Consider the following 115593-nt stretch of genomic DNA (forward strand, 5'->3'; position numbering starts at 1 on the left):
CGCTCTGTTGCCCAGGCTCTGGGCTCACTGCAGCTTCCATCTCCTGGGTTCAAGAGATTCTCCCGCCTCAGCCTCCTGAGTAGCTGGGATTACACGCACCTGCCATCACGCCCAGCTAATTTTTGTATTTTTGTAGAGACGGAGTTTCGCCATGTCGGCCAGGCTGGTCTTGAACTCCTGACCTCAGGTGATCCACCTGCCTAGGCCTCCCAAAGTGCTGGGATTACAGACGTGAGCCACTGCGCCTGGCCAATACCTGATTCTTTCTACATTTGCCCTCTCTTCCTCCCTCTAACCACCATTTTGTTCCTATTTGTACTGGGCCCTGTTGGCTGCCTTGTAAACACTCTTTCCTTTTTCCCTCCTGGCCAACAGGACTCTGATTTGATAGAAGTGTCCACTGATCCAGAGAGGTCATCTTACCCCATATCAATTAGATACCCAATGTAATCATGGAAAATACCATTTCTCTCACTTGTGTAGTTCGGGCTGGGCTTGTGAGTCACTTGTGGTCTAAGGAAAAGTGTACTGGGGACTCCTGGGGAAAGCTTCTTCTCTTTTAGAAGATACAGAAGTTTTCTTTGTTCCGCTAGACAGTTATGTCTGGTTGTGCCTGGCACTACAGGCACCATGAAGGGACCCAGCCTTGGGATGGGCAGAGACACAGAAGGAATCCAGGCCCTGATGATGTGGTGCAGCAGTGCTGTGTTCCCCATTTTCCACGCTTTCACTTGAGAACTCCCAGCTCAGTGAGATAAAAATGTGCTTATCATAGAAGCCACCTTGAGTCGGGGTTTTCTGTGACTTTCAGCTGAAGGCCTCCTCATTTACGGGCAGCCTCAGGGCTTTCCTCTCCCTGTTTTTCTGCTTGACCCTCTCCCCCTGGCTGGCTCCACCTCATTCTTCAGGACCAACTCAGAGGTCACTCCTGTCACCTCCCTGTTGGATGTGCTCCCGCCAGTCACTCCATCTCGTTCTGTTCTGTTCCCCGCAGAGTCCTTGGGACTCATTAAACTCGTCTGGTTTAGGGACAGCACTTGATTCCTCCACACTAGAACATAGGCCCCAAGACAGCAGGGACATGCCTGTCTTATTCACTCCAGGACTCCAGGACTTAGCTCAGTGCCTGCCATGTAGTAGACACTCAATAAATCATCTCTGAGTGATCAAGAAATGGAGACCTGGCATTGTAAACCCAAGCATTTTACATCTTGCTAGATGCCACCTTTCAGAACTCTTTGCCTCCCTGTTTTAGGATTCAGGCTCCTTGTTTCCCTAGCTAGGCCCTGCTCCTTAGCTCACAGATGCCATTTCCCTCTAAGCATCAGCATTCTCTCTTTGCAGGTGAACTCTTAAAAAAGAGACAATCCTCCTGCCTCAGCCTCATGAGTAGCTGGGACTACAGGCACATACCACCAAGCCAGGGTGACTTTTAATTGTTTTTGTACAGAGCAGGTCTCCTTATTTTGCCCAGGCTGATCTCAAACTCCTGGGCACAAGTGATCCTCCCACCTCTGTCTCCCAAAGTGGGAGCTGCCTGCCCTGCACTCCATTGCTCAGCTCAGGGTTGAATTGATGGCTGTGTTCTCCAGGCCAAAATCCTGGGCACAGAATTGCGATGGCCTTAGCATCCCTCTGCTCCACCTTCTTGCTTTCTCTGCCAGTAGCCCCCACCTAATCTGCTGCAGGATTGGGGGTGGGGGAGAGTAGTTATGATGGTGATGGCACTATGGATGCCAAGAATTCCTCAGAAATTAGAAATTTAGGCTCAGACAGGGAAAGTGATCTGGTCACAGGCAGTAGTTGGAAGACATGGGAAGAGAACCCAACTTTCCTCTCTCTCCCGGTTCCAGGATCTTTCCAGTAACCTGTTACTTCTTTTTAGATAGAGACACAGTAAACTGAAAGTTGTCATTACTTCCAAGGTGACCTAGAGCATCTCCCTATGTTGCCCAGGCTCATCTCGAACTCCTGGGCTCAGTCCATCCTCCAGCCTCTACTTCCCAAAGTGTTGGGATTACAGGCATGAGCCACCACATCCAGCCCATGTGACTTCTTCCATCCCTTCATGTGAGTCACACCTGTCGGCTGTTTCAATTCTGTGAGCCTCAATTTACCAATCTGCAGATTGAGGCACTCAGCCATTTTCCTCAGAGGGGGTGTGTGTGTATGCGTGTGTGTGTTTCTTGGAAGATCATGCAAGGGCTGATATAAAGGCCATAAAAACACTAAAGCAGCCTTTCCTCTAAGTCCAGGTTCAAGGGCCCATCTAAGTCCAGCATTTTAAAATTTGACCCCTTACAAAAACACAGCTTCATCCTTAACAAGATGCTTAGCCTGAGCATCTATCGTCTGCTGGCTTCCTCCTCCAGCCCATCTATCCCCATCCCCTGGACATCTGGTGCCTGTGGCTGATCCATTAGCTGCCTTGTCTGCCCCCGGAGCAGAGCAATCCAGGCCGCCATGAAATATTTAAGCAGCCCTGACAGCAGATAACTTACTCTGACTAGATTCTGCTTTGGCTGTGGGTTGGGTTACAGATGAGAAGGCTGACCAGTTAAGGCAGAGAAGTTAAAGGCCTGGTGCAGGGCTGCCCTTATAATGGGGAATGGACACTGGAAAATACATTGCAGCTAAGGATGACACTTTTTTTTTTTTTTTTTTTTTTTTGAGACAGAGTCTTGCTCTGTCACCAGGCTGGAGGGCAATGGCACGATCTCGGTTCACTGCAACTTCTGCCTCCCTGGTTCAAGCAATTCTCCTGCCTCAGCCTCCTGAGTAGCTGGGACTACAGGTGTTCACCACCATGCCCAGCTAATTTTTTTATTTTTAGTAGAGATAGGGTTTCACCATGTTGGCCAGGACTAAGGATGCCACTTTTTAAACAAATGCAAACTTCGCAAGCTCAGACTTGCTACAGGATTATAAATAAGTAGCCAAGACCTGAGAATTCATTTCCGACAGTAGAGAATTTTGGCCTTTAGAGGCAACAAGACCTGAGTTCAAGTCAGCCTGGCTGCTTTCTAGCTGTAGTCCTCTTGTGAGTAACTAAATTGTGCTGAGACTCAGTTTCTTTATCTGTAAGTTGAGGAAAACCAGCCCTTCTCCTCCAGATTGCCATGAGACTTAAATGCAATAAGGTGTTTGGAGGTAGCCGACAGGTGTTTACTTTATGTGAGTTCCCTCCTTCCGCTTAATCAGGAGTTTCTTATCTGGGTCAGCCTTAGGAATGAGAGATAACTAGGTGTCATCTGGATGGATATAGGATGACAGTTTAAGGGTCACTGCACTGGAACCAAATTCACTTCATCTGGGCTGTTAGAACACATTCCAGACTCCTAGAATTTCTTTATCACTGACTTCATTCCAAAAAAGGATCTGAGGCTATAGAGTGCACGTATATATATTACTGTTAATAAAATAGGAGTAGGAATAATAGCAGCTAATGTTTATAGGGCTTGCTGTACAGCAGGTACTGTGTTAAGTGCCCTACCTCACATTATTTTTTCTTAAATACAGCACCCTGACAAGCAGGCAGAAGCATATCTGCTAAGCATTGATGGCCCTTTCTGGCTCTAATGCCAGAGCAACCCTGACTTCTAGGTCATGGTTGTAAAATAAATTGTTGCAATGGGATCCAAAAAAGGGGGAAGTTTATACTAGAGAGCTTTACAGTCACAATAACAAAAATAATTTTTCCTGTAGGAGTCCCAACAGTAAAGGTATTTTTATAGCTGGGAGTTCATAACCATAAAACCTAAAGTCACCAGCTCCTACAGAGTAGGATCACGTGGTACCTTCCTTATCACTACCAGCTCTGACATTGGTGCAAAGCATCTTACGCATTTTCTAATCCTTTTTATCATCTTTTCCAGCCAATGTTATGATAAAGTCTTGCAAACAAAGCAAATGTTGCCACTGCAAAGCCATTTGACCTATTGTCCTTGCGGCTCTCTCAGCAGGGGGACACTGTAAGGCCAATTGTATACCATAAATAATCCATCAGGTTATCCAGTTGGCATAATGGGCACTCCCACTGCAGGAGAAAAGCTTGTGGTTGAGTGTCCAAGGTCTCTCTGAGCTCCTTGGCAGCCCCTTCCCAAAGGGAAATACAGTGAAATTTAGAGGGAGCCCTCCTTCCCCGAAAGGAGGAAGCAAACACTCTGGGTGCTGTTGCTTTGGCTTGGTTCCTTTGGAGTGAGGTGCTGTCTAACCAGGCTCTTGGCTGGATGTTTGCTTTTCAGCCTCTTTGGCTGTGACTTCTGTAGGGTGAATATAGGATCTGTCTGCCCCACTCAGTGCAAGAAGCTGGTGGGATTTGGCAGACCCCCAAATGTGCCAGATTCCATCTACATGCATGGATTCCACACTCTTCACCTCATGGAATCTTGACAGCTCTTCTGCGAGGGAGGCAGTATGATCCTCATTTGACAGATGAGGAATAAAGGAGGCTCAGAGAGATAAGTTTAGCTGCCCAAGCTCACACAGCAGGGAAATGGCAGAGTCTGACTAGACCCAAGATCTCCTGACTCCAGCTGCAAGCTTCAGAGAGTTACGATGATGACATGCTTCATTGCACACAGGGAACCGGTAACAGAGCTGGGGAACCAAGCCCAGCACCCACCCCACTCCACCACACAACCTCACCACTTGCATTTGCCCAGTGACTAAATATTTGCTGCCCACCTGCCAGACACCAGGGGCTATTGGATGTCCTGAGGATGTAGCTATGAGCAAGTCAGGCAAGATCTGTGTGTCCCCAAGGGGCTCACCTTCTAGTGCGAGAGACAGACGATAAATAAGAAAGCTGGTAGGTTGACAAGGTTATTGTTGTTGGGATTATCTCATGGTGGAAATATTCAACGGCTGGGGCAGGGGAAAAGGGTGGGGTATGTGGTCACTGCTTTAGACAGGAGGATCAGGAAAAGCTTCTACGAGGAGGTGACATTATCTGAGAACTGCAAGATGTGTAGGAGCCAGTCATGGCAGGGAGAACAAGAAGGGCAAGGGCCCAGAGGTGAGATGTAGCTCACCCGGGACAGGGAATAACACAGGGCAATATGGCCAGAAGGTCACAAATGAAGACCAGAAGGGCTCAGGATGAAGCTGGACAGAGGTTGGCAACAGATCTTGAGGATCACATAAAGGGGTTGAATATATTTTCCTAAGGGCAACACAGAGGCATTGAAGGGTTGAGGCATGGAGGTGACATGACCGGATTTGCATTTTAGAAAGATTATTCTCTCTCTGTGTGTGTGTGTGTGTGTGTGTGTGTGTGTGTGTGTGTGTGTGTGTGTTTTAGAAAGAGGGGAGTGGGGAAGGGTTGCAGGATGGGGACCTGGGAAGCCAGTGGGGTGCTGTAGAAGCCCAGACACAGCTGAATGAGGGCAGTGGCAATGAGAAACGAAGAATGGGGCAAATTTGGGACACGTTTAAAAGCGAAATAATGCAGAGTTGTCGACAGCTTAAAAGTGAGCAGCGAGGGAGGGGAGGTGTTCAGAATGACTTCCAGGCTCCTGGCTTGAGCAAAGTGGGTGAAGAATAAGGCTAGTCTAAGGACTGTTGGAGCAGGACAGTGCAGGAGGGCCTGGGTGAAGATTAAGAACGCTGCCCCAGGCTTGAGTCTTGAGTCCCGCCCTCCAACAGAAGCCCTGCCACCAGCAACAAGATCCCTTCCCCCACAGAGCAGGCAGGACCAGCACCAAGATAACAATCCCCTCTGCCTAGAGCCTTCCGGGAACACAAGCCAGCTAGCCAGGCCCTCCTGCAGCCAGGGCACTGCATGCTCTAGATTGGGTTCCTGGAAAAACTGTTCAATTATTGATAAGGAACTCTCCTGACATCATTGAAAGACAACAACCCTCTCTCCTCGCTGCCCTGCAGATCTGGGTTCCCCGGCTTGGCAGCTGGAATATGATGGGGGCAGGGGCCAATGCAACCCTTGAAACGCAGCCACAAGAAAGCACTCAGCATACAAAAATAATAACAATGCTGTAATAACTTACATTTTCTGAACACTTGCTATGTGCCAGGCAGGGTTCCAAGAAAGCTTGGAACCCTGGAACCTTGGAACTCTTCTTAAGAACTCTAAGATGAAGGTCCTATAATTATTCCCACATTACAGTTGGAAAAACTGAGGCAAAGGGAGGTTAGGTAAATTGCCTCCTTAGGTCACCCAGCTTGGAAATGGTGAAGCAGTCTGGCTCCAGAGTCTGTGGTGTCCCTCACTTCTCTGGAACTGCTTCCAGGTGATAACCCAGGTAGGGAGGGGAAGCCAGTAGCAGAGAGGCCTATTTTACCTTTCTGCATTTGAAATAAATAAGTTAGATATTAGAATGATGTGGGCAACATTGAACTAAGCCCCTATTCAGCGCAAATATTCTTTACTAACCCTCTATGCAGTGAGAAATCTGCTCATACCATTTTACAGATGAGAAAACTAAGGTTAAGAGAGATGAGAGGTTTCACCAAAGACTGGGCAGCTTGGAAATAATTAACCTGAAATTTGAACCTTGGTCATTTAACACCAAGGACAGTGAGTTCTCTGACTTCACTGCACATATAGGTATATGCATATACCGTGTATATAAATTATGCACATTCCCTGAAAATGATATTGATGTTTCCACAGAGAGCACACATGCTACACGGTCCAACCTCATGTTGTGATGACCATCTGAGTATTTCCATCCTCACAGAAAGCCCAGTGAAAGATCCGCTCTGCAGCTAACACTCCAGCTGCTGCCACCTTGCTTGTTTTCTGATCTCGGGTAGGTGCTCTTCTTTTTGTGACCTTAGAAGAGAGGAAGTTACACCCTAAACCCATTTCTCTAATCCTCCACCAATTTACTGCTTTGAAATATTCAATTACTTCCTTTTATTTTCTTGTCTTTGAAATTTGTTCAATAGTTTGCCTGCTTCTCTTTCTTGCTGCCTTCCTTTTTCAGTCAATCAACTTTTGCTGAGCACCTACTTAGCAGTACGATGTTGCAGGAAGACCATCACAGCAGAGCAAAATAGGCCTGTGATCAGATACCAGCTCTGGGGCCTTAGGCAGGTTCTTTCACTCCTCCCAGCCTCAGCATCCTTATCTGTAAAATGGGCAAATCCTACAATCTACTCCTCATGGGTTGCACAAATAGAAAACATAGCCACAGTTGTGCAAGTATCTGACTTGGATCTTGGCGCATAATTGGTTCTCAGTAAATGTTTGATGAATGTTGAGACTTCAGGTGGGAAGGAAGAGGAGAAGAGTCAGACACAGGCCCTGCCCTTGAATAGGTTCCTGCCTACAAAGGGAGATAGGCAGAAATAAGTGAGGCAGCCTGTGATAAGGCCATAAAAAGGGGCAGATAAAGAGCCCTGAGGACTAACAGGAAGGAGAAATGCTTGTCATGAAAGTACCTTAGGTTCTACAGAACAGCCTAGAAACACATTCCTGTGTCTCTCCCTCTCTCTGAGGGGTCAGGAGGATGTTTTTCTAGGCCAGATCTGAATCTGCCCTGAATCCTCAGCAAAATAGGGCAGAAGGTGATGAGAAAGAATGGAGATGACACTATCTGTGATTGAGGCCAATGGCTTAGAAGCAGTAGAAAGCACCTCTTGGCTAGTCCCATCTGTGGGCAAGAGCCAGACATTCGGGTCTGCCCTGCATCCTGGCTTTGCCACCTCCAAGCTATGTGACTTTTGGAAAAATGTCCCCCAGTGTCCTGAAGCCTCAGGCCCATCACCTATAAAATACAACTAAGGCCGGGTGCAGTGGCTCACGCCTGTAATCCCAGCCCTTTGCGGGGCCGAAGCGGGTGGATCACCAGAGGTCGGAGTTCGAGACCAGCGTGGCCAACATGGTGAAACCCCGTCTCTACTAAAATATAAAACTCAGCTGGGTGTGGTGGTAGGTGCCTGTAATCCCAGCTACTCAGGAGGCTGAGGCACAAGAATTGCTTGAACCCAGGAAGCAGAGGTTGCAGTGAGCTGAGATTGCACCACTGTACTCCAGCCTGGGTGACAGAGTGAGACTGTCTCAAAAAAAAGAAAGAAAAAATACAACTAACAATAGCTTTTATCTTCAGAGCTATTATGAGGATTGATAGCACTGTATGCAAGCTCAGCGCATATGGAATCTATATAATAAGGACCAACTTTTCCTTCTTGTTCTCTTTTTGCTATGTGGGGTATGTTTGGGGCTCTTCTATGGCAGATGCATTTTATGGGCCAATCAGAATTTTGGCAGCTCCATTTTAGAACAATGAAAGGGTAGGCCCTTGACAATTTTATGTTTTTACTGTTCAACAGAGGAAACTGTATGAAATATGTGTGTTGAATTAATAGGAACAAGCAGGATCCAGACCCCTGCATCCAATTTAGACGTGAGTTCAGCACAGCATCCATCTGACCCCATCTCATATTGAACAACGGGTTTAACGTAGACTTGAAGGAGAGAATATCCATGAGTACTTGGCAGCAACCATCAAAGTGGGACGAGCCCTGTGAGCAGGTCAGCACCATCAATTGATAGGTTCAGAGATTCACAAAGCATACACACACATGCAGAGGCTGTGCTGGGCTCATTCATGCAGCCAGTTCATGCATATGGATAAAGTAACTGCTCAGTGGCCAATCAAGGGACAGCTCCTGAGCAGGAAAGGAAAGAGCATTATACCAGGGAAGCAGAACTCTATTTCAAATTCACATCTGCCTCTTTCATCTCTCTGAACCTCAGTTTCCTCATTTGTAAAAATGAGTAAAATATAACCAGGGTTGTCAGGAATACTAAATGAGCAAGTTGATATGAAAATGGCATGATACAGTGCTTGGAATGTAATGGGGGCTTAATAAATGCTGGCTAAATTGGGATGTGCTAAGGACTACAGAGACATAAAGATTTAACAAATATTTATTGGTATTCTACAATATGTCAGCCTTGTGTCAGGTTCTGGGCACGTGGAGAAGGGTAAAACATACCGTTGTGGGGAGTCTACATTTTAGATCTGTGTTTTCATTTTATTTGTGTATGTGGAACAGGCATACACAAACATCAGGGAAGACACCACAGAAGAAATGAAGCAGGGTTTGAAGGACATGAAGGAATTTGCAATCAGAGTCACTCCTGATCTTGGAAAGTTCCCTTTGGCTATCTGTTACATTTAAAAGTATAGCCATAGAGAAAACCTAGGTTGAATACTAAATTCAGTTTGAATAGGTAAGGGGCCCACATCCCTAGTATAGAGGGTTAGAGGTCATGTCAGTACTAAATTCAGTTTGAATAGGTAAAGGGCCCACATCCCTAGTATAGAGGGTTAGAGGTCATGTCAGCCTTCCAGCTCAGCCAGCCCAAACCTAGTCTTAGCCCTGCCACTCCTCTCCACAATCCCAGAAACAGGCCACTATCACTGGGATCCCAAACTTGACTTTTCCTTTAAATCTTGAGTCCTGGGGGACAACAGCCTCTCTAGGGTTCCAGTTGAGAACCGGGGTTTCAGAAATCTTCCCTTTGCCTCTCTAGACCCACAGTCTACCCGCTTGCACCCTGCTCTGTGATTCTGGAAGCTGATTTCAGTGACCAGAATCAACGATGCCCGTTTGCTCTCTGGTTCCTGGTTGGGCTCTAACAACAGCGGGTGAGGCAGGAGACAGAAAGTGAGGTTGGAGTATTTATTCCCCTGCCTCCACTTGCTGGGCCACTATGGGTTGGCTGAGTCCCTCCACCAAAGGTCACAGATCCTGCACACCGGGCTGTCTGTCTCAGGGTCCAGGTCAGCACTCTGTCTCCTGTCTCCTCAGGCCTAGGAGAGATGACAGCACTCAGCTTTTACCAGCCCCAGGAAACTGCACCGTATCTTGTGGGTTCCCCACACCTTTGTAAATAGCTCCTTTATTAAACATTCCTCAAATTGCCTAATTTGAGCATGCCATCTGTTTCCTCCCAGCCCCTGACTGACACCTCCAGGTTCTCAGCCTGGAGACTGCTTTGCACTGTGCATATATTTTTCTGGACCAGTGGAAAATAAGGCTGGAAATTTGGCCTTGACAAAGTTGTCCTTCCAAATCTTTGCACATCCTGTTTGCTGTTCAATTTGGGCCTGCTATAAGAGTCACTTTTCCTCCCAGTCCTTAGGAAAAGTGATTTTTTCTGGAATAATCTTAAATCAGGAAGCTCAGAGATATGTGTGGACAGAATTCACATTAACTAAAGGGACCCATTCATCTACCACACACCATGATCTCAGGATTAATTTGAATTACACAATGCTAATCTTCCAGGAGAACGTCTGGCACAGAGTAGGTGCTCTTAACTTCATTAGATCATATCATTGGCTTGACTTTGCTCCCTAATGATTCCCATGGATATTGTCCCAAACATCCACTCTGCTCTGTAGCCTTGTCATTTATACACCTGCAATGTATAGAAATGTAATTCACATTTTTGGAACTCCTACTAGGTGCCAGGCACTTCAGGCAGTAACGTAGAGGGTGGCAATTGGTACAGGGAATAGGCATGCTTACCCTACCCACTTCTTCCTTTATTCACTTACTAGCTTGTAGCCTGAACCAGTTACTTAGCACCCTCGTTAATGTCTTAGTTTCCTTATGGGTAAAATACACATAATACTATTACCTACATCTTAGAGCTGCTGGGAGGATTAAGTGAATGATGTGTAAAGTGCTTATATACATGTATTAGGATTATACCCATTATTTCATTTAATTCTCATAACCCTAGAGGTATGTGTGATTGTCACAAATTTGCAGGTCTGTCTTCCTACAAAGCCTGGTTTCAGCATGCTCCCATTATGGCCAGAAGCAGCTGCCATTACCAAAGCCCATCACAGTGCCCATGAAACAGGAAGCAGGCGAGGACCCTGTCTATCCAGGCCCTCCACAATCCCAGCTAGTGGGAGATTATATTGGGGGACAGAATTCAAGGAGGGCTGTAACAAATATATTAACAATGGCTGCTGTGTGTTGGGTGGGTACTCTGTGCCAGGAACCATGATAAGCACTTTATGTATAGTATCCCGATTTCAACTCACAATGATGCATAGAGGAAACCATTATTAACTTCATTTTACGTGAGAAACTGGGGCACCTAGGTTTAAGTAACATGCCTAGGGTCATATATATAGAAAACGGCCCTGGCAGGATTGAATCTTGGTCTCTCCACTCAGAATTTCATGCTCTTAACCACCAAGAAAAGACAGAGTAGCATGCTGCTCAACTGACAAAACAGGAATCTCACAGAAACCTGTCTAGGGATTCTGCACCGTGAACCCCATCCTAACATAAACCAGGTTTGCATCCAGGTTTGCAGTGAGGAGTGTAGCTCAGTGCTGAGGCTGGCAAATGCAGCATCTGATGCAATCTATTGCATTACTGAATGTGCAGTAGCTCATGTTTTAAAAAAAGAAGAAAAAAGGAACCAAAAAAAAAAAAAAAACCGCTGTAGAAATGGTTGGAAGGCGGGGAGGCCCAGAACCCGGCCAATTGAAAAGCAGCAGCTGGCTTTACCAACGTCGATCGCAGTGCCCATCAAACAGGAAGCAGGCGAGGACCCTGGTCCAGGTCCTCGCCAATCCCAGCCAGCCGCACAAGGAAGGCTGAGGGCACTCTGACAAGGCCCTTTCAGCCAGCTCCCGCAACCAGGCCCAGCTGTACAAAGCAGTGTCACTGCCTCAGAGGAGACCATCTGGGGGACAACAGTTCCGGGATAGTCTGTCCTCTCTCTGTGTGCTCTGTCACCCCCAGGCTCCGCCTCAGCTGCTGCCCGCACCAGGCCAGGGGGAGACTTCCCCGTTTCCTCCTTTAAAAGGCTCATCAGGAAGGAAAGACGAGCAAAAAGCAACGGGTAAAATAAGGTTTAGAGCTTCATCCAACACAAAAGGGGGTGAGATAAAGGACAATTGTGTGTCAAACCCAGTATGAAAGATACTGGGGCAAGGCTAATGAGTGGGGGCCCACCCGAGAGAGAACGTCAATAGGATCTAACAGCTGGTCGCCACCACTGTTCAGGGGCTGAAGGCTTGCTAGGACCAATTGGACTGTGCGTGAAGTCTTCTGGCTCGGACCGACAGTTTCAGGGACAAACGGCCCAGGACTCCGATCCCAGCTCAGCCGCAGGTACCGGCATACAGCCACCTCCGCGGTACCCTGTGGCCCCGCCCCTGGGCACGGATGATTGAGCCAGGGCAAGAGGTCAGCTGACCAAGAAAGACCAATCAGAACCCCACTCTTCCAGCGGGAACACCCGCCTCTCAACACCTCGAGGGCAGGATTTTTCGTTTTGGTGTTTGTTCCTCCCCGCCCTTTTTATCTATTTAGTGCACTGCTATATCTTAAATGCCTAAAATAAAACCCATAACCTAGCAGTTGCTCAGTATGTATTTAACTGAATCATGGTCTACACTTCAAGTCAGGATTCAGCCAACTGGTCTCTCTCAAACTGGAACTGAAGTTCCCTTAACTGGGAAACTGGGGCAGTCCTGCTCTGCAAAATGGACTTCAGGGTGTGCAATGGGAAAAGAAGGAGGAGAATGCGCAAGAAGAATGGAGGCAGCGAGAGTGGTGACAGGCTTCCTGAATACATCCCAGTATCCTTATGATAATGTTCTTCTTTTTCCTTAAGCTAGCTGGAGTGGGTCTTCATATTTAAAACCAAGTCATTCTAGCCCAAACAGCATGTCTCCCTGAAATCCTTTCCCAAAAGGATTGGTGAAAAGTCCCATGAACTCCTGAAATATTTTTAGCTTAGTGCACTTGGAGGCATGAGGCACAACTTTAGTCCTTCCCCAAATACCTTGTCTGATCTGCCAACTGAGACACCGCAGAGGGAAAGTGATAGGGTGGCCAGTTCTGGGGCCTCACTGCCTGACCCCAATCCTGCCTCCTGCCCACCCTCCCTGAAACCCAACTCAGGTTATCTAACCCTTCTGAATTTCTTCCTTTGCAAAATGAAATTATAATAGCATCCATCTCCATGGCTTATTTTGAAAACATAAAGTGCTTTGTACAGTGTTAACACATGGTTAGTGCTAGATAAATAATAATGTATCCAATACACTGAATAAGCAGGACTCATTAAAGCAACTTTATTTTTGTCTCCCATTTCTCTTTAGAAGTCTTCATTGTGTTCAGTCCATTCTTTGCCCCAGAATGAGAATATGGACAGATCCTTGAGTTTTCTAATCATTGTTAAGTAATAAAACATCCTGTGGTTGCTTTAAATCAGAGATGTTGCTTCAATTCATTATTTACATTTTCTTCCCTCTTTCCCCTAAGGCCTGCTGCCAACAGAAACCTGTGGGTCTGGCTTTTCTGCTCCTCCACTAGCTTGCTAACCTATTTTCTGGTGCTTCCAAGAATCACGTGGGGATAGAGAAGGGAGGTAAAGGGGATGAGGAAGTTCTGAATTGGATGATACTGTCAAAGACTGGCTTTGTCGTTAGTCTGATAGATGTTTTAAGTTGACAGTTTCCCTCCTGAATGCTCTATAGGTTATTGGGGACAGCCCTGCTGCCCCACCAATGATTATAACTCCCTCGATGCAGGTGAGCTTTTTGTTTGCCCAGTAACTCGCCATTCCCCTTCTTGGCCTCTCCAGGTACTTTCTTCTGGACAGAATCCCTTTCACAATGACCCCAGGCTGACATTCCTACTAGGAATGTAATACCCCCTTCCCCTGCCCTCTGCCTCATCTATTGTTGCCCAACCATTGTAGGCCATGTCCCTGCTTCCTTTCCTCTGCTACCACCTACTACAGCTTACTTAAGCATGAGTCAGACCCCAGCCCACCACAATACCCCAGTTGCAAGGCACACAAAACAAGCTCTCTGGGAGTCACTAGGAACTAGGGCTAAGGGTGAAGGCACAAACTCCTTTTCCAAAGAAGTCTTCACAAAATCTTTCCTAAATTTCCACAACCCAACCCTTTTCTGTCTTTCAAAGGGGTGGCAAGCTTTGATAAATGTGCAACTGGTTTTTGCATTTTACTTTTGTAAATCCTGCACTCTTGGGCTGGCCTCAGCCCACCTGTGGCTTGCAGCAGCTGTCATACCTTAGTTCCTCAGCTAAAACTTCAATTTTAACCTCTCGTTACATTAATAATAAATCAACATGTGCACTTAACCTTTCAGGGCCCAAAATGTGATCATATGCATTATCTTACCTATTCTGCACTGCAGCTCTATTGAGGTGGCAATTCTGTTTTCTCCATTTTTCAGATGAGGAAACTGAGGCATAGAGAGGTCAAGGAGCTTGTACAAGATCACACATCTGGGAAATGAGAGTCAGATTTGCACCCATGTCTACCTGACTCCTTTTCACTGCCAGAGATATCCTCCCAAGGGGAAAGACATATAAGGGCCCTGTGCCCTTGATCTGTGAGGCCTGGCACTTGAGACTTCCACGGCCTCCAGGCATTCCTGATTCAGGGGATGTCCCAGAAGCCACCCTGGAAAGGCAGTGGCCTCCTCAATACAGAGCTAAAATACAAACGTGAGACTTCCTTGAAGCGGATCGAGGCAGCCAGCCCTGTGATTGGCAGCTGAGTTCAGAGAACCAGCCAAAGCAAAGCCGTGTTTCCTTTGCACATAAAGCATCCATTCTCAGCCATGCACACTGGCACAGACACTCACAGACCAGAGCCTCAAAGGGCCGGACAAAGAAACAGACACAGGCAAGAGCAAAAGATTTTTTTTTTTTCTTTTCTAAATGCAAAGCCCAGATAATACTCAACACGTATATACAATTTTCATATGAGCTGAATTTTTTATAGAAAAGGCAGAGACTTCTTGTGCCAAAGTTTTGGGGACAGATGGCTGGGGGGGTGTTTATAAAGACAAATTTATAGCCTGTGGCCCCTTCTTCACGGGCTGAAAATACCCCGGCTCTGTTTCCCCCATGTTTCTCATTTTCCACCCATCTTCTCCTTTTCCCCTTTTCGTTTTTGATACCTTTCAGTGGCCAGCCCTGGCCAGCTACCCTTCAGTAGCTACAGAGATGAGCTATTCAAACCTGCCTCCAGAGCCCTACAGTCAGGTAGGGGAGACAGACAAGAAAATCCAGTAATGAAAATACAGAATGGGGCCGGGCGTGGTGGCTCATGCCTGTAATCCCAGCACTTTAGGAGGCCAAGGCGAGTGGATCACCTGAGTTATCAGGAGTTCGAGACCAGCCTGACCAACATGGTGAAATTCTGTCTCTACTAAAAATATAAAAATTAGCCAGGCGTGGTGGCGGACACCTGTAATCCCAGCTACTTGGGAGGCTGAGGTGGGAGAATCACTTGAACCCGGGAGGCAGAGGTTGCAGTCAGTGGAGATCACATTATTGCACTCCAGCCTGGGTGACAGAGCAAGACTCTGTCTCAAAGGAAAAAAAAAAAAAAAAAGGCAAGACAAGACACTAATAGAGCAAAGGAAATATACATAGAGTGGGGAGGGGGCAGGTGGGATCACAGGGGATTTTCACGATATGTTACCACTGGTACTGACTGACCAGATAGAATGATTGCCTGACCCATTGGAACGGACTCCAGCCTTTACATGGGATTTGGTGACTATCAGCTCATGGTAGAATAAGAGAAAGCTTCATGGAGGAGGTGAAGACTGAGCTGAGTTGCAAAGGGCATGTTTGTGAGGCAGGCATATTTGAGATGTGGCAGTTTTGGGCCAAGCAAACAGTAAAGGCAGAGAGGCAGGAGAGACAGCCCATTAGGGGAACTATCACGACCTCTCCATCTCTGATCCCTCGGAGGCCCAGAGTGGTCAGTAGGTATCTGTTGAATTAATAAAAGAATAATGAGCGAATGAATGAAGTGGAGAAAGTGTGGTAGGGAGGCATGGAGGGTGAGGCTGAAGAGCAGCAGGGAGGCAATAAGATAGCTACCATTTATTGCAGTCTGAGATGTGCCAGAACTTTACACAGATTATATTATTCCATCCTTCCCATCAGGGCTAGCTAAATTGTCTATATTGTATGAGTGAAGAACCTACAGCAGTCCCAGGCACAGAGAGCGTGTTAGACAGGTATTACTATTACCCCAGAGTTACAGATATGCATGTTGAAACTCAGAGAAATAAGGTAACAGTTTGTACAGCCAGGTCTTTCTGACCCCAAATCTCATTCTCTTATCCCAAATCCTAGAGGAGAGTAGGGCCATTTAACTTATGTGAATTTCACTATACACATTTGCAGGGGTGCTGGGAAAGGAAATTTTAAGAACATGGGCCATTCTTCTCATCATGATTTATGCCATGGAGTAAACGTGGGGCAGAGCCTGAATCTAAAAAGGTTGCCTTCACTCCTCTCTGTTCCTTTGGGCCTCTCGTGGCCAATGTGTCTAGGTGTCCACATGACTTCCATACAACAAGGTTCCTAAATGCAAGCTCACTACTTTACTTGGGCTCAATCAAAGAAACAGTGATGTATCTGGTCCAACCACAGACATTAAACAATCACTCTTCCTGTATCATGCACACCGATAGACAAGTTAGGAAATTTTTGAAGGTGATTTTTACAATATCAATGCAGTCCATGTTGTCTTTGGAATGTACTGGCCCCAGTAAGGTGCAATTATGCCCAGGGCAGCCTCCAGGTTAGGAATGGCCAGCTAGTCTGTGCGTTAAAGACCCTTGCCTTGGCAGCCATCTTTGTGCCCTTTTGTGCTTGGAGTGCCAAGTGTCTTCAGCGGCCAAAGCAACCAGATATTATCTGAAACCCAGTAGTGGTTTTCTCAGCTATGGGAACATGATGAAGACCAAATAGACCACACTCTGGTGTTGTGGATGCCATCCCTTGGCTTTCTACCACTCTGGTCTTTCTGTAATTAATTTTTGGCTCCCAGAAATGAAGGCTCCATAACAGAGCTGGAAAACTCTCTCCAGGGCACGAAGGAGCTGCCAAGCCGAGACCTCTCTCTTGACATCTGAACATCAGAATCTAATCAAGGATGAGGACCATTACTTGGACCCGTTTTTCTAAGGTGACTCAGCCTGACAAGGCGCTAAATAACATCCAAATATTATCCCACACAGGGAGGAAGAAAGAAAAATAAAATCAGGCTACTTCATCATTTGTCTCTCATGAATGCATCTTATGAATATTTTCCTTTAAAAGACTAATCTGCTGAGGACTTGGAAGAACGTATTTGTGTGCATTCATTAAGTCTCCAACTTAGAGGCACATTCTGGGACTAATTATTTTTTAACTAACTAATCAGCATGTTTCATTCATAAATTGGGATTTATCAGTATAGCACATGAAAGGAGAGAACATATTATTATTTTAATTTGGTTAATATGCAAAAACGTGCTGTGTTTGTAATGACCTGCTTTCACTGAATAGACACAGCCTGGAAAGAGCAGCAGCTTCCTCTAATGAGGGTTCTGGCTCCTGGCCCCAGCTGCTTGGCACTAGAAACTCAGTTTGCTCCCTGACCCATCAGCGTTTGTGCTTCTCCGGTGAGGAGGCAGGAGTGATTTCCTCACAAGGAGAAAAACCAAGGGCCTTGTGTTTGTTCTGCTGATAGAACCAGCTACACCTGCTTTGTTAGTGGGAAGAAAAAGCATGGGGGTAGGGGCGGAGAGTGGTGGTTGGAAGGGGTTATCTCACACACACAGACACACACACACACACACACACTCACACTCGCTCCCAGAGGCCCAACTCCATTAATAAGAGATTCCACCATAATCTAGTGATTCTTGTATCTTACTCTATTGCGCCCATCATCCATGTGCAGCTTGTCTACCATGCAAATAAGTCCTCTGTTCTGAAGTCCCTTGATAAAGGGATTTATTTACCAGCCTAAACTGGTTATCCCATTTGCCCCTGCAAATGTGTGGTTCCTCCTTGCCTCTGAGCTGTCACACACGCTGGTTTAGAGCCACTGAGCCAGGGCCTCAGGTTCACCCAGCCTGTCAGGAGCCTGGGTTATCTCCCAGACCCCTGCAAACATTCGGCCCAGCTTTGAACCTGAATCATCTTGCCCCTCTGGCCGACAGCACTGCTCTGGCCTCACCTAGAAGGGCAATGTGGGGCAGGAGTCGCCACTGGCCTTTCTGTGACACACTGGAGCAGGGTCCAGCTGTATTTTTTCTGTCCAGCCCTGGTGCCAGCCTGCTGAGGTCTCCACCCAGACACATCCTGATGTGGCACATTCTAGAGCCAGGCGCTGCTTTTGTGTTTTAAAGGAGGACATTTCCTCTTCTGGTTTTTTTTTTTTCAACTGTAGGAGCTCTTTTTACATTCTGAAAGAAATACACGTGATACATGTGCTCATTGTAGAAGATTTAGAAAAAGCAGAAAACTATCCATTAAAATTAAATCTATAATCCCACTAGCAAGAGACTCCCCACATGCACACTGATATTTGGGGTGTTTGCTTCTGGCCCCTTGTGCCTGCGGCAGAACAGGTCTTCTCCAAGAGGGAGAGTGACCTGGGCTTCCTCTATTTGTGAAGCTCTGAGTGTGAAGCAATACTAAAACAGAATGAAAACCATTGTGCTGTATTTTAAATGTGTATACTCTTGATATATTGTGCACAGATATACTCTTGCCATTTAGCATGTGACTCTTACAACAGTATATCTGTGACTGTGTGTAACAGTGTTTAGAGTATTCCTGTGATTATTGTATAACTGCATTTACAGGTCACATCCAAAGTCTCAATTAGTGAACATAAGACCTGGTCAAATGGCTCTTCTGGATCCCTTCCCATAACCCCATGGGCATTTGTACTTACATCATATTGGAGATCATACTGCATTCATATTTTTATATTTTGACTTAATACTATTTTGTTAACCTTTTTACAAGTTAATAAAAATTCTTCCACAGCAAGCTTTTAGTGGGTAACCAGCATTCTACTATGTAAACTTACTACCTAAGCTTTCACCCATTACTGAACATTTCAAATGGCTCAATTTTTTCACGATTATAAATAATACTGCATTGAACATCTTTCTGTGAAAATCTTTGCAACTATCTGGTGTTATTTCCTTTGGATGGAGTCCTAAAAGGAAAACTAATGGGCCACAGGGTAGGAACATCTGAGAGTATCTTGTTTCATGTTGCTCGATTTATTTCCAAATAGGTGGTACTGATTTATCCTGAAAGTTAGAATATTTTCACTATCTTACTTAGTCTTTAACTGCACAAGTAATTCACAGGAATACACTCTCCTTGTACAAAATTTAAGAAAGTAAGGCCTAAGTCTCTTTTAACCACCCCCTCCAATCCCTGAGGTAGCCACAGTTTTTAGCTTAACAAAAGTCCTCTAACAAGGCATTTATTTAGTTATCTGTGTTCTTACATAAAATTGCATTATCTATAAAGTATTAAAAACCTGCATACTTCTATAACCGTAGAAAACGTAGTATTTTTGTGCGTGAATTTTTTACATAAATGGAGTCATAATGTATAGGTATTATGTGACTTGTTTATTGCCTTCAGCTGTCTGTCTTGGAGCTCTTCCTTTGTGCATATAAATCTACCTCATGCTGTCTAATTTTCCATATGTTTCCATGGGCTACATATAGCCTACATATTTGGATCCTCCCAATTTTTTCATGTTTACAAATAGTGATGCAATATATACACTTTTACACAAGCGATTTGAACAAGATTTTTCTCTACTTGAAACCAAATGGTATAATTACTGGGTCATGGGATATGCACACTTTTAATTTTAATAGATGCCAAATTAGGCTGGGCATGGTGGCTCACACTTGTAATCCCAGCACTTTGGGAGGCCGAGGCGGGCAGATCACTTCAGGTCAGGAGTTCGAGACCAGCCTGGCCAACATGGTAAAACCCCGTCTCTACTAAAAATACAAAAATTAGCCGGGCATGGTGGTGCGTGCCTGTAATCCCAGCTGCTCAGGAGGCTGAGGCAGGAGGATCACTTGAACCCAGGAGGAGGAGATTGCAGTGAGCCGAGATCACGCCACTGCACTCCAGCCTGGGCAACAGAGCGAAATTCCATCTCAAAAAAAAAAAAAAAAAAGAGTCCAAATTATAGAGGACATTTTAAATTACTTTTATTAGGAATATTCTAGAATGCTGTGGATTTGGGCTTAATTATCAAGGATGTAATTCTAAAGTGTTCTATTATGTAGGATGTCACCCAAAGGTCTTTTCATGTCTTCATTCATTCCCTCCATCTCCATCTGCTCCGGGCCCAGGGTGGCCACTTACCTGCAGTACACAGTCAATGAATGTGGGTTAGGCACTTTCCCCTTCACCGAGCCCCACCCTTTCAGAGCCCCAACCTGACACCTGGTTCCCTTCAGCACCTGCCAAGACCCTGCTCATCTTTCCAGATAGAGCTCACATGTCCCCTCTTCTTGGAAGCCCTCCCTAGAGTGCAGGCTATGTAAAGCAACCTCTCTTCAGTGTCCCCATGGCACCCTTATTTATTGGCTTGTCATGCTTATTGCAATTTGGAATTTAGTCATCTCTGCCCTGTTAAAATGGACAGTCTTGGGCTTTCAATGGTGCAGCATTTGGGTGTCAACTGATAAATATGGACCACTGACTGAATGACAAATGTGCTCGAATGGCAGTCTGTTGGTTTCCAAAGAGAAGGGACCAAGCACATGCAACTTTTTTCATAGAGAGCTTCACAGAAAAAAGACTGCAAAAACATTAGATGGCTAATAATTGACCCTTCATGGTGACCATGATCTTAATAAAAATGATAAAGAGTTGGTGAGTAAATTAAATCACGAACTCTCACACGTACAAAAATTGAGAACCACATTCTCCTCTCTGGAAAGTGTTTATACCACTTCTTGCTTCAATATTTCTTCATGAAATCTAGAAGCTTTTTATGCAATTTATTTTTTAAAATGCATCCCAGGGAATGATAAACAGCAGCAAGAAAGCCACTCAAATACTTGGAATATGGTGATTGTATTGTCATAAATCTCTGGGTAGAATCTCAACTATGAAAAGAAATGTATGAAAAAAAGACTGGAAATAAATATATCAAAATGTTAATAATGGTTGCTCCAATGGGGTTGGGATGCTGTGCAAATTTCTTTTCTTCATCTTCTTTTTTAAAAACTTTTCTGATTATTTTACCATGAACATAAATTCATTTTTTATTAATTTTCTATTTTTTTGGAGACAGAGTCTCACTGTGTCACTCAGGCTGGAGAGCAGGGGTACGATCACGGCTCACTGCAGCCTCGACCTCCAGGGTGCAAATGATCCTCCCACTTCAGCCACCTGAGTAGCTGGAACTACAGGCACACCACCATGCCCAGCTAATTTTTGTATTTTTTGTAGAGACTGGGTTTTGCTGTGTTGCCCAAGCTGGTCTTGAACTCCTGGGCTCAAGCAATTCACCTGCCTTGGCCTCCCAAAGTGCTAGGAGTTATAGGCTCGAACCACCGTGCCCAGCCATAAATAGAAATAACCAAAAATTTTTTCAGCAATTAATCAAGCTTCTAAGGAGAAAATTTTAAATACTCTGTGATTTGCATACATATATGACAGGATAAAATAATTGCAAGAGAACTAGTCAAAAATATCAACTCTCAGATTAGATAGTCACTCATTCAGGACTGTATTGGGGGAAGGGGATATAGTGCTAAACAAGTCAAGTGCTCTTCTCACCCTCAGGAAGCTCATAATTTAGTAAAGGCCACAAACTCAAATATCAACAGGGGCCAGGCAGCAAGGGGAAAGCAGTGAAATCCACCAACAGGCCCATTCCCAATATTTCCTAATATTTGCAGGTCCAGATAAAGAATATAAATGGAAGCCCACTCAACATAATCTAGATACTCACAAGCTCTAAATCAAGTTATCAAATTTAATTTAATTTTTTTTTTTAATATAGAGTTTTGCTCTTTTTGCCCAGGCTGGAGTGCAATGGTGTGATCTCGGCTCACTGCAATCTCTGTCTCCTGGGTTCAAGCAATTCTCCTGCCTCAGCCTACCAAGTAGCTGGGATTACAGGCATGCACCACCATGCCCGGCTAATTTTGTATTTTTAGTAGAGACAGGGTTCTCTATGTTGGTCAGGCTGGTCTCGAACTCCCGACCTCAGGTGATCTGCCCACCTTGGCCTCTCAAAGTACTGGGATTCCAGGTGTGAACCACTGTGCCCAGCCAAATTTAAGTAACTTCTAATCTCTTATCTTGACAAATATACCTTTATAACCACCTGAAAGGCCAGATTCAAATTTAGAATTCTCCCTTGCCTGAAGATGATGACTTAGGAAAAACTGGTCCCCAGTCCAGAGTCCTCCCTCTTCAACATCTGCTCTTCTTCTCTTCTCATATCTGACTCCATTTCATACAGCAGGGGGCTTTGCGCAGGTGGGTGGATACTCTGGCCTGCACATACAAGCATCATCCTCTTCCTCACCAAATAATAATAATAATAATAAAAAAACAGCTTTTCATTGCCACCCCTTGGGTCCCAGGGTGTGCACCCTGGCAGTGCTGGGTGAATTCACTAAGAAAAGAGGTCTCTGCTGGCTCCAGAAGCAGGCTCGGGTAATTTGGGCTGGGCATTCAGGGTCTCTTGGTACCTGCAGTATGGTCTAGAAGAAGCAATGCAGGCATCTATTGGCTCCTCAGACTACTTGCAGCATGGAGAAGGGCCAGGGTGGACCCTCTAAAGCAGGCCAAGGGCAGGGGACCCACTCCTCTGGGCCTTTGGTCAACACCAAAGACTGGTTAGAGACCATGGCGAATTGGAGAGCAAACGCCCCATCTTACAACGGCAGCAGCTGCTCAACTCCAGCCCCAAATTATCATACGTAGGAACATGCATCCAGATGGCCACATCTTATACTTTTTGAAGAAAAGACACAAATCTGGATTTTCTTATGAAATTTCATAATTTTTACATATTAGCAGGTAATAAGAATAAAAACATAAATTACTCTGCTGGCCAAACTAAAAATATCTGTGAACCACCTGCCTGTGACTTCTATGGAAGGAAAGCAAACCAAACTTCTGTTTACATGTTGCTTGACCACCGTTTAGTTTTGAAAATGATATTCTCCAACTCATTAATGTCACTTGAGCCCATAAGTAAATGATGTTGTCTCCATGGCTGTATATATATTTGAATTTCATGCATATCTTGTTCCCCAGCAGAAATCCAATTTACCTGGCACCTTCCAGTACTGATGTATGTCCCCATAAGCCATCAGAAAAGACCTGACGTATGGATCTACACATTTTTCTTCCCTGACGCTGACTTTGATCATGCTCTGCTCTCTGACCTTCCATCTTAACCTGGGCACAAAGCTCTCACTGCACTGCTCGTATCTCTTTACATGGCTGCTTAAATGCCATTATCTCCTTACATGGCTGTTACTTTGAAAATTATCTCCGTGTCCCCAGGGCCTACCACAGAGCCTGTCATGTGGTAGACATCTAGTACATTTTGTTTGTTCTGGAACTGAATTCATTGGTGTTTTGTTCTCCACGATGACCCACATCTCCCCAGTCCCAAATGAATAATAATTATAGCTAATAGTTCTTGGACATTTGCTATAGGCTAGGTGCTATGCTAAGAGCTTTATATGTATTACCTCGTATAATCCTTTCAACTAACTGCTCAAAAAATTTTATCCTCATTTTCCAGATGCTGAATCTGAGGTTCAGAAAGACAAAAAGACCTGCTCACAAGTCTCTCAGCTGGCAAATGGGAGAGGTGGGACTTGAGCCAATCCTGCCTGCTCTGAAAGGTCTGTGTTCTTAACCAGGAAGTCGGTGCTTCCCTAAATGTCCTTGAGCTCTTTTGGATAGTACACAGAGGAACTGTCTCTTATTTTGATTTCTAGACATTTGTTCCACTCAATATGCATTTATTTCAGTGTATATTAGGAAAAATAAATAACAGTAGCTTCTTATGGGATATCATATTGATTTTTCATTTACATTAGTAATACAGAATTTTCCTTTTAACTTATTTACTTAAGTTCTAAAATATTGAGTCCATTTACAAACAATGTTGAATGAATAATAAATATGATCTGTAGTACAATAATACAATACAAATTATGTATCAAGTATATACCAAGAACTAGGATTTGAAAAATACTGCCTCAGAAACCACCATATATGGGTTTAAAAGAAACACACACACAATGAAACTAATGATTAAACTCTCACCACTCTCACTTGGAACTTGCATTTCCAAGTTTGTAGAATGTTGCTTAAAAAAAAATATTCCAGACCCTGCCTAATGAAGACTCCAAGCAGTCTCTAAATTTCTAACTTTGAAGCGTGTTTATTTCTTTTTCCTTTTTCTATTTTTGGAACTTAAATGGCTGAATGGATTTTTAAAAATTGCCTCTAAATAAAAAATGAGCCAGGGGCCTGGAGCTCTCTTCTGTCTCATTTGAACTCTGAGCAAATGGTGAATTACAACACCCCTGGACGTAGTGGTTTCTAACTACCAAGCTGCCGGGCTTTTAAATAACAGCAGCACAGAATTGTGGCCATAATGCTACCTATTTCCCTTGATAAATTATTTATGCATTTGTTATATTTTACATGGGCTGCTGAGCCTGAAGGTACTTCTTTGGGGGCCAGGTCATTTCAAGAAGCCCATTACTGAGAATCAACTCAACAACATTAGAAACTAGCACATCCAATTGTATGTGATATTACTCATTAATATTACATCATTACTGCCTCAGCAGTTGTTTAGGGTGGTGATAACTTTATGTGTGTGTGTGTGTGCATGCACTATCCAAAGGCTTCAAGGCAATCCACTTCATTAAGAAGCTGTTTAACATTGAGGGTACATCAATAAAAACTAGCTTAATGCAATCGTGGAACTGTACCTAAGATGACTCGGCCAAATGAAGCTATTACCCGTATAATGTGTTTTACACAAGATGGAAATAGTTTACTAAGTTTATAAAATCACTCTCCAGGATTTACAGTGACTGATTTGCTGTAAGATCAGCAGTGTGGTAGAAGTTTTATGCTAACAGTAACTTCACATATGCTCTTAGGAAATTGCTATATTTTCCTCCAAAACAACACAAAACAGCAATGAAATAGCACTGTTTGTAAAATATTCCAAAGCATGCTTGTAATTCAACCTAACATTTAGTATTTGGACTTTGTTTGTGACTTGCATAGAAGAAACAAATTAATTAATTCAGCCTTAATTCAACAAACACTCATTAAAGGCCTACTATGTGCTGGACACAATGCTGGGCCCAGGGAACACCAAAGAGAAAAGAAGAGTCCCTGACCTGGAGGAGCAACTCCAGTAGGTAGGATCTAAATGGTCAATTCCATAATTGTCAATTATGCCGCTAAGTGTCCATGCCAACTAGGAGAAGACACTCACTTCTGTTCCAAGGGCAGAGAAGGCCGTGCATGCTTAAGTAGGAGCTCCCTGGGCAAACAAGGCAGGCGAGACCTACGGTAATTTTATGGTGGGCATGTGAGACACTTGTTGATTCCTTCAGAGCCCTTCCCTCCTCCTTTGCTAGCTGAGTCCTGATTTTGTTTATGTTTCAGGTTGAGCTCCTTTGGTCTCAGGGAAGGTGGGTCCATGTCTGATCTGGATCAAGGAATGTGACCCAGCTCTGACCAAAAAGATGTAATAGGGAGTGAGCAAGTGGAAAAGGCCTTTCCTATCTGATCAGAGGAATGTTCGTGATGAGAAACTCTAGGCTCTTTGCAGCCCTTTCCCTCTAGCTTCTGAATACCTGTGTGATGACAGGGACTGTGGCAGATTTCTTAAGACCTTGGAGGGAAGACCAAAAACGTCTAGAGATTCCAACCCAGATCCCTGACATCACTAGCCTTCCAGCACCAGCAACCACCCACCTCCAGCCTTCTTGATGTGTGAGAGAAGTAACCTCCAATTGTTTAAGGCACTGTGTTACTTGCGGCAAATAGCATTCATGACTTATTGCAAGTTTGTGGAAACAGAAGTTTTTCAGGGTGCTTGAAGCAATGCTCTTAAAGGGTTGCAAGGGATGATGCTGAGATGTCAAGCAGGTGCCAGGCTGTTGAGGAGGGCCCTGATGCCACATTAAAGGAGTTTAGCAGTGCTTTCCAGGCAATGGGTTCTTTCCCAATGGGATACATCAGATGACTGGAGGCAGCACACATATAAGGCAATGCATAATCTTGAATCACACAACCAGACATTTAGCTCTGTTCCCATCCTCTTTCAGTCCTTCTAATTTCGTAAAGAAGATCTTTCAAAATTGGCCTAGGCGGCTCACGTCTGTAATCTCAACACTTTGGGAGGCCAAGGTGGAAGGATCACTTGAGCCCAGGAGTTCGAGAACAGCCTGGGCAATATGGTGAGACTCTGCCTCTACAAAAAATTAAAAAAATTATTAGCCGGGCATGGTGATGCACACCTGTGGTCCCAGCTACTCGGGAGGTTGAGGTGAGAGGATGGCTTGAGCCCAGGAAGGGGAGGCTGCAGTGAGACAAGGTGAGAGAGCCATTGTACTCTCTCTAGGTGACAGAGACCCTGTCTGTTAAAAAAAGGAAAAAAAATTGGCTTAGGAAATCTTTACTCTCTCTAACCTTATTAATCTTCCTTTTCAACAAAGATAAAGAATTTTGATAATTACCTTTTGGTTATAGCAAGTGGTACTTGTTTTTCATTTTGGTTGGTGAATCAAGTTTCCTTGAATGTATACTTATTTAAATTTTTTTTAAAGTAAGTCAACTTACTGAAAAATATTAAATATGTGATAGTGCAGGAGCTACACCTACATGGCAAAAACTGCAACGCTGTAACGAAAAACACCGAAGTTTGAAAAATACAGTTGAGTACATCAGGGAGCCACTCAAAGTGTTTAAGCAATGGAGTAATGTGATTAGACTCCCCATTTACAAAGATTTAGTGGACAAGGCCAGGCATTAAGCCTGAAAATGACTTTTGAAAAAAAAAAAACAAACAAATTTCAGATGAGAAATGATCAGACTTGAACCAAAGCAGGAGATAGGGAGAAAAGGAGATGCTAAAGAGAGAAAAGGAGGAAAACTTAGGGACCGAGAATAAAAGGATGGAGAGGGAGAGGGAGGAGTTTGGGATGATTCCAAAGTTTGGCTTAGGTAACCGAAAGAATGAAACATGGCACCATTAAATGAGCTAGAGAAAATGGGAGGAGGACTAGGGCTAGAGGGAGGGTGATGGGTGCAGTTGGCCACATTGAATTGACAACCTCTCATTAAACCCAGATGGTGCTGTAGACCACCGGTTCTCAAAGTGTGTTCACCAAACCATCAGCATAGCCTGGCAAATTGCTAGAAATGCAAATTCTTGGCGCCACCCCTACTTATTGAATGAGAAATTCTAGTCTGGTTTAACTAGTTCTCTAGGTGATTCTGATGCATGATAAAATTCAAGGACCACTGGGCAGGAGACAGCATTCTGAGTCAAGATACCTGGACAAAAAAATTTGGATTATTTTAGACAAGGCCTTTCCTTGGGCCTCAGTTTCCTCAGTCGCAAAATGAAGGATTGACTGGGCTGTAAGATCTCCAGTAAGTCACCAAACCTCACTCGGTCTCAGTACTTCACCCCTAAATTACCATCTCCCCCTTCTTCTTTAGTAATAGAACCCCAATTTCTAACTAAGTACTTGGGAGTCCAGAATAAAGACCACACTTCACAATCTCTTTGGCTACCAAGTATGTGACTAAGTTATGACCAATGTGCAGAGAATGGAAGTAATGTGTGTGTCGTCTGAAAAGTTTCCTCAAAGAGAAGAGTTCTGTCCTTTTCATCTTTTCCTCTGTCCTTTGGTCTGGAATGCAGACATGATGGCTGGAGCTTGATCAGCCATCTTGTATCATGAGGGAGAAATCACACTTGGAGGAGAGTCAGAAGGAAGCTGGGTTTCTGATGACTCATTGAAACCACCCACTAGCTCTATGTTAACTCTTCTAAACTTCTTTTATGTGAGAAAGGAACTATTTTATTCTAGCCATTTTTTTTTTTTTACTTTCTCTGCTCCTACATTATTACTAGAAAATCCCTTGTACCTTATACTTTTATTAAAAAATTCTATGAGAAAGCCGAATCAGAATATTTGGGGGCAGGGCCTAGGAATCTGCATTTGATGACCTCCCTTGGGAACTGATGAACTCTGAAGTTTGGGGTTGGGTGCCTAGGAATTAACGCATATTATTGTTTTATAGTAATATATATATACTCCAAGAACAAGGGAGTAAGAAATTTGGGTATTAAAAAGATTATTTTGTTTTTTGTTTTTACACATATTGATGACTTTCTTTGCACTTTTTTTGCTTAAGGGTTTGGAATTGAAACTCTTTGTAGTTCAAATTCTGCCCATAAGGAAATCATCAGACAAACTGAACCAGTGCCTGTGAGCTTATGGCTATGTTGGGGCTAGAATTTTGATCCCTGACTCCCGGCTCTCCGACCTCTGGACCCTGCAGCTTCCCTGCAACCTCTGAAAAGTTACTTTTTTCCCAGCGTTGCAGGTGAAAATCCTCCAGCCTAGCCACAAAGTGTTACAGGGCAGCTGTTCAGCCGCATGGCCAGTTTTGATAGATGAAGTGAAGTGTGTCCAATCAAAACAGCAAAAGGTAATCTAGGTCAGCAGCCTGGCCACATAGGTGACTGGAGCCACAAAAGAATTCAACTCATCCCAAAGTGATGCATGTCACAATTTGGAAGGTCAATTCCCTGTTCTAGCTCACCTAAATCTTTGCCAGGATACGACAATTTCAAGTGAAGCATATCTGTGTCCTGGACCTTTCCAGGATAAAGAATAAACCATTTATTCAATAACAATGCACTGGAGGGATTGGCTTCACCACTCACTATCAAAATGGCTTGTTAACTATCCACTCTATGTTAATGATAATACCTCAAATGGGAAGGCAGGAAGAAAATCATGTTTAAAATGCAGAGGGCTTGAACAGGTTGCAAAACAACCAATAAAAGAAGAAAACATGACCCAGCATTAGTTAAAAAAAAAAAAAAATTGATTTTTTCTGAGTAAATATGCATTCTTTCCAACACTGAAAGAGAGTGAAGATCAGAAGTGGGGTTTAATGAAACCTGCTTTCATGACTTGGTTTTGTTTCTATCAAGCTTGCCTTATGGTAGTGAGCTTCCAGGTACTCTTGGAGAAGAGGATATTCCAAAAGTAATTTCACCTTTCTTTCTCCCCTACCTTCACAGGCCCTGCCTTTGAATATTATTATTTTTTTTTTAGTTTCATTAAAACATATATTCCACCACTACATTAGAATGCTTATTAACGTTGCCAGGCAAAGTAACTGCTAGGTATTAATCTCTTGGAGGCCTGGACCATATACTTGTCCAGACTTGTCTTCTCACTACAGCTCACTAACCAAAACCAATACAAAGGACACAGTGTCCTTCAATTCAATTACAGAAAGTTCCTGGGCAGCTAACTCTAAAAGGATCAAGTGCTTTAAATATTTCTGCAGGCAATAAGCATGGCTCATGTAATGAGCTTTTTTTGTATGTGTGTCGTATTTGTATAATGTGCCCCTGTGTCTTAGAAAAAAGAACTGAAACAGGGCCGCTTCCTGGTACAACTCCATTGGATGCATTCACATACTAGTCTGTGGTGCCTTATGAAGTTGCACAGTGCACAACCAGGGAAGCCTTGGGTAGTGGTCCTGATTGTTGGTCATTAGACAGGCCTCTGGGGAGCTGGGGTGTGGGCTATTGGGAGAAGGCTGACAATGTATGCTTCAGGGAAAGTGGTGGGAGGCATTAGAGCTGGATTGGGGCAGAGTTCACCTTGTGTGATTATGGGGTGAGATTTCTACTGCTTGCCGAGCTTTAAAAGAGGCTGGTGACGGAGATATTAATGCCCTGCTTCCTGGAAGTCTCTAGGTTCTGGGTGTGGTTGACCTCAAACCCCAGAGGGGGCTGGGCAGTAGCTAGCAGGTTACAGGCATTCCCCAGCTTACAACTTCTCTGAAGGTGTGTTAGCCCTCATTGTACTAGACAGGGATGGAGCTTTTTAATTTTTTTTTTTTTTTTTTTTTTTAACTAGTAGCACCTTAATGTTTGGGCAGAACTTGCTTTCCCTGCAACCCAAAAACTTTCTGGTGAGCACACTTCATGAAAAAGGCTCTCTTCTGCCAGCAGAGTGCTCAAGCCAGCACTCACCTACATCTGTAGATCCTTTTGGAGATCCTAAATGGAGCTGCTGAATTGTTGTCATGGTTACCATGGGACGTTTCTGAGGCCAGAATGTTTTCAAGGAGCGCAGCCCTGGGCTCTGGGTATCCTGGGTTCCTGAGTCGGCAACTGATGCAAAAAAAAAAAAAAAAAAAGAAAATAATAGATTTCCCCCTTCCTTATTCCATACTTCCAGTCCCTAAGCAAGAGTCTGATGTCTTAGTGATCATCCTAGCCCCAAACCATCCCAATCTACTGCCCACACCTGACTTAGCCTTAAAAGATTAGCCTGACTTGGCAGCACCTGGCTGTGGCCCTGGGCGTCTCCACCTTTTATCAACCAAAACAAGTTTCTGGATTCCCTTGTGCACGCAGCTGCTTCTAGGCAAAAGACACTTCTGATGGAATTCCCTGCATTTAATGTGTTACAAAGGAAGTGACATTTTTGATCACCTCTGATATGGTTTGGCTCTGTGTCCCCACCCAAATCTTATCTCAAATTGTAATCCCTATGTGTAGACAGAGGGAGGTGATTGGATCAAGGGGGCAGTTTCCCCATGCTGTTCTCCTGATAGTGAGTTCTCATGAGATCTGATGGTTTTATAAGTGTTTGACAGTTCTTTCACTCTGGTCTCTCCTGCCGCCTTGTGAAGAAAGTGCTTGCTTCCCCTTCGCCTTCCGGCATGATTCTAAGTTTCCTGAGGCTTCCCCAGTCACGTGGAACTGTGAGTCAATTAAACCTCTTTCCTTCATAAATTACCCAGTCTTGGGCATTTCTTTATAGCAGTGTGAAAATGGACTAATAAAACTTTTTAGGAGTCCAGCACTTCACATGTATCCCATGTAATTTACAAACTTAGCAAGAGAGGAAATATTCACATTTTATCTAGGAGGAACCAAGGGCTTATAGAGGTGATGCCCAGTTCTGCACAGCTAGGAAGCAGCAGAGCTGGGATTCAAATTCAGGGCTGTTTGGTTCCAAAGGTGCTCTTTTTTCCAAGTCATGGCTGCCATTTTAGCCACTGATAATTAGTAGCTCTGAGGGACCCTAAACCATCTTCTGGGCATGGAACATTCATTTGTTCATTCAATAAATGCGTTTTGAGTCTGCTCTGTGCCAGACCCTCTTCTGGCCACTGGGGACATAAATCAGACACAACCTCTGCCCTTCAGAAACTAACCCACTGACAACCAGCAGTAATTAAAAGAGAGGAATCTACAAGACATTAGAGAGAGGGCCAGTCAAGGAAACCATTCTGGCCGAAAAGACACCCGACGGAACCAGCTAAGTTTCCAGGCATGGCCAGTTGCAGGGAATAAACAGCAGGTAAGACCCAATCTCTATGCTCAAAGAATCCATAGTAGAGTTACAGAGACAAGACTCATGCTCATGGCACAATGAAAGAGAATAAAATCACCGATTGAAGGCCCTCAGGTGTTCTACACGGAAGTGATGGAGGACTGACAGAGGCAGAAGTTGAGACCATTAGAGGAAGGCTATGGAAATGAAATGGAAGCCACCTTTGTTCACACTATTCTTCATTAATCTTGGTATCTTTTTTCCCTCTAGTTTTGCCACTTACTTCTGGCTCTACCTTGATTTCTTTGTTCATTTTTTTCCTGCTAAAGGAAAATACTCACTTATTTAACATCTTTAAAGCTGTGCTGAGAGCAAAGCATTATCCTCAGCCCTGAGGGTGGTCATAGCATTGGGAATGTACAAAGATAAACAAGACATTAAAGCCCTTGAGTTGCAAACAAATAATGAAAAGTCTGATACGTGAGCTCCAAACCAAATGGCAAAAGGAAGGAAATAATTCATTCAGACTTGGAAACAGGAGAGAGGGGTGGGGGGTGGGTGATGGGTGGAAGGGGTGGCCGTGGGTTGGGGGGCTGTCACTCAGGGAAGACTTCATTGTTGCTGGTTTGTTCATTCACGTTTTCAGGATTCATCCACTGATGTCTCCTATCTACAATGTCTGCTCCTGAAAGAGCCCCACTGTCCAGCACAGGTCTGGAAGACATAAACCATCACAATATAGCGTGAGAAACAAGCACGAGATGTACACAGGGCCATGGACCCTTATAAGAGAGAATTCAGAAGATACTGTTGGTGGCTTTTGAACTGATTCCTAAAAATAAATAGGAATTTACCAAAGGAGAAGAGTGGAAAGGACATGTAAGTGGAAAAGACATTGAGAGTGTGTTTGGAGGGGGATGAGGCACTAAGATATACCACCCATTAGGTAGAAAGGCTTGAATACCAGACTAACAAGTTTGGCCTTTATCTTCGAAATAATGGGCAACCATAGAAGAAATCGGAGCATGTGAGGGTCAAGATAAAATTTTAGTTTTGGAATTTTCCCTCTGGTATTGCGTGCAAGTTGTACTAGATCGGGATGATACGGGGGCTTAGCCACAGACGCCTCAGCTGCATCTCTGTGCCTGGGAGACTGCACCAGATGCGAGCCTAGCAGAATGGGAGAGTGGGAGGTGCCGGTGAGTTAACGGAAGGTTAAGGGAGAGTCCCTCGTGAGGTCTACATTCTGGGCCAGGGCAAACGCACTTCTATGCACCGCACAGCTGCTGGGAAGACCCGCCTCCCCTTCCAGATCCCTCTGGGGCGGAGCTCGGGCCAGAGCACGTGATGCTTGGAGCACCATCTTTACTGTGGGCACTCTTCTCATTCATCCGCGGTTTCACGGGCCGCCACTTCGATCTCCAGCACCTTGACCGTATGCCTTCGTGAGCGAGGAATCCGTTCTCCTTGACACGTCCCTATTGCTCCTCCTGCAAAGCCCGGTTAGGGAAGAGAAATATCAAAGGAGTCCCTTGCCCACACAAAAGATGGCGACCTGCTGCGCTCACTCTGGGTGGGGGAAGCGGGTTCCAGGCGCCCGGCCTCACTAGGCGAGGCGCAGACGGAAGAGGCGTCTCTGGAGGTAACTTTTCGACCTTCCTGGGAGTAGCTCTGAAGCGAGGGGGCGTGGTTTCGTCTGAGTTCTAACAGATGATTGGTCTTCCGGCAGGTAGGTGGGGCATGAGTGCTACCCCCACCCCTCCCTCTTCGAACCGGAAGTGTCTCTGGGTCTTTCCAGCTGGTTGTCATTTCACTCGGCTCGGTCCTGAGGAGAAGGACTCAGCCGCGGCTGCGGGACCCGGGCACCGGGAGGCGGTGGCGGCGGCGGCGGCGGCAGCAGCGGCGACAGCAGAGGAGGAAGAGGAGGAAGAAGGAAAGAAAAAGAAGAATCAGGAGGAGTCCTCAACAACGACAGCGGGGACTGCGGGACCAGGGTAAAGCGGCCACGGCGGCGACGGCCCAGCAACCGTGAGGAGAAACAAAAGCCTTCTAAATTATAGTTTAAAAAAAAATTCTGGGGGAAAAGAGAGAGAAAGCCGAGGGGGGAGGCCCTTCTCCTTTAAAATAACTACGGTAGTGGGTTTTTCCTTTTTTTCCTCTTTTTTCCCTCTCTGCGGAGAATCGAACTGAGAGAACTGAACAAACCGCCCCTGGGTCCCATGAGGGAAAAAACCCCGGAGCCGCAGAGAGGGGAAGAGGCAGAAACCGCAGGACCTTCCAGGTCGCCCCCTCGGTCCCCGCACCCCCGGGCCGCCCGCTCACCCTCGTCGAGTCTCGCTAATCCCTCCTGATCGCGACCCCTCCAAGAGGGAGAAACGGGTGTTTCCAACCCCTTTCATGGGGGAGAGGAAGCCGCGGGGAGCCCAGGAACAGCGACCGCAGCAAGATCTGCACCCGGAGCCTCAGGAACAGCCCCAGAGGCCAAAACTGCACCCTGCGAAAGAGCAGAAAACAGGACCAGGAACAGCAGAAACCTCCCTGCAATCATCTTTCCATTAGTCAATGCTGATTTCCTCTCCCGAAACCAGGAATTCACTTCCCACCCCAGATAACCTAATATAATCTATATATATAAATATATAATATATAATGTTCTTAAATTATTCCTGATTTTTTTTAACCAAGCTGCCAAGAAAAGAACGTATTCCCCTCTTAGCCCTATTCTAATTTTTATGTGAGTGAATCTAAACTGCTGAGGAAAACCATATGTGATTGTTAAATTATATATATCTATATTTTTACTCCGCGCAAGGCTTATTCTTCTACATCCATAGATGCTTGAGAAGCTCTGTTTTTGTCATTCATGTACATTTTCCTTTGGAAAAAGAAAGCGCCTATTTTACTAACCAAAGACTTGATTTTTACCCTCTTCATTTTTATTCCCTCCTAAAAATAAGCCCAATTGGATCCATGTCAATGTTTTAAGAGATTTTTTTAAGAGTTGTTTTTTTCTTTCAGAGACCAGAATTCCAAATCAGAACAATTTAAGGTGATAAGCTGCGATCTTTGAGCTAGCTAAAAATAAGACATTTCAAGCAAGCAAGCAAACAACTTAAATTTGGGGTAGAGGAAAAAAAGGCGTGAGACAGCAGGTTGTCATTTTTTATTGTGAGATTCTGCTCCTAAAAATAATAAATGGGGGATTACGGGTTTGGAGTGCTAGTGCAAAGCAATACTGGGAATAAATCTGCTTTTCCAGTCAGATTCCATCCCCATCTGCAGCCTCCACACCATCACCAAAATGCCACCCCCAGCCCTGCTGCTTTTATAAATAATAACACAGCTGCCAATGGCAGCAGTGCTGGGTCAGCTTGGCTTTTTCCTGCTCCAGCTACCCATAACATTCAGGATGAGATCTTGGGGTCAGAAAAAGCAAAAAGTCAGCAACAGGAACAGCAAGACCCCTTAGAAAAGCAGCAGCTTTCCCCAAGTCCAGGTCAGGAAGCAGGAATACTGCCTGAAACAGAGAAGGCAAAATCAGAAGAAAATCAAGGGGACAATTCTTCGGAAAATGGCAATGGGAAGGAGAAAATAAGAATCGAATCTCCAGTATTGACAGGGTTTGATTATCAAGAAGCCACTGGGCTAGGTACTTCAACCCAACCCTTGACATCTAGTGCATCGTCTCTTACTGGTTTCAGTAACTGGTCAGCAGCGATAGCGCCTTCCTCCTCTACAATAATCAATGAAGATGCAAGTTTCTTTCACCAGGGAGGGGTCCCTGCTGCTTCGGCTAATAACGGTGCTCTGTTGTTTCAAAATTTTCCCCATCATGTCAGCCCTGGCTTTGGAGGCAGCTTCTCTCCTCAGATCGGGCCTCTCTCACAGCACCACCCACATCACCCTCATTTCCAGCATCATCACAGCCAGCATCAGCAGCAAAGGAGGTCTCCTGCCAGTCCCCATCCCCCACCCTTCACACATAGAAATGCTGCTTTTAACCAGCTGCCTCATTTGGCGAATAATCTTAACAAACCCCCCTCTCCGTGGAGCAGCTACCAGAGTCCGTCACCAACACCCTCCTCTTCCTGGAGCCCGGGCGGTGGTGGATATGGTGGCTGGGGAGGTTCCCAAGGCCGAGATCACCGCAGAGGGCTGAATGGTGGAATAACGCCCCTGAACTCCATCTCACCTTTGAAGAAAAATTTCGCAAGCAATCATATTCAGCTCCAGAAGTATGCCCGCCCCAGCTCTGCCTTTGCACCTAAATCCTGGATGGAAGATAGCTTGAACAGGGCTGACAACATTTTTCCTTTTCCGGTAAGATTATGTTCCATTAATAGATTAGGATGAATAAGGAAATAGCATGGTGTAATATCTATGTAACTAGAGTTTGAAGTGCCTGTATTCACATCAGAGCTTTTCTTAGATAGAAAATGAATCAATAACCAGACTTTATTTTAGCAGGAGTGTAATTGGAACAAAATATTTAGCTGTTTCTTTGGCAGTTTTCTAAATTGTAGCCTTAATCTTGTCATAGATAATTATGAATACCTGGTAGCTGGTGATGTAGTAATTATTAACTATAATACCTTTCTTGCCTGACATGAGAATCAGGGTCAGTTTTTTCCCTACTTATTTAGATGAGAATAAATAATATATAGATATAAATATATTTCATTGCAGAAACTAATGAGTGTTTTCTGAAGTAACTATATAACTAAACAAATTTCTTTTGACACTATAAGGTAGTGATTCACTGAAAACCAGCTATTGAATTACAGTTTTCTCACTGGTTGGTTGCATTTTAAACCTGGAAACTCTGAACCTTGTAGGTCTGAACAGCCTGAATTGATGGACTTGGCAATTCCTCTTAAACCTCTGCAAATTTTGGCCTACCTTTCATCAGTAACGACTATCTAGTGAGAGAAATGATCTAAATGTTTTCTTCATCCCCCTTTATTTTTGAACACTATGAAACTGTTCATCTCAGAGTGACTCTTTATGCCTTTCACCTATTTGTTTATTTTCCAATGTTAACATTGGAGGTGTAGATAATTAAACCATTCCTAAAAATAGATCCAGGCAAAGATCATTTGTCTTTCTTGCTACCAGAATATCTTTATTCTGGCAAGAGTCATTGATGTTTTTGAATTAATGAGCAGCAAGTTAGGTTGATATGAACTAGATAAACGGAATTTCATAGGTGGTTGAATGTCAGATGCTCCACTAAATGTGTATACTTTGAGGGTATGATTATATGTGTTTAGGAAATTTATAAGGGGTAAGAATCTAGCATTGAATCTAGTTTTCCCAACAACCTCACAAGGTGAGTTCTGTTATTATCCCCATTTTACACATGCAGAAATTGAATATGAGAAATATATAATAAATTAGCCAAGGGTACACAGCTGGTCAGAGTACAAATTCTAAGTTAAAAAAAAAAACCCAAGGATTGAAAATATGTATACATACATGTGTGCACATACACATGTGCTACAGCTAGAGGGTTACTTTAGAAATATTTCTGCAAAGGCTAAAACAGATTATAGAATCATTACACTGTTCCCAAATACGATGTTAGCCCTAGCAGAATTCTGTTTTAATTAGTAATTGACTGAGAGGGAGGGGAAGTTTGCTAAGAGAACCCTATGTCATTACTTCCGTAAGGATTCAGGTGCAGTGCATCTTAAAATTTGTGGGTATATTTAGTTTTCGACTTCTAAAGATGATTTTTTTTTTCTTTTTTTTTTGCCTATCAAAAAGCTGTTGGCATTTGCTTTAAAGGGTTTCGGTTGTTAAAACCAAAGATCAATTACTGTGCTTTAGTGGTCAAGTAAAAAGGCTGTTTAAGACATTGACAATCCCATGAAGTCTATTTTTAAAAAGTTGCCTTTGATATTCCTTTGAACATAAATTTAAAGAAAATTTAATGCAAAGATAAGTTTTATGAATTATTCTTATATTGCTAATTTAAAAAAATGTAAGTTAACATTCAGTACATTTTAACTGGATTAAGATTTGGCTCAGAACTAAATACACTTTTTTTCTTATTTTGCTGCTATATGCTGACACAATGAATTTATGTGGCCTCACGGTTTGGTTCCCATTCTCAGCTTACTGACTTTTGTTAAGATTGCTTTAGGAAAAATGAAAAGTTCAGACAATGAATAAAATATACATATATGCACATCGATATTTTTTCCTGTTGGGCTAATAGAGTGTGTGTTATGTGTGAAATCTTTTTGAACAGTTTCTTTGGAGATTAAGTTGATTTATGAAATAATAGTTAGACTAAGATTGATACTAAAATATATTGTTAGAAACTAACTCTTCCCTTAGAACTGCTGTCTTTTATATTGATTATGGGAAAAAGATGGGTCAGTGTACCTGACTTTCAAATATGGTAAGATTCAAAAGTAAATTGTTAATTCTGCTCCCCATCCCCACCATTTGTAGCTCTGTGTGTGTATGTGTGTGTGTGTGTGTGTGTGAGAGAGAGAGAGCGCACGCACACATGTATGAGGAGAGAGAGCTAGCAGTGGGGTGATTTGAAAGTCACAAGAGAAATAAATGATTTGAAAAAAATCTCTGTGACTAGAAGTTCCTAATTGGGTTTTGAAAAAGTCTAAAGAAGTAAGTAAACTGACCACTGTGATTCTTACTTAAATGGATACAGTTCTTTTTGCTTTTTAAAAACCAATAATTCTTGTGAATTAGTTATTTTTGAGAAAAAATATCATTTTAAGTTGGTATAAGTAACTTGGTTAAATTTGTCTTATTTAAATTTGTAACTTGCAGGCACGTGCCTGTAATCCCAGCTACTTGGGAGGCTGAGGCAGAAGGATTGCATGAGCCCAGGAGTTTGGGACCAACCTGGGCAACATAGTGAGACCCCCATCTCAAAAAAATAAATAATTTATAACGTAAACACTATTAATTTTAGGAAAGAAATTTTATAGATATTAGCACTTCAATTTAATTACTATTAAAAAGAATTCCTTTCTTCTGCAATATTTCTCATAGGGGAAAAGAAAGAATAAAAAGAATTCCCTAGGTGTGATAGAGAGATCTTGAAACTTACCGCAGACATTAAGGATAGTGCTTACATGAGTACCTTATAATAATGGTATTCAATCAAAGGCCAGCACGTTATTGTTATATTGAAAGGAAATAATTTACCTGAAGTGTAACTGATACTAGGCAATGTTTATTTTAATTTGAAATGAACCAGAATGATTTTTACATTTGTTTACTGCAGGTTTGGGTACATATAATGAATTAAAATTGATAACCTTTTAAATTCATAATCCTCCCCCCCCAATAACTGATAGGGGAAGACATTTTATTTGGAGGATTTTTGTATATTAAAAGGTGTTTCTAAGTTATTTTTGCTTAGCTTAAAGCTTCATTACATGAATTCAGAGGGCATCACTCAAATCCTGATTTTGTTTGTTTGTTTGTTTGTTTTGAGACAGGGTCTCCCTTTGTCACTCAGGCTGGAGTGCAGTGGCATAATCACAGCTCACTGCAGCCTTGACCTCCCTGGGCTCGAGAGATCCTCCCGCCTCAGCTTCCCCAGTAGCTGGGACTACAGGCACACACTACTATGCCCGGCTAATTTTTGTATTTTTTTTGTAGAGACAGGGTTTCACCATGTTGTCCAGGCTGGTTTCAAACTCCTGGGCTCAAGCAATCCACTCGCAGTGCTGAGATTGCAGGTGTGAGCCACCGTGCCTGACTGAAATCCTGTTTTTAGATACAGCTAAAGTAATATGCATATAATAATAGCTAACATGCGGCCGAGTGCGGTAGCTCACGCCTGTAATCCCAGCACTTTGGGAGGCTGAGGTAGGCGGATCACTTGAGGTCAAGAGTTCGAGACCAGCTTGGCCAACACGGTGAAACCCTGTCTCTACTAAAAATACAAAAATTAGCTGGGTGTGGTGGTGGGTGCCTGTAATCCCAGCTACTCCGGAGGCTGAGGCAGGAGAATCACTTGATCCCAGGAGGCAGAGGTTGCAGTGAGCTGAGATCATGCCACTGCACCCTAGCCTGGGGGACAGAGTGAGACTCGGACTCAAAAAAAAAAAAAAAAAAAAAATCTAACATGCCTCCTGTGTTCTAAATGTTTTATGTGTATTGATCCATTTAATTCACTCGACAATCCTATGAAGCAGAAATTATTATTATTTTTATTCACAGACAAGATTTGGCTCTTAATCATTATGCTACAGTGCCTCTTCACATAATGATAATATGCCAGGGGGATAGTGGGTGCAGGTGGGGCCGGAAGGGAGAGTGCCTCCCAGACGCATGTAAGATAAGAGGAAAAATTTTACAGTGATACATGATGATCAAAGGCTGATTGTAGATGGAGTATTGAAAGGGGAAAATAATTGAGTATACTTGTTTATCAACTTTAAATGTTAAACTTAGATAATATTTTGGTCAATGCTTTTGTTTTAAATTTTGAGCACATATTATATACCAGGCACTGGGCTAGGTGCTTTCAAATATATTATTTCACTTCCTATGTAGGATTTCTCAGCCCTGTGACATTTGGTTTTATTGTCCCAGTTTCAAAATGAAGGTCCATATTCATGTGACTACAGGCATGATTTGACCCTTACAGTAAGGAAAAAAAAAAAAAATCCTGTCTTACCAAACATATCTTAGAATTCTGACATCCAAAGCAGATAATATATTGGGGCACCTGCCAATAATTATATTTGAGTATAGCATTTCTTTGGAGGGGTGCCTGGATCTTCTGTCCTTACAGGAAAGTAAAGGAGAATTACTTAGTATATGTGCTGACACCCTCTTAACTACAGCTCAATTATGTTGCCGCTTTCATTAGCTAAGAGTCAGGTAGGAAGGAAAAAGACAAAATCTGTGTGTCACAAAGACTATCCTAAAACTTGTTTGATAGGGAAACAAGTGTCTAGATCCTCAAAATTATATACTGCATCTTATATTTGCAAACAGAACACTGCTGCGGTGCTTCAGTTCTGAAAGTCATGGTGGATTATTAAAATTGTCTAATAGGCAACCTCATTACATTTTCTTGTTTCTTAATACAGTATCGTTCCAAGAGGGATCTTTGCATAGGAAACATTTTCTTTGACTTAGAAGGGGAGAAACCAGTTTTTTAACTGTAAATTATGGGTGGGATGGTTCTAGATCTAGCAGAACTGACATATTGGAAAAATCTTCCTCTTTGTAGAAGGCTTTTTAACTAGGTTAGATAGCTTTTCTGATGAAATTAAAACTAATTCCAGGGTAGAGTTTTTTTCTTTTTCTTTTTCTATCTTCAGAGAAGTCATGGAATATGATCAGCACATTGTTCCAACACCTTTCAGGAAAAACCTGTTTATTGCAAGCCTAATAAATGTGGTTGTTGCTGGTTGCAACTAGAAAGATGCTACTTAGCTCATGAGTTTAAGTTTTTGAAAGTCATCCTTGTTGCTGTTCATAAGAAAGAAATGGGGAACCTAGTTTTTAAATTAACATATGCCTAGGTTTGAATTTGACAGTCTCAGTTTATTTTCCTTATGACTTTTTCTCTATTTTGCTAGGAGGAAAATAAGCTTAATAATTCACTGTCATATTTTTTCAGTGCTGTATTGTACCTCAGTTTTTGGTCTCATCTCACATAAGATAATGTGAATAATGTGTTTCTCTTTAAGGCAGAGAGCCTATAATGTGAGCATTTTAACTTTGTGTGACAAAATTCATTTTATTTTATGTTTAATTGTTCAAAGTTGCCTTGCAGAAATTAAAAGTATGTTTTACCATGATGAATTTAGAGCAATATATTTTTTAAAATTCAAATTTATTAGAGATTCCCATCCATTTTTTTCTCATTGCATTTTATCTTATTGAAACAGAATGAGTTCCACCTTTAAGTTTTCAAAAAATACTTAGTAGATAGAAAGATAAAGGTGTTGATACTACTTTCAATCAATTTCTGAAGGTGAAAAGTGAATAATTATTGAGAAAGGCTATTTTGTGAGCCCGAAAATGTAGAGTGAAGCATAGGCTGTGGACTCAGACTTAAGTTTGACTCTGAATTTGAATGTAATTATTTACTATATGAAGCTGTTGTAAAAATAAATAAAATACATATATAAAGCTTTAAAAATTTTGTCTCTAAACTCTAATGAGCAGTGTGACCTTGAGTAAATCTTTTAAATTCCAGAAGAAAATACTTTATCAAGAAAATAATACCTGGCCGGGCATGGTGGCTCACGCCTGTGATCCTAGCACTTTGGGAGGCTGAGGTGGGCGGATCACTTGAGCCCAGGAATTTGAGACCAGGCCTGGGCAACATGGTCAGACCCTGTCTCTAGAAAAAATACAAAACACTTTTTCTAAAATATAATAACACCTAACAGTGAAGGGTAATGTGAGGCACCTTATGTATGTGGCCATATTAGGTTGATTAACTTTTTAAATTTAAAATATGGCTTTCTAATATTGAATAAAGTTATGAAATTAGTTACAAATATAGCTTGTGTTACTGTGAAATATTTTAGTCATGCTTATCTTGCTGTATATGCTTTATTGAATAAGCTATAGATGCAACCCCAGACAGATAAAATATTTAGCAGAATTATCAATTTTCTTGAAGAGAAGTTTTCTAATTAAATATAAGCTTAAACTTTCATTAGCATTGACAGCCTGTTTCTTTCAGTATTTTGAAAGATTTTGGCCACAGTTGTTTTATTAAGAACTTTAGAACATGTGATTGCTTTTGCATACATTAAAGGAGACTACATTTTAATGGAGAATTTATGATTTTTCAGTAAGAGATATGAAAGGGTGCCATAGATTTGAATTGAGAATAGTTTGGCTTTTATCCTGGAATCAAGAGTTTTTAAAAAATATTTTAATGTATTTAGCACACATTTATTGTAGCACCTACTATGTTATGGACTAAGCACAGGACTGTCATAAAAAATGAGTCAATAACATGGTTTGTAATGTATTTTTGACCTGTGCTAATCTTTGAGTAAGACTGAACATGCATTTTTTTCTCTTAAATATTATAAACAAATTATCAACTAGCCCAATAGTTTCATTTCATTTTAATCTATAAGTTTAATCATTAAGGCAAACAGATTCAGTTTTAGCTATAACAAAAAATTGTATAAATGGCATATCCAAACATTTTTATTAACGTAGTCGTTAATGTGTTTATAAATATGTGCTTATATTTGGAAATTTTAAATTTTTAGAAAATTATTTATGATTTTTTTGGAAAATGTAATTATCAATTATAAATACACACTCGTATAAGTTACCTGTATGTTTATATATAACATGTGCTTATTTACATTCTATGACAAAATGGTACCACAAAAGGCAAACTTTAACTTGGATAGCAGAATTCTGGTCCCGTTACATACCAAAGAAAAACTCCATCAGCTACCTATAGGTGCTCATTCATGTTTACAAATGGAATTATTCAAGTTCAAAGCTTTAAGCTGTACAAGCGCATTTTATATTGTAGGGTATTTTGGTTGGGCAATTTCTATTTGCTGAAGATTTATCAGATATATTCTAATCATTTTTTAGTAGACCAAAACTAAGTTATAATTAGTTCCTCAGTATTATATATTTTAAATCTATATTTATTTAAAAATACCATGTAACAATTTAAATAATAGTTCTTCCAGGTATTCTTGAGGAATGCATCTAGTCAATAGGATCATGGTACTAGTCAGTAAAATAGTTGCTGCCATTTTATTGTCTATGAGACCTTAAAAAGATAAAACCCAATATAAGAACGTGACTCAAGAGTGTCCACATACTCTGAAAAAATGTCATTAGAAAACTATCTTAGTTAATGGAAGTCAGATCTGGGTTCCAGATATGGCTCGGCCATTCATTAGCTATGTGACCTAGGCAAACTACAGCACCTTCTGTGTCCTTTATTTTCTCATTTCTTTTGTCTGGTATTTTTGAGGATAAAATGAGATATGTCTAATATTTGACTTCTAGAAGATTCTATTGTTTTAAGAAAACAAGTCATCAAACAGAAATATTAAGTCAAAGTTTTATTCAAAGTATAGCACAATTTCTTTAAATCTGAAAACCCATGTATAACTGGTGTGTGATAATTTGAACTTAATTTTATTTTTTGAGACAAGGTCTCATTCTGTCGCCCAGACTAGAATGCAGTAGCGCGATATTGGTTCACAGCAACCACCACCTCCCGGGTTTAAGCAATTCTCGTTCCTCAGCCTCTCCAGTAGCTGGGACTATAGGCATGTGTCACCAGGCTCATCTAATTTTTGTACTTTTTAGTTCACCATGATGGCCAAGCTGGTCTCGAACTCTTGACCTCAGGTGATCCGCTCGCTTTGGCCTCTGGAAGTGCTGGGATTATAGGCGTGAGCCACTGCACCTGGCCTGAACTTAATTTTAAATAAATAAAATACAATTCCTAAAGTCACTATACTTCACTAATGGTGGGACCGAGGCTAGATGACATACTGATTTTCTTGAACACTGCTGAAAGTGACCAACTGGTGATTTTTTTTTCTCTCTTGGTAAAGCACCCCCTGACCCATGTCTTCTTAAATTTTTATTATGGAAAAATTTAAATATATTCCATGGTAGACAGAATAGTCTAGTGAACTCCTATGTACGTGTCACCTGGCTTCAACAATTATCAGCTCCTAGACAATCCTGTTTCATCTGTACCCTTAACCCTCTCTCTCCCCATTTGTATTATTTTGAAGCAATTGCTTCATATCATATTATTTCATCTGTAAATGGTTCAGTATGTGTCTCTAGAAGGAGTCTTTAAGAGAAAACATTAAAATTTTTTTCAAGTTGTTTGTTTAAAGAAGGGTAGTGAGAAACTGAAGCAAGACCCACATTTCTGTTGTACCTGCTCAGCCTGTTTCACTGCTCAACCTGCTGCCAATAGTGGTGGACCACTATTGGCTTCATCTTCTCTTTCTGTAACATAGAAAAATAAGAGATCCAGTTAAAGCACCCAAATACCAGCTAGTGATTCGAAATTTGGGAGGAGAGTATACCGTTTTCCTCCCTTCATCTTTTCCTTTCTCTAGGTTCACACTTCTGTGGACTTGTGGGCAAGACCTCTGAAAGGAAAGATGAGCGAGAGAACAGGACAGGACTGAGCTTTTATGGTTGCTGTCTTTTTTGTTTTTCTGTTTTTTAAGAGGAATGTAGAGGTTTGGGGTCCCTTGCAGACTTTTAGACTGCATCAACTTTTTAAATTTCTTGCTTGCTTTCAGTGAACAAATGTTTGATGCTTTTGAAGGGCCATGGGCTGAGGATGCTTAACTATGGCAAATGTGATCCTTCTGCTCCTGAAGTGCACTGGCCAGTGACCTCCTCTTTGTGCTTGAGTGTTGAGGAGTGCCTTCTGCCCAGGAGATTCTGGAGAACTGTGGATGGGGGTCGGGGGGGTGTTGTGAGAGTCTAGAAATGTGGAGGCTGGGCACAGGCTGCTTTTTGAGATCACTGTCAAGGCTCACAAAAGAGAAGAGATACTGAGGGTTACAAGACATAAGCTTCCATTTAGGAATAAAGGTTGTGCATTGGCTGGGCGTGGTGGCTCACGCCTGTAATCCCAGCACTTTGAGAGGCCGAGGTGGGTGGATCACCTGAGGTCGGGAGTTTGAGACCAGCCTGACCAACATGGAGAAACCCCATCTCTACTAAAAATACAAAATTAGCCTGATGTGGTGGCGGGCGCCTGTAGTCCCAGCTACTTGGGAGGCTGAGGCAGAAGAATCACTTGAACCCAGGAGGCAGAGGTTGCAGTGAGCCGAGATCGCGCCATTGCACTCCAGCTGGACAACAACAGTGGAACTCTGTCTCAAAAAAAAAAAAAAGTTGTGCATTAGGGTGGACCCCTCTCCCTGCTGACTCTGGACCCTGCTCAGACCTAGCAGACATGGAGAACAGGAACTCTAACAGCCAGTTGAGGTCTAAATGACTTCATTCCTCAAGGCTGAGTGTTAGTATTGTTTACCTGCTTTCCTTGAACTAATGACTTCTTGCCCTGAATAGCTTATTAGGGAGAATTATAAGCTATTATTATTATGATAGTTTTGGGGTCATAGGTTTGAACGTATTTTGATTATCTCTATGAAAACAGGTTATAGAAAACAGCACAGAATCACTGACTTATTCAGATACAACCGATATCTAATTTAAAATGTGAGTTTCATGCTTTTTTTCGTTGCACCATAGAAGGGGCAGAGAAATGTTTATTGAATGAGTTCACTAACCGCCATGCTTTGTGCTCCTGCTGCCCATATACCTTATCTCATTGGCTTTTCACCACAGATTTATAAGGGAGGTGCTATTATCCTCGTTTTGCTGATGAAATTAAGGTTCAATGATATTGCAGCATCAAGATCACTTGCTTAGTGTGTTTGATACTTAGTATCACAAGTATCAAAGCTTGTGATAGATTTTAGTTATTTCTCTCTGCTAGGCAAGATTAGTATGAACAAATTGTCAAGAAGAAGAAAAGGTCTATTGATTCAGGACCTGACTGACTAATCAAGCCTAGAATGGTCATTTGGTTTTTTAATACAAATAAGTGATGACAATAAATGTTTATCATTTTAAGGATTTATAATGCTCAAAATGAATGTGATTTATTTAGTAAAGGTGCAATAAAAAATGTTCTCAGAGGCTTCCTGGAGAGATCTTATTTGTCAATTAACATGGCAACCAAATGGAGCTGTTGATCCAAGGTAATACACTGAAGACATTCATTCATTTAGTTGTAGATCATAATTCTATTAGGGAACATGTGGTAACCTAAGATCTGTTAGACTCTACCTTCATTACAGGAGCTATAATGAAAAAGTACTGATTGAAGAGGGAACTTGCTAAGAAATATGAGATGCTGTTAAATGTGGTCCCTCCTGCTTCAGATAATTACTGCTTTAACTTTAATCTCTGATGCTTGTTGTCTTCATTCAGGCCATGTATATATACTGAAGGATTTCATACCTTGCAGGTAACAATAGAGCAAAAATTCTAGGCCCAAACAAAACTTCACTTAAACCACTTTTCCTGAGCATCTGCTCTGAAGTCAGACTCGACCACTTACTGTGTGACTTTGTAGGGCAATTAGTTAACTTCTCCTAGCTTCATTTGCCTACGATGGGGAAAATAAATGACAGTACTGACTTCATATGATGGTTGTGAGGAACTAATATATGTAAATGTTATGTAATTCATGTAAGATGCACAACACAGAGCCAGGAGGAACATGTTAGCCACTTTCTATATCGGTGGCGATGGCTTTACGGCATGCTACAAGCTGTGGATATGAAAATGAGTGAAGCTCATGGCGCATGGTGATAGTGATAAGCTCTGTCATACAGAGCTTATCACTATCTTGTGGGATGTCAGAGTGCTAGGGAGACATAAGGGAAAAGGGATTTGCTGCCTGTGTAGGGATATGAGGGTCATTTGGAAGTGGAATCTTGAAAGTTGACTGGATAGTCCACTCTTGATGATATGTGAATTTACATATTATTTAATTCAAGAGGAATATTTACATTTTGGCAAATCTTGAATGAAAACTCCCATAGTTACCTTTGATTAATTATGGGCTCTACTGGCATCTCAAAATTTCTATTTATTTTGGCAGCTGACACACTGGCGTACACTTTCCTTTCAAACCAAAATATTTTCCCTTCCCTTCTTTACCAGGGAAAGTTTAAGCCAGAAAGAGAAACTTCTGTAGCCTGGTACAGATATGTAGCAGTCTGAGAAGTGATGATCACAGTAATGTATGTTTTTATAGAAATAGAATGAGTCAAGGGATAGCTGAATTTTGGCTTTGGTTCTTAATAATGTGGTTACATTCAATTAATTACATTTTGTGTTTTAAACTCAGTCTAGTAATGCCAAAACATACTAGCTCAAGTATAAAAAGAAGCAATAATAGAGTAGTGGTGGTGGTGGTGGGTAGCATGGGTTATATTTAGATGAGAACATTTAAGCTCAGTACAGTTATTGCCTGTGAGCACATAACCTAACTGTGAACATCCCAGCATCCAAGACAAAAATGTAACATGATGGGTGATGTAGATCTCATTCTCTAGTGAAAATAAGCATACTTTTAAACAAGAGTGAAATATTTTTTAGAGAAATTTGCCTTGCAGGTTTCTAATCATGGGGCATTGACAGACAATGAATTTTTCCATTGCTGACAAATTTTACAAGAAAATTCATAGATGTTTAACAAACAGCAGTTACTAATATTTTCTGCTTATTAAAATCTGAGATCATGCCGTTAAGCCATAATTCTATAAGAGCAAGTCCAAAGGGACCAGTATATACTATGTATTTTCTGATGATGTGACTTGATAAATAGATTGAATCTGAAGGAATGAGTAATTAGCATATCCTTTGTTTAGACTGTTTATCTTGGCTTATAGGGCATTTGACCAGTTGTGAGAGAGAGAAGACATGTCAGTAGTAAATACCTGAAGGGCAGATATTCCATGTCGCTGAATGAAAAAAAAAAAAAAAAAAGCTATATGCTTAAGATATGGGGTATATGGATACCAGAGATAATATTTTATTGTGAAAATTCAAGCACCAAATTTGTATTTTGTTTGTTCTTAATGGTGAGCCACTCACCTCTTGATGCTTTTTCTCAAGGAATTTTGTTTTGGTGAAACTGAACTTTATTTTAATCTTTCCAAAAGTATGGACCTTAGAACTTGAAAGACAGCTGTTTCAGGTTTTGAGAGCAAAGCCCTTCTCTTCATAAGGAAATCTTACAGTAGTTCCTGTAGAATATTTAAGCTGGACTGCATCATAGCTGGCCAACTAGGATAAAAGCTATAAAGCACACCCCTAAGGATCTAATGAAGTTAACCTGTTGAATGGATTTGCTTAACTCAGTGGTGCTCAAAGAGTAATCCCTGGTGTCATTTGGAAACTTGTCAGAGATGGGAATTCTTGGACCCGACCCATGCTGAATGAGACTGTGGGGATGGACCCAGTAATCTGTACTTTAACAAGAACTGCAGGTGATTCTGACGTACTCTCAAGTATGAGAAATGCTGGCTTAGATCAACCATCTGGATGTTAAAAAAAAAAATGGCCACAAATGATTATTTTGGTCTGTGGCATAATTACAATTTAGTTGTTTTTCCTGATAGGAACAGACCAGCAGGTTCACGTGCTGCTTGTGGCAGCTTCTGGAATGTTATGAAAAGCCTTGTCATTAGCTATATACTGATGTAGGTCTTCCCATTTTGCCCTGGCAGGCAGTATTATTTAGGTGTATACTAAAAACAAGGGTCCTCTCCGAAACATTCATTTTGTTTTGTCAGAAGCTTATTTTTATCAACTTTGATTTTCATAGTGGTATCATAAGGTCTTTCTTTTAGAAATTGTCCTGTGAAGTAGAGATGACAGAAACTGAAACTAACCAGTTACTGACATGCAACTCAGTATATTAAATATAATAATTAAGATTACAAAATATGATGAGGCTTAAGCATTGTGATAAAGTTTGCTTTGCTTAGCCTTGAAAATCATTGATGATCTTTTATTTTCCTTCATGATTACTAAGCTCACATGTTCTAGAGTCAGAAGGTCTGGGTTCACATTCTGCCTCCACTTACCTAACATTGATGGGATTATTTAAATACTCGAAGCTTCAGTTTCTTCGTCTGTGAAGTGGGATAATAATTGAACATATCTAATTGTATCAGGGTTTTGTGAAGAATAAATGAGCTTATGAATGTAACCCATAATGTTAGCTGCTGGTAGTAATCCTATTAGTACTGTTGCTACCACCAGTACTCCTGTGGTTAGTAGATAACCCAGAGATGCATTTATGATGGGTCTCTAATTTGTGTGCCATTCTGTCATCTCAGTGGGGAGAAGGAAGATAAGATTTCTCTTTCTCTTCTTATGGTTTTAGTACCTCTGATATATATCATTTGTATAGGTAAAATATAAAAGGTAATATTTGTATAAGTAGAATATAAGTAATATTTGAGTGCCTACTGTTTGCCAGGCACTAGCCAGCATATTCATACCCTCAGAACCCTTAGAGTGCCTCCTTTATTCAAATGTATGTCTTAATTAGTATGGTTCTTTGCCATGATCATTACCCTACCCAAGGAAGGATCACTTGGTTTATAGTAAGACTTGGGTTTGAATCCCGACTATGCCACTAAACTATGCAGTAACCAATCTGTGTAGTAAATTGTGTAAGTTTTCTTTAGTCTCAGTTTTTATTATTAAAATAGGAATAATAGGCTGGGTGCAGTAGCTCATGCCTATAGTCCCAGCTACTTGGGAGGCTGAGGCCAGAGGATCACTGGAGCCCAGGAGTTTGATGCTGTGGTGAGCTGTGATTGTGCCACCGCGCTCCAACTTGGGCAACAGAGTGAGACCCTGTCTCAAAAAAAAAAAAAAAAAGGAATAATAAAATGTAACTTAGAAGATTTGAGGATTAATTAAGACAGTGTTAATCAAGTACCTAGAATAATATCAGGTGCTTAGTAGATGCTCAATAAAGGGTGGGTCTGCTTTTCTAATTTCTCCCTTTAGGGTGCCAAGAGAAACTGGCAGTGGGGTTGAAAGCAAATTGAGTTGTCAGTATCTTTTGTTTTATAAGAGATTCTTTAATCGTCTATCTGAAACCAGCACACTTCACTCTTCTTTCCCCCAGCAAATTTTTTAAGTATTTTTTTTGAAAGAAGCTTATTTTATGTTTCGTGTAGCATAATTAAAATACCATGATTGTCTTTTACTCTTTTGAGACGGAGTCTCGCTCTGTCGCCAGGCTGGAGTATAATGGTGCGATCTCAGCTCACTGCAACCTCCGCCTCCCAGGTTCAAACGATTCTCCTGCCTCAGCCTCCCAGGTAGCTGGGGTTACAGGCGCCTGCCACCATGCCCAGCTAATTTTTGTATTTTTTCACCATGTTGTGGGCAGGCTGGTCTCAAACTCCTGACCTCGTGATCTGCCCGCCTCGGCCTCCCAAATTGCTGGGATTACAGGTGTGAGCCACCGCGCCCAGCTGTGATTGTCCTTTTAAGACTCTAAGTGGTCATTTTCTTACTAATTGATCACTGACCCTTGCCTTTTTGTGGGCAAAAGTGATGGACTTTGATTAATAAATTCTCATCCTTATTTTTGATTCCTGCCATAATTGTCATAATTTAAACTGTAAATCTTGAAAGAGCAAGATATGTTAGGATATCAAAAAGCTAGAATACAAATGTATTTTGGAGTTAGGACAGGGACATCAGAGATCCAATCAAACCACTCCTTTTATGGACCAGGAAAGAGGTATAAAGGATGAAAGTGCCCAAGCTCATATAATATGACAGGCAGAGTTGAAGCTTCCTAGTGTCTAATGCCCATTCCACTCATTTATGCTAATGTTCATTAGCTCAAGTTCAATCAAGAAGAGCATCACCTAACAAGGTTTCTATTTTACAGTTAGTTTAATCTTTGGGAAATGGATCCTAGAAAATAGGTCGGTGGTTATATTTGATCCAATTAACAATTGAAAAAGGCAAAATTGAAGAATGAAATATGGAAATCAAAGCACTTTTATTCTTTTGATTTGACTCTTTCGTTGTTGCATAGGAAAACCAGCATTGTTTGTACTCTTCTTATACTTTGGGTTTGTTTGTTTATCTGTGTCCCCTTTATCTGTTTCCTAATGGTACAGACACATTTTAGGATTTTTTAAAATTAGATGTTAAAAATGGACAGAAAAGATCAGTGAGGGAGTAAATCAAGAATGGCAATCTTAAAACCTGCTCTGAGAACAGAATGTTTACTTGACAAAATATGTGGCTTTTGAACTCTTTGAATTACCAGAGCATCATAAACAAAATGTTTGTAGTAAAGTATACTTGCTAATAAGTTTGGGTTGTGGGGAAGAATACATATTAGACTAGGTTTGGCAAGAATGAAGTACTTGTGCCATTGGACCTTACACCTTGCAGCAGTCTGTGGAGGCAGTTTCCTTCTGAGTCCCTGTAGAGCCTGAGAATCCTTCTCAAAACACCTTGCATCTAATAGTACCAATTGAACAAACTTTGTGTATTTGTATTTACTTGTCATCCCTGTATTAAATTGTAACAAATTATAGGAAAAAATTAGTATCATTACTAAAAATTAGTGTAAAAAGGGTGGAGAATTTCTTTTCATTTCATAAAACATTACTGAAAATTTAAAATTTAATTTAGGATTTTAGTTTTAATGTACTTTACCAGTTAGAAGTCAGCAAAAATCTTTATGTTTCCCACAATATGCTTGGGGTGCCCATGGCGCAGGGTAGTGGGAGGAAGGTGTGGAATAGTTTACTAAATTCCATTCATAATACCACATTTAAAAACCTATAGGTTGCCAGGTGCGGTGGCTTACACCTGTAATCCCAGCACTTTGGGAGGCCAAGGCGGGCGGATCACAAGGTCAACAGATCGAGGCCATCCTGGCCAACATAGTGAAACCCCGTCTATACTAAAAATACAAAAATTAGTGGGGTCTGGTGGCACGCACCTTTAGTCCCAGCTACTCAGGAGGCTGAGGCAGGAGAATCTCTTAAACCCGGGAGGCGGAGGTTGCAGTGAGCCTAGATCATGCCACTGCACTCCAGCCTGGCAACAGAGCGAGACTCCGTCTCAAAACAACAACAACAACAGCAACAACAACAAAACCTATAGGTAGAAAAACAAAAACAAAAACTTATAGGTAAAAAGGAGGCTTCTTTACTTACTGGAAATAGTTCTTATAAAACAAACCAAACAAAAACAGTCTATGTTATATTTTTTATCAATTGCTTCTTTTCAGTGCTCTTGTAGTTCAGTGATTGCAAAATGCATGTTACAGAAATTCATAAGGTTGCTTACTCTGTTAGTTGCGTCAAAAACAACACTAAACTTAATTCCTCCCCTCCCCCAAAAGAAAACATACAGCTCTTTAGAGGGAAAGGGGGAAATATAAAGACGAATCTTAAGGAAGTAGCAGAGAATAAATATTTTAAATGTTTAAAAATTACATGAAGGAATACATCCATACATTGATTTAGCAAACATTTGCATGCTTTCTACCTGCCAAGACCTATGTGAGGCAGAGTAATACAGAAATATAGGACAGTGCTTCTTAACCTGTTTTACATCATGACACACATAGAAAATGATAATTTTTAAACAGAGATCATCTGCCAGGAAGCTCCTGCCACCTCAGGCTCTTCTGGACAGTCTTGTGGGCTTAGGACATGACTGACTTGGTGCACCATCACCCTGTTGTGATAGGCATACTGGAAACACTTCATGTGAGACATAGTTCCTGCTCTTGGGAAGCTCACAGTCAGAGGACACAGCCAAGTGAACAGACACCAGGAATTATTGCCTCCAAGACTGGTTTGTATTAGAGATGGAAATGGATGGCCCTTTTAAAGGTGTGGTTCATTGCTGAAATAGAACATATCCAGCAACTATAGAATGAGATAGTGTAATTTTATATTAACTTCTAAACCTCAAATTATGCCTCAAGTCTACTTAGCTTCTGAAAGAATATGCAGGTTTTGACTTAATTTAGTGCTTGAGATGAGGAAGTGTAAACACAGAACAGCTTCTCTCTTTTGGGAATACTAACCCTTAGTCTGATCCTGATCATGTGTACTCCTGCCTCTCTATAGATAGATCTTGTTCAGGAGATGAGGATAATGAGGAAAGAATCTGGTGGAAGAGGTGGGGCAAAGATGTTCTGGAGGGAATAATACCAGTTTAGAGCAGGATAGAATGGTAAGGCACGTGTTCACTCTTCCCCATCCTCATCCTCACCCTAACCTTCCTGCCCCTGGGGGAAAACTTGAAATACTGTCTCTTACCTGTAATATTGGATTCTACCTAAATATACTGTCTCTGGACTCCTCAAGTTGCAGTGGTATTATAAAACCACTCAGTGCACATTACTGAACATCTGCATGATGAGATAGGGTCAGGAGGAGTGGTCCCTATTTCAGGGAAGCAGAATAATCGTGTGGGGTAAGATGTGTTATAAAAGCACAGAAGAGAAATGTTAGGTCCATCCAAAAAAAAAAAAAAAAAAGTGTTCTCAAGTGGAGGACATCCTCTGTCAGCTTAGAGGTTCTAGAAGTTAGCTAAGAAAGTAGAAAAATGAAGGGGATACAATAAGGAGGTAATTTAAAAAAAAATAAAGTCAAAGCTTTGAATTTAAATAGTAATGTAAAAGAAAATATAATTGAATAGAAGTTTTAGAATTCTGCTTGCAGATTTCTTTGGGATCCCCTTTTTCTTTAATAGTCTTGCAGTGGCCTTTGTGTGTTTATGTATAGTATCCTTAAGGTGGGTCAGAGCATGTATTATTGCTTCGTCTCAGTTTAATTTTAAAATGTTTTCATCTCCTACTTTTTTTTTTTTTTTTTTTTTTTTTTGAGACGGAGTCTCGCTCTGTTGCCCAGGCTGGAGTGCAGTGGCGCGATCTCGGCTCACTGCAAGCTCCGCCTCCCGGATTCACGCCATTCTCCTGCCTCAGCCTCCCGAGTAGCTGGGACTACAGGCGCCCGCCACGACGCCCGGCTAATTTTTTGTATTTTTAGTAGAGACGGGGTTTCACCGTGTTAGCCAGGATGGTCTCGATCTCCTGACCTCGTGATCCACCAGCCTCGGCCTCCCAAAGTGCTGGGATTACAGGCGTGAGCCACCGCACCCGGCCCATCTCCTACTTTTAATGCATCAAGCTAAACCTTAATTTTAGTTGTCTCTAGTACTCTTCATCCTGAGGAATGTCAGAGCACTTGGGATGTTGTATATTTTAGGATTCCATACCCACTCTTGAAATGCACTTGGTTAAGCCAGGGGTTTAGGTCAGCAGTGTACCCCACACTCTTCCTTCCCTTTAATTTTAATGGCAACAAAATCAAGCCTAATTTTGCAAGTTGAGAGTAAATAGGAATTGAGATTTTGTTTTGTTTTGTTTTGCTTTCTCATCTAGATTCTAACTCTTATTTTAACTCTGATCCTTTTATTCTTTATTTACCAGAAGTAATGACTGGGTTGTTTGGGGACCTAATAACATGTTGCATTGGGGGCAGGGAGGGACAGAACATGCTTCAGCAGTTCTCTATTGCTATTCTCATCCTTCTCCTTAGAGAAAGCCTCGTGACAGTAATGAGAGCAGCTTCTGTGCTTCATTATTCCAGATTTATTTTTATGTTGGGGGAAGGGAGAGTCTACCAAATTTTTTTTTACATGCTTTTTGGAAGGAAGGAGATTTTTTTTCAACTTTCTATATAGATTATTAGTTTTAAAAACAAATCTTTAGAGAAGGCAAATCATTAACAGTCAAGAACAACTTTGATAATATATAGAGATGAATACATCAATATTTTTATTTTCTTAAAATAAGTATATAATTTATCTTGGCTGTATCTGGTGGCTCATGCCTGTAATCCCAGCACTTTGGGAGGCTAGGCAGGTGGATCCTTTGAGGTCAGGAGTTCAAGACCAGCCTGGCCAACATGGTGAAACCCCATCTCTACTAAAAATACAAAAAATTAGCCGGGCGTGGTGGCAGGTGCCTGTAATCCTAGCTGCTCTGGAGGCTGAGGCACAAGAATCACTTGAGCCTGGGAGGCAGAGGTTGTAGTGAGCTGAGATCGCACCACTGTACTCCAGCCTGGAACAGTGTGAGACTCTGTCTCAAAAAAAAAAAAAAAGATTTCTCTTTTTTTTTGTATACTTTACCATTTAATAGTCTTACAATCATTCGATGACTATTTTTAAACTTTGCCTTATAAGAAAATATAGCTATTTTGAACAGCACCTACAGGTACCAGTCTAGCAGATAACTAATGGGACAAGTTTGGAAACCTTTGCCACGTTTTTGAAGTCTTAAGTGATGGGAAAGAATATTTTTTTTTAACACTTATGTAATGTTCTTAACTAATACAGAAATCAGTTTTAATGGTTTTGGCTTTCTGAATAAATGTGATGCTTTTGTTGAAATTATTGTTAGAAATCAAATCACTCTTTGCTGAGCCCTGTGTACTTACTTTTGTGGTTTTTGATGTTTGGTATTAACAATAACATTTAGTAATAATGTGCCTTATATAGAGAGTAAAATTGCTACTTTGTGATCTGTGTCCCATCTAATGAAACTTACTGTCCTCTTTTATATTTAAATACTATTTTAAAAAGTGGTTTGTGGCTGTTTGTGTCTACAGGATCGCCCCAGGACATTCGACATGCACTCACTGGAGAGTTCACTCATTGACATAATGAGAGCTGAAAATGATACCATTAAAGGTAAGTTTAGAAATATACCCAATTGATTTCAGAGAATACTTTTAAATGTGTATTAACTATTTAATCTGATACACAGTATGGCAAATATTATGGAGTGACTTTGTATGCAGTAAGTTCTATCAATTTTACACATATACCTCTTTTTGTTAAAAAATCCAACATATTTGATGAACCTCTACAGTGGAGCCATCGTGATACCAGTTAAGAGTACTACCTGAGTACTAATTGCCAAGAATGGGCAATTAGCTCAAAGACAGCAACCATACCTTATTATTATTTTTTTTATATATCAGGCAATAACTTCTCAGTGCCTCAATTGTTTATGTCTCTACCTACTTATGACAGTGATTACGTCCCAGGAAGAGTTCACATGTTGGTAGAATTTTTGCCTAGTTTCATGTTTTAAAAAATAACCAATAGTTTCAAAGTTAAAATGAAGTTCCATAGTTCTCAGAATTTTTTTCTATGTATCATGTTAAAAAAAAGTACTGTTTCTACATGGATTCTGGTCTCATGTTACTGACAAGTTGTGTTATCTTGAATAAGACATTCTGTTTGACTAGGCCTCAATTTCTTCACCTTTATAAAGACGTTGAATTACCTGGGTGCTTTAAAAATAAAATGTAGATGTCTGGACCCCATTCTATACATGGGGTGCGGGATTGCATGTTTTTTTTTTTTTTTTTTTGAGACGGAGTCTCACTCTGTCGCCAGGCTGGAGTGCAGTGACGTAATCTCGGCTCACTGCAAGCTCCGCCTCCCAGGCTCACGCCATTCTCCTGCCTCAGCCTCCCGAGTAGCTGGGACTACAGGCGGCCACCACCACGCCTGGCTCATTTTTTGTATTTTTAGTAGAGACGGGGTTTCACTGTGTTAGCCAGGATGGTCTCGATCTCCTGACCTCATGATCTGCCCACCTTGGCCTCCCAGAGTTATTTTTTAATATCTCAGGTGATGCTAACATGTAGCCAAGAATGAAAATTGCAAGACTAGATATTTCCTAAGGGCCTTTCCTCTGATTTTGGGAAGAGTATCTCACAAAATAAAACATTTTGCTGGATAAAAATATCAGTTTATTAGAAAGCAGTTTTTTTTTTTTTTTTTTAAGAAACTTAGAGTGTTTAGTATATTTGGTCATCCCACTTAAGTTGTTGGCTCCTTCATTCATTCATTCATTCAGTGATTCAATGTTTATGACACTGCTTTGTGCCAGACATAGAGCTTTGCACTGAGGTCAAAGGTGACAAGGCAGCCTGTCGTTTCAACTGGTGACCTGCTTAGCCTAGTTTCCCTTTGAGTTTGGCTTATCATGTTACTGATGCAGAAAAACATTTTATGTATTTTTCAGTAGACCAATAGTGATAATATTTTTTTAATGAGGAAAGCTTTTAGGTTTCTGGAGAGAGGGGAAAAAAAATAATGTGTAAAAAATAGGCATCCATCTGATGTGATACCTTTGAAATAAGAATATTTGGAAGGTCTTTACTGAATTTCTCATGGAATTCTGGTGGATGACTCTAGTGTAGATGCATGCTATATAGCCGTGGAAAGATGATCTCCCACTCAGAATTGACTTTATTTTTGCTACTTTTTAGCACTCTGACTTTGGGTAGTCTTCAGCCTCTTGGACCCTTTGTTTGCTCTTCAGAAAAATGAAGAGTCTGAGGTGCTATTTCTAGCACCAGAAAAATTGTACACTCTTAAAAAATAGCTAAAGGAAAAATATGAATAAGGTTTGTGGGTTGTACCAATGTCAATTTCCTGGTTTTGTATTATAGTTATGTAAAATGTTGCCATTTGAGAACACTGGATAAAGGGTACGTGAGGCTTTCTCTGTACTACTTTTGCAACTTGCTGTCAATCTATAATTAGCAGTTTGGGAGGTAAAGGAGGGAGAATCACTTGAGCCCAGGAGTTCGAGACTAGCCTGGGCAACATGGCAAGACCTTGTCTCTATATAATAAAGTAATTTGAAAAAGGAAAAAGCACAGTGAGACCCTGTCTTTATATAATAAAATAATTTTTTTTTTTTTTTTAAAGTTAAGGTCTGGTGCGGTGGCTCAGGCTTATAATCCCAGCACTTTGGGAGGCCAAGGTAGAGGATGGCTGGAGCCCAGGAGTTCAAGACCAGTCTGGGCAACATGGTGAGACCTGGTCTCTATAAATATTGGAAAAAAAAAAAAAAATAGCCAGGCATGGCAACCCACACCTGTGTTCCCAGTTACATGGGACGCTGAGGCAGGAGGATCACTTTGGGCCCAGAAGGTTGAGGCTGCAGTGAGCTGTGTTCCTGCTCTTTAAGACCTTGTCTCAAAAAAAAAAAAAAAAAAAAAAAGTATGGAAAAAGTAGTTAAAGAACATTTGTATATTCTTAATGTGTTTCATTCTTTCAGCACATTTTAAAAGAGCTTCCCATACACTAGGTACTACAGATAGTAAGTAATTAGAAATCATTTTCTAAGTGCCTATGGTTTTTATCACAGAAAACATAGGTTACAAACAGCAGTGGATAGAAACAACTTGTTATGTGACATTTTAAGAAGCAAGCCTCTAACTAATACTTAGGTTAGATAAAAGAGTTGGCACACATTATTCTTTTTTTTTTGAGACAGAGTCTTGCTCTGTTGCGCAGGCTGGAGTGCAGTGGCGCGATCTCAGCTCAGTGCAACCTTTGCCTCCTGGGTTCAAGCAATTCTCCTGTCTCGGCCTCCCAAGTAGCTGGGGCTACAGGCGCCTGCCACCATGCCTGGCTAATTTTTGTATTTTTAGTAAAGATGGGGTTTCACCTTGTTGGTTGGGCTGGTCTTGAACTCCTGACTTCAGGTGATCCACCCACCTTGGCCTCCCAAAGTGCTGGGATTACAGGCGTGAGCCACTGCACCCGGCCAGCACACAGTATTCTGATACGATTATCAGTTTTGGCCAGGACATCTCTATCAGATTTTTTTCTTCTAGTTTGCTCAACGGGTAATTGTTTAAAGTTCTGCCTTTATTCTATATTCTCTTTTTAAGTTCTCCTTACCAATTTTTACTAAATTAAGTTTCTTTAAGCTGATATTATAGGGATAATCAAAAGTTAGGTCTGATGACAGAATAAATTAAGTCTGATTGATCTAATCTGGGAACATACAGATTTTGTAAAATAGTGATTTATAGACTGCAACATGACGGAATAGAAAGACAGTGGGTTTTGGAATCAGATCTGGTTAAACTGCCACTCTGTCACTACAGTCTGTGGTGGCTGTGAGGATGACATAATATGATGCAGCTATAGATTTCAGCATATTGCCTAGTTCATAGAAGACACTAAAGAAATTACATGTATTATTACTAAACATGTAAGTCTGCTTTCATGCTCATCAAAAAAGCCAGCTTCAGTTTAAGTTTAGGTGCCAATCTGGCTTGAGTATATTACAGGAAGCTTGTGTGTTTTTTCCTACAAAGAGCAGTAAAGAATTCACAGATGAGTGCATGGATCTAAAATGCCAGATTATAGTTATGCTTGTTTTCTTTTTCAAACAAGATCATGACCTTTGTATCGTTGTAGCCTATCACTGCCAAGACATTGTTTTTGCTCAGGGTAACATTTTATTTCTTGTCAAACTATCTTCTGATTTAGATAGCTATTTTAGGAATACTATGCTTGATTTTAACAGTGGTTCATTCTATTGTGAAATTTTGTTTAAAGGTAATAAAGATAATAAAATTTGAATAACTAAAAAAAATTGTCATTTTGAAATAGATATCTAACACCTACCAATTCATTTTGAAAATAAATAAAATACTCTTCCAGTGCTCTACTTCCTTAGAAACAGAAAATAGAAAATTGACATTAGCCAGGTGTGGTAGCTCACACCTGTAACCCTAGCACTTTGGGAGGCCCAAGTGGGTGGATCACCTGAGGTCAGGAGTTCGAGACCAGCCTGGCCAACATGGTGAAACCCCATCTCTACTAAAAATAGAAAAATTATCCGGGCGTGGTAGTGTGCACCTGTAGTCCCAGCTACTCCAGAGGCTGAGGCAGGAGAATTGCTTGAACCTGGCAGGTGGAGGTTGCAATGAGCCGAGATCGGGCCACTGCACTCCAGCCTGGGCGACAGAAGAGAGAGACTCTGTCACAAAAAGAAAAGAAAAGAAAATTCGTGTTAATTCTGAGATTAGTAGAGAACAGTATACCTCTCAGAAAAAAAAAATTAAAAGATTTGATTGTTTTAAAGACTTTACAATTCAAAGACAACTTTAATAATCTTAAAAATAATTTCATAAAAAATTATGAATGACCTCATTTATTTTTCTCTTTCATTTCTGGTTCCTCATAGGTATGCAGTTTGTGTGTGTATGTGTTTAATAAGGCCTAAAATTGCTACAGGAACTACAAGTTGAATCTATTGGTGTGGCTATTATTAACTTAAATTTTCAAAAGAGCTAGAAAACTTAATTTGTATTTTTCATTTTGGAACAAAAAATCTCCCTTACTGTAATGCAGTTAAAAAACTTTATTTTTGCTATCAACAAAATGCTTAATAGTCCTAGGAACCTTCAAGTATAGTTTTTGAATTTCTTTATGAATGTATTATTGATTCCAACTGGTTTGTTGGAAAATTTATGTTTTTTTAAAAAAAATGTTCAAAGGAGTACATAGTTTTCATAATTCGTATTAGTTTTTTTATAACTTATTTTTAATTGCTTTTCTAAGAATTTTGAGGCTACTATGATTTTTTCTATGTACAGGGATTTAGCTCTTTGCGCGGTGAGGAAAGGGTTCTCCTCATTCCTTATCTCCCTGTCCTTTCTCTGGTCAGCTGGCAAGTCTGGATGTTATTTTTATCCACGAAATTGTGTATTGCCTTCTCCATAACCAACACCAGTGACAATCCTCAGAAGCTCTTCCCCAGAGACCGAATTCATTTTCTTTGCTGCACACTCAGTCTCATAAGCTTAGAGCCTGAGCTACAGGCTGATTTTGAATTTTGATCTCCCAGGTGGCAGCTTGTGCATTGCTACAATATTATTAGGCTTATCAAGTTTTTCTTCACCTGGACAGAAAAGTATTTTGTTGCTGTAGATGCCTAGATGATTATTTGGGGAATATTGTATCTTATTGTTATTTGTGTTTTTTCTCGCTTATGAAATTGGTACTTGTTACTTAGAAATGGAGCAGCATGAAATAGATTAAAACCACATGCGAGTACATCTGTTTTCAGCCTTCTGAAGCATAGGTTGGACACAGTGAAATAAAGATTCATGAGGCAGTGTTATATTCAGTGTATAGAGAGACCTCTGAAAATTAGGGAGCCTTTTTTTCTTTTCTGTATGTGAAGGGAATAAAGAGACAAAAATAGTGCTTAAATATTAGATGTCAGAATATAACAATCCACAGTTTCATGATAGTGGTTGAGTATTTTAAATCCAATATATGAAAACAATATAATATTCAATTCGCTTCATTTCACTAGAAAGCCAAAATGAGACAGCAAAATTATTGAGAGAACAAAGGCAATCTACAGACTGTCAAAACATTATAGTTGTTCTTCAGATATTAAATTATGACTTAGATATCATATTATTCCTTTGAATAGTGTGAAAATGGAGTCTTTTTCTCTTCATGTTGTTGTAGAATGTATCTTGCTTTCAGTTTTTGAAAGGAAGGCTCAACATATCCACCACAATTCCTCTGAGTTTCAGGCATTTCAAGTACTTAATTTGAATGTAAGCAATAATGATTGTATTCAAAAATGCAAGTTGTTTAAAGTGCCAGTCTTTTACATATCCCCATGGTGCCCAGGAAACCTACTGCATATGTAGAGTAAGTAGTGGAAGCATGTTATACATCACTGCCTCACGTGTTTCATGCATTGCATCGCTTTATTTTAAGAGCTATGGATCTACTCCAAAAATGCTATGTATTTAATTCCTGACTGCCAAAGGTGTTGTGACCTTGCATTTTAAAACACTTTCATATTATTTCTTGCTTTATCTACATGTTAAATTTAGAGACCCTTCCCTGACTATTTTTCATTGCTGTAAATTTGTTTGAAACAAATGCTTAAATGAGTGGGCAAGTGATGATTCCATCTGTGCTTCTTTTCTTTGTTGCTAAGCAAAAGAATTTATAATAGCCTTTCTAGAAGAAAATCATGAAACTCAAGTTGAAAGTTTAGTACACAAAGCTTGTTTCATCAGTTTTATAAAAGTTTTTTTTTTGTATCATTGTAAGAGAGTGGCTGTGGGGATTATTTAAACTCTGTATCTTTACAGTTGGGATAGAATTAATTTAGTGCTACTTAAAAATATGTAATAAATAATAGGAAACCTTAACTTTTCTTTTGATACACCATTTTACTAATATTCCTATATTCCAAATTGCAGTCACTTAGTTGACTTAGAGAACACATGTTGTATACTGGTAGAGAGGCATTAGAACAAGTATTTTATACTGATACTGACTCTATGCAGGCTGAAATAGCTCTAGAAACCTGCTATGAGAGTTGCTAAATTTTGTCATTTATTTCATATGTTATAAATTTGAAGTAATTTGGGAATAAGTAAATTTTTTTCAAAATGAAAGGAAGTCTTACTAAAATAGGTTCTGTTGCTTTAATATTAGAATGATTTATTTCAGGTAGGAATGGTGGGGAGGGTATATAATTTCTTACCGTATTTAACCTTTTTCTATTTAAATTGGTTTGCCTGTGGCAAAATGAGAACAGATTACTGGTACCCTAACCTCCAACCTTTTTAAAGGATTAGATGGATATTTTCCTTTAAGGGACATTTAATGGGGCATGATTCAAAGTACCATAAAGAAGAAATGGATAGGCTGGGCATGGTGGCTCACCCCTGTAATCCCAGGGCTTTGGGAGGCCAAGGTGGGTGGATCACCAGGAGTTCAAGACCAGCCTGGCCAACATGGTGAAACCCATCTCTACTAAAAATGTAAAAATTAGCTGGGCGCGGTAGCAGGCGCCTGTAATCCCAGCTACTTGGGAGGCTGAGGCAGGAGAACCGCTGGAACCCGGCAGGCGGAGGTTGCAGTGAGCCAAGATCAAGCCGTTGCACTCCAGCCTGGGCGACAAGACTGAAACTCCATCTCAAAGAAATAAAAAAGAAGAAATGGATAACGCAAACCAGTTAATTTCACTCGGATTTATAATCAAATTTCTCCTTCCAAGTAAATTATTGGTATGTGGTATCAAATGTGTCTGGCGAATTGAGGGATCTTTAAATATCATTAAGTCTTCAAGACTCAGAGTCGGCCGGCAGCTGCCTGTGTGTCTGGCTGAAGCCTTCCTGAACTAGGCTGGCTCTTTCTTGCTCGGTTTGGATGATACCAAGTAATTCAAAGTAGCGTTAACAGGGGAGTGACTTAAGTCTCCTAAGAATTAGAAAGTTGCCTTACTTCTCAAAGCCTCATAAGTAACGGAGGACGTTAAATAAAAAAGAGTATAATTTAAACTGGGCTGCAATTAAATGTGTGTGTGACTACGTAGGAATGAAGCGTGTTTCTTCTCCTCCTGTACTCTCCCTCTCTTGACTGCGGAAATGGAACATCCTGAACAGTCTTTCTCTTGCCTTGGCTTAGCTGTGCTGTAGGATGGGACCTGGGCTTCTGTGTTGAGGTAACTTCTATTGTGAGGAAGAAGAGGGCGAAATTGTGTGGCATGATTTTTTTGTATGAAAAGTGAAGGGTCTATTCTTAATTTTGAACAACTGCCTGCTTTCTGATTTACTTTTGATCGGATTTGTTGGATTCCTCACTGTACTGTGTAGGTTGAGCTTACAAAGGTGTGGATTTTGAGCAGTGTGATTACCCCCTTTCAGATTTGGGGTTGCTGTTGTTTTTGTCTTTGGGTTTTTATAAGGGGGGAAGGGGAAGGGGAAATGCCTAGGAAAGAAAATCATGTGATGTATGTGAATGCCGACATCGTCGTAGGGTCGGACTGAAGTCTTCCTCCCTCTAGCCTCTGAATGGAAACCAACTCAGTTCAAACTAAATGCATCTTGTGCATGGGCCAGATCCTCATCTGCCCCGTTTACTTACATAACACGTACTAGTCAATCGAAAATAGTGATCCTCTGCCCTCTACCTGCCACACATTCGTGATTGAATATTTAACCCTTGTTTTTATTTGGTCTGAAAATCAAATAAGCGGTTGCCACAAAGGGGGAGTTTGTCTTATGTCATCCATGATGTGGGTCCGTAATTACTTAAGCAGCCCCTTTATCTTAATCCTGAACATTGAACACAAGGAATCCTATTTTGATGCCATGAAAATTGGTTATCGTTTTATTCTTTGTTACCTGAGTGAGAGGTGAGGGTAACGGTGGGTGAGTGGATGGGGGAAGTATTATAATAGTAAACTTTTAATGTTATTAGAAGGTTAAACATACATTTAAAAGATTTTTTTAACCCATTAACTTATTTTTTCTTTTCAGTTGTAGTAAAGTTCTCTTATTCTATGGTTGTTATGACTTAATATTGTTTGACATACATTCAGGGCAGGGATTTAACTATGTGTGGTAGATAAAAACTTAGAGATAAATAAGAAAAGCAACAATCAGGTAACAAATTAACAAGTACTTTTCTTTAATGTTTTACTTTGTCATATTAAGATTTGTGTACAATTTAAGCTTATGTTTTACCATCTGGACAGGCAAAAATAGTAATCTCCACTCAGAAATGAAATCAGAATGACAATTAAGTAGTAAGATTTTCAGACTTTGTCCACAGTTTGTCAATGATAAATATTAGGGACCTTCCTACTGTAAAAAAGAGAAGGGGGCCCACAATATTTATGGGGATACATGTCATTCATGTGCCACATCTAAATTAATAGAGTGTATTGTGCACCTTTAATAGTGTCACTTTGTTTTTCTATGTTTTCCTTCTATAATAGAATTCTATAGAGGTGACTCTTGCTGTCTCATTTCCTGACAGCTACAAAAACAGCCCAAATATCTGTTTAATAAAAAAGCCCTTTGTTGTCTATGAAGGTCTTAAGGCTTTCCTTGATCCTGTTATATAATCCATGACGATGTTATTTGCTGACTTTGGGGGAGGGGAAGAAATGCCGCCTGATTCATAGTTGTCATAAAAATATCCAAGATTCTTTGCATTTAGTTTAGCAACAGGAACAAGGGAACAGTTCACAATTGTGCCACAGAATTATTACTTCCCAAAACTCCTGCATGGACTTTCTACCTGAATATTGTATGCAGTAGATTCATTTATCAACTGTATGTGCCTGGATTGTGAATTTCTTGTTTTTCCCCCTTACATTACCATTATCCTTACTACCAAAACTAAACAGGGGGAGAGAGAAAATTCTCTGAAATTGTTCTTGCTTAGCCCTGTACAATTAGCCATACAATTTGTAAAAGGAATACTTTTTAAGAAGGTTTAAACTAGTTACTACTTTTCAAATCAGACATTGAGATGGTCGGGCTGCCTCTGGGCTTCATTATTTTATCTAATTGACTGATTCTGAATTCAGTCCTACACCACTGCACTCAGTTCTAAAAGCAAGGCTTTGTTTTATTCTGGGTATTACCTGGTAACCAGTCAATTAAGAACATTAGTGGAACTCTGAAGGGAAAGCAGTTCCATAATCTCTTTGGAATCCAGTTGGGTTGATGCCAGTTGCTGTGTATTGGAAAAGAGAAGGAGGAATCAACCAATTACAGCCCCCTTTTAGTGCTTGAGAAACCAACAATAAAGAGCAAGTCTTAATTCTGAAGAGCAGCCGTGATTAATTGAAATATAAATAACTTTTAAAAATCTAACTTCTGCTGGCTATAATATTCCAAATAATAAATGTCTGGCATGGTTGACTAAATAGAGGTATTTAAACCAGCTGCCTGATTTCTTTATTGTAATGATCAGAAGTTGTTAGCATATAACAGACTTTTCCAAATGTTACGAAATAAAAGGAGAAATGTTCAGGGTTGTGTTCAAACCTGGTTTGGCCACTAGTAGTGCCTTAGATTGGTCCCTTCTCTCTAGACCTCAATTTCCTCACCTGTAAACGGAGGGGTTGAACTTAATGATCTTTACATTACCATCAGCAATTCAGTCTTACATTACAAAACTGAAGGTACAGTTTTACATTTTAAAACTGAAGGTTTTTATGGTGTAATGACTGAAAGTAGCCCATGAATATCATGTGAGTCTGGGTGTGGCAGTATTTCATATGGAGTAGTTTGTATAAGGGATATAATCAGAAATCAGATTTAGTCGGTTGAGTGAAGGCTTTGGGTCTAAACTACATCTTTTCTTTTTGAGATAGGCTTAAAAATATTATGTTTAGAAAACAGTTGTTTAAACTTGGCGTCGTGAAATGTTTTTGTTCTCCATTTGTGAACCATGGGCCTCTTCAGCCATGGGAATTATTAGATAGAGCCTGTGAACCCATTAGTGACCAGGCATTCCAGTTAGATGATAGATGTCACTGTATATGCATGATTATCTTCCAAAAGCATGTGGATGCTGATGTAATGCAATTAAAATACATTTAAAGGTGTTGCTGAATTCATAGTAGCCTTCTGATATTAAGATTTTTTTTTGTTTTTGTTCTGTTTTACTTGTAGCATTCATTAGGATAGAGACAGGGGTAGAAGTCTTCAGTTATTATTATGGAGGAAAGCCTCTCTGAAATATTTTGATCAAAGTAGGTCTTAATAGTTATTATAACAGATTATGAAATACTTCTCTAGAGAACTTCCCTAATTTTTCTGCTTTATACTCCTGCCATTAGAATGCTCCTTGTTACAAAAAAGAACATAACATAAAAAAGGAATTTAACAGAGGAAATGGTGAGGAGGAGGACAGGGAGGAGTGAGGAGGCTACTGACGCTCTCCTCAATTGTCCTCTCCACCAAGTAGCATTTTGGAGCTTCCTGACATCTGAAGCCATCTTTATTCCTTTGTGGCAGGGTTAAGAATTGGGCTGCTGAGGCTACATCCTGCATGATGCCAGGGGGTAGAGGGAGCCATCTGACGAGATGGGTGCACTCCGCGTTGTATAACATGGCAGGCAGTTCTTGTTAGGAGGGGGAGGCAGGTGCTACTAAAGCCTCTTTAAGCCACGTGGTTTGGAAGTGTCTTATATTTTAGCTTCTGCTTATACTCCACCTCCACAAATATTTGAACATATTCGATGTGCCAGGTAGATTGAAGGATAGTTTTGATGCTGTGCTGCGTTTTTCCTTTTCGAGGTAGAGACTTGGACATTCTGTATGGGAAGCAGCATTAACCAGTTTCAAGTGAAAGAGTGCTTACTTCTGATACCATTTCTCTTTTATTCAGTGCCCCTTCTGAGAATTATTTCTAACCCAGATCCTTACGGTAACCTTTTATGTGACTTTTGTGGTCTTCATTTTACAGTTGAAAAAAATTGGAGATCCCAAAGATGCAACAGCTTCTGTAAAGTCACTCAGATTCCTGGTACCTACAAGGGTCAATATAGGAGGAACACACAGCTTCTGGCTCCTGCTTCAATGGCCTGAGTATTTATTGTGTGGCCTCTGAGAAGGAAACAAACATAAGAAAACGGAAACATTTTTGTCTAGTATGCTTTCACAGAGGGTAGGCATTCAATTTTTTTTTTTCTCTTTTTCTTTCTTTCTTTCTTTTTTTGAGACAGGGTCTAGCTCTGTTGTCCATCCTGGAGTGCAGTGGCACAATCTTGGCTCACTGCAGCCTCTGCCTCCTGGGCTCAAACGCTCCTCCCACTTCAGCCTCCCAAGTAGCTGGAACTACAGGTGCCTGCCAGTGCACCTGGCTAATTTTTGTATTTTTTGCAGAAATGGGGCTTTGCCATGTTGCCTAGGCTGGTCTCAAACTCTGGGCTCAAGCATTTCACCTACATTGGCTTCCCAAAGTGCTGGGATTATAGACATGAGCCATCATGCCTGGCCAAGATTTCTTAATTTCAATTTAGGAGATGGTACAAAATTTAAAAATCTGTATTTTATCATAATCTATGAAAGATTCAGACCTCACAGTTGGCTGGTTTCATACCGAAGTGTGCCTTATTGGGAGTGGAAACTTTTCCAAGTTGACTTGTTCTCTTCCCTGATTCTGATTCACCAGATTTGCCATGGGACTTAAGCATGTGCATTCCTCATGTGATTCAGATACACTTCCTTCGCTTCCCACCCCCCACTTTTGCGCTGCTTTGGATGTATACATAAAGTCCAGAGCTGTCTGAGGCCATTCATAGAACAAATATACATCAGGCGTCTACTGTGCACCAGGTACTACGGTTGTTGGGATATATCAGGGACTAACTAAAAACAAAGGTTCCTGGCTTCATGCAGCTTATTTTCCAAATAATTACCAGACATCTTTGAATATCCTGTTTATTATTTAATTTAGAAGATTAATAAGAGGAAAAGTTAAGAACCCAGAGTATTGATAGGAGAAAATAGGTAGTGGGCCTTCTGAGAAATAACAAAAGGTGAAATTCTTATATCAGATATAAAATGCAAGTCCATTTTTCATTAAGGTTCAGAAAAGTTGTCAGAATTCATGTTAAGTAAGTGACTAGAGTTAATGATAGATAGGTCTGTATGCAGAAAGCCAACTAGTGACTTTGCAGATTGCTTTTTGGGGTTTGGACTTCAGTAAACAGTTTCAATGCAGCTTTTTATCAGTATAGTAGCATTCTGTTTTATAAAATAATGGTTATAAATAAGAAAGTCTTAATTCTTTTTAGTTTCTGTAGTCAGAGAAAAGTCTAATTAGATCTCTTGTGGCTTCTCTCTCTTATCTCTAAAGTTCTCAATCATTTACACTGACTTAGCTTGTGGTCCCTAGAGATTTCATAAGTTTATCTTGGTGTTTTTTTTATGTTCATGTCAGTATGGAGAGCCATTTGTCAAAATTATTTTCACCTTGGGGACAGTTCTGTATGTTTATTCATTGGTTCTTTTAATATATGTCTTTTGTAACACATGCTTCTTTTAATCAAACTTTTTGCAAGGTAGGAGAATTTTAATTTACTGTCTTGGCCTTTTTTCTGGATTGCTTTAATTTTTTCTACTACTCGGTCTGTTTTTCCACTTTTCTTTCCATTATATTTTTTTCACCTCTTTTTTTCCAACTGACTTTGGCTGGCTTAGCTTGGACAAAAACTACACCTAGTTTTGCCGAGTTTTTTAGAGCTTAAAAAATTGCCATTAATCTCTGGTATCATAACATCCTCTTAAGGCAAGTTATCTTGTTACTCTGTCCTCTAAATGTAGCATCTAGAGTCAGAAGGCTTCTGGCAAGGATAAAAATAGCCTTCCTGCTTGCTGGTTTGTTGTTAGCTTTACTGGCAGTAGGAAATCTTTTGAATTCCTTAATTGGGTCAGCTTCTTACTAGTTTCTCTCTAGACATTCCCTTCCGCCTGAAATTCTTAGATGCTTTTAGATCTTGCAGCTTCACACCTGCCCCGAGTTGTAGTCAAAGCAGTCCTTCCTTTTTATGAAACCTTCCTCCATCTGTAGAAACATATTCCATTGACCTCACCCATCTTACAGATAAGTGTTATTTTCTTTTGCTACTACTACAATCTGTTTTTCAGTCATCATATCACAATTGAAACATTAAATTTGGGGTTTTGGTTCAAAATGAAGATCCTCTCTGGTTTTATTGAAAAGAAAAATTTTAGGTTGAATTTTTGAAGTTTTCATTAAAATTATTATGTATCTTTGCCAGTTTGGCTTTGATAAAAGTAAGGGGTTAGGTTTTATTCTTTTCTCTCTTCCTGAGAAGACTTACATCCCTGTTTTTAACCAAGGACACTAGCAAATTCTCATTTTTCTGAAGCTGAAATATCCCCCAGATTTGCCACTCCCTTCTCCAAGGTTCCAGTTTGGAACTTTTTGGCCAAAAGAAATCCTACTTGTCGTTTCTCTTACAAGTGGAAAATTGTTGGTTATCTTCGGCTTATTACTGGAGAAGGGAAAGGAATTAATTTGGTTAAGTACCTACTGCATATTGAGGGACTTTTTTTGGGATTCTGCAAACATTATCTCAAGACTGTCTCACAAAAGCTTTGTGAAGTCAATGGAATTATCTCTGTTTTCCTGAGGTTCCGCAAAGCTAAATAATTTGACCTAGGTCACAAGATGATACCGGCTTGACTCTACCCATTACACTGCATCTTCCATGGCAGAGGGACCATCAACTGCTGACTTTGCTTCATTCATTTTCCACAGTTGTTTATTGAGCACCTTTCTCTGCTCCAGGCTCTGGGATATCAGACCCAAAATCCATAAAGATCTCATTGCCCTACAGCAAGAGATTAAAACAAGTAATGTGAATATGGTGTAATAAGTGTAAAGAATACTGGAAGGAGTACAGAGGGTTGTCTGAATCAAAGCAAGGATGATGTGGGGCAGGGAAGACTCCTCATAAGATGTGAGGCCTAACAGGGGAACTGCCAGGACAAAAGTGTGGAGGCTTGAGTGGTAAGACATTGAGGGGCAGAGAGAGAGAGGAGGGCATTCAAGGTAGAGGGAGTTACCCAGAAGTTGAAGTTATGGGCCAGCAGTTCTGAATGGCTGGAGTGCCTGATGTGGGAAGGGAAATGGCAGTGTGGAGAGTTAGGAAAGCCATTAATTCAAAGATTTTTGTAAGTACTGGCTTTTGAGCTAAAAGCCAAATCTGTAGCAGAGAAGGGTTTTGTTTAGCCGAAACTCTGTGTGTTTAGTGAATTTTAAGTGGCTCTTTGGGAGGGGACAAGACTCTTCAGCTGATATCTGTTTCAGCCAGTTCCTTCTTTGTGATTTTGCATGGGAATGTCTTTGTTGGAAGTTGGTTGTAGCACAGATAGATAAGGGGATAGAATAAGCTTACTGATTTTGATTTGGGGAGTTATTTTTGTGTCAATAGACTAAATTATTAAAAATTAAATTATAGAACATATTGAATGCTGTTTTGTTCATATTGCTATGTCTTCTGCATTTGTGTAAGTATAAAGCTGGCATTCAAAACCAGTGGATTTATTACACATTTCTTGAGCCTTGCTGTCCGATGTCCAGGTCCCCACAGCGCCATCTTGCTGCAAGTCTCAAGTGTAGTTTGTAAAAACAGAAGATGTTCAGGGGTAGGAGGACTACCTCCTTTAAAATATTACTTATGACAGTATAGTTTTGATTTACTTAGATATGAGCTAAACAAAATTAGCAGGAGCAGAGGTAGGAGCAGCACTTCTAGTTAGGTAATCAACAACTACAAATGTATGTGTATGTATATATTTGTGTGTATTAGAAATTTTTAATGGTGCTCACTGAAGACTCCTCTGCAAACACCCTGCTTTTCTTTGGAGTATCCACGTTTTTATAGGGTGAATCAATCAAAAGTTGATCCTTAAAAATGTTATGCTACTTGTCACTTTAGAGTTATTCCCTATTATCATTCCTTGGCCTGCACCATGTTGTCAACATTGTTGGCATGACTGTGAAAAAGAAAAGCTTATAGATAGCGTGAAATCTAACTGCACTGCAGATACATTTGATACTTTTTGGTGTTTGTGTGTTTGAAATGGCAGCATTTATTTTTATTATTTCCTGTTGAATTATCGGTAGTAGTAATATCTGGATTATTCTTTAGGAAATAACTTATTTTACCTAATTAATGAAAGTAATACTTATATATACTGCTAATGTAAAGGAGGATTTCCTCTAGTCTTTTCTCCTTTTATTTTTTGACTTGGTTAGTTAGTGTCTTAAAAGGATATGATAGTACATACTGTTCTTTTTAGCACCTCCTGCCCCCACCTATTCTAAGTCAGTCTGTTGGTAAATATTGGTTCTTCCAACTGGCAAATGCTTAGCATAGAATTGCCTAGTTGACGTATGGATCTTTTCTAGGTTGTAGGATTTGGTAGTATAGATCCCCAGAGTCACACTGTATCTGTTGCCTATATTTGGCTAGGTTGAGTCATGTCACCAAATATAGCCTACGCCTTCAGCATGATGTATGCCAGGCTTCTGGTTCCAAATTCTGCAGCTGGCCTCCAGAGACTACTACTTTTCCTGTCATAATGTTCCTTAAGATTAGGGCTGCTGACCAGGCAGTATTTTTTATATTTATAACACAGTCAATACCAAGAGCCTTCAAAGATTGAATTTTGCTCATCAAATAGGTTCACATGCCGAAATCCTAGTGCCTTCCTTCTCCCTTGAGAAATTAAATTCTGAATGTGCCCAAACCTGGATAATGATTAAAGATAGATGAGTTCTTGGCCGGGCGCCGTGGCTCATGCCTGTAATCCCAGCACTGTGGGAGGCCGAGGCAGAGGCATCACCTGAGGTCAGGAGTTCGAGATCAGCCTGGCCAACATGGTGAAACTCCGTCTCTACAAAAATACACAAAAAATTACCTGGGCATGATGGCGGGTACCAGTAATCCCAGCTACTCGGGAGGCTGAGGTGGGAGAATCACTTGAACCTGGGAGGCAGAGGTTGCAGTGAGCCAAGATCGTGCCATTGCACTCCAGCCTGGGAGACAGAGCGAGACTCTGTCTGAAAAAATAAAATAAAATAAAGATGAGTTCTCAAAAACCCAACCAGACAAAACAGCAGGCAGGTACTGGGTTATATTAATATTCAGACATCTCAATTTTTATTTTATTATACTTTACTTATGAAATACTGGTGTTTTGAGTTCAGTGGAATGAACTCATCAAATGCTCACCTGGTACCCAAACAGGACACTCAAGATGCCTAGGTATTAAAAGCTCTAATTCTGAAGGGGGCTTTAATGTAAAAGAGATAAGAAGGTTAGCCAGAAGCTGAAATGATTAGGTAAGAAAGTTAGTTGTTGCTTTGTAGCTACAAATAAAATTTGGTGAGTTCATTAAAAAGATGTTTCCGGCCAGGCACGGTGGCTCAAGCCTGTAATCCCAGCACTTTGGGAGGCTGAGGCAGGAGGATCACGAGGTCAGGAGTTGAAGACCAGCCTAGCCAATATAGTGAAACCCTAACTCTGCTAAAAATACAAAAATTAGCTGGGTGTGGTGGTGCTCGCCTGTAGTCCCAGCTACTCAGGAGGCTGAGGCAGAAGAATCGCTTGAACCCAGGAAGCAGAGGTTGCAGTAAGCCGAGATCGCGCTACTGCACTCCAGCCTGGGTGACAGCGTGAGACTCCGTCTAAAAAAAAAAAAGATAGATTTGAAAAAATCCTTGAGAAAACTTATGCCTACGCAAAAGCCTGCATGCACATAGATGTTTATGACAGCTTTATTCATAATTGTCAAAACTTGGAAAAACCAAGATACCCTTCAGTAGGTGAATATAGACTAGTAAACTGTGATCCATCCAAACAATGGAATATTATTAAGCACTAAAAAGAAATGAGCAATCAAACCATAAAAAGATGTGGAGGAAACTTAAATGCATATGACTAAGTGAAAGATGGCAATCTGGAAGGCTGCATACTTTATGATTCCAACTGTATGATAGTCTGGAAAAGGCAAGTCTGTGAGACAATAAAAAGGTCAGGGGTTGGGGGCTGGCAAAGAGGGATGAATAGGGGAAGCACAGACGATTTTTATGGCAGTGAAACTACTTTGTATGATACCATAATGGGTGGATACATGTCATTATACATTTGTCCAAACCCACAGAATGAACAACAAGAGTGAACCCTAATGTAAACTGTGAACTTTGGGTATAACAAATGTATAGGTTGGTGCAAAAGTAATTGCAGTTTTTGCCATCAACCTATACCACTCTGGTTGGGATGTTGATAATGGGGTAAGCTATGCATATGTGGGGGCAGGGGGATATCAGAAATCGCTGTATCTTCGTCTCCATTCTGCTGTGAACCTAAAATGCTCTAAAAAATGACATTTATATATTTATTTGTAAGTATGCAAATATGCTTATATATAAGCACATATTTATATATCAACATAAAAATACATATATATATATAAACGAGACACACACTCTTCATTGGGAACATGGAGTGAGGGCCACTGTCTCAGGCATGGGAGGGGATTATCAACTAGCTAGCCATGGAATAGAAAAACTATAGAAATTTACACCAATATAGCGGAGAGGATATTAGAACAGAAATAAAGGAAAAAGTACAAGAAGAGTGCAAAAAGGTTGTATATAACCAAATTCCCATGGCACATTTAATGGGAGCTTTTGGAGGATTTCCAGAAAGGAAATGATATGTGTTATCCATAATAGATGATGGACAACTCTTTAGATATTTTAGTTGTGGAGAGAATTTACAGAAGAGTAGAGCACACAAGTTAGGGAAGCATTATGAAAGTTAAAAAAAGAAAACAGTTTCTTAATGTCACTGCCTGTATGTTAAAATTTAACATACAGCTATTTAGAAAGAATAGCTGATTGTTTAACAGAATGTCACAGGTGTGTTTGCTACTAGAGACCACAATTGATTCTAACCTGACAACAGGAATCATATCACAAGGCAGATCAAAAAAATTGAAAACAAGTATCACTTTGAGAGTTCAATTGTGAACTTTGCCAGTGATTCTTCAGCGGCGCATTGTGTCTTAGCTGGAGGGCAGAATGACTGTAACTTATAAGGCCAAGGGACAGGGAAAGTGTTGAAGTTCACCTACTTTGGTTGTGGGAGGTCTCTTCAGGAGATATGGGATGATTTAATCTCCTAATAGAGTTAAGAGACCGTTTTGTACTGTCAAGTTGAAATTTTCTCTTTAAAAGGTACCCAAAACAGGAGTTTGTGATAAAGTGGAACTTCATTTGTGAAACTTCATTGTGAAACCAGCCTGTTTAGTAATTGTCTTTTGGATTCGCATTGTTCATTATCCTCCCTTAGGGCTGGGTGAGGTGGCTTATTCCTGTAAACCCGGCACTTGAAGAGGCTGAGGTGGGAGGATTGCTTGAGCCCAAGAGTTCAAGACCAGCCTGGTAACATAGGGAGACCCCCATCTCTACAAAAAATAAAAAATTAGCCAGGCGTGGTGGCCTGCATCGGTAGTCCTAGTCACTTGGGAGACTTGAGGTGGTAGGATCACTTAAGCCTGGGAGGTCGAGGCTGGAGCTGAGATAGCACCACACTGCACTCCAGCCTGGGTGACACAGTGAGACCCTGTCTCAAAAGTTAAACAAATAATAATAATAATCCTTCCTTGGCATCAAGTAAGAGGCATTATGGTTCATGTAGAACAGCCGTGGTTTCTATTGCATTAAATAATTAGAGTATCTTACTGGAGAGAAGAAGACATTTCCTCTTAATATTTCAGCTAATGTTATCAAATATTTTTGTCTCTATATTGATTTAGTCATTCTTCTGAAAATGTTTTATGATGAATGAAAGTGTGTGATAGCTCTTATTCATTTACTAGAGAGTTTTAGAAGTCTAAAATCTCTATATATGTTCCATTACAGAAAATCAGCTGCTACTTATAGTTGTGATTCAGAAACAGTACTCTGTTCCCACCTCCCAAGTTTTTTTTTTTTTGGAGACAGAGTTTTGTGCTTTTCTCCCAGGCTGGAGAGCAGTGGCGAGATCTCAGCTCACTGCAACCCCTGCCTCCTGCATTCAAGCAATTCTCCTGCCTCAGCCTCCCCAGTAGCTGGGTTGATTACAAGCGTGCACCACCACGCCTGGCTGATTTTTGTATTTTTAGTAGAGATGGGGTTTCACCACATTGACCGGGCTGGTCTCGAACTCCTGACCTCAGGCGATCTGCCCGCCTTGGCCTCTCAAAGTGCTGGGATTACAGGCATGAGCCACAGCACTTGGCCCTCCACCCGCCAAATTTTTAACAGGGTCATGTTCTTGCTCCTAGCATCTCAAGTCTATCCTTTTAAAAATACATACTTGTGACAGGCCATAGATCCAGGCTTTAGTTAAAGAGCAGCCTAGATAGAATTCAGTAGATTTGGGTGCTTGGGTATGTACATTAGAATTAAAGAATGAAACCAATTTTTAGGAAGAAATTGAAATATCAAAAATAATTTTTACCTTTTTTTCTTCCATCTCCATTCCTACCTCCACTCCCTACGTAGGACTAAGCTGAAATTTAAATAGAACGATTACCAACTTAGTTTCTTTTAAATCCTTTCATTTGGTTTTAAAATTGTAGGAAAATTAGCCGCCGGGCGCAGTGGCTCACTCCTGTAATCCTAGCACTTTGGGAGGCCGAGACGGGTGGATCACAAGGTCAGGAGATCGAGACCATCCTGGCTAACATGGTGAAACCCCGTCCGTACTAAAAATACAAAAAAATTAGCCAGGCATGGTAGCGGGCACCTGTAGTCCCAGCTACTCGGGAGGCTGAGGCAGGAGAATGGCGTGAACCTGGGAGACGGAGCTTGCAGTGACCCGAGATCGCGCCACTGCACTCTCCAGCCTGGGAGACAGAGCGAGAGACTCCGTCTCAAAAAAAAAAAAAAAATTGTAGGAAAATTATAAAGTTCAGAGTTTATCCAGACTTCAAGTTTTGGATATGGATTAATTAAAGCTGTTGGCAATAGAGAATAGTTTCCTCTTTTCATGCCATGAGTTCATTACTATGGAGACTGTTTCAAAGAAGCAGTATTTTAAAACATTGAAGACCTTAAGTTCCTTTCTAAAGAGATGTTAATATGTAGCTGTTGGATTGATGGGACCCCATGTTAGCTCTGGTTCCCAGAGTATTTAGTGGAACTAGGTAGAGTCCTTGCTGGCATCCTGGAAGGCCTGCCCCAGCCGCAAGCCATCGGAGAACCTGTTTATCCGTTTTTCCTCAGCTTTTGAGAGTCATGGTTCTGTGGGGTCAGAGTTCAGACTGCTGTTTCCTAAAGGAATGTTTGTAGTTCTGAGTCACTTTAAAAGTCATGTTCTAAATCCTGATTTATAGAAGGTGGGACTATAGTAGAGAACTAACAACCAGGTCCCCCTATCCATTCCTTAGATGAGGAAGACCTGTTGAGGGTTCTTCAGTCATTCTTCTCAAGGTGGGTGCAGATGGCATGTGGGGTTTGGAGACGTAAAAGTGTTGCATGATGATTCTTATTTTATAACTTACAGTATAGAACTAGGTCCATATGTGTACTCAGTAAGGATTTGTAGTGTAGATAACTCAACTTACATGTAAAACTCTTCCAAAACAGAAATGTAATTCCTTCAACATAGAGAAATCCCAGTGCCATTCCCCCCCATGTATTTGTGGCCACCAATTTGGAAGACAGTTCATCCAACAAAAATTTTAGTACCTTCACAAATTCTTTTTTGAGGGGTATCTTGGGTGCCCATTTTAGTTTCAAAAGTAGATTTTGACACACTTCAAAATTCAGAGGAAAGTAACCCAGCATTTAGTGAGTGCCTACTGTGCCCTGGGCTTTTGATATTTTTCATCATATGTAAGTTTAGTGAAATGTTCTTCTTCCCTCTGAGAATATTCCCCCAAACCTGAAATTAAACCTGTCTCTACATGTAGGCATAAGCCTGGCACTATTCTTATGAATCATATAGGAAAATATTACTGCCAATTACATAGTTTCAAAAGTAACAAAATACTACACAAATGAAGAAAAATTTTCACATTTATTGGGGCAGAAATGTGAAGATTGTCATAATGAGCTGCTATTACATAATGGTATAAAGAAAATTACCTTGGATGGGGATTTGCAAATTAGAAGGACCTAGTTAAATATGAGAGATATTTTCTTTTCCTACTTTCAAACTTTTCCCTTTTGAATATTGATGAACATGCTGATTGATATATCCTCTGATTCAAATACCTTGCCTATTTGAAAGCAAGTCAATTCAGCTCTGTTACTGAATAAGTTTAAACCATCTATGAAAAAAGTAAATTTAGTAACGGCCTTCTTTTACCTTCAGGTCGTCTAAACTATTCATATCCAGGATCCGATAGCTCTCTGCTTATTAATGGTAAGTGATAATTGATTTACCCCAGTGAAGTGCACAAAACTGATACAGTAGTTGTGCTTCAGCAGTGGAGAAATTACATTAGTTTGTTCTGTAATGATAACTGTAAGTTGCTAATTAAACTATCAGCTATTTTAAGAATGATTCTTTTAGCTCACAATTGTGGCAGAAACTTTTCTTTTTAATATGAGGGACAACTGATTCCCTGTCCTGAACTTGGTGACGATGAGAATGAAAATCCCATAATGATACCTAAAGATTGGCTTTATCTAATATTAGCTTCTGTAGAGTGACCTTTGAAATGTCAACATAAAAGCCATTTCCACGTGGCTGGAAAAATGTTCCAAGAGGAAAGGATAAGCAGAGATCTAAAACCAGAAAAAGGCAGCCTAAAACCACAGTGCTTGACATTGCATAGGACAAGGTCATTTGCTGTTTGCTGTCTAACAAAAACAAGAAACGTGAAGTTTTATTGGCTTTCCAGTGTCTTCATTAGATTCTCCTTTCCTGTGCTAATGTTCTGTTGAGTTCTCTTTTTATGTGCATAGTGAAGCAAGCTAGGTTTCACCAGGAGGAGGGAATATCCACTCAAGAATTTTAGTGTCTGTTTTTTTAGTATCATGGTCTAAAACAATTGGGTGAAATACAGAGGTCTTGTTTACTTCTTTTCTACTAATTTGCTATGGAATGTGGATTTCAAATTTCTGTGTGTAGAAAATGTCTTCCATTTGTCAAAGCTCATTTTAAGTGCCACGACCTCTAAGAAGTGTTATGGACTAAATAGCTGTATTCCCATAATTCCCAAAACAAATAAAAATAAAAATTCTTCCACTCCTTGATTTTAGTATGTTGTGAATGAGGAGTTAAAAATTATTTTTATAACTGGATCTCCTTTTGAAATCAATATGTTGTAGGATTGTTGAGCCAGGAGAAGTTAGCAGGAGATTTGATTTTTGAGAATTGCTGGGTACATCAGATCTTCTAGAGACTAAATAGTTTATAAAATCTTACTTGGTCATCAGACGTAGGCCTTTTCATGCTACAGTGCGAGAAATAATACCATAATGTAATATTCTAGCATAAATGTATTAGGCCAAAAACCAAACCCAGTGGCGACAGTGGCATCAGGATAAGGAGAACATAAGGAATATATATATACATGCAGAAGAGTTTACCTTTTCCTTTGGAACTAGTTCAAGTCAGTTCCAAGTACTGGAAATTGTAGTGAACCAAGATTGGGGATATTACTGTGTCATCTTAGGCAAAGTGATCAACTATTCTTTGTCCCAGTTTCCTTATGAAGGTGTTCCTGTTGGATTAGTTGCCTCTGGGGCCCATCTTGTTGAGGGTTGTCGAGAAAAATAAGCTCACTCTAGTGGGTTTTCCTTAAAGCTAAATTCACTTAACTAGGAAAAAAAAAGCCACCTGTAATCCCAGCAGTTTGGGAGGCTGAAGCAGGAGGATTCCTTGAGCCCAGGAATTCAAGACCAGCCTGGGCAACATGGCCAAACCTTGTCTCTACAAAAGATTTTTAAAAACTAGCCAGGTGTGGTGGCACATGCTTGTAGTCCCAACTACTTGGGAGGCTGAGGTGGGAGGATTGCTTGGGCCGGGGAGGTCAAGGGTGCAGTGAGCCATGATTGCACCACTGCACTCCAGCCACGGTAACAGAGTGACACCCTGTCTCAAAAAAAGAAAAAAAGTATACTATTATGAGATTGCCTTTCCTTTTTTCTTCATTACTATCCTTTCTTTCATAAATAGATTATTTTTAATGATCTTACTTGTCAATAAAAAAATAAAAGTAACTTTTTCCCAAAATATTTATGTTTTCAAATTTTACTGGTCCATGAACTCTAAGAGAAGACTAGATAGTTTTTAATGTTGTATACATGGAAATTTTGTTTATTATAAAGGCATACTGACTTGGGTTAACATTGCCTCAAACTGAAAGACATGAAGATAAAGGACAAAGAGAGATGTCTTTCTTCTAAGAAACTTCTCTTGCTGGCTCCCCAAGCAAGACCCAGGAGTGTGGGGTTTACAGTTGCCGTGGTCTCAGGTCTAGCACTGAGCTTCATGGGGCCGCAAAACTTGATTTTGTCAGATTTGATGAAGGATTAGTTTTTTTAGTAACCAACCAACTAGGACCAGATGCCAATTTATTCATTTATAATGAAGCATAAAACTTCCAGGTAGACCAGATGCCGGAGGTGACTACTCGACCGACCTATTCTCTCTCCAGTAGCAATGTCCAGATTAGAGCAGAAGATTGCTTGAAAGTCATGAAATTAAAACTAGGTAGGGAGGAGAGGTGTTGAGACAATTTTTTAGTGACCTTGAGTAAGATATGCACATTGTCCATTCTGTCAGTCATGTTTATGAAATGTCTTCTAGAGTGGATCACATCTGTAGACAAATTAACCTAATTCATGTATTCATTCTTAGTAGCTTTGCTCTCACTTTAGCTCAGGTTTTGGGGGTACCTGTATTGCAAATCTGGCATAATGAATTGTGCTTAGTGAAGATTAATTAAAGAATTACAAGTACTACCCATCACGTAGGGTTGTGGTGAAGATTCAATGTGTGTAAATCACTTAGCATAGCACCTGGCACATAGTAAGTCAAAATAAGAGAATTAGAATAAGTAATATTTTTGGTTAGGAATTAATCTCATTCATGTACTGATTCTTAATAGCTGAAAATATATAAGAAAAAAATACAGAACAAAGGATTAATATGAGTTTGTAAAAATTGTTGAAAGTTGAACATGCTTTCATTGTCTGTCATTAAGGTAGGTAATCTAAAACTATGCACTTTCAAATGCATTCCCTTCATGTCTTGTGTCCATGCAGCCTTTTCTTAAAACTGAAAATAAAAGCCTAATATATTATGTCACTTTATAGTCATTGTTTAATTCTAAGACTGAAAGGTGCTGTAAGGAGCTATTCTTCCTTGTCCACCATAATCTATTCAGGCTTTTAAAAACCTTTAATAAGGTGATTATATAGCCACTCTGCTTTGTTTCAATGTAACTTTCAGAGCTTTTTCTTCCAAGTTATCTGTTGAAAGCCGTTTCGATAAAAATGTAGAGCAGCTGTTTATTCTCTTTCTCACATGAACATTTGAATTTTGACTCTCTGATTTTTATTTTATGCTTTATTTTGAAATTTTCAAGCAACCTCAAAGCTTTTAGAAAGAGGTTTAAATCCTCAATAAATAAAAGGAAAATCCCCTCACCAGCCTCTTATTGGAAAAATCATAACAATAATTAAAAGAAAAAAAGTCAGAGTCACCAACCAGTTTTCAGTGGTTTATATTGGACTAATGTTGTAATTTGCCTTTACAAAGATAAATAGGTTGTATTCATCCATGGATCAAATTATTTTTTTGCCCTGTTCGATCATAAATTTCCTACAGTTTCATACAATGACCTTCGTATACCACTCATATTAAAAGGCAGTGCCAGTATAATTCAACAATGATTGGTAATTGTGTTAAGAATGTTACAGTTCACACTCTAGGGAATTTTTCAATTTATTGCTGTGTTAATAGTTGTAGAGATTTTTTTGAGGGACAATCTTGGGGACAGTTCTTGGATTTTCAATGTATTTTTAAAACTGAACTATCTAAAGCTACTTTTTGGATGCTGTATTAATTTGCTAGGGCTGCTATAATAAGTACCACTGACTACTGGCTTAAACAGAAATTTACTTCCTCAGTTCTGGACGCTAGAAATACAAAAGCAAGGTGTTATCAGGGTTCATTTCTTTTGAGGCATCTCTCTATGGCTTATAGATAGCTGTGTCGCCACATGGTTTTCCCTCTGTGCATGTCTGTGTCCTAAACTCTTCTAATAAAGACACCAGTCATATTGGATTAGGGACCACCCAAGTGACCTCATTTAACTTTAATGACCTTTTTAAAGACCCTGTCTCCAAATATAGTCACATTCTGAGGTACTGGAGGTTAGGACTTCAACATATGAATTTGGGCAGGAGGGTGGGGGTAGGGGGTGGCCGCATAATTCAGCCCATAATAGATGCCTTATACTAGTAAATTTCATGTAGTAGGGATATAGTTAGAATGCCCATTTTATGGTTATAAGAAGCAAGCCTAAAACTTAGTTTCCCAGTTAAGTGAGAAGAAGTGCTAAACACAGGCCAGTTACCTCAAATTCCTCTGGAGTATCTTGGCTTAGCTCTGAGATAGACATTGGATTAAAAGATTAGTTTTCCTCTTACCCAGCTTGAAACTTTATTTTACCTAAGAAACCACCACCACCTCTGTATAAAAATGCTTGTGCATTATACTTTTTTTTTTTCTCTAACCTTTCATTCCACTGCTTTAGCCCTCAGGATTAGCTACTTCAAAAATGAACCTTGTGGCAGGAGAAAGTTATAGAGCAAAAGAAACCTGTTAAGTTTTAACAACTCATATATGTATTTTCTTTCCTTTGAGGAAGAGATTAGTAAGAGATCTATTAAGGGTAGCACAGAACAACATTTCTTTCCTTTTTTTTTTTTTTTTTTTGTTTTTTTTTGAGATGAAGTCTGTTCTGGACTGATCCAGACTCCAGTCTGATCCAGGCTGGAGTGGACTGGAGTGGAGTGGCTCCATCTCGGCTCACTGTAGCCTCCACCTCCCAGGTTCAAGCAATTGTACTGCCTCACCCTCCCAAGTAGCTGAGATTACAGACACCTGCCACCATGCCCAGCTAATTTTTGTATTTTTAGTAGAGATGGGGTTTTACCATGTTGGCCAGGCTGGTCTCGAACTCCTGACCTCAAGTGATCGGCCTGCCTGGGCCTCCCAAAGTGCTGGGATTACAGGCGTGAGTCACCGCACCCGACCCAACATCTCTTAATTATAGTTTTTTGGAATGAAAAGAGGAAGATTGTTTGCTTGAGAGGGGGAAGAAATCTATCAAAAAGGAAGGTGTTATTTACTCAAGAGAAATGTAGATGATGATCACTTACTGAAAATGTATGTAATATGGTTCTAGTTGCTACAATAATAAGCATGTTGAAAGATCCCTTCATTGAAAAGATAATATGAAAACAAATTGTAAACTCTAAAGTGCTCTACAATTGTTAACCTTAAAATGCTAATGAAAAGCTGAGAATAATTGTTGAAGATCATACTCAGAATATATGCATATGAATTTACTTTTGGGAAAGGGAGGAGATTATTTATTGAGTATGTGACTGACCATTACATATACACATTGTGTTTTTCATTATTCTCTCATTTGCTTCCCATTTTTATAAATAAAGAAACTGAGGGTTAGGGACATAAGGAAACTAGAGTTGCATTCTCTGCTCTTTTCTAAGGTAGGCCTTACAAATAATAGTGCTTTATCATATCTTAGGAACATTCTTTGAATGTTGTTGTACTAACAAGCTAATATAAACATAAGCCAATGTGATAGGAATTTCTAACTATAAAGCAAATGTAAATTAATTTTGTGGCAGTGAGCCTATTAAATTAGGGATTAATTTATAAAATCATTTAAAATGTTTCTTTGCATCTTTGTTGAATTGTATGCTTTGGTCTTTGTAATGATTGTGTCTGCTTTTTGGTTCTACCATCTTTATTCTTTTTTTCACAGATTAATTCCTTTTAGCTTCAAGCCTTTGATTTATATCTTTTCAACTGATTTACTAATTTGGCTAATTTCCACACTCCTCTCCCCATATATTTTCTTTTAGTCCTCCTGGAAAAGTCAGGTTGTTTTGTTTTGTTTTGTATTGTTTTGAGACGGAATCTCACTCTGTTGCCCAGGCTGGAGTGCAGTGGTGCAATCTCAGCTCACTGCAACCTTTACCTCCCGGGTTGAAGCAATTCTCCTGCCTTAGCCTACCGAGTAGTTGCGATTACAGGCATGTGCCACCACACCCAGCTAATTTTTATATTTTTAGTATAGACGGGGTTTTACCATATTGGCCAGGCTGGTCTCGAACTCCTGACCTCAAATGATCTGCCCACCTTGACCTCCCAAAGTGCTGGGGTTATAGGTGTGAGCCACCATGCCTATCCAAAAGAAGTCAGTTATTTGATAACATCTTATCATCTGAACTATACCCCACCTTTTTTTTCCAAATAGAATTGCTATTTGTCTTCTCACCATGGGGCAGAGAGAGGTGCACAGTTGGAGAGCCTAAGGTAGATCAGCGTAACCCGAATAGGATCCATTTTTTCATTGTCCACTAAAACATAGTAACATCTTATCCTTCATGGCCTAAAGTCCTATTCGTGGCAGAATTGATTAGGTGCTGTCATGTAGGAAAGTATGCTTTTGTATGAAAGTAATAATGTCATTTGTTCATTTTTAATATTAGTACCAAGGAGGAAACCAAAAAGGGTTCATTAACAAATATAGCAATATAGGATATGCAATAATAATAAATTCAAATGGTACAGAAAGGGATAAAACAAGAAGTGAATGCCTTCTTTCCTCTTTCTAGAAGTTTCTGTCTCCAAAGGTTCTTGTGGTTGTTTCTAGAAAAAATATTTCATGGCCAGGTGCAATGGCTCATGCCTACAGTCCTAGCACTTGGGGAGGCCCAGGTGGATGGATTTCTTGAGCCCAGGAGTTGAGACCAGCCTGGGCAACATGGCAAAACCCCATCTCTATAAAAATAAAAATAAAATAAAAAGTAAAAAGATTTTATGCATAGTCCCACATATCTATTTATATTTTCTTTATTTTTAAATGTACACAATAAGGATTCTACAATACACACTTAGACACTGCATGCAGGCCAGCATCTCAGAGAGCTTTAGGTACATGAACATGAGCCACATTTAAAAATGCCACATGCTCAGTTAATAGGGTTGCTCCTTTGAAATACATACATACATATATAAAAATGCCACATACTAGGTGTTTCTTCTTTTGAATATGTGGGTACTTCGTTTCTTTTTGATTATTACAAATGTTGCAACAAATGAGAAAAAAGTACTTTTTATGGGATAAATAATATTTTATTTTTATAATAAAATGTGTGGGGAGGGAGAAAGTCAGGGAAGCCCTGACAAGTCTCTCTGTACCTTCTTTGTAAGTCTGGCATTACAGATTAATGGAATATTTTGCTAGAGGGAATTTGATTCTGCTTATAGGGCTAATAACAAGGAAAGGAAGCATTTGTAGGCAATCCTGTAAAGGCATTTTAGAAATAAAGTATATCAATAGATCTAATAGCAGGTATCCAGAAGTTATAAAAATTTATGGCCATAATATTTTGAGCTTTTTTTTTTTTTAACATTCTTGAATCCTGTTAGTTCTGAACATTAAATTATTGAGGACTTTATAAATCAAAACTAGGCTGGGCACGGTGGCTCACGCCTGTAATCCTAGCACTTTGGGAGGCTGAAGTGGGCAGATTGCCTGAGCTCAGGGGTTTGAGACCAGCCCGTTCAACAGGGTGAAACCACGTTTCTAATAAAATACAAAAAAAAAAAAAAAAAAAAAAAAAGCTGGATGTGGTGGCATATGTCTATAGTCCCAGCGAGACTGAGGCAAGAAGAATTGCTTGAATCTGGGAGGCAGTTGCAGTGAGCTGAGATCGCGCCACCGCACTCCAGCCTGGGCGAGACTCCATCTCCAAAAATAAAAATAAAATAAATCAAAACTAAGAAATAATAAAAGTGGATAAACATATAAATAGTATTCATTTAAACTTTGGTGGGGACTGGGAGATTTTTATTCAGTGGTAATAGCATGCATCTAAAAAATCTTTTAAGAGGCTACTTTTCGGTAACTGAAGGAAAATTCTGAGCAGGGTTAGTTTTGCTGACTTAGAACTTTTCCAAAATGTAGATTTCTTTGAACATAATTAAAGTCATTTTTTAACTTACACTTCCTCGGATATTTGAGAAACATCAAATAACAAGCAACACTTGCTAGTCATGAGATTGGAAATCTGTCTGACATTTTCCTCAGGAAAGCAGAGAGGTTCTATGTTGCAAGAATTTCATCATAAAGTGTGTGCCAATATAATTTGAAATAAGTGAGGAAAAGTGCTTAGTACATCCTTTTTATGTAAGATAAAGTGGTGTTATTTAGCATTCTATTAATTTCTGGGTTCCAGTTACATAGATCTGTTCAATTTGTAGAAAATTCATTGAACTTACGGTTTGTTTATTTTTGTGTATATGTCATATGCCAAAATTTACATGAAAAATAATGTATAAGTATTACCATAAGTGGAAATAAAAATTACACATTCTCGTTTTGCATGTTCCAGAACGTCATTGTTTTTATTTCTTCAATATTAATTTACATTAATTTCCTGATTTGATTGGGCAACTTTTATAGTTGTAAACATTGTTCACTTATAACCTATTTTCCCTTAATATGAGAAAATATCTACATAGCTTTCAGAATTTAATCTCAGAATTTAACCATGCATTATTTTATATTGACCAGTTTAATTTTATAGTATACAATCAAAGTTTGAGAGTGTACATTTGAAGATTTCGAGAGTGTTTGATTGTAACTTTTGATCCACAGCCCTTACTATTCCGGAAATTATTTATTTTTGATATAATGGAAGCCATGAGCGTTTTCATGTGAATTTTGTAGCTATATTATAAAAGCTTATTCTTTTCAAATATCTGTTTTCTCAGAAATCCAAGCAGCATCAATCAACTTTTTAAGATTGACAGCACTAAGATTTTCAAATCATTACTTTGTTTCCCCAGACTCCCTAATCTTTGAAGCAGTTGTATGAATAGAATGTTCTTAAACAAGCATCTGCTTTTGTGATGCTATTTGTCTTTCTAACCTCTGTCTGATTGAGTCAGAAAATACCTACCCCTCCCCAACCCCCTAAACTTAAGACCTGTTAAAGTAAAAGCACAACTGCTTGAGGGAGATTGTATGTTGTGTGAATCCATTTGCTCAAATACTTTGGTGAAATCCAGGGCTGTCTAAGTGTGGCAGAAATGTATTTTGGTTTGAGATATAATTTCACTTTGGAAGATACTCACATAATATTTCTGAGTTATAATTATTTAGCATTTATCTGGAAGAATAAGAATGAAAACCTTGACCAGTTTGTGAGTTTGTGTAGTGATTTCTTAAAGGAGCTATACCTTCTAACTCAAAAACCTATCCCAGGCTGTAACCCTGGGACTTTGGGAGGCTGAGGTGGGCAGATCACTTGAGATCAGGAGTTCGAGACCAATTTGGCCAACATAGTGAAACCCCATCTCTGCCAAAAAAAAAATACAAAAATTAGCTGGGCGTGGTGCCACACCCCTGTGGTCCCAGGTACTGGGGAGGCTGAGGCACGAGAATTGCTTGAACCCGGGAGGCGGAGGCCACAGTGAGCTGAGATCGCACCACTCCAGCCTGGGTGACAGAGCTAGATTCTGTCTCCAAAAAGAAAAAACCCATCCCAGTTTACTGTTGAAACCTCATCCCCAGCCAAGTCCCCACTTGTTCTACATGCTTCTATTCCAGCCACCTTTCCCTGAATGCTACAGCAGCACCCCTGCCTGTGACGCTGTTGAGCCTGGAATGCCCTTCCTCTGTTTTTCCTTTAAGGGCCACCTCAAATTCCCTACCCCCACCCCCAACTTTTTCGTCAGAGTCAGTTCTTCCTCCTCTATTCCTGTTACACCTACCACATAACTAGTATAACAATAGGCATGCTACACTGTTGTTTGCTTATGTGGCCTTCTGGCATTAAAAGCTGCTAGTTCCTGGAGGTCAGGGACATGCACTATTTACTATTTATCCACAAGATCGGGCATTCAAGAAATGTTCATTGGATAGAATTGAGGTGTTTGGACAGGCTGGGCTTATAAGTGCCAATTTGTTTCAGGGAAGACATTTTCTCAAAGGTTTTCTGATTTAAAGTTTATACTGTCATTTCCTGAGTATTCCAGTGGGTTATTAATTACCTTTACTTTGCCCCTTGGCTACAACCTACTTGGCAATAAAAATATCAGGCCTTTTACTTTTCAACATTTAGGACTTGGTAGAAGACTTGATTAGGCATAGGGAACTGCTGGCTAAAAGGAAGTTGATGAATTGCTTAAAGATTTCATTTGTTATGATTTTCTCTTATAAGGGATTAACTGAGGAAAACTGTAAAGTTGTTATTTATCTTCTGGTGGTGAAAAAGTCATGAATTGAATATTGGTATATCTACTAAATTGCTAGTTAGCAGGGAATTCTGCGAGAAAATGTTATTAATATGGTAATAGTTGGTTTTGATTATGTTGTATACTGCCTTAGTTTCATAATAGCTTGAACGTTGGGCAACAATTACAGCAAAAAGCTTCCCCTAGAACAGATAAGATTCAATAAAGTTTTACAGTGTCCTTGAAGAAATTTTAAAAATGCCCAAAATTGACCTCTTACCATCCCGTTCCTTGTTTTTTTAGACATTTACCAGGAAATGAAGAATATAGTCACAGTTTTTCCATTTTCAAAAGCTGGTAGATGAAATCACAGTTGATTCTTTTGACAATGTTTGAAAGGTTGTTTTGTTTTTTTGTTTTTGTTTTTTTCTCATTTGACATGCAGCAAGGACATATGGGCGAAGGAGAGGTAACATCGTTTTTAACTTTTAAATGTATCACTTGTATTTGGAGACGACCCAAGCTTGTTTAATTTCTAACCTTTGTGGGGAAGGGGAGAGGGGAAATGAAGCGTAGCTTTGATCCTTAGGTAATATTTGTGTTACAGTTAACATTTTAGACATAATTTGAAGGAGTTAAGGAGCTATAAAGAAATTTATCAGAATGGTGGGATTTGGATTTGAATCAAAATGATTTCCCTGTGTTAAATGAGAAACTCAACTTATTTATATCTAAAGATGTGCTTTTTTTCCTTTCTGAAAGGAATTTCTTAGAAAAAAATTAAGAATCTTTGAAAAGAAAAATATAGTCACACTAGTCCCCAAATACCTCATTATCTTGGAGGTTTAATTATACTCAAATGCCTTATGTCAACTTTTTTGTTTTCTTTTTTACTAAGTAAACAATACATGTGGTTTAAAATGAGATGAGCTAAATAAATGACTAATCCTATAAATTTCAAACATTTGGGGGAAAAGCTCTAGAAATTTTAGGTAATTCTAAAGAATCATTTTGTGGGGGTACCTGAATAACTTATTCTTGGCACGTATATTTTGCCTTTTTGCGAGAAAGTAAGACAGTTAAATAGCTTAGATTTAAAGGATAAGTGATTTTTTAAGATCATTCATGAAATAACCTCCAGTTTTATAATCAGTTTGTGTCTTCACTTGACATATGCTATTATAGGATAAATTTATAAAAAATATACTGTTATTATTTGTGTTTAGTAATAGAAATTGAAGACAAGTGTGGCAAAACCTGGAATGTTTCTATTAAAGTAAGAGCACTTGAGATACGTTTCTAGAGGATCCATTAACAAATTCCTCATGTAGTACCTAGAAGTAAATTGGCAGCCAGAAAAGCGATAAAACAGTGCTTGGGAGATTGTGCAGCTATTTGTAGCTCTGTGTTTTCCTTATGATTTAAAAGTTTATATTTTGCTGTCAGGTAAATATGCAAAGACTGTTACACATATTGGCATCTCTGGTGTTTCCTGCATATATATTCTGGATGATAAGATTTTCAAACAGCAAATTTAATGACTTAGTTTTTAGAAATAGATAATACCCTTAGCAAGCTGATAATTACTCAGCTAATAATAAATATATCTTTAGCATGCCTAATAATCTTAAATTTCATAAGACTACACAGTGAAGTTGGAATATAACATTAAGTGGGTTTTGATTATATCCCATTAGTTAAGGTAAATAAAAATGAGTGGTCACTTTAAAAATCTACTTGTTACGTTAGCCAGATGTCATGGCATGTGTCTGTAGCCCCAACTACTTGGGAGGCTGAGGTGGGAGGATCACTTGAGCACAAGAGTTTGAGGCTGCAGTGAGCTATGATTATGCCACTGTACTCCAGCCTGGGTAAAACAGCGAGACACTGTCTCAAAAAAAAAAAAAAAAAAAAAAAATCGACTTGTTCATTTTAAGCACATTCTTAGAGGAAATTGTGCAGGCTATATTGTTTGATTTTTTTAAAGAAATGTAAGTGATTCAATGTCTTATAGCCAAATTTAATACTTAGTGTACATGTCTACGTTGCCAATAGCCATGGGGCCCTGCCAAGGGAGTACAGTCTGCTGCCGACTGCTTGCTAAAGTGTGCTCTCTCCTCCAGTCCTTCAGTTCACCTCACTGAAGTTTCTGGATCCCAGTGGGATACTTGAGTCACCCTCTATTAATATTTAACCGTGTGCTTTCTCTCTGACTCAGTTGGGACTTTAAGTTGGTGGGAATTCAAGAGTATAGCTAAGTGTTTCTATTATTCAGTGAGAAAAATAAAAGCAGCAGTTTTATTGAATCTGCTGTTTCCTTGTTTCTTTGCATGATAATCAGTGGCAAGGAACATTTTCTGTTACCGTTTTTTCCCTGCTTTCTATTCTAGGTCAGTCTTCACTGTTTCCAATGGAAGATGGATTCTTGGATGATGGCCGTGGGGATCAGCCTCTTCATAGTGGCCTGGGTTCACCTCACTGCTTCAGTCACCAGAATGGGGAAAGAGTGGAACGATATTCTCGCAAGGTGTTTGTAGGCGGATTGCCTCCAGACATTGATGAAGGTATATTTAGAACTGTTTATAGCACGGTGCCCAGATGGTGGCACATAGTAGGAAACTCATAGTGTTACAATAACAGTCTTATCTGGCTCCAATAGTCAGCCCTGCTTGCATTGTTCTCTTGTCCTATCCTCCTATCATGGCGTATAAGATTAATTCATAGAAGGGAGGGGAGCAGAGCTGTGCAAACCAACTAAATCAAGGGATTGGACTATATGAAAAGGAGTAAACATCACTGGGAAAGCTTCCAAGGGACTCGATTGTTGTGGGCATACATGGGTACTAACTGTGTTTTTGTCTGTGTGTGCTACTTTGGACAAATTCAATGATGTATTTTCCTTTTTTTCCCCCACTTTTTATGAGTGCTCCACACATGTATAGTTCATTGTTTAAAATCTTAGACTAAGCATGAACTTTTGAAAAATATAGCCTACAGTTGTACTACAAGAAGGATAATCTTATTTAAGGTAGTAAACAAGATGGAAGGTCCCTGCTTACATAGAGTTTACATTTTATTGGGGGAAGGCCCATAAACAATGTATAAATATGCAAGAAAATCCTGGAGAGCAAGTGTTGAAAAGCACACAGCAGGATGATGTAAAATAGTGATGCAGGGAGTTTCTTTTTAATTAGGTGGATAAGAAAAGCCTCTTTGAGGAAGTGATATTTAAGCTGAGACCTGAATAAGGAGCCAGCCATGCAAAGACTTAGAGGGACTTGTTCAGGAATATGCTATTCATCCATGGGTCTGAGTGACCCCAATAAGAGTAGCAGACCTTATAGCATATTTTTGGTTGCTTTCCTAATTTCTTTTGTCTTTGTTTCCTGAGTGAAAATGGAAATACACTAAATCACATTATGGAGAATAGAATAGATTTCTTTATGCATGTATAAGATCTAATAAATAATAAGGTTTAATATCTTCACATTTAGATTGGGATCAAACTTATCAAGTCACTTCATTTTCTTCAAGATGATTTATCTTTTGGAAGGTTGAGACAGAAATGGTTCTAAAAAGCCAAAGATTGAAATAAACATAGAGGTTTTTGCTTTTTCTTTTTGTCTACAATAAAATGTCTTGGTGGAAGCTATGCTGAAATTTCAGGGTTGTCTGAATCAGTCTCCATCCTGCCCTCAGCATAGCTTGAAGAATATTGTGTTCTGCAGAATTGTGCACTAAAAATTACAGGGTTTATGGGGGAAAACAAGGTTAAAGACAAATCATTTAAAAGCTAATGAACTTTGTACCTGAAGCACTAACAAGAAGAGAATTAGTACCTTGGAGATAACTTGGATTTAGCTCAGCATGCTTGGGGCTGCTTCAGGGAATATTGAAAATGTACAAAACCAATAAAGCAGAAATGCTGGCTTGCAAGCATGGAGACAATGCAGATGGAAACAGACCTTTGAACACCTGAGGAAGCGCAAACTAAACTGTCAGGAGATAAGAGCCCTGCAAGGTTAGGGGCATAGCTCTCTGACAAGAGAATTCTGGTAGCTGCACTTATTTTTAATTTTCTTACAATAGAGCTGGGAGGGTTTGTACCTGTACATCAGACAAGTGGGGGGCTTTTTCCTTTCCTGATGAAGTTTGTAATTCTTTCCTCACTATGCTAGCCCACCTTGCCTAGGAAAAATCATTTATGAACCAGTACAACTTCCATGTTATACTGACATTATTCGCTGTTTACTAGACTCACACAAGCTAAACTTACTCTGCTCACACTACGTATTCCAAACTGGAATATCACCATAATGGCGCAATACCATCCTGTCCTACCATGCGCATGTCAATCTTTTTTCCCCCCAAGATAAGGGCTCACATATTGAGCCCTTATGATACCTACGAGAATAGGTATTGTAGCAGAAAGAGCAGACTATACTGTTTCACAGTCTGGGGAAGATGCAAACAGTTCTACCAGACTGGAATTTAGGCATACTCCTCATCTTTCTTTTCTGTTCCTTTACCCTGCCCTATTATCAGTTCTTATCTACACATGCTTACCTACTCTTTCTAGAAGTCTCTGAAATGTATTTTTCCATTATCTCATTAGTGTCCAAATATATAATGTAGCATAATTTGTATCATTTAAATTAATAGCAAAATATGGTCAGGTCTTCCTTGTCTATCATTTTTTCCCATTCATCCCTTTTTCCTCTCCCTCTAAGGCTGAGATATTGCTGTCAAGGAAGTGGATTGGTGACAGGGAAGAGGTCTCAAGTGGAGGGGATGTGTATACATGTATGTAGAGGGGGCTTGCTCAGAGGCCTGAGCAGCAGCACATATGGTATCCAAGAAATAAGGGCGAGAAGACCCAAGGCACAAAGGTAAAAGGTAGAGGAGGCTATAGGGGAAAGATTGGTTACATTGAGCAAATTAATAAATGTCTTTACAGGTATTGGGAGCTAGGTTTCTCCCTGCAAAAAGAGAATATAAAAATAGAAAGGCGGAAGGCTAGAAAAAGCCGTGAGATGTTGGAGTCATATTGAAAATATCAATATGAACTCATTAGTTTTTGTAAGTACATACACAGATACAGAAATAGTTATAAATTTGTGTTTGGGCGTGTATTTATTTATTTCCTAGCTTCCTTCACTGTGAAGACTTAGAAATAATGAATACTCACTAGCAGTGAGCATATAGAGCACCTGTAACTTAGTTTCTAAATACCTTTTGCCAATAAAATGATCCATACATCTTGAAAAAAAATGACTGATTCTTGGGCTGGGACAGGGAAAGAATAAGATGAGCCTGGAGTATCTTCTTAGGCCAGAAAGCATGAAAGTGCTTAAGAATGTCCCAAATCGGGGACAAATTGAGCATCAAAATAAATGAGTGAATTGGATCACAACCCACTGAATAAAATAGACCCAAACTGATATCAATAAATGAATAAATCAATGGGACAGACGGAAAACTCTTCCCTACTGCACAATACTAACTAATATATGTAGAAGGAATGATGGAAACAGGTAATCATTATTTGGCAACCATTATTGTGGTAGTTAATACAGGCAAGAGTCTTCAATGGATGCCAAGGCTCATGAAGGAACAGGATGTTGGTGAGCAACACAATATACTCTTGTAAAACTCTAATTGAATACAAAAGGAGAAAAGGTTTGCTTGTGGTAGAGAAACCAAGCGATCAAGATTAACATGCCCTCCAGGTGTGGTGGTATGCACCTGTAATCCCAGCTACTTGGGACGTTGAGGTGGCAGGATCACTTAAGTTCAAGACCAGCCTGGGCAACATAGGGAGCCCTTATCTTGGGGGGAAAAAAGATTAACATGCGCATGGTAGGAAAGGATGGCATTGCACCATTATGGTGATATTCCAGTTTGGAATACGTCACATGATTCTGATCATAGGAGGGAGAGCACAGACCCAGGTTGAGGGTCACTATTTTAAATCTGTTCAGGTTGCTATAAAAAATAACAGACTTGGTGGCTTATAAACAACTGAAATTTATTTCTCACCATTCTGGAGGCTGGGAATTCCAAGATCAAGGTGCCAGCAAATTCAGTGTCTGCTGAGGGCCTGCTTCCTAATAGATAATAATCTTCTCATTGTACACTCATATGGCAGAAGGAGTGAAGGGTCTCTCCAGAGCCCCTTTTATAAGGGCACTAATCCCATTGAAAGTGTTCTACCCCCATGACCTAATCACCTACCAAAGGCCCCAGCTCCAGATACCCTCACATTGGGGAATAGGTTTCAACATACGAATTTTGAGGGAACATAAACGTTTAGACCGTAGCAGTCATTCTATAGAATGAATATGAAAGACAAGAAACAACATGGAGCTGTTCCAAGTTGAAAAAAGACTGATGCTCTGAGGATATGATAATTAAGTGCAGCCTGTGTTCTGGATAGCACTGTGGATCAGAAAGGATTTTGAAATTTAAATGAAGTCTGTGAATCGCATAGTAGTGTTATATCAAAATTGGTATATAAGGGAATGACCTTGCTTTAAGCAGATACCAATAGTTATGTTTGGGATTACAGGGCACCATTTCAGAAAAAGATGCTGGCTGGCTGGCATGGTTGGATGGCTAGATTGATTTGTGCATATGTACAGATAGAGGGAGAAAGAGGAAGAGAGAAGAAAGAGGGTGAAGGCAGATGTGCAAATTATTAACAGTTGGGGAATCTAGATGAAGGGGATAAAGGAGTTCTTTTTACTGTTCTTGTAAATAGTAGATTTGAAACTTAAAAGAAAAACTTTCAAAAAATGATCATAAAAATATTTAAATCTACTGTTTTCCTTTGTTGTTTATTAGATGAGATCACAGCTAGTTTTCGTCGCTTTGGCCCTTTGATTGTGGATTGGCCTCATAAAGCCGAGAGCAAATCCTATTTTCCTCCTAAAGGTAATTCTCAAGATTCATTATACTTATGTAATTTATTCTTACATTGTTTAATGTGTAGCCTTTTCATAAATGTTCACCTTCACTGTAAAATGTTGCATTATTAAACTTGCATTTTCCCAAATGCTCTTTAAAATTTCAACCTAATATTCTTTTAATTCAAATTTAATTTTACTCTAAAAGATGTTTCAAGATACTACCAAAATGAACTGTATGTTGATGTTATCAGACTTTTGGTATAAATATTGTTTTAATTTGTTTTCCTATTCCTTTTTTCCTGTCTTTAGTTTTAGTGCATGATTCCTTTCCCCTGAAGAATTACCAAAACATAGGAAAACATATAAGCCTTCTTTCCCCCTTTTTTCCAGGCTATGCATTCCTGCTGTTTCAAGATGAAAGCTCTGTGCAGGCTCTCATTGATGCATGCATTGAAGAAGATGGAAAACTCTACCTTTGTGTATCAAGTCCCACTATCAAGGATAAGCCAGTAAGTATGTTTAGCATAAAATAGCTTCTTGTTTTTGCCTCCATTCATCTGTTACGTTTGAAAAACCCATAGACAACTTGATGTGTTTGGGGTACTTAATTGACACATTTGTAAGCAGACTAAGTAAAGTCTTGTTGTGAAGTTCTTAACATTGACATTCTGTGTATTTGCACATATCAATTTGACATCGAATTTTTGGTTAGTTGAAATATAATTGGTAAATCTTTATTTTTAAAAGATTTCACGGCTGGGCATGGTGGCTCACACCTGTAATCCCAGCACTTTGGGAGGCCGAAGCAGGTGGATCACATGAGGTCAGGAGTTCGAGACCAGCCTGGCCAACATGGTGAAATCCAGTCTCTACTGAAAATACAAAAATTAGCCAGGTGTGGTGGCGCACACCTGTAGTCCCAGCTACTTGGGAGACTGAGGCAGGACAATCACCTGAACCCAGGAGGCGGAGGTTGCAGTGAGCAGAGATTGCACCACTGCACTCCAGCCTGGGTGAAAAGTGAGACTCTGTCTCAAAAAAAATAAAATAAAAACCAGACTTCATTTGATAATGCATTTAATAAAATAGCTGAATCAACTCTGAATAACAGAACTCAAATCACAAATACTATGTGTACATCTTTCTAGCTTTTTCCTCACATTAATGAAGATTTTACCCAATATTATCCTTAACTTTATATATGGTACTCTCCAAAGTAGAGTGAATCGTGTATATACATGTACAGATACATTGCATACTGTTTTCTCTTTCTGGAAGAGTTTATCATAAAATTTAGTCTTTAGGAAGAGGAGCAACTGGCATGTTTTGATGACTCTGGCAAAGCAGCAGTTTATTATCACTCAGCCAGCACCCAATGAATGATGATAGTGCAGAATGGAGTTGTCAGTGGGCCCAGCTTAAGCAAATAACATCTGTGGAGCTTCTCCTGAAGTCTTGTGGTTGTCTAGGTCAGAAACTTTTGAAGAGTTCCTGTGGTCTGGACTCTTTCTGCTTGACTTGTTTATGTTCCCTGCCAATCCCCATCCGTATTTGAATTTGGGACCTCTGACCTAGGACTCTGTTGGTGTGCATATTTGGGAATACACTGCTGTCAACCCATAGCCTTTGGTGTGGGCGTTTGTGACAGTTAGAAAATGTGAACAGTTTTAAATGAGGTACATGATTCTTGATTGACCGATCTAATGGATACACTGAAGTATTTGTCATAAAAAAAAATCTATTGCAAATATCATCAGTATTTTTACTTTGAAACCCATTTTGAAATAATGCATCAGATTTGATAGTATCAGGAGTAGTTTGCATTTCCTAGACATACACTGATTGGACACACAATTCTGGTTTACTTAGTATTGTATATTGATTGGCATTGGATACCATGCAAAAAATTTAAATTATGTAGATATTGAGGCATTGGACAGAATAAAGGCCCAAATAAGCTGAAAAACAGTGAATTAACTTACAAATAATTATGGACATGTTAAGTAATTTGGCTTATAATAGAGAATCAAATTGAACACTCCACCTTGGTTTAGTTTACTTCTAAAAATGAAATGATGGGTTGGGATACACTGTTTTTAAATCTTCTAGTTTCCCAGCTTTATTGACTTGTAATGATAGGATTATTGCTTTTAAAAATACTTTGTAATAATTTTTAACTTTTTTGCCCATGAATTGTCTGTATTGAGAATGAGACATTTTGGTTTGTACATTCCCTAGGTCCAGATTCGGCCTTGGAATCTCAGTGACAGTGACTTTGTGATGGATGGTTCACAGCCACTTGACCCACGAAAAACTATATTTGTTGGTGGTGTTCCTCGACCATTACGAGCTGGTATGATTAAACAAACAACAAACTCTCTATCCTATAGCACAAGAAATATAAAGATCTTCAGGATAGATTTTTCCTAAGAATTGGAGTTAATATCCAAGAGCGAGAGTTCTAGAATCAAAATATCTGGGTTTGAATTCATGTGTTCTAATAGTTAAGTGACCTTGGACAAATTCCATGAGTTTTCTAATTCCCAGTTTCCCCAACTGTCAAGTAGGGATGAAACACTTTTCATCCCTAGGATGAAATAACACTAGGAAAAATATTTCCTAGTGTTATTTTGAGGGTTGAATTAGATGACCAGTGCAAAGTACTTAGTCTAGTGTTGCATAATGCTAATCATTACTCTCATCATTGTCTGAAAAGAAAAAAAGTCCTTCAAGAATAGATTCTGTATTGAGATTGTCAGTATTTGTTTCCCACATCCTCATTTGCTCAACAGCCACTGACTGAGCTCTGGGATATAATAGACGTCTCAGCAATGAATCAGATTTTTAGGGTAGTACATACAGAACAAATTAAATTCCTAACTTCAAGTAATTTGAGGTTTAATAATATAAATGAGATAAAAAGACATAATGTGAACAGGAATGTAGCTGCACAATTTTAACACTTCATAAAGAAGAAAATGCATCATTATTTCAAGGTTTTTTTTAAATGAAAAATTGGCGAACCGACTGTGGGGAAAGAGTTTTGATGGAAATAAGCGAGGAGGGCCCACAAAGAGTCTACCAGTTAGTTTTCTAGTGTTCAAGTAATTATTACATTAATCAATACATTATTAACTGGTAAATCTATGGCAGCAACATGGCACAGAGCAGGCAAACATGGGAGTACTATCACTTAATGACCTGTGACCTTGGACAGATGGATCACCCTTTCAGCACCTCAATTTCCTCGGGAAATTACTACCTACTTCATATAGTTGTGAAAAGAATAAAGAGAACATACTAGAAAACACCTAGCAACCCCTTGCCCACAATTAAAAGATTAAGGCTTAACACAATGGATGACTGGTTGTAGTAATGTTTCATTTTAATAATTATTATAACGATGTGAGCTCAGAGTACAGATGAATTGCTTTTGATGAAACCGTTGGTGAGCCAGATGAATTTTCCTGATTTTAAATATCCTCTTTGTTCCTTTCTTAATTAGTGGAGCTTGCGATGATAATGGATCGGCTATATGGAGGTGTGTGCTACGCTGGGATTGATACTGACCCTGAGCTAAAATACCCAAAAGGAGCTGGGAGAGTTGCGTTCTCTAATCAACAGAGTTACATAGCTGCTATCAGTGCCCGCTTTGTTCAGCTGCAGCATGGAGAGATAGATAAACGGGTAAGCCTTACACTACATTTTGGAAAATTCTAGAAATGGTCCTCTAAATGTGTGATTACCAATATTAGAATGGGAGAATTTTATGACAATAAAGTGACAGCTGACAATTTTGCCTATAGAGTTAATTATGGTCTATAATACATGAAAGAATTTCCTATGAATTTCTTTTATCTTTCAGTTTTTTGAGTAGCCTAATCAGAACACTGCAATTTACTTGAGTTAATTTAATCTTCTCTAAACTGTAACTTCCATTCAATCTCAATCCATCCATCCATTCATTCACTTAGTTTGTAAGTCATTCAATAAATATTTACTGAATCCTTTGTACTGTGTTACATCAAGTATACAAACAGGAATGCCCATGAGGTTTCCTGCCCTTTTTTTTGTTTGTTTTTTAATCCTGGGACATAGCGAAGACCTCAGCAAGCCCTATTTCTCAATGAATTGCACTCACAGATTTCTTTTTTTTTTTTTTTTCTTTTTCCACAGCCACCGCCTCTCACCGATTTATTCCTTAGCTTGGTGTTTCACGCATTCAACAAACGTTTTAGTGCTTAGGGCAAGAAATTCCTGTCCTCATGAGTTTATTTCCTAGCAGACAGAACTGTATCACTTGACAGTACTACTCAGAGTGTGGCCTGTGGACTGACTGCCAGTCTGTAAACTTAGTTTGTAGTGAGATAGGAATTTAGACCAGAACGTGTAATCAACTACATTACTGGGCACAATGTTTGGTCCAGCTGGCGATTTTTTTTTTCATAGAAAGCCTTTATTGATGAGGGAAGGAATATATTGATTTATATTTTGGGGTCACCTTTTTATTTTATGGCACACTGGCACTTTCATGCATGCTGACTTTGATATCCATCACTCTGAGGCATTGTGCTAAAACTGATTTTATCGTGGTGTTCTCAATTCAAGATGTAAAAATGATCAAGTCAGTAGCAGTTTCTGCTTTTTATGTTTCATGTCATGTACAGTCTACTTCATTGGCAGTAAAAAAAATTAAGATAGTGGTGGTCATCCTACAAACTGTGAATATATTAAAGAGAAAAGTACCTATTCTATTATAAGCATGGGGGAGGGACAAGATTAGTATGTTAACATGCCTACTTTGTTTGTTTGTTTGAGATGGAGTCTCACTCCGTCACCCAGGCTGGAGTGCAGTGGTACAGTCTCAGCTCATTCCAACCTCTGCCTCCCGGGTTCAAGAGATTCTCCTGCCTTAGCCTCCCAAGTAGGTGGGATTAGAGGCATACGCCACCATGCCCAGCAAATGTTTGTATTTTTAGTAGAGACAAGGTTTCACCGCGTTGGTCAGACCGGTTTCAAACTCCTGACCTCAAGGGATCCACCTGCCTCGCCCTCCCAAAGTGCTGGGATTACAGGCATGAGCCACCCATGATGCCCGGCCTACTTGGTTTTTTATGCACACTAAAAAATACCTACATCTCACTGCCTCATTCCAACATAAGTTTCAGAGCTGTGGGATTGGTCATTAGAAATTCAGACTGAATTTGTGTTCCTCTGCAATGAAATCCTTTGCCCGGTGTTCTTGTCACTCTGTAGACATTATGGAGCAGCCTAGAGGCCAGAAGCACAGTGCTCTCCTTATGCCTGCTCTTCCTGGACTTCGTGACACTCTTCTCCTTTTGTACTTTTATTTTTTTAGGTAAAAAAAATTTTTTAGAGGGAGGGTCTCACTCTCTCACCCAGGCTGGAGCACAGAATCACAATCATGACTCACTGCATGTTCTTCTCCTTTTGTTCATGGCTAATCTTGGTCGGGATTCCTTGTCAGAGCTGGGTGGCACCAGTGGTGGTGACAGCCTGCTGTAAGGGAGTTTCAGCCATGAATCTCTCCAGACTAAAAATAACCAGCTCTTTTCTAGCTGATGAATTAATAACCAGGTGACTGTTAATGCTTGAAAGGTTCACATGACGGGTTGGTCGATAGAACGCTGGAACAGGCCCAGTTTTAGAAATTCACCTCTGACTTTTAGACTCAGGCGAACCATTCTTACTGAGAAAGAACAAAGCAGGGTTTTAGACTGTGAACCCTATGGCTGCATCTTTTTTTTTTTTTTTTTTTTTTTTTAACAGAGTTCCAGGTTTGTGATTATAACCCAACATGTGTACACTATAAATAGAAACCACGAGCCAGGCTTTATGACAGCTCAGAATCTTGTGACGCAGTAGTCAGGCATCTTCCCACCGACTTGAATATTGAAGTGCAGTTGTGTGGAACTTGGATCCTCTTAGTTGATTTTGTTTAAATTATGATTCCACATATGACAAAAATCCAGATCCACTAATTAAAATGAGGGTTTGTGTCTATGAAAAATCTCCTGTGGGTTTAATCTCATAACATTCTAGTCTAAACAGTTGGCTTCACTTCATGATGTCTGCTGAAATCCTTTTTCCTTTGAAGGATGTTTATTTAATAAGAAAAAAATGTAAAATGATAGATAATAAAAGCCTTACTAGGTTCTTAAAAGATGAACTACCCATATTTCAGTAAATGAATAATTGGTCCTTCCTCTTTGGGCGCCTTGGAACGGATTCATTCAGAGCGGGTGGGAATGTGCGTGTATGGCGGGTGTTGCTGGCTGTCTCTGAGAAATGTCAACTCTTATTCTTGATTGCAGGTGGAAGTGAAGCCATATGTCCTGGATGATCAGCTGTGTGATGAATGTCAGGGGGCCCGTTGTGGGGGGAAATTTGCTCCATTTTTCTGTGCTAATGTTACCTGTCTGCAGTATTACTGTGAATATTGCTGGGCTGCTATCCATTCTCGCGCTGGCAGGGAATTCCACAAGCCCCTGGTGAAGGAAGGCGGTGACCGCCCTCGGCATATTTCATTCCGCTGGAACTAAAGGATAACTACAGTGCTCATTTTCAGGCCTCAGAATAAGTGCACTCTTCTGTTAATTCTGACCCCTTCCTCAACCTCTTCACGCTGGCATGTCCTTTTGTAGCAGTCTGTAACTTAACTATAGTATAATGAAAAGAATGACCTATAATATAGGTGTTTTGTAGATTCTTGTGTCACTGCAAACAATATGAACTCCTTTTTCGTATTGCCATCCGGTTGCATGGAAGTTTTATTCTCTTGTTTTGCTGGAAACCAAGAGGATCCAAACTTCCTGCAACATTTTCTTAGAGGAGAGAGAGAAATATTAAAAGAGAAATGAAACAATAGAGTATTTTGGGTTTTTAATTAAATTATTGTTAATAATATAACATATAAGAATACTTTTATTAAAATAACCATGCAACAATAACACTATCAGTCTATCTGACAGTTTTTCCCCCAGGGAAGTGCTTTTGCCTTTTCCTTTCTTTTTTTTTTTTTTTCATCTTTTTTATCTCTCTCTTTTTTCCATCCCTTTTTAATTTTTTTAACAGCAACGGAGGAAGTTAACAATTTTTAATGGAAAGAGCATGTTAGAGCAAACAAATGCATAAGCAAGATTGAGCAGCATTATAATTAATTTTCAGGGTTTTGAGGCTGAACATAATTTCATTATCCCTCAAAAAGTTACCACCACATCAGAAAAAAATAAAAAAAAAAATAGTAAAGTAGGCAGAGCTAGGTTTATTTTCTCTTAAACAATTTTTAAAATTCAGAATGTAAAAATTGGGTAAATTTACTACTGAGGGGAGTGCATTTATTTATTTAACTTACTTATCTGGTCAAAGCCCCAGGAAACCTACCAAAGCTAGAATTAATGACAACTGGTGGGAAACCTAGCATTTCCTCTCCTGAAGAACAAATGTATAAACTTTATTTTTGATGTTTATATATAAACTCTATATCCTAATTTACTAATACTCATCAGGTGTCAGCCTTTGCTCTCCATTTTGACGTTAAAAAACAACAACAGATCTAGAGATACCTCAAGGATATCATTTTTGATTTTGTGTTACAGTACACTTGTAGCCAAAACTGGAAGACAAAACCAATATATAATTTGGCTGCTGATTGGCTTAATTTTAGATTTAAAGTTACTTTGGGTATCCTGTAATTTAGTTGTAACATAGAAAATGAAAAAAAAAGTTAAAAAAAGTTAAGTAGTTGCAAAGTGTTTTGCACTGTTGAACTAAGTAACTGTAAATCTGTGCAAAGGTACGTATGTTTATCTTACTCTTCCTATAAACTAAAATAACATTACAGTTTCAGAATTTAGCATGGGACATAGTCAGTGTTTGAAGTGCCAACTTCATCAAGTAATGCATGCTTTATTATAAATAAAATTCTAGCTTTGAAAGGCGTTATGTGTTGAACGGTATGCTTCAGGGGTAGATTTAAAATAGTCTCTTGAAGCCCTAGTCACGGAAGTAACTTTGTTTTAATTGACATTCTCTTATTAAATGCCCTATCCATCATTAAAAGGATTATTATCAGTGGGCAAAACATGAAATAATATGATTGAATGGCAATCTTGCTAGTTGCGCTACCTAACAGTACCATCTTGGATCCTTCAAAACCAAAGACTTGCCCCAGCACTGCTGTGGAACCACCTGGCTTATGACCCCTATGGATGATCTTTAGGAAAAGCAGCCCTTTACTTTTAATACAGGCTTTAATGAACTATACCTGTTAAGTTCCAAAGGTCAAAATGGAGGCATTTGCTGTCTAATATTCAAACATAGAAAGGGAGCTGCTTTTAAAGAATTCCCTGCAAATACTGAAAGCAGTCATGCGAATGGAGGGTGCTCTTGTGTAGCTGGTCAGGGACTTTTTTTTCTTTTCTCCTGAACTACATGATTCTAATTGGAATGTTCATTTGCCTCTTTTTACTCTTTTAAATGCTTGTAGGTGGCTTGGGGTGTGCTATCGTGCTGTTCCTACTCAGTAAACAGGTGTGATGAGTTAACAAGAAATAACACTGTTTGAGAACTAGCTTTGAATAATAATTTTTCCCTTTGTACATGACCTGCTGAATTTCGGTACAGTGTTTTTGTAGCTAACTTATTTTGTCATGCACATAATGTATATTTGTTATGCACTACTTTTGTATATCTTGTTTTTCCAACAGTGAACATTTTTAGGCACACTTTTCACTGACGGGATATCTCTTTATGCAATACCTCAATTTTTCATATTGCAAAGAGTAGCTTTTTGTACTTTTATTACTGAGAGATCTTCATATACTTCATTTTTTAATATAAATAATTTTAATAAATTTTATTTTCTTATATTCTGCTTTTTATACATTTCAGTGCTCTGCATACATTTTAAATTATGAATGTCGTGCACTGGCAATGCTATTTTAGAGTCTGCAGAGAAGAGAAAGCATGTTGCTTAAACATCCTTCCCCAGCACCAGCTATTGGTGTACCTATAATTTAAGAAATAGTCTATGTAAAGTCACAAATTAATGAAAAAAATTCGCATGAAAATGACAGATAACACTGTAGTTCCTAAAAAAAAAAAAAAATTAAATGCATAAGCATAGGGTAGAAATTTAAAATAACAAAATTGTCTACAGCTTCTTACTAAGTTTTTAAAATTATTCATAAAATGCAGACATTTTTGGTGAATGTTTAGCCATTTTTAATATTAATAAATTGATGTTAAGTGTTTGATTCAGAGATGTCTGCTCTTTTAAATTATATATAAGGAAAAAAAATAGCCTGCCTTGGGACAGGTGTGTAATGTTAGCATGCATGACTAATGTAAGAAATTGTTATTCTACTAATATTTACTTGTGATTGTGTGACAAGTGTGTTTACAGATTATTTGGTTACACTTCAATTTACAGGGCATAAACAATGATTATCTATTACTCTGAACTTTATTGATGACATGTTCTTCAGATTACATGGGATTGTAGTTGGGAGTTACCATGTAACTCAAACATAATTAACATGTAATTAGTTTACAGATTTTAGGGCATCACTTCAATTCACCAAGCATGTAGTTCTAGCGCACTAGCATGGCACCAGCCATGTACTTACAATGTAGTTACAGAGTAATTACATGGTTATTTTTGCAATGTAAAATAAAGTGTTTCTGATTATTTTCTATGTAAAGGAACTCTCTCCTTTCCCCTTCTGGTCCCTGCGCTTTGGTATAATATATATACTTCTCCATACACAGACCTCTGCAGAATGCAAAATAAAACTTGCAGTGAATGAATTTAGCATTTTATGAGAGTGCTGTTGGAAAGACTTGATAATTCACCCCTTTTGTTTTGAAGAGTTGAATCTTCTGTTAAAAGGTGATTTAAAACTTGAATGTGATGAATTGTGGCAAGTTAACTTCAAGTTATGTGCAATACTTATTTCAAACTTTTGAAAGATCTTTGCAGTGTAATTCTTTGTTTTTAATTGCAGACATTTAAAAATGTCATTTTCTACTGTTAAGAGTAATCCTCTTTCTTGCTGGTGTTTCTAAAGAAAAGAATCAGAAATCAATCTTTCTACTAATGTAAATTTGAGATTATTTTTAAAAATGGAATAAAAGAGGTTTTGGTCATTTGCTTTATTTTATTATTTTAAAGCTACTGTGATTGATAGCATTGTAAGAATCGGGACAATATTGTATTCAACTGTTTTATTTTTTATATTTTTAAAATTTAAAGTATAATTAGTTTTTATAATTTTCATCAGATTTTTGTTATATTTTTTGGAAGTGAAACTTTTAGCAAGTGGGTGTCTAGTTTTTACTAATCCCTAATTTTTTTTCCAGTGTATTGCTCATATTATCAGAAGGAAAAGTTATTTAAGTATGTCAGTTAATTGTACTACTTGGCTGAATTTCCATATAGTTTTTACTGTGTATGGGGAGGTTGTAGTATTTATTATAGCATTTTAAATAAGGGTAATTCATTTTTTATTAAAGTCATTTTCACGTTAAGTTCCTATTTTTGTATGTTCTACTCTTAAGTTATATAACACAGTTCCTTTTTTAAAAGAGTTCATTTGTTGAAGTGCTAGTGGAAAATTAATGTTATTAAATAGTTTGCAAATGACTATTTATACCAGTATGCATATAATTTTTAAATATTTGTAATGTGAGATGTTGAATGAATAAAACTTTTAACTCAGATTTCTTTTAATATACTTATTTCTTTTTAACACAAGTAGATGATGCTTTCTTGATTGGGAATGTAACATTTTAAAATATTAGGACTATACTGTTCAGCTAATGCAGCACAAACCAACATGAAAAAATCTTCAGTCATATAAGTACTGTGGCCAGTGTGCATTCTTATGTAAGCCTATAAGCGTTGGTGGGTGGTTGTGTCTTTGGCCTGTACTGTTAGTTCACCTGCTGCCTGCCCTGCAGAGTTCTTTTTATTTGTAGCCTTCAATATGTATACGGGGAGTAAGCCCATATCTTAAGCATTCAGTTATCAGTTGAAGGCCAAATGCCCAACAAAAGTGAAAAACCCAATGTTTAGTTAATAATGAAAGTCCGCATCTGGGAGGTTCAGTTTTGAGTCTTTGTCAATGAATAGTCTTGATTTGTGGCCAGAGTACCAAAGGGCTTGAAAACAAGTCTCTTTTGACTTCCAATTCCCAGTTCCTCCATAGACCTTAATGTCATAGGATACGGTGTGTGGGATTATAATCTCTATGGCATGTCAATTGAAAATATTATCTTTGATTTGATCCATTAATTATGTGCACTACCAAGTACTGTAATGTGTTAGTATTTATATTTTAAACTGCATTCTCAAACTTTTAACATAAGGATTTATTATAACAAAATATAACACTGAGAATATCCTGTTTTGTCAGATTTAATATCTGTTCTTTCTTGAGTATAGTATTCTCAAGACTAGAAGAGGTTCTTGTCCTGAGAGAAATGGACTATGAGATGTTTTGCTTCTAAGTTGTCTTTCCCAACATGCAGCTCTTCTAACTATAGAGATTACTGAGGGTAAGGGCAGGCTGGACAGCTTACCCTTTCTCTTATCTGGCAATTCCTAAACCTTATGTTGAGCGTTCAGTGAAGGGCCTTGAGGAAACCCCAGGGATGGGACACTGGAGATGTGGGTGGCATTTGGTTATCAAGTCTATAATATTCCTAGGCATTCTGGGATGGTTTCACTATTTTAAGAAAAAAAAAAAAAAAGCCCAAGCATATTTAGTTTATTTTAGGAAATGTTTATTTCAGGCAAGTGAGATATCAATGATACGTGATATAACAACTCTATCTTGAAATTATATAGTTGCATTGCTTTGGGTGTTTTAAATCACAGAATGGTGCGTCTGGAAAGGGTGTAAGAGGCTTCCTGGGCTATATTTCTTCATTCACTGATTGCCTAAACCTACCCAACGAAGAAAATTCTTTTTATTTTTATCTTTTGTTTTTACTGTCTAACCAGATGAATAAACAGTGGAAATTCTCTACCACATTCTTAACAATCAAGTTATTTCATAACCCCTTTTGGTAATGGGTTTGTGTCCACAGCTAGATCAGAAAGTAAGTACTTTTTCTAGGGATTTTTTTTTTTTTTAAAGTTTGGGAAATAGTTTGATCAAAAGTCATGGGGAAAGTAATCTCTGATTTTAAAAATTGAAGAATACTGAAGGTGTCAATGAAGTGAGTTAGAAATTTTTAAGGAGTAATTATTTTCTGAAATGTGTAATAACTGAATAATAAGACAAAACTCTAATATTTCAGACTGTGATCTTCACAAGAAAAAGACAAAAAAAATAAAGTTTTACCATTAAATACACTTAGAAAATGGGTCACCTTGTTTCTTACAAGTCAAAATAATGCACATTTGCACATTAGCTTATTAAGACTTCGAGAAGTTCTACAATGAAGAAATCTTTTTTTTTTTTTCTTTTTGAGATGGAGTTTTGTTCTTGTTGCCCAGGCTAGAGTGAGTGCAATGGTGCGATCTCAGCTCACTGCAACCTTTGCCTCCCGGGTTCAAGCCATTCTCCTGCCTCAGGCTCCAAAGTAGCTGGGATTACAGGCATGCGCCACCATGCCCAACTAATTTTGTATTTTTAGTAGAGATAGGGTTTCTCCATGTCGGTCAGGCTGGTCTCGAACTCCCGACCTCAGGTGATCTGCCTGCCTTGGCCTCCCAAAGTGCTGGGATTACAGGCGTGAGCCACCATGCCCAGCCAGAAACCTGTTTACTTTGTTGAAAGTGTCCCCCTCACTCCAATGTCTCTGACTACAGATTCTGTTTACAGGTAACACATGGAACATACTTTGGGATATACCACTGTAACATTTTAGTATGTTTCAAGAAGCTTTGAAACCCCACTTTGTTTTTTGGCATCCATACATGTGTTCTGGAAGGGTGCTTGGCCCTGCCACTTGTGAGCCATTTTCAGAGCTGTTTTCATTGCCCACACCTACTTTACTGGAGTTCTAGGTACTTACCTAGCTTCTAACCCCTGTCCTAGTTCCAGTGCATCCTCCTAATTCGTCTTCCCTCTACTCTCATCCCAGAAGAAAGAAAAAGAGAAATTACTTTGCACAATAAAGCTATTTTGATTATGCTTTTCTCTGGCTCAGACCAGCCCTTGTTTCTCATGAGTGCCTGAAATGTCACTTCAGACAAGCAGCTAGTGCTTTGAATCTGCCATTCTATGATATGCTGTCTCCCTTTCTCATCATTCCTATATCCTCCTTCAAAATTTTCTTTTGCAAACTTCCCTCAGCACCCCTCACCCACTGATTCTCTTGACAACAGGGGCCACTGGCTTTGAATAAATTCTAAGAATTTAGAAAATGAACGTTTGCGCCCCACTAGGAACTCTTACCTAGCAATACCAATTCAGTCGTCCTCGTTAGAGAACATTTTATTTTGCCGTGCCTTAAGTCTTCTCAGGATATTTTGAGTTATCATCTTTCTCTAGTCAAGTTGGGTGTCATTGTTGGCTGTCTGGAAAAAGTGTCTTATTGTGATTCAGCGTGGTGACCAGAGTTGGAAAAGTACACATTGTCTCAGGGAAGTTAAAAATGAACAGCAGCATCCCAAATCAGAATGTGAGCAAATCTCCAGCCTTTAGTATTGCGTGTAATTTGATTCAGTGTCAGGGAAAAACTGCCTGTGGGTAGCTGGGCTGGAGGTGGTGAATCAGTGCATGCAAATGCCAGCAGCTAAGCTTGAGCTTTCTTTATCCTTTTCATTGGAGTTCTATTTCAGGAAGCCCGGCTTTGATACCATAAAAATGTCAATGTGATCAAGTAAATGTCACCATTTTAAAGAGATTATTTTCAACTCTTCTCCCACCTCCCTGTGAGACCTAGGAGTGACTCCCCAGAACCCACCAAAGGCGGTAGGGCATTTTAAACTCGTGAAATAAGTTACCCAGGAAGAGAACCGGGAGGGGTGGTGGTAAAATAATTATGTGAAGCTGCAAAGAATGTTTTAGCTAGGATCCAAGAAAGACCTGGCGCTTCCTTACTTGGAGGAATGAAGGTGATACAGGAGCTAAAAGGAAATTATTTAGTCGGTTAGCGAGGGTAAGAGAGTCCTCAGGCTTCCCTTTTAACAAAAAGCAGTCCCAAAATAATTTCTTTTCTAACAAAGAGCAGCCTGTAAAATCGAGCTGCAGACATAAATAAGCAAGCTGGAAGCCTGCATAGGTAAATGCCGGCAGCTGTGCCAACAGGAAAAGGCTAGCTGGGGGCCAGGCATGCTCAACATGGAGGCTCCCTCTTCCTTTTCTTTGTCGCTATGTGTGCAGTAGAAAGGCAGGCAACATGGCGTTGGCCAGGTAGAGACCCCATCTGCATAATAAAAGATTAGGGTGGGATGGGCGGCTTCTTTGTGCGTGATGTAAGTGTCACACCTGGTCCGACCAATCTCTCTGGCCCTACATGAATCAGACACGCCTCCTCAAGCTCATCTATAAAACCCCATGCCTTTCATTATGGAGCCGGAAGTCCCACTCGGGAGCCCCTCTCTCTCGTAAGAGAGAGAGCTTTTCTCTTTCTTTTGCCTATTGAACCTCCACTGTTAAACTCACTTCTTGTATGTCCGCGTTGTTGATTTCCCTGGCATGAGACGACGAACCTCGGGTACTTACCCCAGACCACGACGCCGCTTCAAAGGCACAATTCCCCTTTCATGTTTGAGGGAAAAGTGCTGTGGGCCCTTGCGTGTTTGCTGACAGAAGGTTTGATTCCAACAGCATGCTGGGTGGGGTAGGGTGGGGTGAGGGCGGGGTGGGGAGGGGTGAGGGCGGGGTGGGGTGAGGGTGAGGGTGAGGTGGGGTGAGGGTGGGGTGAGGTGGGGTGAGGGTGGGGTGAAGGTGGGGTGAGGGTGGGGTGAGGGGGGTGGGGTGGGAATGTGTGGAATAGTCACATCCATCAGATGACTCTCAGCACTCCTGACTTCAATGACGGAATGATTTGGTTCAGAAGAAACAAGTAAATGCTGATCACCTATTATATATCAGGCCCTTACATACATTAGCAAGGATAACACTTCCATGAGGTATTGAACAGATCATAGAACTGTCTCATGGAGAAGGTGGGTGATTTGGCCAAGGCTGGGATGTGCCTAGGTCCCAATTCTCATCTACTAATCTCAAATCTTCTCCTTTAAACCTTCTTGCCGCTGGATTAGCAATGAACAGGATCAGGGCTTTTTATTTAAGTTGGGTTTTGTTTTTAAAACAAAAGTTTCATTCCTAAACCTAATCTGGGTGTAAGTGTCATATTTGAAACTATAGAGATAGGATGATAAAACAAAAGTTGTAAGATGGCTGGGCACCGTGGCTCACGCCTGTTATCCCAGCACTCCGGGAGACCTAGGCTGAGGATCAATTGAACCCAGGAGTTCAAGACCAGCCTGGGCAACATAGCAAAACCCCGTCTCTACAAAAAACAAAAAAACAAACAAAAAAAACACTTAGCTGGGCATGGTGGTGTGGGCCTGTAATTCCAGCTGCTGCAGGGGAAGGGGGCTGCTGAGATGGAGGATCGCTTGAGCCCGGCAGGTGGAGGCTGCAGTGAGCCACGATCACACCATGGCACTCCAGCCTGAGCAACAGAGTGAGACCGTCTTGGGGGATAAAACAAAAACAAAAACATCACAAAATAAAACCAAAAAAACTCAAAAGTTGTACAATGGCTGGGAACAATGGCTCATGCCTGTAATCCCAGCACTTTGGAAGGTGGGAGGATCACTTGAGGCCAGGAGTTCAAGACGAGTTTGAGCAGCATGGCAAGACCCTGTCTCTAATTTTAAAAATAAAAAATAAAAATAAACTTTGTAAAAGCAAATGTGAGTTTTGATTGTGAGTCCTAAAATGTGGCCACTTCCTCTCTTAAAAGCTGACTCTCAGCTAAGAGAGGTGCTCGAGGTCATGTCATTAGTTAGTAGGGAGGCAGATAAGGAGGCCAGAGGGAAGTCCTTGAGCTCTGTCAAGCTCAGGTGGCTCAGGCCTACCTCTGCAGTTCTTGTCTGCCTTACTGGCCTCCATTAAGCCCATGAGTATGGCTCAGAGGCCAGAACTGGGTATACATTTTAGGAGCAGGGACAAGGTAGTTGAAATGACATTTCTATTCACTTTGAGGAAGTACAGTACAGACTTCTTAGTACATATTCTTTCTCTTTGATCCAACCACCAAGAGAGATGCATCAGTTTGGGGTAGGAAACAAAGAAAAAGGAGGGCCCTTTTCTCTAGTATTGTAAACCCAAGAATTCCAGAAACACAATTTTAGGAGTGAGAATAATAATAATAAGGCCGGGGGTGGTGGCTCATGCCTGTAATCTCAGCACTTTGAGAGGCCAAGGTGGGCAGATCACTAGGTCAGGAGTTCGAGACCAGCCCAATCAACATGGTGAAACCCCGTGTCTACTAAAAATGCAAAAATTAGCCGGGTGTGGTGGTGCACGCCTGTAATCCCAGCTACTCAGGAGGCTGAGGCAGGAGAATCTCTTGAACCCAGGAGGTGGAGGTTACAGTGAGCCGAGATCGTACCATTGCACTCCAGCCTGGGTGACAGAGCAAGACTCCATCTCAAAATAATAATAATAATAACTACAACATTGGTGGAGTGCTTTCCAAGTGCTAGGCGTTTGATATAGGGATCTCCTTTCTACCTCCCCACAATCCTATGTCATGGATCCTGTCATTATACAGTATCTCATTTTAAGTTGACCAGGGTTCAAAAACGTTAACTAATCTGCAAAGCCAGGATTCAAATCCAGGCACACAGGTCCTGCCTGTTTCACCTCACCCCTTAGAAATGTCCAACCTAAGGAGAAATTTGATTACAATTTCATTTATTTCCCTGCATTGGTTAAAAACTCACCAATGAATAGTGTGACAGCTAATCTGTGTTGTAGCTATGCCATCCCCAAATTATCAAGGGACTAAGATGTGGCCCAACTAACCAAAATCACATGGGTTCCAAGGAAGGCTATCCAGCTTGCTAAATAATGAACAGATAGATAGGTAAGTGGATGGAGGGATATATATATATATATATATATATATATATATATATATTTTTTTTTTTTTTTTTTTTTTTTTTGAGGCAGGGTTTCACTTTGTCGCCCAGACTGGAGTGCAGTGGTACCATCATGGCTCACTGCAGCTTTGACCTCCTGGGCTTAAGTGATCCTCCCACCTTAGCTTTCTGAGTAGCTGGGACCACAGATGAGCATCACCACACTCAGCTAATTTTTTATTTCTTGTAGAGACAGGGTCTCTATATGTGTATCTATATATCTATGTGTATATATAGAGATATGTATATCTCTATATATCTCAGATACATGTTTTTTAGATGCAAAGAAAAATCCCACCAACAAGAAAGGGTTTTACTTTTTTCTATAGAACTATAATTGCCCAACATGCTCTATATAGAAAATCAAGCCTCCTCTCATGCATCTGATCCTTTGATATCTGCACGGTCTATGTAATCTCACAAAAATAGTACTGAAGTCCAAAGGAATGGGGGAGAGACTTACGGATGTGTCCTCGTGAATTTTAAAACAGCACTTGAATGTTTTGCTTTTGGATTCGGATGTCAGAAGCATCAAAATAGATTTCTACAGATAATTTATATTCCTGATTTTTTATATATATGTGTGTGTATATATGTAAAGAGAGGCAGTGTCTGCCATTTTTAGAGCACTGGAGCTTTGAATTACACATGGCTTTGATCCTTGCCGCAGCCTAAACAGCTGTTCTTGAGCAGATGTGATGCTGTAGAGCCTGGAAGAATCAACTTAGAATCTCTGAACCTAGATTTGCAGCAAAACGCCCTTCTGAGGGAGACGTTAAGACCATGGTCAAATACAGTCATCAGCAACTTCCTTTATCTTTGCCCCTTCCCAAAGTTCAACTCCTACAAAGACCAAACATGAAATTCTAAAGCTGGAGAGGATGCAACCTGGGAAATCAGATTTAGTCTTGTAAGTGTTGTCCTTAAGTCAGGATCAGCAGCCCTCCATAAGGGGTGTCGGAGGGTGAGGAGGAGGAGTTTAAGGGGGAGAGTAGGGACAATGAGGAGGTCAAGAAGAGAGAGAAGAATTTAACTATTGCGTGCAATTTTGTGTCCAGAAGGCAACAGCACCCTCTACACACACAGCCCATAACTAGGGATCTAAGGCCTTCCACACTCCTGATCACACCCTCATCATTCTCCCCAGGGTGGGGGGCAATTTTGCATTGACATAGTTATCACCCATAATGGGGAAAAACTGGAATTTTTTCTTGGCTTTCCTTATACACATTTTGTAATACTCTTTCCTTTGAATTCCACACGGAAAGTGGAGCTCCATAGTGGTTGGAAGTCGGGGTCTATCATCTGATTCTGGTAGCATGTAGCACTGTGTTTAGCACAGAGGAAGCACTCAGTAAGTGTTAACTCATTATTATCATCATCATTGTTGTTTGCTACTATTATCTATCCACTTACAAAGTGCCAGTCCCAGTGCTGAGTTGAGGGCAGAAGTGGGTGGCAGGGACACTGCCCAGTGCAGGGGCTAGGAACCCCGGGATGCCCCTCTCCCATGTTCCTTTCCTCCTGTAGATTCTCTGGCTCCCACCCCATCCAGCCTACAACAGTTGCCATGGTGACCGAGAAGGCTCTGCGGCTCCAGGCCCTGCTGCTACCGCAATGCCCAGCTCTCGCTGTCTCCCTCTTTCCACCTTAGGAACTGGAGGATTCCTCCCATGTCTGGGAGTCATGAGCGGCAGCAGAGGGGGTTGAATGTGTGCTACCAAACTGGACATAAACTCCAGAGGGGCTGTGTCCTGGGACTGGTTTTCTGGAAACTTTGCATAAGCCCCAAATCTTTCCCTTTAGGGAAAGAATCAGGAGGTGGGAAGAGGAGTTGGAAATTAGGCCCTGTGTCCTTCAGCGACAGCTCAGTGATACTGCCTTTGAGGAAACAGAATTTTTAGTTCTGCAATTATTTCCCCTTTGTCCTTATAAACTGCGAAAGGTGGGTGAAGGGAGCCCAGACACCATGTGGGATAGTAGACCTGACTTGTGTCTGGGAGTTAGGCATAGCTGGGCTCAAACGCCAAAGACAGGAAGCGTTGTGGTTAGGGACTTGACTTTGGGGTGACACCAACGGGGTTTCTATCCTTGGACTACTGCTGACGGACCCAGTGACCGTGACCACATTAGGTAACCTCTAAGAACTGGCTTTCTCATGCATTAGAAGGGGCAAATAATATCTTCATCACTGGTTTGAGGTTAGGATTTCAACAAGGTATTCATGAAAAATGTGCTTCAGTCATAATCATTAGGGGTCCCCAGTATCATTAACATTATTGCCCCAGATCTGACCATTGTTGGCCCCAACTACCTAAGGAAAGTCTCCTCACCTCTCAGAGAGATGGAGATATGGCCTCCAGCCTCCACCCCCGCAGCTAGGGTGGAACAGAAACCTGACCGCCTCTGCCCCTGCCTTGCAAAACACCCCAGCAGCAGCGGCTCATTGCCCTGGAAATAAAATCCGCCCCAAGGCCTTGCAAGATCTGGCCCTCGCTCCTAGCCTGCCCTTCTATTTCTCCTTCTTGACGGTGGGCTGCCGCCACTCTGCCTGGGCCACCGTTCTGGTAATGCAGGTCCCCTTCCCTGGTGCACCGTCTTCTCACCTGCCTCCTAGGGAAGTCTCTGCCTGCTCCTGCCCTGCCCCTCTCCTTGCTTCAACCCAGCTCCATGTGGGCTAGCTCCTCACTTCTTCTGCAGTCAGCTGGCACATCACCATCACCTCCTCCCTCCGAGAGGACTTCCTGGGTCTTTGAAGCCCTCCTGGCCATCACTTTTTATTTGTTATCAGAAGCACTCCTGACTCAGCACTAAATAGGATGCATAATTGTCACTGCCTATCATTTGTTTACCTTTCTTGGGGGAGGAAACAAATATTCTCTTGCTCGCCTGTGTCCTCAGGGCCCATCATGTGCCTTGCTCCTGGTAAGCACTTACTAAATGTTTGTTGAATGAGTGACTAACAGGATCCCTATGTGAGCTCTCTTTCTTAGACCGGCTTTCAAAATTGCCATTAAGAGGAGGGCTGTGCTTCAGGAGTAGAGGCCCACAGCTTATGGGGCCCCAAGGCTGGATGTTTCACAAGGAAAGTGGAGATCAGAATGCCTGATAAAGGTAGCTTGGAGCACTCAGAGAAGTACAGGCAAAAAGTTCACCTGGGGATCTTGTCAAAATACAGGTTCTGAGTCAGCAGCGCTGGGAGCCTGAGACTACATCTCTAACAAGCTGTCCAGTGGGCTCCATGCTACTGCTTCTCCATAGAAGTTAGTTCTTGAGAAACCCGTGAACTTTCAGACCTCGGAGTAACGCGGTCAGAATGAGTGCAGCGGCCTGGAGAGCAGAGCCTGGGTGGGTTGTGGGTGGGCCTTCTGCCTGACCTAGGCCCTAGGGGCAGGGAGGACAAAAGCAAAGGCAGGGCTGGCTCCTCTCTATGTCTGAGCAGACCAGCCAGATGAGGCTGGAATCTGTTTTCTAGAATTTGCCTTAGTCCCAGGGAAAGAATTCCATCCGGGAGTTTGCTCATTCATTCATCTATTTATTTCTTCAACAAATATTTGTTATTCTTAGGCCCCGAGGATGCTGTGGGGACAAGACAGGCAAAGGCTCTGTCCTCTTGGCATTTATGTTCTGGAGACAAAGGCCTGGATTTGAGCCCTGGGATGTGTGTGTGTGTGTGTGTGTGTGTGTGTGTGTGTGTGTTGCTGTGTCAGATTTTGGTGAGTCACTTCAGCTTCAGCAATGCAGCCTTAGTGAAATGTGATGGGCGTTATTGGGAAGATCTTGGGAAAGAATGCCTTGAAAAG

The 115593-nt window shown here is 40.1% G+C and overlaps 1 protein-coding gene across 4 annotated transcripts; it reads left to right on the top strand.

Annotated features, from left to right (window-relative positions):
• Nucleotides 1-33239: 33239 nt before the first annotated feature.
• On the top strand, nt 33240-105396 carry CPEB4 (cytoplasmic polyadenylation element binding protein 4). 4 transcript variants are annotated; one of them, XM_054487862.2, is made up of 10 exons: nt 33240-35768; nt 55697-55778; nt 77603-77653; nt 88191-88214; nt 90136-90309; nt 94589-94678; nt 95044-95162; nt 96892-97006; nt 98159-98340; nt 100989-105396. In XM_054487862.2, exons 1-10 carry the CDS (start codon nt 34644-34646, stop codon nt 101214-101216), a joined length of 2190 nt encoding a protein of 729 aa, XP_054343837.1. In that variant the 5' UTR covers nt 33240-34643; the 3' UTR covers nt 101217-105396. The 4 variants fall into 4 exon arrangements, with proteins under 4 accessions (XP_054343837.1, XP_054343838.1, XP_054343839.1 ...); XM_054487863.2 differs by lacking the exon at nt 88191-88214; XM_054487864.2 differs by lacking the exon at nt 77603-77653.
• Nucleotides 105397-115593: the final 10197 nt, after the last annotated feature.

The sequence above is a fragment of the Pongo pygmaeus genome, chromosome 4 (genome assembly GCF_028885625.2).
Source record: "Pongo pygmaeus isolate AG05252 chromosome 4, NHGRI_mPonPyg2-v2.0_pri, whole genome shotgun sequence".
NCBI lineage: Eukaryota > Metazoa > Chordata > Mammalia > Primates > Hominidae > Pongo > Pongo pygmaeus.

Coding starts and splice junctions, on each gene's coding strand:
- CPEB4 (XM_054487862.2), top strand. CDS start 34,644: ATGGGGGATTACGGGTTTGGAGTGCTAGTGCAAAGCAATACTGGGAAT. Junction 94,679..95,043: donor ATCCTATTTTCCTCCTAAAG/GTAATTCTCAAG, acceptor CCTTTTTTCCAG/GCTATGCATTCCTGCTGTTT. Junction 98,341..100,988: donor ATGGAGAGATAGATAAACGG/GTAAGCCTTACA, acceptor TCTTGATTGCAG/GTGGAAGTGAAGCCATATGT.